Raw genomic sequence first — 144,179 nt, forward strand, 5'->3', positions numbered from 1 at the left:
TTTAAATTTGTATTATTTTTGAAGTAACTCTTTCCTAAATCTTACAGGTGGATGTTGTGCCTCACCGCCTTTATGGTGCTGTACCCTCAGACTCAGGAACCAGAGTTTTAATTGGATGTGTTACTTCTATAAGTGAAGATACTATTTATATTAGTAACAGCATTTATTTTTCCATAGACATTTTTTCTGAAGGTATGATTTACATTTTGAGATATACGATCTAATTCTTAAATTTTTGAGAGGATTTTAGTCCTGGAACAACTTTTACAGTGTACTTAGCTTCAGTCAATGGCTCTTCAATGTTAGAAGTAGACCGTTCCAATCAAAATTAGGTACAATATAGGGGCAAATAGACAGTATTATAAATTGTGTGCTGTTGGCTATTGTGTGTTCATTTGTTCAATGCCCTCAGCAATGCCTGGATATATTTTTCATTCACATAAGAATTTAATTTCTAATCATGGAAACAATCCTACAAGTACATAGAGACACTATTTTTAATACCCTTCAAGAACTATACTTGAAGGGATCATTTCTGTAGTTGGTTACTAGAGAAGTTTCAGTGACAGGGTAGATTACCAAATTTTAAAAGAATACACTTCAAATGCTTCAAATTTAGGATTGGAGATAGCGCCCTGTGAGTGTGTGTGTGTGTGTTGTTGTTGTTGAATTCTCTTTGTAATCAGCAGATATATTCTAATATTTAGCTTCTACCCAATGATATTTTTTTTTGTCTGTTTTGTCTACTGCTGCTGTCATATAGCTTGGGTATAAATGGGGAGATTAGCTCTGCTTCCCCAGGCAGCTTACTGGTTTGTTTTCTTAGGTGCAAAAGCAGGACTCTGACCTGAATTTTGTTTTAAGATGTTGACACTGTCTGCTTTGTTGAGAAGAGACTATGAGGGAAAGGGTGGAGTCAGGAAATCAGTTAGGAAAATGTTGTAATATTCCTGGTGAGAGATGATGGAGATGTGAATGAAAATGGAGAAGTGGAGGACCTGAGGATTGAGTTGACTCTGGATATATTTTGAAGTTAGAGAAGAACCCAGGAGGTAATGGATTAGATCTTTGATGTGGAGGAGAAATGAGTCTAAGGTACCTCCAAAGTTTTTGGTTTGAGCAGTGGTGAGAGTGGAGTTGCCAGTTTGTGATGTAGATGACTGAAGTAAACAAAAGTTGGTGAGTACGGAGAATACCAGCAACTCAGCTTTACACATGTTAGATTGGTGTAAGCATAAGAATAATTGATCCTGAGGTTGGTTAGAGCTGGAGGTATATACATTTTGGGGTTATAAGCATATAGATATATGTTAAACCCACACAAAATAAATGTATGTAAATTATCAGAGAAAGAGAGAGAGAGAGACAGAAGAGGTCTAACATTGTGTCTTGTGTCATTCTACAGTGTTAGGTCCTAACGTGAAGAAATGTTTCACTTTGTTGATATTGCTAGTTTTCTGGAGTCATTATGGCAATTTACTGTCTCACTTGCAGTTGGGATTTCCATTTGCTCCAGATTCTTTCATGTAACTTTGTTATCCTGTGACTCACTTTTAACTTACTGCAAACTTCTGTTTGAAACTCAGTGGTCTTAACTGTAACCTGTGAGGCAGATACTTAAGAGTTCATCAGCCGAACACAACACCAGGGGAAATTCATTCATTCTGAAAGTAACAACATTTTCTTGTGGTACTGCTACCACTACTACCAATCAACTGTTATTTGGTGGTTACTATGCACCAGGAATGATTCTGTGTGTATCGCACATATCAACTAATTCTCACAGCAGCTGCGTATCATGAAGGCTACTTACTGTGCTTCTCATTTTATAGATGAAGAAAACGGCCGGGCGCGGTGGCTCAAGCCTGTAATCCCAGCACTTTGTGGTCAAGCATGGATCAATGGTGTCAGGAGATCAAGACCATCCTGGCTAACACGGTGAAACCCCGGCTCTACTAAAAAAATACAAGAAAAATTAGCCGGGCGAGGTGGCGGGCTTCTGCAGTCCCAGCTACCGGGAGGCTGAGGCAGGAGAATGGCGTGAACCTGGGAGGCGGAGCTTGCAGTGAGCCGAGATCGCGCCACTGCACTCCAGCCTGGGGCACAGAGTAAGACTCCGCCTCAAAAAAAAAAAAAAAAAAAAAAAAAAAAAAAAAAAAAAAAAAAAAAAAAAAAAAAGAAAACGAGGCACTGCACAGTTTAACCACCTTTCTTAAGGTTGCACACTGAGTGAGTGGCAGTGTCAAGATTCGAAGCCACGTAGCCAGGGTCAAACTTGTGCTCTTACCTACATGTTTGACTGCCTCTCACTAAGCAATTGTGAACACGAACAGTTGTTCAGTAAATCCTGTGCCGCTCCCTCAGATTGGCTGTGATGCATAGTTGACACTTTCCTCCATTGAAATTTGTTAAATCAGTAGAGGAGAATCAATGCCTAAGGATTATAAATTTCTTTTTGGACTTAGAGATTTGCAGTGTCTGTTTAAATATGCACAAAATGGACTTTAGTTCTAGCAGAACTGACTTTAAAGTAGTACACTATCAAATAACGTGTGAAATTAAACGTGACCTAGTTAAGAGATCATGACACTCACATTTCTCCATGGCTGTTTTAGATTTTGTGCCTTATAAGGGTGACTTGTTAGAAGTTGAATATTCCACTGAGCCAGGCATCTCAAACATCAAGGCAACTTCTGTGAAGCCCACCCGTTGTATTCATGTGGAAGAGGTAATTTCTTTCCGGTTCCTCCCGTCATCAGTTTCTGATAACCCTTCCTTTGGTGAGAATTTACGTGACCAGGATTCTGTTGGGCGTAATGGGAATAACAGAAAATATGAAGAAATACATTCTTTGCCAACAAAGGAGCCACTTTTCTTATTGAAAAGGCAGGATCTTCCAAAGGAAATAATTAGAAAATTACGTAGAACGAGCACATGATTAAGTTCTAAATTGTGCATTTTACTCAATATCCAAGTGTTATTAGAATCTTCCAATGACAGGAGGAAGAAAAACAATCTTTGTGCCAGAAAATTTTAGGGAAAGAATGAGCGGAATGTGTTGTGGGACTTGAGCTTACCAGTAAATGCTGAGGATGATTTGGGTATTAAAGCCTGAATATGCGCAGGTAATTCAAGGCAACAGAGGGTAATGGACATATTTTGGTAATATTTAGAGCTGGATTTCTCATTTGAGACCCAGGCCTCATTCCCAGAGAGTCTGATTTAATTGTTCTGAGGTGGAGCGTGGACATGGGTATTCTTACAAAGCACCCCTCGTGTTAGCAACGGGCCAACCAGTTTGGAAATCAATGATTTGCATCGAAGTGACCTGCACTCACGCAGGACCCAGAGTGAGGAGGTACAAAGCTGGTTACAGTGATTATTGGGCTTTTTCATAATCATTTCCATTATTTATACTCACAGGTCTGCGTTACTAGCGTACATGGAAGAAATGGGGTGATAGATTATACTATCTTTTTCACCTTGGATTCTGTGAAACTTCCTGATGGATACATACCTCAAGTATACGATATCGTCAATGTGGTCATGGTGGAGAGCATTCAGTTCTGCTATATTTGGAGAGCGGTTTCTGTCACCCCAGCTCAAAAATCGTAATGACAAAGCATTTTTATTCTGCTTATCTTTCCTTTTATGAGCAGTAAAGGGACTGGTTTAACTGAAAAGGTTAGCTTAATAAGCCTAAATAGTATTTTACATATGGCTTTTCTGGTAAATCTAATTGAGATACTGGCTAGTTCAATTGGACCATGAACCCAGCTTAGGGAAGTGCCTTATCAATTAAAAACCACGCGAAAATAGCTCGCTAGTCACTGGGGGAAAGGAGTTCTTAATTAAAATGAACACTGCCATTAAATTTGAATTCCATATTTCCCATTAGCAGCAGCGGATTCCAGGATGATGGAGGCCTGGGACGGCCCAAAAAGGAACGTCGGAGCCAAAGCATTTAACTGAAAAGGCATCAGGGACAGCATGTTAAAGGCATGATTTAAAGTTACAATTTGACTTCAGTTTTGAGCCCCCTTTATGCTGTCTGTACAATCTGTATTGTTCCATAGTCTCTTTCATCTTCTTTCACCCACATAACTCGCGCTGTTTATTGTTTCAATATGTTCCTTATTCCCCGTGCTAGAATGTAAACTCCACAATGGCAGGATGTGTTTTGATCTTTTTTTTGTTGTTGTTGTTGTTCTTTTTTTTTCTGTTGTCATTAAAGCATCTCCAAGCACTTAGAAGAGTGCCTAACATAAAATGTTATTAAGCTCTATGACTGAATGATTGGGCCATCTATGATGTTTAGCTGCGGTTCATTCATCACTAGTTCCTTAGGAATAAAATTGTTGAGCAACGCATTAAGACCTCTGTCGATTTTTAAATAACACCAACAACCATAGAAAGCCGACTCTGCTGTATATGAGCCTCCGTGAGCCACTTTGCTGCAGGGGTGCAGCTCATGTGAAGTCACGAAGAAACGTACAAACACAGAGCCCGTCGAAGGAAGGATAAGCTACTTACCCACTGGGAAAGGTTATACTAAAATTCCACAAGTAAACCCCATGAAACTTCATGCTTTCGTCTAATAGAACATTTAACTAGGTAGCTGTGACCTAGGGGAACGGATGTATTCAGACCTTTGAGCATAGCTTGAGTGTCGTTGTGAACTTACCCTGAGTCCTGTGATTCATAATTTCACCACTACCACTGGTCCTTGAATAAACAGAGTTGTGTTTTTACTTTACACTACAGATCCAGTGAGACGTCTCAGTCATCCAGGGATTTGTTTCCCACTTGATAGGGACAGTGAAGGTCTTGTAAAATTCCCATTTTCACTCATTGGTTCACTCTACAAAATCCTACTGACTCTCTTTGATGTGCCAGGCACTGTTGAGGCTCTAGAGTTATACCCTTAACCAAAAGGACAAAATTCCAGGCCCTAATGGAACTTGTGTTCTTTCAATGCCCCCACCCCCTAACCATCCTTGGCTTCCTGACCCATGCAGCAGTAGCTCCTATGATTGAAAGGGGCAAGCGGGAGATGTGGCAACACCAGGTGCCTGTGAATGTCGTCATTCAAAAGCAGCCCCACACCCTGTGGAATTACAGAGCAGTCCACGTTAGACTTGAGAGATGCAAGGGCCATGACCTTCACTACCTCCCACTTAATTCTGCAGTTTGGTTGATGTGGAAGAATGGTCTCTGGGAGTTATAATGCATTATGATAAGCCCAATCAGCTGGTGATTCAGTCACAGCCGCTGTTTCACAAACTTCCTCACCGGACTGAGGATCACCTGGGAGGCAGCAGTTCAGCTGGGCAGGTGGTGGGGATTGGACACATTTCCTCTACTTTCAAATAGCAAAGCCCAGAACTGCTTTGCTTTCATAAGGCCGACCAAGCGGCGGTGCATTTTGAATATTTTCCCTCAGAGATGAGCTAACTCCAAGGTTCTTTCCCACAACTGAGAATGAATTGTGTTTGATCATCTCACCCTCATCACATCTGTGTCCCTAAATGGATGACCTCATGGCACAAGGACAGATGGACCCAGGGAGTAGGAAATAGTGGACTCTGTCAGAAATGTGCTTTCCCCAGGTACAAAAGAATTGGATTGAAAACACAGGGACCTGTCACCACGAGTTTCTGGGGCTCCAGTATTCTGCCACGGAGCTTCCAACTGGCATACCATGAAGGTGTTGCAGATGTGCTGATATCAGATGCTTCTCTGCTCATTTAGGGATACATGCAATGAAGAAAACGAAATTAGATAATGATCTTTAGCCTGGTTTGGCAAACTATGGTCCTTATGCCAATTCTGGCCTGATGCCTGCAATGATTCTCAAAACATAAAGTTCTATTTAGGTACCCGGAGCCTAATCTTGGCCCAATAGATTGAACCTACTGTTCTTGCCATCATGATTATGCACACTGTTAATCAAAGGGGCACCTTGAAATTTCTCATCGTGATCATGGTTTCATCCTCTAACTACCTGTAGCTTTCAGAGGTTCTGGTTCATCATTTCACTCCTCTTGTGGGATGCATAAATCTTTAACTGTACATCTGCCAAAGGGATATGCTCTGTGAATGTAAACAACTCTTCTTTGTTATGCTTAGTGTGTAGTTCTCTGTTTTGTCAAAATTTCAAATTCTACTTAATCAGCCATATTTACAAGGATCCCTGTTCCCTTGGTGTTGGAGAATATGGTGTTTTGAATCGAAGCTCTTATTTCTATTGGCAAACTTGAGGTTGCACGTAGACCTCCAATACCAGCCCAGGAATATGGAGTTTATACTATGTTTTCCTCTCTTTCCACCTTTCCACCTATATTGCTTCCTTCTCAGCTTTGGAGAACCCTAACTTCCATTATCCTCTGTGTATTTACTTCTTTGCACAATCCTGCCATATATGCTCTCCTACTCTGGGCAGCCTTCCATCTGTACTCTAACTCCCTGTTCTCATGGACCCTGGCTTGCAGGAGGCCTCCTTGGAACCACTTTTTGGCAGGCTCCCTGCCTGCCTTCAAATCCTTGGGTGCCCTCCTCTACAGGGAAGGGCCCCAAGAAGCATATGAAAAAAATGCTCTACATCACTAATCATCACATAAATGCAAATTAAAACCTCAATGTGAGACCATGTCACACCAGTCAGTCAGAATGGCTATCATTAAAAAGTCAGAAAATAATAGAAGCTGGCATGACTGTGGAGAAGAGGGAATGCTCATACACTGCTGGTGGGAATGTAAACTAGTTCAGCCACCGTGGAAAGCAGTTTGGAGATTTCTCAAAGAACTTACACAGAACTACCAATCAACCCACCAATCCCATTACTGGATCCTATGTACCTAACTAATTATATAAATCCTTGTGCCATACAGACTCATGCACACATATGTTCACTGCAGCACTATTCACAATAGCAAACACATGGAATCCACATAAATGGCCGTCAATGGTAGACTGAATAAAGAATATCTGGGGTATCTATATCATGGAATACTACACAGTCAGCAAAAAGAATGAGATTGTGTCCTTTGCAGCAATGTGATGGGGCTGGAGGCCATTATCCTAAATGAATAAATGAGGGAACAGAAAACTTAGTACTATGTTTTCTCACTTACAAGTGTGAGCCAAACCTTGAGTATACATGGACACAAACAATAGACAAATAGACACCTGGGCCTATGTGATGGTGGGGAGTGGGAGGAGGGTGAGGGTAGAAAAACTACGTGATGGGTACTATGTTTATTTTCTGTGTGATGAACTAATTTGTATATGAAGCCCCCATGACATGCCATTTTCCATATAACAAACTTGTGCATGTACCCCCTGAACCTGAAATAAAAGTTGGAAAAAATTTTTAAAAGGTGGCTCTTTGACAAGATCAATACAATTTTGAACCTCTAGCTAGGCTAAGTTAAAAAGAGACAGAGAGAGAGAACACAAATACTGACATCAGAAGTGAAACAGGGGCCACCACCAATGATCCCATGTGCATTAAATGAATAATAAATAACTCCCACAGATTCCATAACCTAGATGAAATAAAACAATTCTGAAAAGGCACAATCTATCAAAACACACAGAAGAAGAGGCAGATACTTTCAATAAGCCTATGTCTATCAAGAAAATTGAATCAATAATCAATACCTTCTAAAAGAGAAATCAGGAAACCCGGCTGGGTTTACTGGGAAATTCTACCAAACATTTAAGTTTTAATTATATGAATTGTCTACAATCTCTTCAAAAGTTTGAATCAAAGAGAATTCTTCCTAACTCACTCCTTGAGGCCAGTATTACCTTAATATCAAAATCAGACAAAGATGTTATAAGGAAGGAAAACTATAGGCTAATATCTCTCATGAACACCAATGTAAATATTCCCAATAATACATTATCAAATTGAATCCAATAATGTATATAAAGAAATATACGCCATGACCAAGTGTGATTGATTACATTTGTCAAAGCCCATAGACTATGCAACACAATGAGTGAGCCCCACATAAATTACCAGCTTTAGTTAATAATAATGTATCAATACTGGCTCTTTGGTGGAAACAAATGTCCCACACTAGTGCAAGATGTGAATCATAGGGGAGACGGTGGTGGTGGGCATATGTGAACTGTCAGTACTTTCCACTCGATTTTTCTTTAAAACAAAAATAGTGTATTAGCCTAAAAATCTTGAGTATGTAGATTAAGTGAACAATTGAGAAATAATCTAGCACTGCTATTACAATGTAACAAGTCTATGTGTGTCAGGTGATGAATGGATTTGTCTAACAATGTGTCCATAACGTCCTGGGTCCCATCATGCTCTTACTCGGTAGATGCTGTGGTGTCCCTGCTGCTTCCCACACACTGGTCTGACTGCATTCTTTAACTCAGAGCAGTAGAGCCTCACATTTTTATTTTGGTGACATGGGATACAGGTGGGCTTTCTATGCCTTGGAAAAGCTGAGGCTGAAAGTGGACCTGTTCCTTCCTAAAATCTCCTGAACCACAACCTGTCTGGTACAATTCAGAGACCCCCAGAAGTGCAGTCATGGAGCCCCAGTGAGGGATCCCTATCACCTCCTTCTGTGTGAAGCAAATCCCTCCCCCGTGTTTCTAAATGGCCACAGATACATGCCAAGCCTTGTCCTGATCTGTCAAACACCCCCTCTCTCCAGGGTCTTTACCACTCCCTGGGGAGGTTCTTGAATGAAGGGAGGAAGAAAGAAGCAGAAGAATGGGTGTCTGCACTCAGCAGGTAACTGGCCTCAGGCTGCTGAGTCAAACACTGTGCTTATGGGCACTGATGACAGAGCCAGGCTGCTTGGACCCAAATCCCAATTCTCCCAGGCTTGGGGCCTTTAGGCAAGTTGTTCAACTTCCTTAGGCATTCGGTTCCTCATCTACAAAAAAAGCAGTGATAATAACCCCTGCCTTGCAGAGCTTTGAGGACTAAATTAGTTGTCACACATAATGGACACAAAACTGTGTCCAGCATAGATTACACACTCTATGAGTCTTTGCAATCACAAGTATCATAAAGAAGGAGTCTGCATTCACCTTTCTTCCCCTCTCTTATGTTTTTCATGCTGAGGCTTGATGAAAGGACAGGCCACGCACTCTATGCTCCTTTACCACCCCAATTCATTCTCATGACTCTCAGCAATCCTCTACGTTCAGTGAACCCTTCCAGCCCGCTGCACTGGGGACTCCTGTCCTCCACCCTGTAGACCTCTCTTGATGCCCCAGCACTGCTTCCACTTGGTTCTTAAGACCCTCACTTTCCCCCCTCCCTCAGTGTGATCATCTTTTGCAGTGATCATGCCTGTTTTCTCTACAGGAGATGAAAGACAGATTACATTCACAGTGCCAAGGAATTACAGAAGACCCATCCTAACTGGTCACCCTGCTTCATGTTTTGGCTCCTTCCAGCCTGTTCACAACTACACAGCCTGAGGGATCACTGGAAAGCTCTAAACCTTTCAGGGATTTCAAATATCATGTACAGTAACGTCCAAAACACTTTCAGTGCCCTACAAGACCCCGCAGAGACCAAAACTTTATTACCTCTCATGACATTTCTCTCTATATTTTGCAAATTTAATATCATGTCATTTTTTTAATAGAGATGGCTTTTAACCTTCCACTTCAAAAACTCCTTTCTTTTCTTTTTTTTCTGTATTGACTTGGCTCGAACGTCTAGTGCAATACTGAATAGACATAGTAAAGTTGGCATCCTGATCTTGTTCCTGATGTCAGGGAAAAAGCTTTCAGTCTTACCAAACTCTATGCTCCTACAAGAGACTCACCTCATATTAAAGAAGCACGTAGACTGAAAGTGAAGGGATTGAAAAATATATTCTATAAAAACAGAAACCAAAAAGAGAGTATCTTTACCCATATCAGATGAAATAACTAAATCAAAAGAGAGAAAAGGAGACAAAGAAAGTCATTCTATAATAATAAAGACATCCATTACTCAAGATAATTTAACAATTATAAGTACACTCAATATGAGACCACCAGCATGCATAAAGGAAATATTAGTAGATCTGAAGGGAAAGATGAACCACAATACAATAATAGTAGGGGAGTTTAAATACCCACTTTCAATAATAGAAAGATCATCCAGGCAAAAGGAACACTGAACTTAAACTACACTTTAGACCAAATGGACCTAACAGACTTCTACAGAACATTCCATCGGAGAGTAACAGAAATACACATTTTTCTCCAGTGCACACAGAACGTTCTCCAGGATAGATTGGTCCTATGTTTGGCCACAAGACAAGTCAAAACAATTGATTGTGAGGACTGAAATCATATCAAGTATGTTTTCTGATCACAATGGTATGAATCTAGAAACCAATAATCGGGGCAATCAGGAAATTCATAAACATGTGGAAATTGATGCACAAGCCACTGAACAAGAAACGGGCCAAGGAGGAACGCAAAAGTGAGATAAAAAATACCTTGACACAAACAAAAATGGAAATATAACATACCAAAATGGATGGGATGAAGTAAAAGCCTTTCCAAGTGAGAAATTCATAGCAGCAAATGCCTGTATCAAGAAAGCAAAAATATCTTAAATAAAAAAGCTAACATTAAACGTCAAGGAACTAGAGAAAGACAAGCACATTAAGAACAAATTAGCACAAGGAAGAACACAACAAAAATCAGAGCAAAAATAAATGAAAAAGAGACTATAAAAGGAATAGAAAATGCAATTAAATCAAGAGTTGGATTTTTGAAAAGATAAACAAATTCGTCTTAGCTAGACTAAGAAAAACAGAAAGAAGACAACATAAAGAAAACCAGAAATAAAAGAGGGGACATTACAATTGGTACCACAGAAATACAAAGGATCATAAGAGATTACTATCAAAAATTATATGCCAACGAATTGGAAGACCTAGAAACAATGGGAAAATTCCTAGATACATATAAGCTACCAACAGAGAATCAAGAATAAATAGAAACTGGAGGACATTATGTTAAGGGAAATAAGCTTGGCACAGGAAGACACATTTTGACACATTTTGCCTCTTCTCACTCATTTGTGAGAGCTAAAAATTAAAACAATTGAACTCTGAGAACAAAGAGGAGGTTTCTCTGCCCGACTCTTGCTTGTGGGTTCTGGGCTTGAGAGGCACCTCTGGGTTTGAGCTCTCCAGTGTCTCTGCTAGACAGGGATTCTGACAGTCCACAGACGTTGTGTCACCCAGTAGCTGCTCTTGGGGGGTGGGGAGGGGCCGGAGGGCGGAGGGGGGGCGGTGATGCTCAGGCTGTTCACAGTCTTTTTGTAAATTGCGACCATGAAGTGCATTCCTCTTTAAAGGGAAGAAAATGAATACATGCTCGCCAGTTTTTGTTTTCTGCTCTGACATATTTTCTTCATTTTCTCTGCCAATATCAAACCCGAGAGAAGAGATAGGAATTGTAGATATCACCCTGCTCCAAGGAGAACAGAGAGATGGGGAAGAAGAAGAGCCATCCTCGATGCCTAGTGGAAAGGTAGAAGCTCCCAAGCGACATCCTAAACCTCTTTACCGTGATTAAGGCTGCATTTTTCTTTTCTTTCTTCCTGGGTGTTCAGTGAACACTTGCCCACCTCCCTTGGGATCAGGTAACTGAATCACGCTCTTTGAATCCTGCAGTTCTCAGTGCAGACAATGTTTTGCTTGAGAGAAGCTACTTTCTAGGCACCTCAACATTCATTCAAGAGAGCTGCCTCACAAGTGCCCTGAATGCGGGAAAGGATTCATTCCCCCGTAGGTCCAACGATTATCGGCACCAGCCAGTTCACGTGTGGGAGGCCTTTTTAAGGAAGTTGGAGTTTGGTTACCCAACCAAAACTCCAGCTGTGGCCTAAAGTGACCACAACACGCTTCATCAAAGAGCAGCCGAGTACATTCTGGGACTTTCCCAGATTTCATCCAGTAGTGCAAGGAAGAAATCGCCTTATGAACAGGATTGAAGAGCCGTATGAGAGGAATCAAGAGGGGTGGTTGTTATTGTTTTAGCTTTTTGTTTTGCTATGTTTTCTGTTTGCAAATTTGCAATATAGTTCTCTCAACATGTGGCTAGGTCGGAATGTGTCGTGCACATTAACAATCCTATGAATGTTGTGCTATTCCTGTTCACATTTACAAATTATTGATATGACATTTAGTAAGCACCCTCTATGCGTGAGTTCTATTGTGATGGGGATACAGTGACAAAGATGGACCTAAAGATGAGACTTAGAGGTGGTCAAAGCCTGGCCCACTGTCACACAGCCAGTGAATTACAAAGCCTTGGCTGTGCACTGCCCATCCCTGGCTTGTCCCTTGGTTCTGGTCTCTACTCCAATAACCCCCAAGAGATGCCTTCCTTGACAACCCTAGTATTGACTCCCTTGCTGGGCACACTGCACACCCTTACCTTGTTCATGGTTTCTCAAAGTACTTATTCCTATTGAAATTTCATATTCTTACAGGTTTGGTTGGTTATTGACAGTGTCCCCCACCCAGAATGTAAGCTGTGAAGCTGTGGGAAGGGGGCTTTTGTCTTGGTCACGGGTCTGACCCTAGCCCCCAGCAGCACGGTCTGGCATATGGGTGGCATTTATTGGAAGGATGGGTCCTTAGAATCTCGGCATAGACTGCAATTCCCCTGACCCAGTTCCTGCTCTCAGTTTGGCCTCAATTTCTCTGTGCTCCTACAACAATCAGTACTACTTCTGCCCTAACATTAATTCTACTCCCTTGTAGCTATTTGCTTATGTGTGTGGCCCACTAGACAGTAAGGACCCCACATCTGTCTCATTTATCCATTATAGCCCAGCATGCAGCACAGACCCGGGCACACAGTACAGGTGTAGAAACTATATATTGGATTAAGTGGTTGAATGAGAATATACTTGGAGATGTGTGGAAGATCAAGAAGTGTTAGTAATTAGGGAATTGTGCTTTTTATGTAGAAGGTTAATTGTAAACTTTTGTTGAATTGACTTGGATTTCAGCATAATGTTTAATATAATCAGAATACTTTTGATAAATTTTACGTTCCTTTCATGCCCCTCCTCAGTCCCATTGACCTCCTTCTTTCCCTAGAAGCAATCATTGTCATGATGTCATTGCCAGTCATAATTTCTTATTTCACGAAATGTTAGCCATAAATGACAGGCCAATGTTGAGTGTTGAATCTGGGGTAACGGTGCCACAGGAATACTACTGCCTCCATGATGGTCCTCAGCAGCAGAAACAACAGACACACAGCCACTGCTTCTGCCTCTGCCTCTCACTACCCCTCGCCCTCCTGTGGGTGAACCTAACTCCTGTTTCCACCCCAGTCCCTTTGGATATGCATTTCTGGTCACAGCAATTTACTTTTGGCCATGGAGTGTGGTTGTGTGTAGCTTCAGCTCCATTTTTCCTCTGTTCTTTGCATCCCCTTTTGGTCCATGGAGATGGTTATCTCACTTTTATGCAGGAATATATCTTTTTTACCTCTTTACAAAATATACCTCCTCTATCATTGTTGTGGACTTGGAGAAGATGGAGGATTTTTTTTCCCTATGAAAGGTTACTATTTTGCTCTCCATTGAACATTTCTCCCTAGTGTAGCATATCTGAAATCAAGATGTGTATTATATTCTATGACCTTTTAGATTTGATGAAATGTGATAGAGAATTATACAATGATATTGCACATTTCTCAATATCTGGTTCACACTATTATATATAAAAATAAATGGCCAGATTTGTAACATGCTATCTGTAATCACTTTTGGTGGTGCCTGTTTTAAATGCAGAGAGAATCAGGATACTTTTGAGAAGTATTGATCTGATGATATAAATGTTGAATTGTTACTGAGAAGTGCAGACTCCTCTGTCTTTTATGTTTCTGGGAGAATGAATTTGGCCAAGAGACAATTGAGCCACAAAAGAGAAATTATTGAAGGAAAATAGCAGAGAGTTTATTTAGAGAGACAACACATTCTCAATGATGAGGCAGAGCAAGCTGCTGTAAGAGAACAAGCCAACAGCAGTGAGAGTTCTGTGTTGCCATTTTAATTATGCACTGTTTTCTCATGAAGTCCCCACCTCTAGCTTAAGCCTCTGTCTTTTTCTTTGTCTAGTTTTCCCAAGTCCCTGCCTTTTTCTTGCCTAGTTCCCACCCCAGGGTTGTGGGATTCTCCCTTACTGTCAGTTGATGCACATGTGTTGGCCCAATGTTGGATATGAATTCTACCTAATGGGTGCATTGCTCATTATCACCACCCCAGGAATGTTGTAGAGTGGTTAAATCAGTGTGTATTGCACCAGCATATCGCTTAGGAATTTCTCCTTTGCCGTCTTTCTTTTTCACTTCTTTACAAAATATAGCTCCTCTATCTGGAGCTATATTTTGTAGCTAGCTACATTCTGACAGATTAACTGCAGAGTGAGCGATTACTGGGCATCTTAAGGGCCATTTCTTTGTGCATAGGTATTTCCCGTCTTCTCTGCTCATATCTACCATATGCATTTTGGGTGGTCTCCGGGGTGTCAGATTTTCCAGATCTCATTTTTTTCAAGGGCTCCTCCTCCTCCTTGTGTCATGCCCCTCCTCAGTCCCATTGACCTCCTTTCCTCCCTAGAAGCAACCATTGTCATGATGTCCTTTCAGGTCATAATCACTTACTTCTATTCCACAAAAACTTAGCCATAAATGATAGGCCAATGTTGAGTGTTGAACCTGGGGTAATGGTGCCACAGGAAAACGACTGCCTACATGATGGTTCTCAGCAGCAGAAACAACAGACACACAGCCACTGCCTCTGCCTCTCATTACCCCTCGCCATCCTGTGGGTAAACCTGACTCCTGTCCCCACCCCACCCCCACCAAGACCCTTTGGATATGAATTTATGGCCATAGCAATTTACTTTTGCTCATGAAGCCAAACAGGCTGTAACTTCAGCTCCATTTTTCCTCTGTTCTTTGCATCCCATATTGGTCCATGGAGATGATTATCTCACTTTTACTCAGGGATATATTTTTTGGCCTCTTTACAAAACATAGTTCCTCTATCATTGTTGTGGACTTGGAGAAGACGGAGGATTTTTTCCCTATGAAAGGTTACTATTCTGCTATCCATTGAATGTTTCTCCCTAGTGTGGCATATTTAAAATCAGGATGTATACTATATTCAATGAACTTTTAGATTTGATGATATCTGATAGAGAATTGTACAATGATATTATGCATTTCTTAATATGTGGTTCACACTATTAAAAATAAAAATAAATGGCCAGATTTGTAACATGCTACCTGTAATCTCTTTTGGTAGTGTCTGTTTTAAATGCAGAGAAAATCAGGATTCATTTGCAAAGTATTGATCTGATGATATAAAAGTTGAATTGTTACTGGGAAGTGCAGAGTCCTCAGTCCTTTGTCTTTCTTGGGAGAATGAATTTGGGCAAAAGACATTTGAGCCAAAAAAAGAGAATTTATTGAAGGAAAATAACAGAGAGTTTATTTAGAGAGACAGAACACCCTGAAAGAGGAGGCAGTGTGAGCTGCCGAAAGAGAATGAGCCAACAGCAGTGAGAGTTCTGTATTGCGGGCTTTATTAGGCCAGGTTTTTTTCTTGACCTTCCTGCCTCTGTCTTAAGTTTCTGCCTTTTTGGCTAGTTTTTCTGCCCCTACCTTAAGTCTCTCATCTAGTTCACTCCCCAGGGTTGTGGGATTCCTCCTAACTGTCAGTTGATGTACATGAGCAGGCCTGTGTACTATATGAATTCTACCTAGTGGCTGCATTGATTATTACCACCACATCCAGAATGTTATATAAAACTAAATCTGTATTTACTGCACCTGCATATCTCTTAAGAATTTCTCCTTTTCCTTTTCTCTTCTTACCGGCATGTAACTAGCTACATTTTGACCTGCTAACTTCAGAGTGAGTGATTACTGGGTGTCTTAAGGGGCATTACTTCCTGCATAGGTATTTCCCCTCTTCTCTGCTCATATCTAGCATGTCGGTTTCGGGTGGTCTCTAAGGTGTGAGATTTTCCAGATTTCCTTTTTATCTCAGGGTTTCCCCCTCCTACTCATGTCCAGCTATCTGCCTACTCTAACAGAATCAGTAGAGGAGTTTCAAGGACAAGAACATGTAGATATCATAATTTGAACTGTATGCAACCGTGTTTTTGGTGGGGGAAAACACCGTGTGTTGAAGTCATTTGAGTTTTATTAGTTGTGTTTTCATTACTTTCAAATATAGAAAGCAGAGACTGAACAGTAACCCAGAACAGCATTTTAGGCTTATCTCAGTTGTGGGATGAAAATGTCTCAAGTGTAAATTAGATTTCTTTAAAAATTCAAAGTGCGGAACACAATAAATTTGGGGAAAGAACTCCAGGTAAAGGTAGTAAAAGCACTAGAGAAGTGAGGCAAGAGAATAGGGTCTGGAGGAAGAGAACACAAGGCCAACTCATGCTGACTTCCTAGAACTAAATCAAATGGAAACACTTCAGCTATGACAGGAAATATCCTCTCCATTTCCACAGGTCGTACACCTAGTAAATGACTTTGTAACTTTACTTTATTCTCTTCATTTATGTAGGGTGTATACCAAGTAACCAATGGAAACCTCTAGAAGGTATTTAAACCCCAGAAAATGTTGTAATCAGGCTCTTAAGCCCCCTATCCTCAGGCCCACTCCCACCCTGTGGAGTGTACTTTCATTTTCAATACATCTCTGCTTTTGATGCTTCACTCTTTCCTTGCTTTGTTTGTGTGTTCTGTACAATTCTTCGTTCAAGATGCCAAGAACCTGGACACCCTCCATTATGACATATTCTGGTGAGCCAGCCAGGAGGTAAGCCCAAAGTTTGGGATTTATTTTTCACCTTTTCCTTTCTGCTCCATACAGGGGAATATCTCCCTCTCTCTCTCTTTTCCTTTCCAACTCGGTACCCTTGATGAGCAGCGCCTAAACATGGAGGCAACTGCTGGTTTCTGGCTGGGGCCACTCTGAAGGACTCTTTCCTGTCTTTTTTGGTTGTGGTCTTTGATCCCTAATTGTGGAACAGCTCAGGGCAAACTCACAGCTCAGGGCGAACTCACACATGTTTCAGGTAACCTAAACCTTCTTTTCTTATGTTAAATTCTTCCCTAATCGTACTCAACTGACTTAGGACAAAAGAAGCCCACCCAGCCTCCATTCCTATTATTATAGTTCATGGTTATCACTCTAGTGGAACAGAAAGCATGGGAAAGCATGGCCTTATCAAATTATAAGGATGCTAAAAGTTGGGGATTACAAACAGGAACCAAAGGAAAGCTAATAGTAGGCAATTGCCTCTGGAGGAAAGACATGCAAAGCAGCACCAGTGCCCACCTAAGGTCAAAGACATCTGACACTCTTAAGAGTGGACCCCAAAAAGGGTTACCCCAGGGGATATTCTGGACCTCAATCTCTCCAAGGGGAATCCCCTCGGCAAAGGCTCTGAGGCCTAATACTAAGCCCTCCTTAGAATTTTATCTTGCCGTTGCAATACTGTTGGCCCCCATATTGTTTGGAATCTGGAGTTTGCTGTTGAATGGGAAAATGGAATGGAATTGCATGTATCCAGGCTTTGGTGCTGCTGTTCTAAGCAGGGTCAGGCCTAATTAGTATGTGATGTTCTCCTTTGGTGCTGTTTGGCCCCAGTGTTCTTTAGAGTCTGAAGAAGGTTGGCCTTTAAAAATCAAACTGCTACGGTAATTGCTTTACCCAAAATTTTGATTCACAGCCTTCATTGGATTACTTATTGAGGCAAACAAAATAAAACCGGTGAGCTTGTATTGCTATCTCGTGGCTAGGGTTCCAAGGTAAAAGCTATTGAATCTTTGTTTGTGTATGTATATGCATGTCTAGATATGTTTATTTGTATGTACACTTATAGCTATATGTTGTGTCCACCAAATTGGCTTGTAAGTAAAAGAGCATTCATAAATTAAGTAATTAAGTCTAAGCAATTTTCAAGTTCACATGACTTAAGTGTAACTTTACTAAACATGCTGGTTTTTAAATTATTGGTAAAATAAAAATCGAAATGCCTTCAGAATTGTCAGCATAGATTTTTGTCTGGATTTTATATTTGTCTCTGCTAGATATTTTGAAGTGTCAGGGTTTGGCATAGAAGGTAATAAAACTATAAACCCAGTCAAAGCAAAATGTTCTTAGTTTGCATGCCTGTTTTTGTGAAAAATAAGAGTAATTTAATGTTAGCTAAATCTTCTGAGTTATTGGCAAAAATACCCATGTATTTAACTTTGAGACTCTTACCTAGGTTTACATGAGCACCTAAATGATGCTCACTGTTTATTAAAAGTATGGTTAACAAGGAAATAGCTAACTTTAAATGATAGTGTCTAATATCTCAGTATACAGAAATAATCTAGATAAACTGTTAAAAGTGAAAGAATTGTGTACAATGAATGGGATAAATGTTTTAGGCAAACTTGTGTGTAAATTAAAATCTTAAAATTATTTTTGATGCACACTTAATATCTGCGTCATTTCCAATAAAGAAAGGGTTGTGGGCCGGGCGCGGTGGCTCAAGCCTGTAATCCTAGCACTTTGGGAGGCCGAGATGGGCGGATCACAAGGTCAGGAGATCGAGACCATCCTGGCTAACACGGTGAAACCCCGTCTCTACTAAAAATTACAAAAATCTAGCCGGGCGAAGTGGCGGGCGCCTGTAGTCCCAGCTACTCAGGAGGCTGAGGCAGGAGAATGGCGTAAACCTGGGAGGCGGAGCTTGCAGTGAGCTGAGATCCGGCCACTGCACTCCAGCCTGGGTGACAGAGGGAGACTCCGCCTCAAAAAAAAAAAAAAAAAGAAAGAAAGGGTTGTGATATGGTGAAATATGTTTCTAAAATCATGTATTGTTCTTATCTATAAATGCCCATATCTGATAGTTCAGGGTTTCTTGCTCTTTAGGGTTTCACTACAGTTTTAGGTTACTAAAGATAAGAATTCTAGTTAACACATAATTCTGCATACAAAATGTGCCAGAAAATGTTGTGCTAATAGTGAGAAAAAAGTAATTTTGTCTAATTCATAAGTTCCTAAAAGTTAGTTCAAATTACAGATTTGAAAAGGTTATCTATGAAACAATGTAGTAAGGAACCAGTAAATATGGGGAAAAGATGTAGAAAAAGTTTAGATAATAAAATTTTCTTTAAAATATGATAGAGAATTGGCTAATTAACATTTTCATAGTTAAAGCTCTTAGTCTTGATTAATGCAAAATAAGTATTGTAAAGAAAGGCATCAGCAGTTTGGCAAATTTTTAAAATATAGTTAAGCATGAAGTTGGATTTAGTGTGGAGCCAAATTTATCACATGCATGCTTCACGCTATGTTTAATGTTTTGCATGTATAGTGCTGGCACTGGAGTACTTATTGGTTGTTTGCCCAGAGTAAATCTCTTGATTACACAGGATGTATGAAGATATTGGTGAACTTAAGGTTATTATATTGTGTATCAGGAATAAAGCATTCATTGTGTGGGTTTTTTGGGGCTGTGCGTAACACGCCTCCAAGGTAGATTGAGTAAAAAAAATGTAGGTTTGGTTTCCTGTTTGTTTTTGTTTCTAATTTTTATTCATTTGCTGTTTATTTTCCTCTGGCTTTGCTTGTATATGCACATATCAAACCATATTATATATATAAGTTTCTAGTGGAAGGCTTTTATTTGTTTCTGTGAATTGATATTTTGTTTCCTATGCATTTCTGGCAAGTCGTCGTTTGTTCCATTTATCTGAAATTCCTAGGCTAACTTTGCTGGGACCACAGGAGTTGATAGAGCACACCAGCTTTTTAACCTTACACTAGCTTTTGGGATTTTAGGCTTCCTGATACTTTATATATGTTGAGTATACTTTCATAAACAGAATTTGAGTCATATTTCTCTTTCTGCCTGATTTCTCAAAAATTGAGACAGAGTCTCGCGCTGTGTCACCCAGGCTGGAGTGCAGTGGCATGATCTCGGCTCACTGCAAGCTCCGCCTCCCAGGTTCAGGCCATTCTCCTGCCTCAGCCTCCGAGTAGCTGGGACTACAGGCGCCCGCCACCACGCCCGGCTAGTTTTTTGTATTTTTAGTAGAGACGGGGTTTCACCATGTTAGCCAGGATGGTCTCGATCTCCTGACCTCGTGATCCGCCCGCCTCGGCCTCCCAAAGTGCTGGGATTACAGGCTTGAGCCACCGCGCCCGGCCTGAAAATATTCTTAATTCATGGCAATGGTTTGCATACAGTCAAGCAGGGTCACTAGGGCCGCTCAGGGAGACAGAACCCAAAAATCTGGCAAGACAGCAAAAGGGTAAACATTTCTTACCATTCAGACTCTGGCCTCTCTCTCTCTCTCTGTGTGCAAATTGGTTAAATGAATGGTAAAAGTCACCATTTATCTCCTCTGTAAAGTTTTGATTAATACAAAAGAGAATTCTGAGGCTGGTCTTAAGCTGTAGTGAATCTGGTGTGTTTTGTGTGTCTTTCTGTATTGCTCTGTCATAAAGAGGAGTACCTTAGGATAAAATGCATGCCTAGAAAGGAACTTCCTCAATCTGATAAAGGGTATCTATGAAAAACCTACAGCTAATATAAAATTTAATGGTATAAGACAGAAAGCTTTCCTCTTGAATTCGAGAATAAGACAAATACACCCCCTTTAACCACTTCTATTCAACATTGTACTGGAAGTTCTGGCCAAAGCAATCAGGAAAAAAATCCATTCAAATTGGAAGAAATAAAACTATCTCTATTCCCAGATGATACGATCTTATCATAGAAAATCCTAAAGAATCAAAAAAAAAAAAAAATCAGAGCTAATATATAAATTCAGCAAAGTTGTAGAATATAAGATCAACACACAAAATTCAGTCATATACCTACATACAAGCAATGACCAATCTGAAAATAAATTAATTCCATTTACATTATCAAAACATAAAATACAGTGAAATAACTTCAACCAAGGAGGTGCAAGACTTGGACAATATGTACTATACAATAGTGCTGAAAGAAATTTTAAAAACATCTAAAAATGGAAAGACATTCTGTGTCCATGGACTAAAAGACTTAGTAGTCCTGAAATGGCAATACTGCACAAAACAATCTACAAATTCAATACAATCTCTATCAAAATTCCAAAAATTTTTTTTGCAGAAATGGAAAAGCCAACACTAAAGTTCACATGGAATTGCAAGACACATCCAATAGCCAAAACAATCTTGAAAAAGAGGAACAATACTGGAGGACTCTCACTTCCTTATTTTGAAATTACTGTAAAACCTATAATAATTAAAAACAGTGTTGTACTGGCATAAGGGTAGGCATATAGACAAATAGGACAAAATTGAGACCCCATAAATAAAATCATACTTTTTTATATACCACATTTTCTTTATTCATCTACTCATGAACACTTAGGTTGATTTCATATCATGCCTATTGAGAATAGTGCAGCAGGAAATATAAGAGTACAGCTACATCTTTGACATATTGATTTCATTTCCTTTGAACAAATACCCAGTAGTGGGACTGCTGGATCATATGATTAGTTATATTTCTTTCTCTTTTAAATTATACTTTAAGTTCTGGGATACATGTGCAGGTTTGTTACATAGGTATACACGTGCCATGGTGGTTTGCTGCACCCATCAACCCATCATCGACATTACGTATTTCTCCTAATGCTATCCCTCCCCTAAGCCCCCACCCCCAGACAGGCCCCAGTGTGTGATGTTCCCCCCACTCTCGTGTCCATTTGTTCTCATTGTCCAACTTCCACTTATGAGTGAGAACATGCAGTGTTTGGTTTTCTGTTCCTGTGTGTGTTTGCTGAGAATGATGGTTTCCAGCTTCATCCATGTCTCTGCAAAGGACATGAACTTATCCTTTTTTATGACTGCATAGTATTCCATGGTGTATATGTGCCACTTTTTCTTTATCCCTATTATTGATGGACATTTGGGTTGGTTCAAGTCTTTGCTATTGTGAACAGTGCTGCAATAAACACACATGTGCATGTGTCTTTATAGTAGAATGATTTATAATCCTTCAGGTATATACCCAGTAATGGAATTGCTGGGTCAAATGGTATTTCTGGTTCCAGATCCTTGAGGAATCGCCACACTGTCTTCCACAGTGGTTGAACTAATTTGCACTCCCACCAACAGTGTAAAAGGGTTCCTATTTCTCCAATCCTCTCTAGCATCTGTTGTTTCCTGTCTTTTTAATGACCACCATTCTAACTTGTGTGAGATGATATCTCTTGGTGGTTTTGATTTGCATTTCTTTAATGACCAGTGACGATGAGCTTTTTTTTTAATAGTTTGTTGGCCGCATAAATGTCCTCTTTTGAGAAGTATCTGTTCATATCCTTCACCCACTTTTTGATGGGGTTGTTTTTTTCTTGTAAATTTGTTTAAGTACATTGTAGATTCTGTATATTAGCCCCTTATCAGATGGATAGATTGCAAAAATTATCTCCCATTCTATAGGATGCTGGTTCACTCTGATGATAGTTTCTTTAGCTGTGCAGAAGCTCTTTTGTTTAATTAGATCCCATTTGTCAATTTTGGCTTTTGTTGCCATTGCTTTTGGCATTTTAGCCATGAAGTCTTTTCCCATGCCTATGTCCTGAATCATATTGCCTAGGTTTTCTTCTAGGGTTTTTATGGTTTTAGGTCTTACATTTAAGTCTTTAATCCATCTTGAGTTAATTTTTGTATAAGGTGTAAGGAAGGGGTCCAGTTATGGTTTTCTGCATATGGCTAGCCAGTTTTCCCAACATCATTTATTAAATAGGGAATCCTTTCCCCACTGCTTGTTTTTGTCAGGTTTCTCAAAGATCAGATGGTTGTAGATGGGTGGTGTTATTTCTGAGGGCTCTGTTCTGTTCCATTGGTCTATATATCTGTTTTGGTACCAGTACCATGCTGTTTTGGTTACTGTTGCCTTGTAGTATAGCTTGAAGTCATGTAGCGTGATGTCTCCAGCTTTGTTCTTTTTGCTTAGGATTGTTTGGTTATATGGGCTCTTTTTTTTGGTTCCATATAAAATTTAAAGTAGTTTTTTGTGTGTGTGTGTGTAATTCTATGAAGAAAGTCAGTGGTAGCTTGATGAGGATAGCATTGAATCTATAAATTACTTTGGGCAGTATGGCCATTTTCACAATATTGATTCTTCCTATCCATGATCATGGAATGATTCTCCATTTGTTTGTGTCTTCTTTTATTTCCTTGAGCAGTGGTTTGTAGTTCTCCTTGAAGAGGTCCTTCAAATCCCTTATAAGTTGGATTCCTAGGTATTTTATTCTCTTTGTAGCAATCGTGAATGGGAGTTCACTCATGATTTGGTTCTCTGTTTGTCTATTATTGGTGTATAGGAATGTTTGTGATTTTTGCACATTGATTTTGTATCCTGAGACTTTGCTGAAGTTGCTTATCAGCTTAAGGAGATTTGGGGCTGAGATGATGGGGTTTTCAAAATATACAATCATGTCATCTGCAAACAGAGACAATTTGACTTCCTCTCTTTCCATTTGAATACCGTTTATTTCTTTCTCTTGCCTGATTGCCCTGGCCAGAACTTCCAATACTAGGTTGAATAGGAGTGGTGAGAGAGGGCATCCTTGTCTTTTGGTGGTTTCCAAAGGGAATGCTCCTAGCTTTTGCCCATTCAGTATGATATTGACTGTGGGTTTGTCATAAATAGCCCTTATTATTTTGAGATACGTTCCATCAATACCTAGTTTATTGAGAGTTTTTAGCATGTAGGAGTGTTGAATTTTATCGAAGGCCTTTTCTGCATCTATTGAGATAATCATGTGGTTTTTGTCATCAGTACTGTTTAAGTGATGGATTATGTTTATTGATTTGCATATGTTGAACCATACTTGCATCCCAGGGATGAAGCTGACTTGAACGTGGTGGATAAGTTTTCTGATGTGCTGCTGGATTTGGTTTGCCAGTATTTTATTGAGGATTTTTTCATTGATGTTTATCAGGAATATTGGCCTAAAATCTTTTGTGTGTGTGTGTGTGTCTCTGCCAGGTTTTGGTGTCAGGATGATGTTGGCCTCATAAAATGAGGTAGGGAGGAGTCCCTCTTTTTCTATTGTTTGGAATAGTTGCAGAAGGAATGGTACCAGCTCCTCTCTGTACCTCTGGTAGAACTCGGCTGTGAATCTGTCTGGTCCTGGGCTTTTTTGGTTGGTAGGTTATTAATTACTGCCTAAATTTCAGAACTTACTATTGGTCTATTCAGGGATTTGACTTCTGCCTTGTGTAGTCTTGGGAGGGTGTATGTGTCCAGGAATTTATCCATTTCTTCTAGATTTTGTAGTTTATTTGCATAGAGGTATTTATAGTATTCTCTGATGGTAGTTTGTATTTCTGTGGGATCAGTTCCCCTTTATCATTTTTTATTGTGTCTATTTGATTTTTCTCTCTTCTTCTTTATTAGCCTGGCTAGCAGTCTATCTATTTTGTTAATCTTTAAAAAAAAAAAAAAAAAAAAAACAGCTCCTGGATTCATTGATTTTTTGAAAGGTTTTTCGTGTCTCTATCTCCTTCAGTTCTGCTCTGATCTTAGTTATTTCTTGTCTTCTGCTAGCTTTTGAATTTGTTTGCTCTTGCTTCTCAAGTTCTTTTAATTGTGATGTTAGGGTGTCGATTTTAGATCTTTCTTGCTTTCTCCTGTGGGTATTTAGTGCTATAAATTTCCTTCTAAACATTGCTTTAGCTGTGTCCCAGAGATTCTAGTACGTTGTGTCTTTGTTCTCGTTGGTTTCAAAGAACTTATTTCTACCTTAATTTTGTTATTTACTCAGTAGTCATTCAGGAGCAGGTTGTTCAGCTTCCATGTAGTTGTGAGGTTTTGAGTGAGTTTCTTAATCCTGAGTTCTAATTTGATTGCACTGTGGTCTGAGAGACTGTTGGTTATGATTTCCATTATTTTGCATTTGCTGAGGTGTGTTTTACTTCCAATTGTGGCATCAATTTTAGATAAGTGTGATGTGGTACTGAGAAGAATGTATATTCTGTTGATTTGAGGTGTAGAGTTCTGCAGATGTCTATTAGGTCTGCTTGGTCCAGAGCTGAGTTCAAGTCCTGAATATCCTTGTTAATTTTCTGTCTTGTTGATCTGTCTAATATTGACAGTGGGGTGTTAAAGTCTCCCAATATTATTGTGTGGGAGTCTACGTCTCTTTGTAAGTCTCAAGAACTTGCTTTATGAATCTGGGTGCTCCTGTATTGGGTGCATATATGTTTAGGATAGTTATCTCTTCTTGTTGCATTGATCCCTTTACCATTACGTAATGCCCTTCTTTCTGTTTTTTGATCTTTGTTGGTTTAAAGTCTGTTTTATCAGAGACTACTTTTTTTTTTTTAATCAGAAAACCCCTTCTTTTTTTCATTTGTTTGTTTCCATTTGCTTGGTAAATATTTCTCCATCCCTTTATCTTGAGCCTATGTGTGTCTTTGCATGTGAGATGGGTCTCCTGAATACAGTACAGTGATCAGTCTTGACTCTTTGTCCAATTTGCCAATCTCTGTGTTTTAATTGGGGCATTTAGCCCACTTACATTTAAGGTTAATATTGTTATGTGTGAATTTGATCCTGTCATTATGATGCCAGCTTGTTATTTTGCCCATTCCTTGATGCAGTTTCTTCATAGCGTCAATGGTCTTTACAATTTTGTATGTTTTTGCAGTGGCTGGTACCAGTTTTTCCTTTCCATATTTAGTGCTTCCTTCAGGAGCTCTTCTAAGGTAGGCCTGGTGGTGACAAAATCTCTCAGCATTTGCTTGTCTGTAAAGGATTTTATTTCTCCTTCGCTTATTAAGCTTGGTTTGTTTGGATATGAAATTCTGGGTTGAAAATTCTTTTAAGAGATCCACTGTTAGTCTGATGAGCTTCCCTTTGTAGGTAATCTGACCTTTCTCTCTGGCTGCCCTTAACATTTTTTCCTTCATTTCAGCCTTGGTGAATCTGACGATTATGTGTCTTGGGGTTGCTCTTCTCAAGGAGTATCTTTGTGGTGTTCTCTGTATTTCCTGAATTTGAATGTTGGCCTGTCTTGCAAGGTTGGGGAAGTTCTCCCGGATAATATCCTGAAGAGTGTTTACCAACTTACTTCCATTCTCCTGGTCACTTTCAGGTACACCAGTGAAATGTAGGTTTGGTCTTTTCATATAGTCCCATATTTCTTGGAGGCTTTGTTCCTTTTCATTATCTTTTCTCTAATCTTGTCTTCATGCTTTATTTCATTAAATTGATCTTCAATCTCTGATATCCTTTCTTCCACTTGATCGATTTAGCTATTGATACTTGTGTATACTTCATGAAGTTCTTGTGCTGTGTTTTTCAGCTCCTTCGGGTCATTTGTGTTCTTCTCTAAACTGGTCATTCTAGTTTGCAATTTCTCGCACTTTTTTGCAATGTTCTTAGCTTCCTTGCATTGGGTTAGAACATGCTCCTTTAGCTCAGAGGTGTTTGTTATTACCCACCTTCTGAAGTCTACTTCTGTCAATTTGTCAAATTCATTCTCTGTCCAGTTTTGTTCTCTTGCTGCCGAGGAGTCGTGATCCTTTGGAGGAAAAGAGGCATTATGGTTTTTGGAATTTTCAGCCTTTTTGTGCTGTTTTTTCCTCATCTTCGTGGATTTATCTTCCTTTGGTCTTTGATGTTGGTGATCTTCAGATGGGGTTTTTGTGTAGACGTCCTTTTTGTTGATGTTGATACTATTCCTTTCTGTTTGTTAGTTTTCCTTCTAACAGTCAGGCCTCTCTGCTGCAGGTCTGCTGGAGTTTGCTGGTGGTCCACTCCAGACCTCGTCTGCCTGTGTATCACCAGCAGAGGCTGCAGAACAGCAAAGACTGCTGCCTGTTCCTTCCTCTGGAAGCTTTGTCCCAGAGGGGCACCTGCCAGATGCCAGCTGGAGCTTTCCTTTATGAGGTGTCTGTCCACCCCTGCTGGGAGGTGTCTCCCAGTCATGAGGCACGTGGATCAGGGACCCACTTGAGAAGCAGTCTGTCCCTTAGCAGAGCTCGAGCGCTGTGCTGTGAGATTTGTTACTCCTTCAGAGACGGTAGGCAGGAATGTTTAAGTCTGCTGAAGCTGCGCCCACAGCTGCCCCTTCCCCCAGGTGCTCTGTCCCAGGCAGTTGGGAGTTTCATCTATAAGCCCCTGACTGGGGCTGCTGCCTTTCTTACAGAGATGTCCTGCCCAGAGAGGAGGAATCTAGAGAGGCAGTCTGGCTACAGTGGCTTTGTTGAGCTGTGGTGGGCTCCACGGAGTTTTAACTTCCTGGTGGCTTTGTTTACACTGTGAGGGGAAAACCGCCTACTCAAGCCTTAATAATGGTGGATGCCCCTCCCCCCACCAAGCTCAAGCATACCAGGTCGACTTCAGACTGCTGTGCTGGCAGCGAGAATTTCAAACCTGTGGATCTTAGCTTGCTGGGTTCCATGGGGGTTGGATCCACTGAGCTAGTCCACTTGGCTCCCTGGCTTCAGCCCCTTTTCAGGGAGTGAAAAGTTCTGTCTTACTGGCTTTCTAGGCACCACTGGGTTATAACAAAAACTCCTGCAGCTAGCTCGGTGTCTGCCCAAACAACTGCCCAGTTTTGTGGTTGAAACCTAGGGCCCTGGTCACGTAGGCACCCTAGGGAATCTCCTGGTCTGTGGGTTGTGAAGACTGTGGGAAAAGTGTAGTATCTGGGCCAGAATGCACCATCCCTCAGGGCACAGTCCCTCAGGGCTTCCCGTGGCTAGGGGAGGGAGTTCTCCCAACCCCTTGCACTTCCCAGGTAAGGTGACACCTCATCTTGCTTCTGCTCACCCTCTGTGAGCTGCATCCACTGTCTAACCAGTCCCAATGAGATAAGCTGGGTACCTCAGTTGGAAATGCAGAAATCACCCGTCTTCTGCATTGATCTCACTGGAAGCTGCAGACCAGAGCTGTTCCTATTCGGCCATCTTGCCAGTCACCAAAATCATACATTTATGGTCAACTAATCATCCCAAGTCTCACACTGAGATACACAGAGCCTAAAGAGGGACAAGGAAAATCTTTCTTGGCATTGCACAGGTCCTCCTCCCTACTTCCTCCCTAACTCCCAGCCCTGGAGCAGAACTGCTTCTCAAAGCTGACCTGGCCTCCTTCCCTCCCTTCTTTCCCTGGTTGTCCAGATCTAAGAGTGATATTGTCCCTCTGCTGCCCTCAAACATGGCTCCTGACCTCTCCCTTTATATCTCATGATTGCTGGTCCTTGAGAGTTTCCCTGGCTCCCTGTCCCTTCTTCCCCACCAGTGTCCCATGTATGAACCCACAATGGTAGGAAGGATCAGGCAGCATGGAGGGAGAAGAGGAAGGCAAAGAAAACAAGAATGAGAATGGGAGGGCTTCGCTGTTGAGCCAAGAACAGAAGTTTGTAGGTGACCCCCTCCTTTAAATGAGGAACAGCTTCCTCCCCAACATGGTCATCACCATGCCCACCTACCTGCCATTTAGTTTTTTTCAAGGATTAAAGGGGAGGTAGCAAGGAGAGCCTTTAAATTACTTGACAAAAGACTAGGCCATGATTCCGTTTTGTTTATTCTTCTCTCCCTAACTCTGCCTTTCCACTCTCAGTTATTGTGCCCATTCCTCTGGGAACAGTGGAACACAATAACACTCACTACACCCTGTCTTTGGGCCCCTCCTCTCCTTCCCTGAAAGAATGGAAGTGGCAAAGTGGCAGGAGCAGGATTGGCCTGTGGCAGACGGAACAAGGCAATGAAGGAGGAAGAGGTTTCTTGAGAGTGGAGAAGGAGCTAGAAGGAACCCAAAAAGGCCCATGGGTAGAAGCCATGTCATTGTTTGCTGGGAGGGAAAAAGTGGAGACCTGAGTCTGTCATAGGGTAGGCTTGCCCCACTCACAAGCTCTTGTGTCTCATCCACAGCAAGCAATGAGTCCCTGACTTCCAATCTCAGTCCTCACAAATGCATACAAGTGGAAAAAGCCTGCTGTCCTCTGCTCTCCCAGACCCTTTCTTATCTTTTTCTGCTCAGCTCATCTTCTCTGGGAGCACAGAGACTGGAAAACGAGTTCACACCCCCTCACACTTGGCTCAGGTCTTCAGTTCCATCTCTGCCTGTGGGATCAAGAGTTGGAGCATTCTGCCTCTTCACTCTATCCCATGAATGAATAATCTGTCCATTTCTCCAGTTCCTGAGCTTTTGTAGGCTGTCTTTCTCTTGTGTCCTCAGAAAGGCAATGGAGCTCCTGTCTATTAGCCATGTGCTGAGAAGATGGTGGGCAGTTATGCAATAGAATGACATCTCTTCCCTTTATCTCATTCTGCCATTTATTTCCTTACTTCCCATGTCTCCATGGACATACGTTTCTCCTCTTTTTCTGAGTTGGCAAGGGATGACATGAGTAGTCAGGATGCATGGGGAATGTGGCCCTAGGAGACTGTCAGAGGGCTGAAAAGGCAGACTGGGCACTAATGAGTCAGCCAGGAGCCCTGATTTCTAGGTCCTGTGTCACAGCCTCAGGGATAAGAATGTGCTTTTTCCTGGAGCCCTTGTATTCAAATGATGGTGGAGTATCTGAACTTGGAATAACAAATCTCAATTCTCTGTTTCTGCTCAGACCCATCTAAAGGCAGTCACTTCCTGCCACTTGCCTTAAATAATTGATCTCTCAAATAGAACCCATGTTCCCTTCTCTCAAACCCTGCTGATAATGATGCCAGTGTAGATGAGGACCTGCACGATAAGCTTTGAAGGTAACAGGCATTATAACAGGGGTAAGCAGCTTTGGGAAAGTGGAGTGCTCTTTTGCTGACTTGTTCTGGGGGACTTTGCTGATTCTCGTGAGTATAACTGCTGGGTCCATTGATCTAGTACATCCTTGAATTTTTGAGTTTATAAAAATTCTTTATAAACTTCTTTATAAAAGCCACATGAATAAATTTATTTGAATGGTGGTATGATAGCAGCTATCCAGGATGCTAGCAAACATGAATTCACACAAAGAGAATGGAGTCCCCTGCAAGAAGTTGAATTTCCCCTTTTAGTTTCAAAGCACAATCTCAGATCATTCTGGGTTGGGGGAGTGGTGAGGCAGTCATAGTCTCCAAGCCTTTAGGAATATAACGAGATCCTTTCCTCCCAGGTCACTTCCTCCTTTTGGCTTAGCACTTTCATTCTTTATAGAGGCCATTATATGAGGTCACCCCTTTCCTCTTTCATTTCCACTTTATTGGCTTGAGGATGCACCTAATAGCATAAATACTGTCCACAAAAATTCCACCCCAGCCATCACCTCCCCTCCATTTTCAGGAATCTCAAGTTGAGGGTTTGTAGTATATTTTGGTTTTGTTACTCATGAACAGTATACCTAGCTGAACTGGGACATCAGTGTATTGTTTCAGGCTGACTAGAGAGGAGCACCTCTAGAACAGAATGAATTTCATGTCAGAAGGCTACCATTCTGACCATCATTAGGGGGCCTAAAAAAACCAGCTAGAAATGATGGAAAACTCATTAATGAAGAACGCTTAAAAGCTGGGCAAGTAGACAAAGTTTATTTTCTTTTCTAAATAACTAGCTGAAGGAAGAATGAAGAAAGTTCCAAATGTTTAGGAAACACCGACTGTGGCCAATCATTGTGTCAGGCATGCTCACATGTGCGCATTTAATCCTCACAGTAGCCCTAAGAAGTAGGAATTATAATCCTCATTTTATACATTTGGAAACAGGCTTAGAACGGTCTCCTGGTGGAAAAAATATCTGAAGACGTCCATTTCAAAAAAGCAAACATTGGCCATTTCTGAGTGATTTGGTGACAAAGTTTTCTTTATTGTCTAAATTTAACATAAAACATGTCATTTTCATTACAAAGTACAATTTTATGGAATACTAAATAAACATATATAAATAAGCCTTGGCCAACATTATAAACCAGGATCTGACATAGATATAAATCCATGACTTCCAACTTCCCTTGACGTCACATTATCTTCTCTTAAGAGATAGTCACTTTGGCTAATAGGGAAAAGAAGACCAGTAACATCAGAAAGCAATTTCCATCTGGCCTGGTTCTGACTGGGGTCATCACTCTAAGCCATATGCCTTACTTTGCTCTGACACTTCAGGATGTTCCCTCCTGGTATCAGCTGTGCACCAAAGCTAAAAGTTCACAAGGTTCTCCTTGCCATTCTCAATAAATCAGTTTTGCAAAATCTCCAGGCCTTCTTGCAGAGTATTCAGGCATATAGGGTTGTACTTGATCAGCCATAAAGATGGGGCTCCCTTTAGGTCCTGCAGCAGTATGGCACCAGTTTGAAAGCCTCCACACAGTCCACATAATAATGAAAGTCAGAAAAAGACCATTCACCACTTATCTGTGCTTTCTACAAAAAACAAAACAAAACAAAACAGATACCTGGATGAGGGCCGAGACTGCCTCCCTCATCATTTCATTGTATGTCTATGTTGAAACAGTCAGCAAGAGGAGAGATATCAAGTGCTTGCAAGGTCCCTAGGTCTGTCCTTACATTCAGACCTTTCCTTGCTACTTGTAATTCCTTGACAGAGACACTGTGGTAGTGGGTACTCAGGAGAGAAGCAATGAGAATGGGACAATTCTCTCAGGGTAAACATTGAATCCTCTCTTTCTATTACAGAGTAAAGTTCCCTGAGTCCTGGCCTCGATTGTTCATGTAGATAGAATGGTAGCTATTGAAATTGTCCCTAGTTTAGTAATTCTCTCTGAGCTCCCTTAAGAGGGCCCAAGTACTCTTTCCATTTCTCTTGACAAAGAATAAAGAATGAGACTAAGAGCCTTGACCATCATATGTCTGTTGAGCACTTGATACTTGAAAAATTTAGATGACTGGGGGTGTGGAAGTTTTGAATAACCAGATATATACATATAGATAGATAGCTAAAGGTATTTCATCACTACATTTTCATTTTTTTATTTATAAAATACTCCTTATGTATCACTCTTGTGCTAGGCACAGAAGATGCAATGCTGAATAAGACAATCAGCTTAGATTCCTTTTTGTGAAGTGTAACATGTACCCTTCCCAAATGTTCTATTAATGACAGATTCCTATCATTGGGTGCCTCATAATTTTGTATTATTCCATCACTTCTAAAGTCAAGGTCTACATGGTAATTTTCCTCAGTTTGAAGACAGCAGACATGCTTCCCTTCTTCTGTGGAGTTTCTGGTGTCTAAGAAGGCTTGATCGCCTACTAAAGTTTCTCTTGCATATGCTACATGTATAAGGCTGCTCACCTGTGTGAGTTCTCTGGTGTTTAATAAGGTGGGAGTTCTGAATGAATCTTTTTCCACATTCATCACATTTAAAGGGCTTCTCTCCTGTGTGAATTCTTTGGTGTGTGTGTAGATTTGTGTTATGACTAAAGCTTTTCCCACACCATGAGCATCTATATGGTTTTATTCCTTGATGGGTCATGAAGTGCTTATTAAGATCTGAACTCCATCTAAACCTCTTGTCACATTGTTGACATTTATAGGGTTTCTCTCCAGTGTGAATTCTCTGGTGTTTAATAAGATCAGAGCTAACTCTGAAGCTTTTCCCACATTCCTGACATTTAAAAGGTTTCTCCCCTGTGGGGCCTTTCCCATGAAGATCCATAAGTTTTGGAAACTCTTGTTTACAAGTTGCAAGTTTCTTTCTTTTCTTCCTTGGAAAAGCTCGATGCCATTTCTGTACACTGTGTGTATCACCAGGATTTTCCCTGCCCATTGTTTTCTGGGCAATTTTCATTCTGGTCTTTTTTGATACTTTGCATCCTGATGTTTGTATTTCTGATGTAGAAACAGATATAGGATGATCATTTCCAGTGTCATTTTTTAGCTTTAACCCTGTCAGAATAAACAGAATAATCAGCCATCTGTGTCCCAGTGCAAGAAAGCTACATAAATGGAGAGAAAAGTCAATGATGATTGCTTTAAAAGAAATACAGGAACAAGTGATTTCTGGTCCAGTCTGGACAAAATGGCATAGACCCATTTCTCCTTGATCCTCCCTGATAGGCACAACAATAAACCCATTAAGTAATATGAGATAACTAAAAGAAAATTCTTAAAATGTTAAGAAAAAGACAAACTGGTTTGGGACCCCACAACAAGAAAAATAACATAGCAGGGTGGCTTATATCCCCACACCCAACAGAAGAAGGCAATTATCAACAGAAGCCTGCCTGGGTAGGCTTATTGTTTCCTGAATGTAAAAAGAAGTGCAAATAAAGCCTTGTTGATTGAACTCTGGATAAAACAGAATATGTGACTAACACCAATGTGCAGTTCGTCTTGGGCAAACATACATGATTATATAACTTTAGCACTGGAGTTGCTGGAAAGGTAAAAGCTAAATGGAGTTTCTGCTCTTCTTTACGTTTTCCATGAACTAATGACAACTTCAGAAGACTAGTAGGATTGTGTACTTTGTAGTTCAGATGGCTACATTTCTGAGCATTAACTTGCAGCATATTTCACTATATTTGTAATTTTCTATTTATTACAACTGGACAGCTCCAAACTCTTATTACTATTTATTATCTTGTAGCTAGGTAATAGTCCACTTTTTGCTTAATTTCTGCAAGCCAATAAAAGAAAATGTATTTAAGTATCGAGATGTTCAAAGGAAAGAGTAAAAAGTATTCATGGGGAAAAAGCTCTGTTTAACACATGTTTTATTGGATTGCATTATTAGCTGATTTCACTCACTTTATATTTGGAAAATAATTGACATTTCTAATATTTATTGAAATTGCTTAATTTGCACACCCTGTACTCTACACACAAAAATGTATCAAATATAAGAATGAAGTTAAAATTGTGACTGATTCACTTTAGCAGCGTGAATTGCCCAGCTTTTTGAAGATACAAGCTATAATATTTGTACTTCCCTATGTCTGTGCCATAAATGCTTGAAAACATTAAAGTTTTCTGGTTTTATCTTTTATATCAAAATAATCAGTGTAAACCTTGGTTGGTCCCTGAGTTCACTGATATTTGAGGTAATGGGGACCTGTAGACATTCTGACTAGATTTACTACCATGTGCCTTTGCCTACTTCTCTTTGATATAGCAAAATATTTAATTGAGAAATCACTTTATGTTACCATGGTGGATTTCCACTGTGCTATAGCCGTTTTCCTTTGGATTCCCATCAGTGGTGCTGCTCAGTGGCTTGCATATAGACTTGCTATGAAGAAATGCAGAGGCAGCCCATGCTGCCCTGTTTCAAAGTTGAACTCTTTAAGCCCTTGAGAGTGGGCTTCACCCACTATTGCAGAGGCATTTTGCATTTGTCTGTAGCAAGAAATTCACCTTCTCAGGCCAGGCGCGGTGGCTCATGCCTGTAATCCCAGCACTTTGGGAGGCTAAGGCAGGCGATCACTTGAGGTCAGGAGTTCGAGACCAGCCAAGCCAACATGGTGAAACCATGTCTCTAATAAAAATACAAAAATTAGCCAGACGTGGTGGCACACACCTGTAGTCCCAGCTACTCAGGATGCTGAGGCAGGAAAATTGCTCGAGCCTAAGAGGTGGAGGTAGGAGTGAGCCAAGATTGCATCACTGCACTCCAGCCTGGGTGACAGAGTGAGACTCTGACACACACACACACACATACAGAGAAATTCACCTTCTCAAACCAGTAAAATACAGACTTAATTCATAAGGACTGGAGCTACACATTGATATGTATCACCTTAGAGCAAGAGCTATGTTCTAGGAACCAAATCACAATTTTCAGTCATGGAACAATATATCCCATGGCAGAAGACTTTACGTGTGATCTGCTCTACTTTCATGCGATAATTTAAACTTTGATTGCCCAGTAGTCCTTTAAGTTAACATTTCTGTCTACTGCTACTGGATTTTTGTTGCAAAAATATATTAATGACCCACATGAAACATACTAAGTGAATCATTATAAACAAAAGGGAAAAATGATTAAGAGAAAATTAAGTGATTATGTTACACCACTTATCCCAAACCAGAGAATAAGCCATTTCAAGCAACATCTTTGAAGAGTCGTATGGTGTGAATTGGTTTGTATATGTTGGTATGTATTTATTCACACATTCATATACACTCAAGATACAGTTGGCCTAATTATAAATGGGGGCATTGGTAAAACTTACGAAGTGTCCTCATACTGAATTGTAATTTTCTCTTACCTGTAAAGTAAAATTTAGATCAATCCCATGTCTTTGTTAAATATATTTTTTACCAGTCCTAAATTTAGGGTTTATTTCTAACTAGATCAAAATAAATGTAAGTTGTGGAACTCATTTTGAATATGATGGATATGCTCTACATTTGAATTTCAAGAGGCAATAATACTATTGGAATTATGTGAATTCTAACTCATTTTAACAAGGCAACCTGACCTGCACAGGATCACTTGAATGTTATCTTTTTTAGGATTACACTAATATTCTTCTCACAAAAGGTCTATAAAATATTGTAGTTGGAAAAATAATTATATCAAAATGTTTGGAAATTAGAAACTTTTCCTTAACTTTTATTGATATTGACTTGAATTATTATTTTCTAAACTAAGAGCCATATGCCTACCTGTAAATCTTTCCACATATCATTTAAATTTTTGTTTGTATTGTTATTGTTGTTGATTTACAGATTAGTTATTAATTTTTTGTAGAATAATGCCATTGATGTGCATGCTTTTATGTTTTTTAGAAAAGGGTGTGTTTGGATGAAAGTTAAAAAAAAAAAAAGCTAAAATCTTCCACAGTCAAAACAAAATAATTCTACTTAGAATGCGGAAGTGTGACATGTATTTATAAAAAGCTCTCGAGGGGATCCTAATAATCCATTTATTTCCCACACATCATCAAGTTGAAAATCAATCAGCTGTTGGAACACTGGGACTCTCTCACAGGGGTGCATTTTCCATAAACAGAGGACATAACATATTACTTAACTTCTACACAAAGGGAAGGAAGAATCTTTACCTAGAGAGATGACAGTCTCATAGATATCCTGCATTACATCATTGTAGAGAGTCTTCTCAGGAGGATCCAATAATTGCCATTCTTCCTCAGAAAAATACACAGCCACATCTTCAAATGTCAACAAACTCTAAAGAAGAGAATGGGCTATAGTTTAGTACTTGCCACTTCAGAAGCTGTCCTACCACCCATTTCTGAATTACATGGTAGGCCAGGTGCTGAAGATGTTAACAGTACAAGATTTAGAGTAAAAGAGTGAGAAGGCAGAAAGGAAGGAGCAAAGAGGATCAGTAAATCACCTGGGAGGTGCCCAATTCCCACTGTGCCAAGCCTAGTTGCCTAGAGAATAAGTGGGGCTAAAATGTCTCAAAGCACCTGCTGGACACTATGAGTCCTAGGCAGTAGGGACAAGCAGAGACAAGGCCACGGTCAAGTCACCTGAAAAAAGCCAGAAATAACAGCTCACCGGGGACTCAGGCAGGATGAGTTTAGATGCCATCTTTCAGTCTTTGGTTCTTTTCTGCTCAGAAAGGGCTAACATCTGTTGATCATGCACAGCTGTGTGTAGAAAATAGTCAGGGAAAATTTCTTTTTCCTATTTACAAACATCCCGAGCTGATTTCTAAAATACAGAACATCAGGATGCCCTCAGTAAAGATGGGTCACATTGACAAGTGTGTGTGTGGTGCCAAGAAGTGGCCATCTCATTGTAAATAAGAACCAAATATCTACCACTCATACAACCTGTTCCCCAGTTCATGAATTCTTTAGATTTCACAAAAGAAATTAATCAAAGGAAATTTATTCATTTTTCCTCTCATAACATAAGCTGGGCAAGAATTGAAGGTTTGAAAATGAAGGGCTCAGGTCCTCCAGCGTACAGTAGATAATGTGGGAGACTTTTGTTTTTTATTATTTTTCCCTAGTGCACAATTTTCATCACATTCTGCCACTGATAGCCCATGTCTGACCCCAATTTTTCCTACAACTTGTGAGGGGGAGGTGGCCCCACCTGTCCCTGTTCCATCTTCTCCTCTCAAGTTTCAAAGGAGTAGAGTCTACAGTGTGAATAGCAGGGTTCTGTGGTTTGGATATTTCTGTCCCCCAGGCTGACCCCCACCTTCAACCACCATCGACCCACTATACTCCCACGTGGGAGATATTATAGCTGCTAGCATGGCTGGCCGCCTGGAAAATTCCCATGGCATTCTAGGTGAACTAATTACCATCACAGCTCCCAGGAGAAGACAATTATGATGAAGCTCCTCACCTCTTTCATATACAGGCTGGGTTTCTTTGTGAGTGTTCCAGCCCAGCTGTTCTTGTAGTACCCGGTATGTATTCCAATATTCTTTCTGGAACACACCCATTGGTTGGGGCTCTGCTGGCTTCCACTTGAAGCCTGGGGCCACTGCTGTTCCTCCCAAGAGCACTGCCTCCTTTCCCAGCTCATGGGCTGTGACCTAGAAATAATCCCCATCCTCATTAGCACAGAACTTACTTTTGGTTTTGGGGTGGTAGTGGAGGGAGGAACAAGAGCAGAGCCCAGATTTGGGGAGTGCATGACATTAGAGAAGTAATAAAAAGAATGAAGAGTGCCACTATGTTCTCATAAAGAACTATACTCAAAATCTGGGATAATTAGGATAAAATAGAAAAAGCTGTGACTACTGCAGATCCCCACCCCTCAACCCAGTGGCCCCCACCCCGATGCACAGAGCCCTGGCTCCAGCCACTAGCAAAGTTGGGTGGGCAGCCTGTTCCCCTGCTGGGTAACTTTCACTGGTTTGCTTTCTTGACTTGGATCCTTGTTTTAGTGAATTTTTATCTTTTGGTTTTCTGTAAAAGAAAAGGAATTGAGTAAAAAAAGCTTTCCTGTTAGCCAGTTTCCAATCATCCAGGAAAGAATTTCACAAGGAATGAAGATGGATGGAAGAATAAATGGGGGGAAGAGTTGGGCTCCAATCTCTCTTCGCATGATTTGGTAGTAGTAAGACACCAAAAATATGCCCTGCCCTGGATTTTTCAAGGTAGGCTCCTGAAAAAAGGAAGTGTGCTGCCATCTTCCAAGGACAAACCTTGGTTTCCCACTCACCAGCAGGGCCAATGACAAGCCACTAAGTGAGGGCAATGCAGGTTCTTTCCTCCCAGCCCAGAGATGTGTGTTCCTGCTACAGAAGATACTACCCCTCAGCATCCTGATTCCCTCCACTTCTCTCTTGGCAATTGTCTTCTTTCCATATCCTTGTTTCCTTTTTTTCTTTCCATTTTGTTCTCTCTCTTTGCAGTCTCCCCAGAGCCGCTTGATTCATACTTCTGTTTGGTAACCTCTCTCTCCTTTGGTCTCTGTAAGTGCTGCCTATCTTGTGGATCTTCTCCCCTTTCCCAACTCTTTCTTGCCCTTTATTTCTCTGTTTCTAAAAACTCAACTCTTTTCTCCTTGCCCATGCCAGACTAGGCCCACCACCATCAACTCACCCTGGCCCTAGAGAAGACAAAATGCATTTATTTCCTCTAAGACCAGGAAAGGTTGTGCTAGGAATTTTGAAACCTGTGGACTGACTATTGCTGCATGTATGTCATTTTAGATCCTTGCTAGCTGTCCTAAATGAGCAACAGAAGAGGAACTTAATCTAGTTCTCTGATAACTCTTCCATTCTGATATATTCACTTTTATCCTACTTCATTGTACATGTAGGGAATCTTTCTTCTTACCTCATTCTTTGTTCCATCAGGCTCCCTCTGCAAGAATTCCACCAGGACCAGAGCCTGTTTGACATTCTGTGGATGATGCTTCTGCACCCAGTTCTGGGTCTCCTTGGGCAGAATGCTCAGGAACTGCTCTAACACCAGCATTTCCAAGATCTGCTCTTTTGAGTGGATCTCTGGCCTCAGCCACTGATGGCATAATTTCTGAAGTTGGCTGATGGTCTCAAGCGGTCCAGTTGCTTCATGATAACGGAAGCTCCAGAAGTGCCTGCAAGCGCTCTCAGGACCAAGACTCTCTATTTTTGCGCTGTATTTCTTACTCTGACTGAAGTTCTCATTCACAGACCCACTAGTCTCCCACATAGCCCCCATCTGGGGGTTTGAGCATGAATCCGCCTTCAGCTCTCTCATCGTCATTTGCTCTAGGAACAGTTTTACTCTTGTGTGTGACACTGACACCCACCTGGTACCACCTTTGACAAATGAGGGTGCATCAGGTTTGGTACCAAATCAATGAATTGTTCTTCCCAAGAGCACTGAGGGAGAGCAGAAGAAAAGTACATGTCAAGAAGAAAACCACATGACACATATTTACTTGCTATTTATTGTAAGAGGAAAATGAAGAGAGAAGTTCCTGTCTGGCTTCTCCTCTAAAATCAACTGTCAAGAATTGGAACATTCATGATGTTAGATTACTCAGAAGGTAAGTTTCTCTCCTTTTCTTTGTTTTTCAACTTTGAAACAAAGCATAGCTAAGAGAAGACAAATGCCAATCAATCAATGTATTTCCTGTTTTTTTTTTTTTTTTTTTTTTTTTTTTTTAACAGTTGAGGAAAGATTGGTGGGTGAGAAAACTGGCACTAATTGGCCAAAATGAACTTTGAGATTATCCAATACTTAATCTGTGGGTTTCCTGTCCTATATTGGCAAATAGGGCCTATTTGAGTTTCTCGAAACTTTAACAGATCATCCCAATCATTTTTCTTTAGTCAGAGGAAAAACAGTTTCTATACCCCTTCATCTCACTTAGACTGAAGACTTTACTAAATGGAACTCTTAATATTCCCTTTTATACTGTATCAATGCTGGTAGGAGAACTGAGACAGCAAGATCAGAGTAGAAGTAACTAGAGAAAAAGTAAGCAAATGTCCCCCCGCTAAGCAAGCAGATCATCAACATTTGATGTGGCAAGGTGTAGTACTTCTTTGAAAGACTTATAAAGGGCCCTGCACAGGTTTGTACTTGTGTATTAAATCTTTTGTTTACTTTAACTGGAAAACTTTACAGATGGCCTTCCTTTACACATATACAAATGTCAGGTGGTTAAAAACAAAAACGAAAGACAGATGGTGATGATTAAGGTTCTTCATAGACGGGAAGGGTCCTAGTAATGGTAACCTTTCTCCTGACTTAACATGCCCTCAAAACTGATTTTCCCGAGGTGATCTAGCAGAAATAGCAACAAAATTCTTTCAAGGATGCCACAGGTATTCAAAATAATGGTTGGCTCCTTGCTGACCATTCAGGCTCAGGAGGTACAGGAACACTTCGTGTGTGTGTGTGTGTGTGTGTGTGTGTATGTCAGCAGAAGCCATCGTCTTTAATGTTGAAATGACTCTTTCTTTAGTGTTATGTTATGTTATGTATAAGCCATCAAAAATCAGGAAGTTTCGCTGGGTGTGGTGGTAGACATTACTGCCCCAAATCCCCATCCCTGATTCACTACAACTTCTAGATCAACCACAGGGTTGCCCACAAGAACTCTGAACGTGGGCAGCCTTTGAGTGTGATTCACTAGCATCCCTGGGTTATATTTGTACATCCGGTAGAAAGAAGTTGCTTCCGTAGGTAAGAAGTGGCTGTAGGAGCCCGCGGTCAGGCGGCCTCGCTGTGGACAAGTCCCACCAGCTCTCCAGCCGATCTGCCGCCTGTCAGTGGCGCCACTGCCTACTGAAAAATACTGTATCACGTCCCCCACCCCCATTCCTCGCTACACAGCAGCCCCAAAGGCTGCAACTGGCAGGAGTGGCCGGTATTTCTCAGGGGATCGTCAGTCAAATCTAAAGAGAAAATCAGCTTCTCGGTTACCTTCAGTCAGCTCTGGCTTCCCCGGAGGCCACTTTCCTCTTCCTCCGCTCGACTGCGCCTCTGTGGCCACGCCTCCCTGCTCTGGGTAGCAAAGCTCTCCGCTGCTGCGCGAATGTCAGGAAAGCGCGGGATGCCTGGCGAGTGAAGCTCCAAGATTTGGGGAGTCTTGGAATATCAGTTCCCTCATTCGATCCCTCCACCTCTCGAAGACCTGACTCCGACTCACTCTTCCAGGGTCGAGGTCTGTGGACCTGAACCGGAATCAACCAGAAAATGAAAGATGCATTTCCGGTGGCTTTGTGACAGCTACGCCCAGCCATCCCCCTCCCTCTACCTGCGGAGTCTCAGCCTAGCCAAGTTAGGAACTGTCCCGGGGGTGCTTTCCATCCTAGAAGAACCAACCTCCTGCTCCAGTTAGGTCCTGGGTGCAAGAAAGAGTTAATGCTACCGGGTCTCTAGCCCTGCTGGAAGCCTAGAGAAGCCCCTCAAATGGCTCTTCCCTGGGAGCCATGTAGCTTAGAGACTCCTGGTGCCAAGGTCTCCTATCCCTGATTTGCCAGGTATTGTGCATCCAGATTGTTCCTGCTGGCTTCCCGGAGGCTGACAGCCCATTCTACTAGGAGCGTCACCCAGTAAGGGTTGCCACCGCAAAGGTCTAGGGGCCACAGAAGAGTGGCTCACAAAGTCAGAACCACTTCAGCACTCTTGTGGGCAGAGCTGTGTACTGGGCCTTCCTGAGTCTCAGCCAGAGAGAGCTCCAGCTGTAGTCACTAGACTTATCAAAAGCCTCCTTGAATAAAAGGCAAGTTGGTCCTGGTCAAGCCTCTTGTTAGATCAGAAACAACAGCCCCCTATATTTTCAAAACCATATTCTAGTTATCAGACACATGCTCCCCAACGGTTATCTCGTTTTACTCTTGTTAGGTAGATTTTAACCTTTTGAGATAGGTCCCATTTATAATTCTCTTTGACATATAAATAATTTGAAATGGTATGACATGACTTCACCTACTACTTCATGTTCAGGGTCACATAGATTACCGGCGGCAGATTTTAGCCAGGACTTTAGGTATCCTGTTGTCATATCCTGTCATTTTTCTACTACATTATGCTTTCCCTGGAGGACAGAAATCTTGCTTCCATCTTTATCTCCTGCAGTGCTTAACATAGTTCTCTGGGTAAAGTAAGTATTTCATATTTACAGAATCATCTTTCTAAAAAGCCGAATATCTTGGGTTGTCCATATTCTCCAAGTTTTCAGTATTTACCAAGAGTTGAGCCATTTGGACAAAAATTGCCAATGTGAATCTAACAGGAGAAACTGGGTGTAGCTTAGTTTTACAATGGGGATGAAACTGACATATTTTGGAAGCCAGTGTGAAAACCAACTCAGACAAGCCAAAGAGATGTCTGCATGTCCAGGAGGAAAATAAAAAGCACCTGTCTGACTTTTTATATATAAATGCAGATGACACTAAGTTAAAGTCAATCATCATTCAAAATCGAAGCTCCCCAAAGGTATGTAAAAGGACACAGTGCATTATCTATGATATATAAACTTAGTAAAAATGTTTGGTTCACCAGAGCATTGTCTTCAGAATGGTTCTTTCAAAACTATATTCCGCAAGTCAGGCATTTTCAACATAATATTTTATAACTCAATGAAGAGGAAGTCAGGGCACTGTGACTGCTGTATAATTCCCAGACTTACATTTCAATGAATCACTAACCAGTGAGGATGGTCAGATAAAAGTCATTTTCTTTCCCCTAAACACTTCAACCTTGATTCACCCAATAAATCAAGGTGTGATCTTGAGCTGCAAACAACTTTATAGGTGGAAGCAACTTAAAGAGAATATTGTAATTTTGGATAAGGTCATGATGAGCAAGATAAAGAAGGAAAAAGAGTTTCCGAAATTAAACCTACAACCCAAGAACGCGTGATTTTTAAGTGAGCAAAGTTGAGATGGAGTAAAACAAACAACTATAGCAAATACCTAAGATGTCTTTACAGAAAGGAATCTGAAAATGATGAAGGCTTAACCAGTAAACATTTTTCGTGGTCTGGAAACTGGAAGACTGACATCAGGGTGCCAGCATGGTTGTTGGATTTATGGTAAGGGTCTTCTTCCTAGTCATGTCTTCACAAGGCCTTTTCATGGTGCATATATGCAAAGAGACAGACTGAGATCTGATGTCTTTTCTTATGTTTTCCATAAGGACATTAATCCCATCATGGAGGCTCCATACTAATGACCCCATCTAAACCTGATTACCTGCCAAAGGCCCCACCTCCAAATACCATCACATTGGGGATTACAGATTCCACCTAGGAGTTTTGGGTGTACACATTCAGCCAATAGCAGCATACAGGAGGAAAAATATAGATCAATTTTCGAGAAATATGGAAAACTGGAAACCAACTTAGAAGAAGATGGGATATAAATAAGAATGAAGAAAAGGGTTACCTGCCCCCCACCCTCAACTTTGTGATTACAAAGGAAGTTGTTAAAAAAAAAAGAGGAGAGACTGATAAAGAACAACAACAGATGGCTAAATTTAAATGATGTGCTGTGAGACAGAGGTTGGACAACCTCACTGATTTTTTTTGATTCTACAACTGAATTTTAAAGGTTTCATTTCATGCTGAAGGAGATGCAACAAGTAATAAAGAACAGTTTCAGAGTAGGTTCAATTCTAAAATTGGTAGCTTTCAAAATCAAGGCTTCATAATAGTGAGTTGTTAAACATGACTTTGATTTCTGATTCTAGAAATTAGAATTTTTTTAACTGCTAAATTATGATATAATTCATGAATTACATCATTTAAAGTATTCTAAATAACAGTGTTTTTAAAATATACTCAAAGAGTTGAGTAACCAACATGGCAATCAATTATAGAATATTTACCTCACCCCCCAAAAAATATTGAACCATGCAGCTTTAACTTCTCATTTCCTGTCATCCCCCACCTCCCAATCAGCACCAACCCTAGGCAACCACTGATCTACATTTTTTCTCTATACATTTCCTTATCCTGGATATTTCATATAAATGGAATCATATTATATGTAATCTTTTGTGTCTCCATTCTTTCCTTAAGCACAATGGTTCCAAACTTCATCCATATTGTAGCATGTGTCATTACTTCATTCTTTTTTACTGCTGAATAATATGCCATTGTGTGGATATATGACATTTTGTTTATCCATTCATTGGTTAATTGGTATTAGAATTTTTTCAATTTTTGACTATTATGTATAAAGCTGCTATGAACATTTGTGTACAAATTTTGTGGACATATATTTTTATTTATTTTACATATATTTGTAGTGGTGTAATTGCTAGACCATATGTCAACTTAATGTTTAAACATTTGAGGAGCTGCCAGACTATTTTCCAAAGGGACCACACCATTTTACATTCCCCCCAGTACTGTGTGAGGGTTCTAATTTCTCTACATTCTTGCTAACACTTGTTATTATATGCCTTTTAAAATTATATCCATCTTAGTGAGTGTATCGTGACATCTCATTGTGCTTTGATTTGCATTTACCTTATAATTAATGATATTGAGCATATTTTCATGTGCTTATTAGCCATTTGTATATTTTCTTTGGAGAAACTTTTTTCAGATCCTTTGCTCATTTTTAATTGTTATTTGTCTTTTATTATTGAGTTGTAATCATTGTTTATATATTCTAGACACAAGCCAGACATATAATTTGCACATTTTTCTTCCATTCTGTGGGTTAACTTTCAACATTCTTGATGGTGTCCTTTGCTGCACAAAATATTTGAATTTTGTAATGGCCAGTTGATCTATTTTTTATTTGGTTTCTTACGTCACATCTGAAAAAACAGCCACCTGATCCAAGGGCACAAACATTTACACCTGTGTTTTCTTTTAGATCATTTTATAGTGTTAGCCCCTAATTTATTTAGATCTTTCATCCATTTTGAGTTAATTTTTGTGTATGATATAAGATAGAGGTACAATTTCTTTCTTTTGCATATGGATATTCACTTGACCTAGCATAATTTGTTGAAAGACTATTTTTTCCCTATTAAATTGTTTTGGCACCCTTGGTGAAAATCAGTTAACTCAAGGTGTATGGCTTTGTTTCTGAATTCTCAATTCTATTCTATTGTTCTAAATGTCTAGCCTTATGCAAATACCACACTGTCTGGATTACTGTTGCTTTGTAGTAAGTTTTGAAATTACAAAATATGAATCTTACATCTTTGTTCTTCTTTTTCAAGATTGCTTTAGACTCTGGGTCCCTTGAATTTACATATGAATTTTAGGATAAACAGGTCAGTTTCTGCAAATAAGTCATCTGGGAATACCATATTAATGTGGTATTCAGTGTTCAATCTTCTTTATGCAGCAGAATATCACAGCTGAACAAAAAATGATCAAAAGTTGGCTCTTTCTCATACAAAGAAGCAGAAGAAGGAAATAAACTGAATGTTATAAAGCTTCCCCTTGCCCCTGCACTTTTTTCCAGGCATAAAGTGATGGGACAAAGCAGGAAGCATTCATACTTGGAAATCGACAGCTCAGGGCCAAATGGACCCTATGCAAAAGGGGAAAGTCAGAAGTGGACCTTCATTGTGTCAACTTAAAAATCACACAATTTGGCCAGGCACAGTGGCTCACGCCTGTAATCCTAGCACTTTGGGAGGCCAAGGCTGGCGGATCATGAGGTCAGGAGATCGAGACCATCCTGGCTAACATGGTGAAACCCCATCTCTGCTAAAAATACAGAAAATTAGCTGGGTGTGGTGGCACATGCCTGTAGTCCCAGCTACTCGGGAGGCTGAGGCAGGAGAATCACTTGAATCCAGGAGGCAGAGGTTGCAGTGAGCCAAGATTGCAGCACTGCACTCCAGCCTGGGCGACAGAGTGAGACTCCATCTCATAAACACACACACACACACACACACACACACACACACACACAATTTATCCATTTAGAAAGGAGGACTTTATTTCTTAAGTAGGGGATGACAACCTGCAGGAGAGAAGTGCAGCCTCTGACTGAAAACAAAAAGCAAACACTTTGAGGGAGGGAAGGATGAGGCAGGGCTTTATGCTGAACTATATGCATGCTTGGTTGGCCAAGCATAAATATTCAACAAGTGTATTAGTCTGTTTTCACACTGCAATAAAGAAATACCTGAGACTGGGTAATTTATAAAGGAAAGAGGTTTAATTGACTCACAGTTCCACATGGCTGGGGAGGCCTCAGGAAACTTACCATCATGACAGAATGTGAAGGGGAAGCAGGCACCTTATTCACAAGGTGGCAAGAGAGAAGTGAGAATGCAGGAAAAACTGCCATTTATAAAACTGTCAGATAAGAACTCACTCACTATCATGAGAACAGCGTGGAGGAAACCATCCCCATGATCCAATTACTTCCCTCCCTCAACATATGGGGATTACAGGTCCCTCCCTCGACATGTGGGGAATACAATTCAGGATGAGATTTGGGTGGGAACACAGAGCCAAACCATATCATTCCACTCCTGGCCCCTCCCAAATCTCATGTCCTCACATTTCAAAACACAATCATGCCTTCCCAATAGTCCCCCAAAGTCTTCATTCATTCCAGCATTAACTCAAAAGTCCAAGTCCAAAGTCTCATCTGAGACAAGACAAAATCAAAAGAAAATGCATTACTTCCAAGATACCATGGGGATATAGGCACTGGAATGCTTCCATTCCCAATGGAAGAAATTGGCCAAAACAAAGGGTCTACAGGCCCCATGCAAGACCCAAACACAGTGGAGTAGACATTAAATCTCAAAGCTCTGAAATAATCTCCTTTAACACCATGTCTCACATCCAGGGCATGCTAATGAAAGGGGTAGTCTCCCATGGCCTTGGGCAGCCCCTTCACAGGCTGGCCTTGAGTGCCTGCAGCTTTTCCAGGCACACGGTACAAGCTGTTGGTGGATCTACCATTCTGGAATCTGGAGGATGGTGGCCCTCTTCTCACAGCTCCACTAGGCAGTACCCCAGTGGGGACTTTGTGTGGGGGCTCCAACCCCACATTTCCCTTCTGCACTGCTCTAGCAGAGGTTCTCCATGATGGCTCTGATCCTGAATTAGACTTCTGCCTGGATATCCAGGTATTTCCATACATCCTCTGAAATTTAGGTGGAGGTTCCCAAACCTCAGTTCTTGACTTCTATACACCCACAGGTCCAACACCACGTGCAAGCTGCCAAGGCTTGGGGCTTGTACCCTCTGAAGCAATGGCTCAAGCTGTAACTTGGCCCCTTTTACCCCTGGCTGGAGTGGCTGGGAGCTATGAATATTCATGAAGGAGGGATATGTGCATGTGGGATAAGCAAACACATATATTACACGCATCTCATGTTCACTTTAGGGCAGAGACTTAACATTTAAATACATTATATTTAGGCCCTATACATCAAAGGTGAAACAAGGATATGAAGGCATTCAGTGTGCAGCCTTAATCTGGCCAGAATCAGTTCATGTTCAGTGGTCTCTTATCAGGAGAGAGGTATTGAAATCTGTCTCTTGTCCAATAAAAGCTGTAGTTATGGCTTGTGGAACAGGTGAGTGGAGGTCAGTAAGCCAACAAGTGAGTGAACTGCAATTGTTTCAATATTGCTTATCTCTAGGGCAGTGCTTGTTTAGCTGCTAGAGAGAAAGAAAAGTTTTGTGGCAATTAGAACATACTTTATTCTTTGGGTGTAGCAGAGCGGGAATTAACCCTTGACTGGCATGGCCTTAGGCTTTGTTTATAATTTGGTATCTTATTGCCACAAAGAGTGCATTTAATTAGTCTTGTGATCTCTATTTGAACAGTAACTGTGGTCAGTTGTGATCTAAATCACAAAAGGAAGGGAGTATAATGTGGTAGCGTGGTGCAAAGTTTTGCATAGGTCAGGGATGGGCTAGTCAACTGTCAAGCTGGAGCAGATTAATGGTCCCCAGATGCCCACCAGCAATGGTCAGGTGCCTAGACTCAGGGATACACAAGTATAGAAGTTTCCCAGGAATATACTTAAGTATAGCCTCTTTCTAAGCCCCTATAGCCCGCATTGCTGTAAACAGGGACTATGCCTGGTCTAATTCAACTCTTTTAAAGCTAATCGAGAAGACAAGCAGTTGGGCTCCTTAAACAGAACAGGAGGCCCCAGTCACCTAACATAATGCTCAAAGAGAGCAGCCGGAAGTTGCTGTAGCTTCTCGGCATTTCATCAATAATCACTGATTTGTAAGACTGGAGATAGAAGAAAAACAAAAAGCAACACCAGTGGAGCTGGGCATTGCAAGTCCCATCTGAACTGCGACAAAAAGGACTCATTACTAGACTCCCAATACAAGCTCGAGAAGGCCATCTGTGGCTGCCAGTGGCTATGTTAGTGCTGAAATGGAGTCACCATCCAGAACAGCATTTCCAAGAACCCCTGGGGACAGGGGCACCCACTATGGGGACAGTGTACTGAGCGTGGACCTGGATGAGCATAGGTGGGTGGGAGCAAGCTAACCAGCAACTCATCCCATTCCATAGAGAATATAATGATAGGAACATGAATAAAGTTCCAGCTGCTGTGGGAGACCTGGAGAGGAGGAGGTTTGTATTCCACATGCTGAGCAACCTCTCAACAAGAGGTGAGACACTGCAACTTGGGCCCCTGCAGCCTGAATGGTAAGAATAGAGTTTCTGACAAATGCAGCCCAAGATCTCCACGAAACCCCAGGGAGAGACCTGTGCCCGACACCCAGCATGGCACATCTGCAAGCAGGACACACTACAAAAATTCTGCTTTCTTTTCCCCAGTGGGAAGATTTTGATGTCTACAATGCAAATGTTCCCTCGATGGCTAACCTTGCATCTCACAACTCTCTGGGACAGAGTTCCTACAACCAGTTTACAATTAAAATTGATAATTGATAAAAACATTTAAAACATGCTACCTATAGAGAGGAAATGTAGCTCCAGTACAATCAAGATTTTCACAAATGGTGAATATTGACCTATTTAAGGAACAGACAGTGCCAAAAAGATTCTGACACTGACTTACATATTTAGACTCCGGCCCTGCAGAACTAAGTCTCACCTTTGCATCTACAGGGCTGCTTATGGCAACTGCCATGACTCTCTGCCTTGGGGGCTTTTTGTCTCACCCTTAGAGCATGCTGGACTTGACCCAAGGCCAACTGGAGGTGACAGAGATTTATATCACCCCTGGGGGAAGTCCTTTAAGAAGTATAGTTGGGTATTTGGTGGCTAAATACCCTCAAGACTTCTCATCCTACCCTTGGGATGAATGTCAGGTGTGTGTTCGACACAGTCTCCCATAGGATCCCCCTGAGAATTAGCTCAAATTACCCACACTGGCAACCTGTTAGATTATTCTTGCCACTTAATTAGCTGCATTCCTTCTACATCTCTCAACGCCCCTACCAGCACTGCCTGGGAATCCCTCCTACATAGGCACTTTCTACTCATAAGTGTGCCTCAGGGTCTATTTTTAGAGAATGCACATTTGAACACCTTGTATGCTAATTTACCCTCACACTTGAATGTCTGGCGAGAAGTAGAATTGCAGGCTCAAAGTTATTTTGCACCAACAGCTGAAAGATGATTCTTTCTTTCCTAGGCATTTCTGGTTACCTCATTAGCTCCCTCTCTCTTTTTCTCAACTGAAAAAGTACATCTCTTGAGAGAATTCCCTCCCCACTCTGCAAGCCACTCTCATTTTAAATTTATTTGATTATAACGTCTACCCACACCCTCCCCCAAACTTCAAGGGAGACGAATTGAGACCTCTAAGTGGACTCCTTAAAGTCACCTCCCTCCAGAAATTTAGGGCTGCAGGGCTTCTCCACGTGTCCACTCAGTTGTCCTTCCACCTTCTCTAAACAGGGCCTCTCTTGAATCCAACACCCCCAGACTCTGCAATGTTAGTAAACACCCTCTCAAAGGGAAGTAGCTAGAGTTCATCTGCTGTGGTCTCGGGTAGCACAGAGACAGGTGAGAAGTTAAGAAATCGTGTGAACAAAAGGCACATCCAACCAAAACCAGTGAGAAAACAGCTTCCATTTGTAATAGTTGCATTAGGGGAAGGATTTATTGCCAGTGTGCAGGCAAGCCACGTCTCCTCATAATAGTCATTTTAGTTCCTCATGAGAACCCCACTATAAAAATCACAAAGCCCTGTCCTCACCATTATCCCTCTGAGAGCCTGGAAAATCCATGTCCTGCATCTAGACAATACCCACCTGGGTCACACTTTAATGGTAACAATATAGTTATTCTAGATCAGATACTTGGAAGGGAATATGGCTTGAGACATATGCATATGTCTCAACAAACAGGTCCAGTTTTAGTATAAGATTTTCCAAGGCATTAAAAGCCCACCTGCATCCCAGGTCCACAGAATAAAAGTGTGGAGTTCCACTGCTCTGAGCTTTGGGAGGGGGTTACACAGTTGTGCGAGACACAGCAGTGTTTAACTGCAGTGTTTAATTTCTGCAACTAAACCCTTCATTTACATGAACTGTGTATTATAGAGGGAGTAATTGCAGAGTCATGACAAAGACTGGATGCAGAGATTGACAAGCAAGTGGGAAATTCGACCTAAGACTAATTCCCTGATTGGAATATGGTGGACAAAGTTACTGATCACTACCCAGGGAACCTGGCAAGATGCAGTGGGTGCTGTTAATCTACACAAAGGAGAAATTTTAATGAAGGGATTTTGCACAAGCCAGGGACAAGCTCTGAGGCCAGGATAGCTGAATGTTTCATCCAGGAAGGATACATGTAGATGGCACACAGCCACGGGATATACCTACTTCCTCTCCCAGCAACTTCCACTTACCCTATTCTGCCCTGAGCCAGAGGAAGCCAGGTGATGGTTGCCAGCATTTGAATCTTGCAGACTGTTGGCATTAGGTTCTGAGAGAAGTCATGAGTAATCATAGTAACCATGACTTCACTTGGTTCTCAACCAATCAGGCCCTAGGACTCAGGGAAAAAGAGAGAGTATGCTAAGGAAAGAGGTCATGGTTCCTCTCACTGCTACTTGGTTTGATACTTGTCACCTCACCCTAGATGAGCCAATCAGGAATTTTTCCTGATAATTTGGAGTTTGGAACTAGACCCCAAAACTCAGTGATTTTCCTCTAAGTTTCATTACTGCCATTTCTGTATAGAGAACATTATTTAGCATACCTACTATTGAGTTCTCTTGAGCTACCCTTGTTTCTGTCCTTGTGAAGCATGTTTGCTGCTTTGATATCTTGGATTCTGTAAAGTACTTATGTTCTTCTAATTAATTATTTTGTTGTAGAAGTTCCCATTTTGTATTACATGCAACAAATGTAAGCATTATCAAAGAAGTGTGTGGTTCTGCACTGTGCTTTATCAAGTGTACCAGAGCAGAGCTCTGAAGTATGTACTCTGGTGCACTGAGGACAAAATATTCGTGGCAGGGGCATAGAAGTTTCCAGGCCAGGGTAGAAACTCTGTCCTTTGTAATAAAGGTAAGAAATGTAGTAGGTAATCTAATATCTTCCTATGAGGAGTGGTCTTTTTGGCCATTACATGAGGCCACAAATACATTTTGAATGATTGTGGAGGTGATTAGGGAAATTTACTGAAATGTCTAAGGATAAGGCAAAGTTGGGGGGACCAATATGGTTCTGCAAAAGATCAGTTCAGAAGTCATGAGGACCCGAAATGGAAGTAATGGGCACACAGTTAATTCTTGGTCAAGCCTGAAGTAGAACTTTTGTCTCTTAGTCAGTGGTGTTTCTCATTATACCACAGTGTTTAGCTTTGAAGGATGAGAGTCAAAATAGATAAGCCAGTGTGAGAATCTTTTTGGCATTCTCTAAATATTTTAATATTCTACCTACTGTTTTTTAGTCTTAAAAATTATCTTTGCAACTTCCAAACAGACATCTGTCAGATTTTTGACGTATATAATAAAAATGGTATAATTTCAGAACCTTAAAAGAGGATCTTGGCTGGGCACGGTGGCCCATGCCTGTAATCCCAGCACTTTGGGAGGCCAAGGCGGGCGGGTCACGAGGTCAGGAGTTCGAGACCAGCCTGGCCAACATAGTGAAACCCTGTCTCTACTACAAGTACAAAAATTAGCCAGGTGTGGTGGCACGCACCTGTAATCCCAGCTACTTGGAAATCAGAGGCAGGAGAGTCACTGGAACCTGGGAGGCAGAAGTTGCAGTGAGCAGAGATTGCACCACTTCACTCCAGCCTGGGTGACAGAGCAAGACTTCATCTCAAAAAAAAAAAAAAAAAAAAAAAACTTAGAATCTAGAAAATAAAATATATGTTCCCAATCCATACTAATTGGCCTTTAGAGCAGAATATCCTTAATTCTTAAGCCATATCATTAATTAAATAAATTTAAAGTGTATATATATATATATCTTATCACTGTCTTCTTGATCTCAGAAATGTTAAAATGTAAAAAAGTAAGCATGCTGAAATACAAGAAAAACTGCTTATAGCCCTTATCTGGTTGTCTGGTTACTGTTTTATTGGATATACATGATACTAACAATTGCTTTGAAATATTTTTGATGGTTTTGGCAAATAAATGTTTATACACATTAGGTGATTTTTCAAAATGATGAATGATGGTTTCTAATTGTGTTTTAGCATCCTCAAGATCTTCACTTTTTTCCCTGTGAGCTCTTAATATGGAGAAAAATATGGGTCATTTTCCTAATATTATGCTATTCTTACTTTATGGGAATAATCTCCATTTGTTATGATGTACAATTCTTCTAATGCATTATGGGATTTGTTTGGTTATTTTTCTTCAGGATTTTTCATCTCCATAGATGGAAATGATCTTACGGTTATCTCTCTTTATGCTCGCCTTGTCAGGTTTTGAAGTCGCTACAGAGGAAACAAATGAGACTTAAGGGGAATCAAGGTTGAGGTGCAGTTATCTTAGTCCATTTTGTGCTGCTATAACAGATTACCAAAGACTCGGTAATTTATAAAAAACAGAAATTTATTTTCTCACAGTTCTGGAGGCTGGCAAGTCCAAGATCACAGCACTGACACCTGGTCTGGTGAGGGCCTTCTTGCTGCATCCTCACATGGTATAAGGTAGAAGAGGAAGAGAGGATGAATGCTGTGTCCTCATATGGCAGAAAAGTGAAAGTGGGTGAATCCATTCCTGCAAGCCCTTTTAATAACAGCATTAATCCATCCATGCATCCATGAATATGGAACTCTCTTGACCTAATCACCTCCCAAAGGCCACACCACCGAGCACTGCTGTATTGGGGATTAAGTTTCCAACCCATGAATTTTGGAGGGGACACATTCAAATTATAGCAAGATTTATTTATATAATTTTATATTTTTAAATAGACTTCAGAATTGTTTCTATTTTTATTAATTAGAAAGAGGAAACATTGTTGATGTAGGAAGAGAAGCAATTAGTGTTGGATGTTTATGTAGGAGTGAAGTCCCCATAAAGGTAAAATCTTCATGAAGGCCATGTGTACAGTGGAGGGATTTGGGAAAGGGCTTAAACATCTCTCCATTGTTACAGGAGAGTAGGCAGAGAAAGCTGGAATGGATGTCAGGATGTTGATAAAGGAGCTCATGTCTAATGGCTTTTGTGTCAGATTCGGGGAATGAGATGTGACTGCAGAAGCAGAGGTTGATGTGATGGGAACCAGCAACCAGTGAATGTGAGCAGTATGTAGAAGCTGGAAAAGGCAAGGGAATATATTCTTCCCTAGAGTTGCCTGTGGGGGTTCAGTCAGGCTGGTGGGGAAAATTTTAGTTATAATAGCCACAAATGCTCCTGAAAGGCCTGAGAGTTTGCATAACTTCGGTAATAGATCTGGCTGAAGGCAGCCACAGTCTCTATGCAGGAGCCAGAGAGCTCAGGGCACAAATACAAAGGAATGTAGAGTAGTTTATCTAACTAACTTGTTTACTCACGTGGTCCTAAGACTAACCTTTGATTTACTGTGGCTGCTTAATTGCTTTCTACTCTGGAAGTCCACAATGTCAATTACCTTCTAGTGGTGTTGACTCAAGCCTTTGTCAATTAATCTTTACTGAATAAATGCGAGTCTCACTAGCTGGTGGGGACCGCGGCTGCTATTAAGTGGCCCGGACACTCAGCTGAACTGGTAAAGCAGAATATCTGTGTGTCAGTGTACTTTATTCATCCATCGTTGAGTCAGGGTCTGTGGGACGGACCCCCGCAGCTGCCAAAAAGAACATAATTCTGTCAACCCATTTTAGAATTCTGACTTTCATAATGTTAATATACTTGTGTCATTTTAAGCTACTAAAGTTCATGGTTATCTGTTACAGCAGCAACAGAAAACTAATACAAAGGCCTTAATCAAGGCCTTTCAACCTTGACATCAAAGATCAGGAAATATGCCATAAAGTGCCATTTAGTTTTTCCAAGTTTAAGAACAGGTCAAATTGAGCTGTTAAATGGAGATGCAATGGGGATAATTACCACTTTCTCTGTCTCTCTTTCTCTCCAAATGTATTTATAGAGCGAGAGATAGGTAGATAGATAGATAGATAGATAGATAGATAGATAGATAGATAGATAGACAGACAGACAGACAGACAGACAGACAGGATAGATAGATATAGATACAGACATATAGATATAGATAATGGGTTTCAATACTTAAAGGCCCTGTTTTAATTTATATTTGCCTGCATTATTTCAACTGGTGGAGATGAGGTAGTGTGCACAGGGTTTATGGGGTCCTTTTAAAAATAAAGCTGATTTTAAGTGTCAAACACTTAATTTTAACTTTTTAGTCATTGAGTCTGAGTATCCATGCCCACTATGAAATAGGACATGGGTACTATAGCCATGGAAAATTAGGCAAGGTAACAGTTCTGTTGTTTAAGGTAAGGCATACTTGCATATCTTCTATTTTATGTTTGATAACTACCCTAAGAATATAGGGTGTACTTTGTTTAAATGCAGTGGGATCCCCAGATACAGCTGTACTTTGGACCCCAGTACTGATTAAGGACATGAAGGTTTACCAATTGGTGTATTTTAGCAGGTGTTACAATTAATTCTGAATCCAGAGGCATAAAAACAAATTAGCACCCTTTTGTTTTTCTGTTGTATATAGTATTTTAGTAAATGTTTGCCTTCCAATTGGGTCAATTTTGTTTCTTCACCCTTGTATTCAGGTTTTTTAAGGAAGTGCTAAATACACTTTGGGGGGTCCTCCCTACCCTGCTCATATTTATTGGTTTCTTCTTCCAGATAGTCTCAAGTCATTATTATCAGAGTTAGCAGCCTTCCTTGTGGCAATGGTTGCTTTACTGGGTTTAAGGATCCTGGGCTTAAATCAGGTTTGAATGGGCCCCTTGATTGTGCAACAGGGCACATGAAAATATCACGAGCATTTTCCAGTAACATAATCAGGGGTTCTGTTGTTACAAAGTCATAGGCTGCAGTGACAACAAAAGCATTTTGTAGGGTCCTAGTGAGTCTTTTGCTCTTAGGAGCATGAAGTCAGCCTGTCACATGGTAACTGCACTTCCTCCATATGAGTGACCACCTCATGGGCACATAAATTGCACAGGGCATTATTCTTTCCATTGAGTTCTATAGAATGGGGCCAATGCCTGGTTGAGACACACAGACAGTAGTCACAGGGTAAGATTCATTCCCCTGAGCCCAGTGACAGTCATGGCTTATTCTGGAATTCAGACAATGTAATCTGAGACACACAGATACATCTGGAACCAGACACAATACCCAGGGTCATTTTAAGGATGACCCCGATCCCATAATTCTATCCCCAAAGCTAACTGTTGAAATTTCCATATTAGGTTAGTTAAACTGAAGCTTGGTAGGATTCAATAAATGCAGAGCAAAGAAACATAGCTCAAAGAGCAAGATTTCTAGTAGAAAGCAGCTCAAAGTGCATCCTTTCAGTCTGCAGCTGAGCCAGTGAGGAAGCCAAACCAAGAGATGAAAGATACTCAGTGATAGTGGACATTGTTCAGAAAGCGTGCTCACTGTACCAATACTTGTGGTAGCGCACACACACACACAAATGCACACCCAAAGAAGGTTTTTAACAGGTTTATTACTCACATACCAAGGCTTTCTGGGGAGAGGAGGGCAGGCATCCCAAGGCACTGATTAAAATCTGTCGCAGTAAAAGATGAAAAACAGAGGTAAGATACTTGATGACACGTTTTCTTGACAAACTTTGAAGTAGGAATGATTATGACCCCAGTTTACAGATGAGAAAATGAAGCTTAGAGAAGTGAACCTAATTGATCTAAAAATAGTTTATAAGTTTATAAGTGTCAGCAATGGGACTTGGATACACATTTACCTTATGTTAGTGACTATGTTCTCAATAAACATAGGCCAGATAAAATGGAAAACATTTGAACTAGTAAAAAGTTGATTTCCAAAGCAATAGAGAGACATTGTCTTATTATGTGTGGATTCCTGCTAATAATAAACGTTGTACCAATTATGTGCAGTATACAATTACACTTTAAAACAGAGGATGCTGCTGTTAGTATACTAACTCTTGTTCGAATTGGACATTACTTTCCATCAGTGTCTCTTAGTGCACTAATAAAAATATAGTTTCTTACCTCAGGACACACACACCTCTGTGACACCAGTAACACTGTAGTCAGAGGCTGAAGGTCAGTGTGTCAGTAGGCTATTGGATCTCACAGTGTTGCAAGTGACTTAAGGTCATGACTCACCTGAGCACCATTAACATCACCAGCGGCAGGGCTTCAGGCCCAGATGCCTACACTGGAACATTGGGAGAACCAGAATTGAGGTCATGCATGGCTGCAAGGGTAGTTGTCTTAGGTCTCTGAGAATACAGTACATGCTGTGTTAGCCCAGCTGAGGTTCTCAACAGCAGAGGCTAGCAGAAATCTCAGGGACAAAAATGGAATGCCCTCTCCTGAGTGAAAACAAGCAATTCCATAGCCAAGGACCTGACCATCGGCCATGGTGTAGAGACCAGCTTAAGACTAAGGAGCCCTGCCCCTTCTGCTACTGTGAGAACCATGAGCTTTGCTTTACTCTAAGATGTCTTATTTGGAAATGGGAAGAAGGCAGGGGAAAAAACCCTACTGATGAGACACACTTTCAAGGAAATGTATATCCAATGGTGACTGCTTAAATCAGAGAGGTTGGCTGAGATGACCACATGATAAATGCTAAGGGAGGAGGATTAAATGAGATGATATTACTAAAGCACTCAACAGTGGCTGGCATGCAGAGAGTGCTCAGAGCCAGTGCACGCCAGCCACTGTTCTGAGTGCTTTAGTAATATCATCTCATATAATCCTCAGAAATTCCCAAGAATGAAGGTACTATTGTTATCTTTACCATACAAAAGGGGAACTTGAAGATCACAGAGGTTTAGAGACTTGCCCAAAATCCCACAGAGCTTGAATTAAAAATCAGACCACTTGTCTCTTGAGCCTGCATTCTTAGCCATGTCTGTATGTAATGATGTTTTACTAATTTGGACAAATGACAGTCCCCACCCTACCATTATACAGCAGGGTTGAAGTTCATGAGTTCAATTAGTTTGTTGATGGCAAGTAAAGATGCTACATTATCTGGATGTATCTAGATGTTTTATCTCCCAGATCACTGAGCAGCCACAGTTCCCGAAGGAGTAACAATTGGTCTTGGAGAGAGGGTAAGAAGGGAGAGGGAAAAATTAACTTTCTCTTTCTCCTACATTGTTTCTCTGAGTCCCAGGACATGATTGGTTGAGTGCCAACAGGAGTCATGATGACTCACAATGCAGCTGAGAACCTTGTTACCATTTGCAATGACAAGAACTAAACACTAGCCACTAGCACCAGGGTTACTCCTTGTTCAGGGCTGAATACAGTGAGTAAGTGGGAGGTGCTGGCAGAGGGGGTAGATATTACTTTGTAACATCTGTTCCCTAGACACTAAGTTATCTTGGCCTCAGAGCTATTCCCTGGCTCATGCAAAATCTGTTAACAGGCCAAGAACACTGTTAAAATATTTTGGTAACTTCTGTGGGAGGAGTTACCACAATCTGTTAACAGTATTCATTGCATTTCCACAGGTCCACTGGGCAAAGATCAGCAATTCTGACTTTAAAAGCCAATCACCCAGTGAAAGCTACAAGAGAACTCAGTACAAGGTAGTATTCCCTATTCTCCCTCAATCTCTACATCCAGCTTTGGTCATGACTGTAATTATCACTTTTATAATACACAACTCATGTAAATGGGGTGTTTAATTGCAGAAATTTAACTGAGAGTACTCATATGTTTCAAGCCATATTCCCTTCCAAGTCTCGGATCTAGAATAACTATATTGTTACCATTAAAGTGTGACCCATATGGATATTGTCCAGAGGTAGGACATGAATTTTCCAGGCTGACAGAGGGATAATGGTGAGGGCAGAGCTTTGCGTTTTTTATAGTGCTGTTTCCCTGAGGAACTAAAATGACTATTATGAGTAGATGTGGTTTGTGTTAACATTGGCTCCCCACTCAGTCTCACATAAGAAGGGAGGAAACTGAGGTACAAGTGCCTGAAAGTGGGACATTTGTGACCCAAGTCACAAACTCTGTTGTTTGAGTGGCAGGAAAGGCTCAGTTCTCCAGGTTTTCTTCTACCCCAGGTAGAACCATGTAAAGACCCTGAGGCTGTGTTTAGTGTTCCAAACAAGTTGGAGAGGGACAAGAATCATTTGCTTGCCTTTCACAGGGATCAAGACGAGGCATCCGAAATAAGTGGAAAGCTGTGGCTCTGAACCCAAACTAATTGGGTTCACATCCTGGTACTGCCACATACTAGCTATGTGACCTTGTGCCAATTCCATGATTTTCCTGTGCCAGTCTCCTGCCCTAGATAAATAGGAATGACAGTTGCACCCACCTCAAGCTGTTATGAGGCTAGATGAGTTTCTGCATGTCAAGCCCTCAGAGAAGTGCCTGGGAAGCAGACAGTGCTCAGCTGAGGAGGGTGAGTAATGTTCGTATTGCTGGCGTTGTTATTCTTCTCATTACGGTATTACTGGTAAAACAGGGGGCGCAAGGGAGCCTAAGGGACTAGACAATAGATGTCTTCACCTCTTCACTTTCCCTCTGCAAGGAGAACCTCTTAAAGTCACAGACAGGGTTGACAATTTTTCCCTGGCTACATCTGTTCTCTCTCCTTGAACTCCATTGACAGGTTCACTGTCTATGTTTGTGTGGGTTTTTGGTTTTGGATGACTTCCCTCTGACCAGGCTCCTTGTGTTCCAGTGCTAGTAATAATTCCTTTGGAAGATATAGGTGAGACAATGACTGCAGGTCAACTTGCCTTAGTGTTGCCTGTCCATGTCTCAAATCTATACCTCTGAAGAATCTTATTTCATTTAAACATCACTGACAGAATTGGCTTGCACACATATTCTCACGCTTTTTTTTGTGGAAATACACTCAAAAATGACACTTACACAACTGATAGTCGCAACTCCTTTGTTACACTCCTCCAACTTACATTCCTATACCAGAACTTCCATCATCACTATACTGTAAATTCTTCTAGACCTTGTTTTCTGCATTTACTTTTATATATGGCTCCATGAAGAAACAAAAATAAGATGATAAAATACATAATGTTTTGCAAGTTTCTTTCTTCAATTACCACTTCTTAGAGATATTTTTCATGCCTTTTTAAAAATTATTTATTGAGATGGAGTCTCACTCTGTAGCCCAAGCTGGAGTGCAGTGGTATGATCTTGGCTTACTGCAACTGCCGCCTCTTAGGCTCAAGTGATGCCTCAGCCTCCGGAGTAGCTGGGACTACAGGCACATGTCACCATGCCTAGCTAATTTCTTGTATTTTAGTAGAGACGGGGTTTCACCATTTTTCCCAGGGTGTTCTCAAATGCCTGAGCCCAGGCTATCCACCTGTCTCGGCCTCCCAAAGTGCTTTCATGCCTTTAAATAGAGAACCCCATCATCTTTTTCAATGGCTGCTTTTTATTTCATATTATTGATATAACAATCTATTAACAATAGGAATTCAGAAAAATTAACTTGTGACTACCTTACATTTTTGTCAAATTGGGTGATTTCCTTGGTTGACAAAAGAAAGGCAAACACATAAAAGAAGATATTGTACGCTCCTCTAAGAATAAATTATGAAATAATAGGAATAATATATCCAGTTCACACTGGCCATCAGATATATCTGAATATGATTTTTTTAAATACTGGGAATTATTCATGAAACATTTTTATATGTTTCCTGTTTGACACTATTATACCATTATTTCTAGTTTGAAAAATTAATTACTATATCATTTCTGCCACCATTTTAATCCATGAATTCAGTGCAAGCACAGTCATGAACCTCCATATGATTTTGACATGAAACAAAATGAGTTAATTATTCAATTAAAAGGACAAGAACACATATGGGAATAACCTTGATAGGGAGCTTGACCTACAAGATATGAAAACCTACATGATAGATTTAGAAATTAAAACAGGAATGAAAATTGCCTCAATAAAACAGAGCAGATTCTAGATACAGACTCATGTGTATGACAGAATGAAAGAAATAATATCATTGGCATTTTAAATCAGATCATGGCCCAAAGCAATCTCTTGTGACTGCTGCTGGGAGCACAGTGTGTTAGTGTGTGTCTGTGTGGGTGTGGGTGTGTGGGGGTGATGTGATAGGGATGTGATAGTGGACAGTGAGGAAGAGGTCCCTGGGTCCACTTGGTTATCTGGATTTCATAATTTTTACCAGGCTTTCTTGGTTGTGCTGTCTTTCTGAGGCAACATGAAGTCTACCAGTCATGGACAAAGGACTCTCTGAAGTCAGTCCCAGCACACCTGCACCAAATATCAGGGGGAAGGCAGATGAATACTTAAAGTCCAACATGTCCCCCAACAATGTGCTGAGTTTTTTACTCAGTAGACAACTGGGGAGGCACAGAAATGATCTGGATCTGACAAAGTGATTGTGGATGCTGACACGAGCAACGCCAGGGTGGAGTTGGCCTTTGCCAAAAAAATTCGCGTGACTTACAAGCACATGCCTACACAGAATCTTGGAAAATAATTTTTTTAAAAAAGTATTAGAATAAAATTCCTCCCTAGCTTCAGCTATTGAAATAGAAGCTGTGTTTTCATTTATTTTGGTTTGATGTTTTTATGCTGATACGGCTTTCTTGAGTTACACTGGACAGGGGATTCTATTCATTCTAAATATTCTATGCAGGAGCACTCAGACACAGGGGAGATACAGGTCATGCTGCAGATCACATTTCTTCTACCATAAATCTTTTTTTTTTTTCAAAGCAAGGGAGTAGTTAGGCTAGTACCAGGCCATGCAAGGACCCAAGACTCTTTTCCATAACCATTTCGAAGAGACATCCATCCAGTTCTCCTCTAAAACCTGCTTATCCAGATGAAAAGATATTTGAGAATAATGAACCATGAGTTGGGTGGGAGGTTTAGAATATCTTTTTATTCTGATGCTCATGAGAGTACCATTTAGAAACTACAGCATTGTGGATTTTTGGTTCTATTTAATATTAAAAAATTACAGCACAAGGCATTTTAATATTGAGAACAGCATACTTTCAGATCCTTCTAAAAGGAATTGTTCTTCTCATTGTCCCCAAAGAAGTAGAATCCCCAGGTGCATTTATTTGTGCCATGTGAAATAAATCTGTTTAGGCCACAGCCAATTGAAGAGAATTCATTTGACTGAAGTGGAACTAGCCCAGAGGATAAAAAGACTGTGACATGGCTTCCAGGAAAAAAAAAAAAGCTAAAGGAGTGGGAAATACAGGTATTCACTCTGAGACAAGGGAAATGAGAATTATGTAGGCAGTTGGTCACTGAGAAGTGAGAGCTCAAGCTAAAGAGGGAACAGGGATTGCAAAGAGGTCAGAGTCATGGTGGATACGGTCAAGCTTAAGTTAGGAGTAAGATGAAATTAACATAAGGTCAACTATTAAAGCCATCACAGATTCCAAGCATTTCTCTTGTCGTTTCATGTGAGCTGCAAAATAAGCCTGCAAGCAGTCCTTCTGTCCCCTCTTCCTCTCCTCCCAAATTCTCTGGGTCCTCACAACCTGTCCAGCATTCCTCAAGGCTTCTTCCTGTCTCTCCATCTCCACCTACATCTAAGGGGCTGTTACTGTCTCTCCCCTTAGCCAGGTTTCTTCCAGATTTATGTTAGGTAGAAAATTTAACCCCTCTATGTCCTTTTCACCCTCCTCTCTGTCCCTGTCACCTTCTCTGTCCCTGCTTTGATTCAATATTGCAAAAAAATAGCCACCAACCTCTCTTCAGAGGATGCCCCTGGCTGTGGGATAAAAGGGGGAGGGGTTAGAGACTACCAGGTACAAGGGCCTCCTGGGTGCACTATTGGTGGGAACACTGCCTGGACACTCCTACATTGGTGACTATTTACCTGCAGTCCAGCATCAAACAGTGGCTGCGATGTGGAGAAAAGGTGGGGAATGGAGACTGAAAGAGCAGCAGGTAGGCCAAGAAGGAGTCAAACCCACAGGAGCAGGGGCCTATAATAGCCAACCTCCTGTACCCCATGGCCACACAACTGAAGAGACAGAAATTAGGATGCATAGTTACACATGGATAAATCTCACCATCATATTGAGTGAGAAAACAAGTAGTATAGAAGTGTCCAGTAGTGCTTATGCTATGCTCTGAAGGCTTGTTCCCCACCCCTCCACTTCATATGTTGAAATCCTAAGGTGATAGTATTAGGAGGTGGGGTCTTTTGGAGATGATTGGATCTTAAGGGTGGAGCCCTCATGAATAGGATTAGTGCCTTAATAAAATAGGCCCAAAGGAGCTCATTCACCCCTTATGCCATGTGAGGCGACGCTGTTGTATAAACCAGGATGTGAGCCCTCTCCAGGTATTGATTCTGCTGGCATCTTGATCTTGGACTTCCCAGCCTCCAGAACTGGGAGCAATAGACTTTCTTTTTATTATGTTACCCAGTTTATGGTGTTTTGTTATAGCAGCCCAATTGGACTAAGTAAGACAAGTTTGTTACACACAAAGATAGTAAAGATGCAAACTAGTGTAGCAGGATATTCAATTGGTACTCTATCTAGTCTCAGACTTGGCTGACTTCCTAGAAAAATTGATCAGCTACTCATCATCTCACAGGCAGTTACCTGTCCATCCACAGAGAATTGGTAAATAAGGTAATCACGAACAGTGGAATGAACTCTGACTACTCATCCACGTGAGGGTATGTACGCACATGGGAGAATCTAGGTAGGCTGGAGACCAGAGAAGCCCCACTTCACGGAGGTTGTATAGTATGCAAAGTTCACAGAAGGAAAGTACCCTTCACCTCAAACTCACTGGGGAAATTAAGTCTCTAAGTGTTCACTGGGAGGGCTCGATTTGTTGCTCCAGAAGTCAGAATCACAAGTAAAAAATCCAAAAAAGGAGTGACTGGCAGAGAGAGAGAGAGGCAGAGAGAGGTAGAGAGAGAGAGAGAGGCAGAGAGAGAGAGGCAGAGAGAGAGAGAGAAAGAGAAAATTTGGCTGCAATTCTCCTAAGAAGAATATTCTTAAGAGATCTTAGAGGAGGTTATGTGTAACCCTAACAGAGAAATTCTTGTGCAGGTGAACCTCAGGACTGGAGGCTGATTGGAGTGTTTTATTCTGTGTCATGGAAATACTCTCACCTTTCACACCTCAATTTCTGCCTGCTGCCTCTTATTGGCCAAATCCATATGCCTGCTGCCTCTCATTGGCCCACTAGTCAGAGGGCAAGAAAGGCCAGGTGATATAGCCTTTATGTGTCAAGTATCTGGGGAACAGAGCAGTATAGAGAAGGAAGTAGGATATATCTGATTAAACAAACTGAGAATAACAAAAAATAATCCACCACTTTTCCCAAAACCAGCACCCACTATTGCTTTGAGCAGATGAAGGAACCCTTTGCCTAGCACAGGGTATCACACAAAGTCCCATTAGCCCTTATATTATCATAAAGTGAGGTCACTTTTTATCATAATCCCACTTGAAATCTAAATTGTAAATTGTAACCTTAATGCTGATGAGACATTTTCCTATACAATATCATGGGATGGACAAAGAACAGATCTTCCCCAGAACCTACCTTCCTGCAAAACAACTTCTGCCAAAATCTCAAAATATTGGTGGATCTTTACCTGGTGGGGCAACCAAAGTTTTAATTCCCCCCAAAAAAATGTCAGTCTAAAAAATCTCAGTCCTTAGAGGTGATATAATTATGGAATTGTAGCATTTTTACAACGAACATCAGAACTGGACACAGGAGTGCTAGGAGGTACCCCCGTGAATTCCCTCAGTTCCAGAAATAATCATCTTTTCATCTCTATGAAGCAGCAAACTGAAATTCCTCCTTAATAATTCAGTTCACTTACTTATTCAGCACCCCTTCTCATCTATCAGTTTTGCAACCTCAACAGCTTAAAATGGACAGGAAACAATTGGTCAATGTCAGTTTCCAATTTATTGGAACCACGGATATGTTCCATGGGAGAGGCATATTGTCTTGAAGACTTTAATGTGAAAAACCACCCGATTGCTATTTTGGCGGGAAGGAAAAGAGAAAATCTGTAAATGATTTTTTGGTATAATAGTGGGAGGGGTCACTTTCTACCCCAAGCAACCTATGATGCCATTCCCCCAGGCCAGGTTGGGGGAGAGAGTGACCCTTCCCTCGGCCTGCTCCACAGGACCAATCATGTCCACGCTCATCAGCCTTAGGATGCCTCCTGGCCTCTGGTTTCCTTTGGTTTGTCTAGGGGCTCACAGTCCTAGTCTGATAAGTTCACCTGTAGAGCCTGACCAACATCTGTTGTCCAGTACCTGGAGAACCAATGCCAAATATCCAGGGAGATCCTTGATCATTCCCAAAGGCTCTCAAAGAAAGCAGCACAATGCCCACCCCTGCTCGGCCTTCTAGGGGTAGGGAAAGGAACAGAACAAGAAGTGGGAATGAAACCAAGAAGGGGGCCGGGCGCGGTGGCTCAAGCCTGTAATCCCAGCACTTTGGGAGGCCGAGACGGGCGGATCACAAGATCAGGAGATCGAGACCATCCTGGCTAACATGGCGAAACCCCGTCTCTACTAAAAACACAAAAAATTAGCCGGGCGAGGTGGCGGCGCCTGTAGTCCCAGCTACTCGGGAGGCTGAGGCAGGAGAATGGCGGGAACCCGGGAGGCGGAGCTTGCAGTGAGCTGAGATCCGGCCACTGCACTCCAGCCTGGGCGACAGAGCGAGACTCCGTCTCAAAAAAAAAAAAAAAAAAGAAACCAAGAAGGGGTGGACCCCCTCTCCCTCCATCTTTTCTATGGGTTGCCCTACTCTCTCTCACTCTACTTCGAGCTAGTGCCACCTTGAAGGAAAAAAGATGAAGGGGCTCCCTGCTGTGTATGGAGGGGCCTGTGCTCTGGGAGATGATCATAACACACAGCTCCATGATTACGGTACAGGGTCTCTGATCATCACCCAGTGTGTCATGTGTATTTATACATGTGCATGCTCGCTAATACTATTTCTTCTTAGTGCCAGGGAATCCAGTGCCTGAAATACTTTCTTTTTAACCTCACATTTACCCCCAAGACCACAGTTGTGAGGGAGCATGTGGCCAGAGAAGATATCCTCTTACCTATATCTGCATTCCTAGCCCTAGCCCTATTCCTAGCCCACTTATCTGGGGCCTTTAGCCCTGGCGCCTCTGCCTGAACTTCCTTATGGGGAGAGGGAAAGAAATCTTCAAGACACCTTTCTCTATGTGGACTCAGTACTCAGAACTTTTTCACTCCAGGCCTTCCCCTCTCCTTATTCCCAGGTCCATAAAACCACAGGAACCTTTGTTCAGGGATCCCTTGACAGTGAGACTATTCTTCATGCCTGTGCTGATCCACCTGACCCTTGAGTCAGTGCTATTCCATGGGGGAAAAAGGAACAGGATGGAGTTGGCACTTTCTCTGGTTTAGCCTCTTGCTTATACTATCACAGTGAGTGATTAAAGGCTTGACTGTTACTTTCATCTTGACTTGTTGTCCTGACAGGTACTCTGACACCTAGCAGCTCACCTCAGCCTTTGACAATGCCAAGAAAAAGAACATTACCATCACCCCCAGAAACTCCTCGTTCTTTTTCCTCATTTATTTTTCCCTCCTTCCTTCCCAGTGGTAGTGAACTACTATCGTAACTTTGAACATTATAATCTAGTTTCACTAGTTTCTAATGTTTATTTAAATGGACTCATACAGAGATATTTCTTTTGGTCTGAACTCTTTATTCAAAATCAGGTTTGTGAGAGTCATTCACATTCTTGCATGAAGTTTAGTTCATTCAATTTTGTTGCTATATAGGATTTTATTGTACAAATAGAGCACAGTGGACTTAATCATTCTAATGTTGATGCTCATTTGGGTGTTTCCAGTTTTAGATTTTACAAATAAGGCAGGTATGAATGTCCCTGTATGTGTGTTCTGGTAAATATGTATTTCTGTTGGGTATATACCTAATCATGGAATTGCTGATAAAGTTTTGAGGTCTTTTAGATGCTGCATGTAATATAAGAAAAGTAATCAACAGTCTGGACAGGAGAACTTAGAGAAAAATGTGTTCTTCCAATCCTGCTAACAGCCTGATGCACACTGGATGTCTCTTTCATTAGTAGCTCTCCCACTAGTGAATTCTCACTTTGGTCAGTGTGCTCACCCTTGGGTTTATTAAAAGGCTTCAACAAGGTCAGGCATGGTGGCTCACCTCTATAATCCCAGAGCTTTGGGAGGCCGAGGTCAGAGGATTACTTAAGGCCAGGAGTTCTAGACCACCTTGGGCAACATAGTGAGATCCCATGTCTACAAAAAATTTAAAAATTAGCCAAGCAAGGTAATCCCAACTACTCGGGAGGTTGAAGTAGGAGGACTGTTTGAGCACAGGAGTTCTAGTCCAGTCTGGGCAACATAGCAAGAACCCATCTAAAAATAAATAAATAAACAATAAATAAAAAAATTAAATGATAGGGATGGTACTCAATCAGGGCATGGACAAAGCAAGCGCATGTGCGTGCATGCGCGCACACACACACACAGGCATAAACACACAGATGCACAGAAATTACTTAAAATATCTCCCTGCAGGCATTCCACACTGATAGTTCATAATTCAATTCAGTCCTCTGAGTTGAACTCATAATCTACGAAAATGGTGTGATTTCTGTGCTTTACATTCAATCATTGGCCAATGTCATTAAGTTTTTAGGGACTTCCACTACTCAGATACCTGCAAAGAAGTCCTTTAAGTTCTTTCCCAAGGACACACAGCTAGTAAGTTGCAGAGGCATGATTGGAACTAGGTGTGTGTTATCTGTAGCCTGTGTGCCCTTAACCCTACAGCACCTAGAATGACATGGAACTTATCTGCATGTGGGGGCAGGTGAACAGATATTCATTAAAGGTATGTTGAAAATGAAGATAAGGAAAACTAACTTTTTTCTTGCCATCTAAACAAAATGCTTTTCATATTTTTTTATTTTCATCTTGTCCTTACTTTGTATACACACACATACACACACACAATGTATATAATTTTTCTCTCTCAACTTACAGTCATTCCACTAATGTTATTACTTTGTTTTTGTAACCTGTGTTTTTAATCTTATTTGAAAATAAGTGCATTCTTTCTGATTACAAAGCTGGTTTCTTACTGCAGAGACTTTTAGATTCATATGGCACAAAGCAGAGAATAAAAGGTGAACTATACTGCCATAATGTCAATCATCCAGAGAGAACAACTCAAATTTTTACTTTTATTCATTTTTTACTTTTTAAAATATTTGTAAACATTTTTATATATTTCCTTCTACTCAGTTCTCTACATACCTACCCATTTATCCTGTTATAAAACTGGAGTCACGTGAAAACTTTCAATTGTACCTTCATTTTGCTCAGGACAGAGTCTTGAAGACACCCACATGTAGGTGGCAGGAATGGAGGAGTGCATTAGGTAAATGGTGTCAGAGGAGGTAAATATTGGAACCCTAAATGCAAAGAGAATTCCAAGCACTCATCAAATGCTTCTGAGGGGTGAGATGTAAAGGAGAACTGCTAAGAGGAAGTGGTGTTCACTACCGAGACGTTCCCTTATGTCATTGGAAAGCAGGCCAGTAGGAGTCTAGAGCGTCAGTTCTAGACTCAGGGCAAAGGAGGCAGGGAGGGGTCAGGAAGGAGAGGGAGCAAGGACAGGGTGTTGTCTCATGTCAATTTGGTGTGCGAGGTAAGCAGAGAGGAAAGATGATGCAATTTAAGGATTTTGGGGGTTGAGAAGCTCTGAGAGGTAGAAGATCTACTGTCATGTGAGAGAGGGATGAGATGCAAGGAGGAGGAAGGTCACTGATGCAGCTGGAGCCAGAGCTCGCAGGACGGGGAGGGATCAGAGACACAATGAACAGAGGAGGAAGCAACAGTTATTCCAGTTGGGGGGTGGGTGCATCTGTGGAAAGGTGTGCTCAACAGAACTGTTCCTCTCTCAGAGAACATTCCTTCCCCTTCCTGTTCTTCACTCTCTTCTGTCTCCTGGTTTCTGCACAAGACAGGTAGGCTCAGAATTGTCACTGCAATGCGGGGTAGAGAGGACTCTAGACAGCTGGGGCAGCTTGAGGGCACTGTACACCTGAGGGGGTGTCAGAGGATGGAAGCAGATGGTACCCATCAGTACCAAAGATTCCAAGAAAGCATGCAATTACAAGTACATATTTCTTTTCTTTAACTCAGGTTTTCTCAATTTTGTTTTAGCATGGAGAACTTTCATCCATATAATAGCTGATAAGGTGTTGTAAAACTGCTGTTTCATGAAGTTCGTCTAGAGAAATTTCCTAATGTACATGTAAGCATTTTGGCAACACTTGGAAACTCTGCAGATGTTGACACTTCCTAGTAGATCTGTAATTTGACGTAACAACTGAGCTGATCAGAAATGTGACTCTCTTTATAACTCATCTCAATGTGCTCATAAACTCTCAACCAAACCTTGCCACTTAAGGTGACTCAATTCCTTCTGATTTAAAATATAATCACTTTTGGGCAATTAATTGCTTATTTTGTTCTTGACTTCAGTTGTGTAGATTTAAAGTTCAATATCCTTATGAAGGCTGCCCTATCCTCTCATGTGCCCTTCCCTACTCTCCCTCCTTATCCTTCCCCCTTTTCCTCTTCCTTCATCCCCTCCTCATGCCCCCTTCTCTTCACCTCCCTCCTGCTATTCTTCCTCCTCTACTTCTCCTCCTTTTCTCCTTCTTGTCCTCCTCCTCCTTCTCTCCTCTCTCCCTACCCAGTCCTCACTTCCTTCTCCTTCAACTCCTCTTCTGCCTCTCACTCTTCTTCCCTTCATCTTCCTCCCCAAGAAATTATCTGGCTACAGATGATTGCAGCAAGGAGGATGGGCCTGTCCCTTTTGCTCTCCCGTCTCCCTTGGTCTTTGAGTGTTTGCCATTTTCCCCTCTATCTTCGACAGATAAGACTGACTCTTCCTGGCCTTTGGCACACAGATGCTGGTATTGATGGTTTCCATCATGGCCTCCAGTTAGGACAGCTATATACTCTGAACTATTCTCTTCCAAGTCCTGGTCCTTGTCTTGCTGACCAGTCTTCTCAGTGCCTCTATGGAGTCTCTTTCTGGGCCTGCAGCTGGAACTCATTCATGCTACAAATGACCCATAGGGAATCTGACAGCACTGTGGCAAGACCTCTCTTTCCTAAATGCCAGGCTGTCGTTTTTGAACTCCTGTTGCCGCTTCTTGTTGGTGTGGGGCACTGAGGGCAGGTCTCACTCCTAGAGCTACCAGTAGGATGTGGGGCAGCATGCCATTATACTCCAGGATTCCCAATCTTTCATGGTTCCTGTCTCAATACTCCCTACTTCTTTCCCAAGCCTCCCTCCAGGGTCACTGCATGCATTTACACATATTGTGCACTCTGCAATTAAAGTAGATTCATTCACATGCAATATATCCTGGAGTTGTGCCGTGTACAGCCTGCCTGACAGTACATATTAACCCTGTGGCCAGCCCCCTCCCTCACTCCACCTTGCTCAGCTCTAGAAGAGCCCCTACTCCCTCCTAGGGGTCAGATAACAGCACCTATATCTCTCCGAAAGATCTGAAGTTCAGCAAATGTATACTTAAACACAAGTTTAGCTCTAAGAAATTGTACTCTGAACTTCTCTCCATATATAGCAGTCACTGAAAGAGCTGTGAACAACTTTGGGCACCACAGTACTTAAACAGTGATAGGAAGAATGTGGAGATGGTCCCAATGAAGGGAGACAAATTCAGAATTAGTGCAAATGCTTTTATAGTTGTGATTCACTTTATGTACTTGATACATGAAAACAAACTTAAGCGTTATTCTTTCTTCTCATGTGTAATTCAATGTAGAAATTATGTCATATTTAGGTCTTGTTTTATGTTTTCCAGACTTTCCCAAGCTTTTTTCCATGAGGATTTTCCTACGTATGGAAAAGTTGGAAACATTGCTCAGTAAACACCTGTACACCCTCCACCACAATGCAATGATTAGCTTTTGGTCATATTTTATGGGCATCATTTTTAATCTCTATATAATAGTTCATCAAATCAATGCATCTTAATTTTTTTAGACAATCCCCCCATTTTGGATATATTCCTTGACTCCAAATTCCCAAAATTATAAGTAGTAATGCTTAATGATAATCTCTGAGCACAAAGACCCTCCTTCCTGAATTTTTTAAGCCTGTGACAGCTGATAAGCTAGACTGTTGATGCCAGTGCCCCTGAAATTTTCATCTTTGAGGAAGGGTCTAAAGAGACTAATAGAGAATAGAAATTATAAGTGAATTCAGAAGAACAAGTACCTTGATATTGCTAGGAACACAAAACTTAGAGAAGGCACAGTCTCCTGGGACTCTGTGAGTGTGTGTTTATGGGGGAGGTGTGTCACTGGATTCTACTTGTTCTGCCCAGGAGTACAGGCGTGAGTCACTGCGCCCAGCCCATGAAATGTTAAAGTGGATTTATCATATAAGATCTGCTTACCCACGCTGGAGGATCCAAAAAACATACGTCTCATGACTGTGAGAAACAGATTTGTGAGGGGAGCCCCTGCAACCCCAAAAAGCTTTGTAATCGCTCTTGTTTATAGGTCAGAAATTCTAGTGGAAACTACTGCCACTGAACCAGTATAATTAAATGCAATGAGGATAGCTGGATTTTGGGGTGGCAAGGGCCAAGTGGGGGCACTTAATTGACAAAGACAAAGTGTGCATAGTTACTGTAATGGGCAGCAGATTCAATGCAGCAATAAGAATAGTCTGACTCACAGAGACATATGGCATTGATTAGTTGATCATGGTGTCCCGTGAAGAGAAATAGATGGGCAGTCTACTAAATTCTTACTTGATATATATAAGTGGATGAATTCTAGATTGAATGCACAGAAGTCTAACCTGAATCACCAAAATAGTCCTAGCCCTTCGATCAATTCCCAGATTTGAGCCAATTTACAGACCCAGAACACTATGAATAAAGAAGGACTCCACTACAGTACACTGCCAAAAATATATACCGCTAATTTTCTGGAGCTTTCCCCAAAGAGATCTATGGCTTTAGGGGTCAATGTGCAGTAGGGAAAATGAAATAATCAAATTTTTCAGGGATTACTGTATATTGCTTCTGAACTAGCAGTGATTCCAAAAGCCTCAAAATGTCACTGCAGTTCACTTGTCAGAGTTAATAGTTTATGGTGGTCAGGTGATTAATGGAGTTTTAGTTCAGATCTGTCTCACAATGCGTCCTCTGGGTCTCTAAACTTATCCTATGGTTATTTCCCCAGTTCCAGAATGTATAATTGGAAGAACAATACTCAGCAACTGACAGAATCCTCATACTATTTCCCCGATCTGTGGAGTGAGGACTCATGTGGTAGGAAAACCCAAGTGGAAGCCACTAGAACTGTCTTTACCTAGGAAAATAGCAAACCAAGAGCAGTATCACACTCCTGGAGAGATTGCAAGAGATCAGTAATACCATCAGTGACTTCGAATATGCAGATATCCCCATTTAACTCACCTGTTTGGCCTATGCAGAAGCCAGATGGATCTTGGAAGACGGTAGTGGGTCATTGTAAACTAAGCCAGGTGATGACTCCAATTGCAGTGCTGTTCCAGATGTGGTTTCATTTCTTAAGCAAATTAACACATTCCCTGGAACCTAGTATGCACCTCTTGACCTTGAAAATACTTTTTTTTCTCAATAACTGTTAGTAAAGACCACCAGAAGCAATTTGCTTTCAGCTGGCAAGACCTGGAATACACCCTCACCATCCTACCTCAGGCATATTGTACATCAATTTTCCAGCCCTACATCATAGTTTAGCTCACAGGAATCGTGATCACCTTTTCTACAAGACAACACACTAGTCAATTACATTGATGACATGCTAATTAGACCTAGTGAACAAGAAGTAGCAACTACTCTACACCACAGGGCTCCTCTAAGTATCCACTGGCTCCAGTTTGAAATCTCAGTATCCACTGGCTCCATGACTTTCATGCTGTTTTGTAAGGAAAAGGCTCTTCTGAAAACACTTCTGTGCTAGGTCTATGATGTATGATCTAGGAACTAACCTGCCATTGCTTATCATCATGACAGGGCTCAATAGAAAAGAAAAATTATGACAGGAATCTGAGGGTAAACCTTCAACAGAAAACCACAGTCTGTCCCTTTGGACCCAACAAGAGAAAGGGATGGTTTAAACTCAAGGTTTTTATGATGCCATGACCCTGAGTTAATGTGTGTATGTGCTTGTGTGGAGGGTGTGGGGAGAAAGCCCATTTCAGTAAACACATGTTCCCCATAGGTCTTCGGTCCCTCCCCCACCTTCTCCTGATGCTCCTGTTCCTCTCATTTAGACAAGCTTACTTGGGTGCCCCTGGGACAGTGACCCCAAAGCCTCAGTGCCAAACTGTCTAAGTTCACAATTAACTGAGACCCATCTCTGCAGAGACCAGACTGCTGCCCCTAACCTAACAGCAGCTCACAGTTTCAAGCACTAGCTGTGTGCCAGCCGTGCGATTACCACGGACATACTGCTCTCCCTTTAATCCTCCAAACAACCCCAGAAGGGTCTATTACCCTTTCTGCATTTGCCCAATGCAGAAAGTGAAGCCCAGCCAAGCAAGAGTCACTTGCCCAAAGTCGCACAGCTAGTAGGGAGCAGAGCCAGGAGTTGAAAGCCCCCTTTGATCTACCTCCAGAGCTGACACTATGACAGCGACACTGCCTCCCTGTGGAAACCAAAAGCAATAGGTCACTCTTCACTGCACTGGGGGGAAATCTGGAGGATGAATGTTCCAGAGAAGACTATTAAAAAAAAAAAAAAAAAAAAATCACTGGCCCGTGTAAGGTCTACTGAGGGCAATCAAGAAAATCTGAATGGGGAACTAAGACAGCGAGATATCTCAGTCCTCTGGACCCACCAGACCCAGAACCCTGTGAATAAAGGGGAGGCTGGGCCTCCTTGAGGAAGATGGCAGATAAAACCTTTCTCACTCACCTATTCCCTCACTTTCACAAGCTCTATCTTTTAAAAGTCATACATATACTTTAAAAGAGTTACAGCTTCTTCACAGCTCGCCTGTTGCAGCTTCTGCACCCTGCTGTGGATGTCCTGGGACAGGATAGTCAGGAACTGTTCCAGCACCAGCAACTCCAGAATCTGCTCCATGGAGCGCATCTCAGGCCGAAGTCACCCATGGCGAAACTCTAAGAGCAGCCTGCGGGTGTCCCGGGCACCAGCAGCCTCTTGGAAGCAGAACCCTCAGAAGCACAGGTGGGAGGCCGCCAGACTAAACCTTGAGTCGGGCGGTAGCAGCAGGAGTTCTGGCTCCAGGCGTAGGAACTTCCATAGTTTCCCTCTCACGGGAGGGGAACCCTTTCCGCTAGTGGGAACCCAGGCCAGAAGTCACCGTCAGGCTCCCAGACCACCTTGGCCCCGAAACCAGTTGTCCCCGCCGGCGAAGGCGCCCAGGGCCAGGAGAGAGGAATGATGGCTTCAGCAGGAGTCCGACATGCCCGGGTTTCAAGTTCCAGCCGGTAAGCCCAACTTTGGACCCGGCGGAGCTGTCTCCGGTAGCTTCGCCTCACTGGGCTTGGGACAGTGCAGCTCCTGCCCCCGTTTCGCTTCCACCAGGGCCTCCGGGAGGCACAAAAGCAGGCAGCTTTCTGCTGTCTGTCTTGGACCCACGCAGGACCAGGCCCCCTGTCCACACGCAGAAAGTCCTAGCACTGAAGTTTGGCGTCCACAGACCAATTTGTCAGCTTAGGACCAACGATAGGGCTGCGTTTCACGAACGACACCATTGCTTCAGGCGGCCATTGGATCAGGTCTCGCCACAACTCGCAGCTGACCAATCAGAAAAGAAAATTTGGCTCCAGGACGGGACCAGCGAGGGACCAATTGAAAGACAAGAGGCGGGGCCAGCAGGCAAACCTTAAGACCCCAGAGACTTCTGTGGCTATCGAAGGCAGAGGGTAATGGGCGGGGTCGCGAGATCGAAGCTTAGGTCTTGAAGATGGGGGATACTAAAAAGCAAATCCAAAGCCACTGTGAACTGCAGGCTGACGACCGGAGTCAAAATCTCCAGAATAGTTTATTAAAATGCGAATCCCCGGGTTCCTGTGAGATTCAATGCATCGGGGTAGCGGGTGGAGCCCCGAAACACGACTTTTTAACAAGCTCTCCCTACAAATTCTCCCCACACAGCCAGGTTTAAGAATCACTGACCGTGTCATAACAGATTTAAAGGTGGTCCCCACCCGCTCCAGTTACTCCAAGGCTCAAGGAGCAGAAGCGCGCATTTGGATCACGACCCGGGGTTCACCCCACCCAACACCCTGGGACTAAGAAGCGCTTAAACAGGAAACGGGAGCCCTTCCAAAACAGCTTGAGGCTGGTCGAAGCCAGGAAGAGTCCCAGCCCCTCCCACGTCAGCATCCCTGTGGGCGCACAGCGCGGCGGGCGGCGTGTGGCCTGTCGGGAGATGTAGTCCGCAGCGCAGCCCTGCGCCTGCGCCCTGGGCAGTTGCCGGTGAGCTTGGGAGAACCGTGGGCGCTGAGGCGGTGAGTCCCCGAGCGGCCAGAGGGCGTGGCCGTTCCCTGGGGCGCGGGCGCGGGTAGCGGGGCTCCTTTCCCTGGCCGGGACCATGCCAACTGGGTGATTCCAGCTGTGCCCCGGGCGGCGGGCGCGGGAAGGAGTGGTGGGCGGCGGGCCCCTATCCGGCCAGGGTCCCCGCCGCCACTCCCTGCGACCCGACCGGGCCTTCCCGGGAGTCCTTCTGGGCTGGGAGCTCCCCTTCAGGTGGCGGGACCTCGTCACCCAAGAGTGAACAGGGGCCGCGCCCGAGACACTAGCATCCGATTTTGAACCAGCTTTTAGACTTTTTAGGGACGTGTCACTCTTGCCGTTCCTCGAGTGCTCTCTACACACATCGCTTTTCTTATAGGCCCCATGAGGGTGGACTCTCTACGAGAGGGTTTGGAGAGAAATCACTGGTCCCATAGTGAAATGAACGTTTCTCTGGGAAGGGTCCATCAAAGGAAACCCGAAGGGTCAATTCCCTGGTAGACGTGGTGGATGGTTTTGGGTCAGTCAGGGAAGGGCTGGCCAGCTGTGAGGCTGGAGCAGATTAACGGATGGGTCCAGAGCCAAAAACAGCACAGTTCCTGGATGCCCTCCAGCAACGGTTAGGTGCCTAGACTCTGGGAAATAGAGGCCCCCTAGGAATGACTCCTGACAAGCAATAAACTTTAATTGAGTGCTTCCTCTGTGCTGGGCATGCTGCTATTCGCTTCCCATGCAATTGGATCCACGCAGAACATTTTATAAAGTAGATGCTATGATTATCTTCTGTTACAAACAGAGGCGCTGGGTGTCAGGGTCACACAGCTAGCAGGTTATCATACCTAAATCGATCTCCTAAAGTCAGGCTACCATCATGGTAAAGGGGGATACAAGGACAGAGTGCTGATTTGGGTTGACTGGGCAGGAAGAGAGTCATGAGTATGTTTTTTCCCCTTGAATCCCCTCCAGATAAGAGAACAACTACAGCAGCTGTCTCAGCACATGCAGAGAGAGAGGAACCATGGCACATGGGCAGATACAGGTCTTGAGACGTGTAGAAACATGTATATGACTGTCTCTGTGACCTCAAAGACTACACCAAGAACATTTAGACCTTTTGATTGCTGGAGAATATAGATTTTGACATAATCACCATTTCCCTCTGGCATTTACCATGTGACCTTAGACAAGTTGTTCAATCCCCCTAAGCCTCAAACCTCAATTCCCTCATCTGTGTCCAGGGGATAATACTAGTACCCAGCTCCTAACCTTGGGTGAGGGTTAATTGACTAGTATATGTGGAATGCTTAGAACAGTATCTGGCACATAGCATGAACTCAATATCCCTCGTTGAGAATGCATAGCAAATTCCTAATGGCCTCCCTATTGCAGTGTATTTTTCACATAGGAAATCCTCTTGGAATGCTGTGGTGGAGAGGAGTGGGGAAGGAAAGGCATGGGGTTAATGGGGGAATTACGCAGACTCGGTAAGGGCAAGAATGAGAGATGGACAATTTGCTGCCTTTGCAAACCATGGCTCTACCTAAGTTCACTTTGACTGAAGGCCATTAGGGGGTACTTAAAGCTAGATGGACTTTCAAAGTTTTATGGAAGTATTGTTAGTATTCCTTCTCCATTTCTTTTGAGACCTACATATATTCAGAAACACATGACAATTGGAATTGAACTGGGAATAGGTTAAATGCCAAGAGATCTATAAGGGTTCGTTTATTAATAAATTCAGGATCCTTAGCCTGAGACCATGGAATTCTAGAGCAGAGCTGTCCAATAGACCTTTTTGCAGTGAAGTCTATTAAGCATTTGAAATTTAGCTAATATTACTGAGAAGCTAAATTTTTGACTAAACTTAAAGTGTCACATGGGGCTGTTGGCTACCATATTTGACAGCAAGCACAATTCTAGAGGCTTTGAGATTATATAAACTTTTGAAACTAGATGCAGAATAGGACGTGTATATGTATTTTTCTAGGAAGTGAGTCTGAAGCTCTCATCAGATTCTCAAAACCAAGAGAAAAATAATGAACTGCTTTAGGTCTTTGGTAAAAAAGAAGTTAACGGAGGTTCTTTGGTAAAAAAAAAAAAAAAAGAAGTTAACGGAGGTAAGTAAGCCCTCTTGTGACCACTCCTGTTTCTCCTTTCTCATTTTTTTCTGTCCTTAGCTGTAGGTGGCTCCCTCCCACCCCAACGATTTCAGAGAGAAACGAGTTGGAATCTGAGAAGTGAGGCTCCAGATAAACTGTAAACTGCTGGAAGGGGGCGATGGCTGTGGCCCTGGGTTGTGCAATCCAGGCATCCTTGAATCAAGGCTCTGTGTTTCAAGAGTATGATACTGACTGTGAAGTTTTCCGTCAGCGCTTCAGGCAGTTCCAGTACAGAGAAGCAGCTGGGCCTCATGAAGCATTTAACAAGCTCTGGGAGCTTTGCTGTCAATGGCTGAAGCCAAAGATGCGCTCTAAGGAACAAATCCTGGAGCTGCTAGTGTTGGAGCAATTCCTAACTATCCTGCCCACAGAGATAGAGACCTGGGTGAGGGAGCACTGCCCAGAGAATAGAGAAAGAGTTGTGTCACTGATAGAAGACTTGCAGAGAGAACTTGAGATACCAGAGCAGCAGGTAAGAAAAGAATGTGGGATCTTTGTGATTGGTCCAAAGGAAGTAGCTGCGGCAGCTGGGACTAGACCACACATTTGTCTCTGTGTCATTCCCCAGCCTCAAGATTTCTCCAGAGTCCTTTTCCTTTTTCTCTTCTGCTGAACTCAGCAAATGAGTCAGTGCTTTTAACTCTTATCAGACTCTTTCCCTTCTATAACAAATAGTTTGTAATGTCCACTTTCCTATGCACAAATGAAATTGATAGATAGCATAATCTACCCACATACGTCAACCCAAAGCATCAGTAAATTGCTCAATGGCCTGAAGGCCAATTCTAGCCTGTTTATCTGTACTCTGTATGTAATGGTTTTTATCTTGTTGAAAGGTCATTGAAAAAGAGAGGAAGAAGGAGAAGAATTGACAGTGAATGTGCCCCACAGTGCCTAAAATGTTTACTATTTGGCTCTTTATAAAGTTTGCCAACCCTGAATCAAGTCTAGAAGGAATAGAAAGGAAAAGAAACATAGTTTGTTACAAATTGATAGGGATTTGTACATATACATGCTGAGGCCTGACCGAACGTCATGAAGTTGTCAGATGCTTGCATCTGTGCTTACAATCATTGTGAATGGGACAGCCAGAAATTCAGACTGATAAAGCTCAAGTACTATGAACAGTTTTCCTGCTCATCATGTGATTTTCCAAAGTGGCATATGACTCTTGGTAAATCTGAACAATAAGCAGTGTAGTCTTTGCTTTTCACATTAGTGCATTCCTAGAAAATTTCATTTGTGCTGAAACTATGCAAAAAAACACAAAACAATTGTACTTATTTGACCAATAGGGTGGGGTTCTTGACAGGTTCTTTTTACTCACATGAATGTTTGAGTGGGACATTCCACACTTGGTAGGGACCTGGAACAATTCTGCATTGTAAATTATGTTCCATTAAATTCTGATAGCCACCACCTGTCAGCATATCCAAAACTCCCCATGGGGACAATGGCACTGTCTGCCATTCAGAATGACTATGTAAAGCCTCTTTTCAGAAGTGCCATGACTGAGAGAGTGCAGTATCTTTGGGAAAAGGGAGCAGGAGCTTCCAGATGGGCATCAGGGATACTCCGATCTTGTCTATGGGGGTTCTCTGCAGGAGCTGTTAGCTTCAGGGCTCCTGAACAGGAGTCTTCTGAAGTTTTCTGTCTCCCTAGGGTACTTGGGTTGGTGGTTGCCCTTCCTTTCTCTGTCTCCTTGGTTTTGTTTACTATATAAGATTTTATCTTCATGTGGTCTAGACATTTGCTGCTGAATACAGTCACTACTAGTCATGTACAGCTCTTGAGCCCTTGAAATATGGCCAATGCAAATTGAGATCTGCTGTAAGTATGAAATACACACCACATGCAGAAGACTTGGTATGAAAAAAGTAGGTGAAATATCTCACTAATAATTGTTCATATTGATTACATGTTGAAATCCTGATTGTTTGCATTGGATTAAGTAATACGTACTATTAAGATTGGCCTTAACTTTTTAAAAAATTTATTCATATGGCCACTAGAAAATTTAAAATTACATGCATGATTCTCATACAATTCTACTGGGCACTGTTGGTCTAGACTTGAGAGTGATGGTTCTGGCATTTCCCCCAGGTTGATATGCATGACATGCTCTTGGAAGAACTGGCACCAGTGGGAACAGCACACATACCACCAACCATGCACCTAGAGGCACCTGTACTCCAGGTAATGGGACCTGCCCAGGAGGCCCCAGTAGCAGAGGCGTGGATCCCACAGGCAGGGCCACAGGAGCTGAACTATGGTGCTACTGGAGAATGTCAGCCCTTTCTGGACCCTGGTAAGACAAGGGTTTCTCTCCTTTCTTTTGTTTCTGTTTTGAGAGTTCAGGAATTCTCAAGGGTTGGGGTTGGGCTACAAACACCAATTACCCAATGGAAACGGACCACTCAGATAAAGAAGAGGAAAAAAATCTCTCTGGGAATAGTAGGGAACAGAGTACTTTGGATAGAACCCTGGGATTAGGAACCCTTTAAGCTAATGACCCTGATAAGGAGTCTTTTGATCAAGAATGTTACACAGGAAAACTATGGGAGTTTGGATTCTGGATAAGGACTCATTTCTCAGCCCAATTTTAATCAACAGGAACTGTGATGTCGTGGGCCCCTAGGGCCTCGGTTGCTTTCATGGCATCAGAGCCTTATTCAAACTTAATACTTTAGTAATATAGTCTCATTAGATCCTGTAAGATCAACCACTTACCACAGTCTAAAGGAAATATCTACCTCATTAAATCAGTACCTATTACAGTGTTTTTCAAACTGTAGTAAGCAGACCATTCGCAGCATGAACACCAGGGGTGTATGTTTAGCAGGCTCTGCAGGTGAGTGCTACACACACTAAAGTTTGAGAATCACTGGCCCAGACACAACAGGGGTTAGTTCTAGAAGGAGAAAGTCCAAGTGGAGAAAGGCAGCAGGATCACATAGTCCAGTTGCTCCTATATTTTATTCCCCATGGGGTTTTCTTTCTTTTTTTTTTTTTTTTGAGACGGAGTCCTGTTCTGTTGCCCAGGCTAGAGTGCAGTAGCGCAATCTCGGCTTACTACAACCTCCACCTCCCAGGTTCAAGCGATTTTCCTACCTCAGCCTCTCAAGTAGCTGGGATCACAGGCATGCACTACCACACCCAGCGAATTTTGTATTTTTAGTAGAGACAGGGTTTCACCATGTTGGCCAGGCAGGTCTTGAACTCCTGACCTCAGGTGATCCACCTGCCTCAGCCTCTCAAAGTGCTGGGATTACAGGCATGAGCCACTGCACCCGGCTTCTCCTTTGGGGTTTTCTTACCCAGTGTTCCCTGTACCTCTTCTACCCCTCACATTAAAGCTTTGACCCAAGTGTGGCCGGAATCCTCTCCCCTGACTCCTCCAGGCACTGTTTCAACATGGTGGCATGTTCAAGAGACTGTTAAATACTGAGATGACAGAAGACACATAAGAAATGAAAATAAGAACTGTCCAAGTTATAAAATGTAAATGTCTGATCCATCCATAACTAGCTCAGTACCCAGGATTAGTAACCATGTCCCTTTCCACATCATATTAATATCATTTAGTCATTTGACCACTATCTACGAGCACCTTTGAGGAGCCAGACACCATGCCAGACCCTGGGGATTCAGTAACATACAAGGCAGAAAAGCAGCTCTGGTCATCCTGGAGATTACAGTTCAGTGGACAATTCAGATATGTCGGTAGGACTTTTTGTCCTGTATGTGACAGAAATCGGAGAGTAAATTGTGTGTTGGGAGGAATAGAATGCCCGGGAGCATGGATAAGGGCCACCTAGCCAACTTTTGGCTGAGAGGGAAGTCTGGAGGAAGGAGGATCTGGGTTAAAACCTACAGGATGGATCAAAGTGAGCCTGTGGAGTGGTGTACATGGGAAGCAGAGAGGGCTGGGATCAAAAGCAACAGCATGTGCAAAGTCCTGAAGGGAGAGAGAAGACCTCCTGCTGCAGTGCAAGGGACATAGAAGAGCAGTGGGACGAGAGTGGCAATAGAAGAGGCTGGAGAGAGAAGCAAGGTCCTAGGTCATGAAGAACTTGTAGCCTCATGGAGAAGTCACACTTGATTATCAGGGAAGTGGGGAACCATTTTGAGGTTCTCCAATACCAGAGCAATACACACAAATTTGCATTTTAGGAGATTATTCTGGCTATAGTAGGAATGGGTACATACCACTGAAAGCAGGGACCCCATTTGGGAGGTTGTTGCCATCATTCAGGTGAGAGGATGTTGTTCTAAAGCAAGGGCATGTTAGTGATGATGGAGGGAAAATATAGTTCAAAAGATACTTAACAGGTGTGAAATAACAGAGCTTAGTGATTGACTGGGTGTCAGGGTGATGGAGAAGAAGGGATTAAGGATGGAATCCAGGTTTCTGGCCATTCAACTGGGTAGATGGTAATATTATTCGCTGACATGACAAACAAAAGAGGAAGATCAGATTCGACGGGTCAAGTTGAGTTTAGATTTGAACATACAGAGTATGAGGTGCTTGTGGGTCTCCAGCATATTTTTAAATAAAAGTGACAAAAGAGGAAAACTTTACAAGTATACATACTGTGGTCAAAGCAGAACTATGTAATATTGCCATTTATGTTCCAGTCTTTACATCATCTACATTTCATAGTCTATTGAGGAATTCTTAAAAAAAGGTCTGTGTTTATGTGTATATGCCTGGAACAAGTAGTAAAACTTAGCTAGTAATATTTGAAGTATAACTCTTTCTGTATTTGCATTCTGTTTCCCCATGTTAATTCGCTCCTTTTGTCAACATTGCAGGTACAGATATCACATAGTAGCAATATTTATCTGGTGTCAATATTTTGCTCTCTAAAGCACATGGAAATCTAGTATATTTAACAAAGGATAGATATAATTAAAAGATAAAAATTACAAATTTGGAGGACAGGAAATTATCCTTTTCTTATGACCGTTTAAAGTGATATATTATGCTTTGGAAAATGTTGCAAGGCTTATTCTATTATTTAAAGGTTACTTAAACCTTTACTTTAAACGAAAGTATATTTGATGTATCACATGAAATACGTTCTATTGTAAACTGAATGGAAAGTACAAGATGCCAGCTGAGTGGAGAAGAAATTCAAAAGTAATGGAAGAAGTCAATTGATTTTATATTAACGTTTGGAACCTATTTCCTATCAGCAAAAAATTAGGTTGTTGAGTATATGTGAATTGTGCATATATATTTTTTTCATGTAATATAACTGAAAACACATATACACATTCATTGCAAACTAAAAGAGAACTTAAGTGAACAATATAAAGTGATCTAAGGAAGACATAAACTTTAAAACAAAATCCCTTATTTGAATTCATACTGGACACTTTGATGCCAGAGATAAGCAATAATATTAGAATGTCTGCAATCAGAAAGAAAAGCAGCAAGGAGACGCTGGTCCTAAAAACATAAAATATATCATGCTTATCTTTGAAAATATGGAGTTCAAAATTTGTATACCAAAACTGGATTGCATTTTGAGTTGTCAAAGCCTTGGGTTTTTCATTTCAATTGATGAGGTTTCATTTGGAATGTCTGTGAAATGTGAAAGATCACATCTTTTTGGTGATGAAGGATATGAGAGATGAAAATTTAAAGTAAATTATAGGACAAACAAATGCTGTCTAGAAAGCATCAGAAGATTCTTATAACTTAAACTTCCTCAGATTATTCTACTATACCAAAAAATTTACCATAAGCTAATATCTAACCCCTAACTATAGTAATGACATTTCTTGGTGTAGTGAAGCTCTTATGAGACAGTCTTTGCTAATGGGGCTTAATGAAGCCATTGCCTGAGTATAGGATGAGGAGAACATTCAGTGAAGCACCTTCTTTGTTAATCTCCAATTGCTTTTCCCTCTTTGCATTGGATAGCTATTGAAGGGTAATTAATTATCCCCAAAACTTAGCAGCTTAAAGGAAAAAGTATTTATCATGTTACTGTTTTTGAGAGGAATTCAGGAGTGGTCTACTAGATGTTTATGGCTCAGAGTCTCTCTTGTAGTTGTGAAGATGTCAGCAGGGACTGGCAGGATGCCTCAATTCCTTGCCAAAGGAATTTCTCCATAGGTTACCTAAGTATCCTTATGATGGGGCAGCAGGCTTCCTCCAGAGCAAAGGATCCAAGAGAAAGCAAGGAGGATGACACAATGTCTTTGATTTTAAATCAACCATGCCTGGACTTAATAGCCTTTTACTTAAAAAAAAAAAAAAATCAAAAACTGATTTCCTTTTTTTTCTTCAGTTAACTTTTCCTAAGTAAAATTTCTTCACTTAATTTGGTCAAATATAATATATCTTATCATGGATCTCTTAGTTATAGCCAGAGGATGAGTTTAACATCCTGGGCAATATAGTATTGTCATTGGAAAACTAATGTTCTAGACTATGGTCTCCAAACCAGGAGACATGATTAAATTTAAGGTAACAGGCTTTGGTTTCTATCTGTAGGGCCCTCCTTTTTTTCCATTTATTTATTTTTTGAGATGGAGTCTCGCTCTGTCGCCCAGGCTGGAGTGCAGTGTTGCGATCTCTGCTCACTGCAAGCTCTGCCTCCCGGGTTCAATTCTCCTGCCTCAGCCTCCCGAGTAGCTGGGACTACAGGCGCCGGCCACCATGCCCGGCTAATTTTTTATATATTTAGTAGAGTTTCACCATGTTAGCCAGGATGGTCTCAATCTCCTGACCATGGCCTCCCAAAGTGCTGGGATTACAGGCATGAGCCACCGCACCCAACCTTTGCTTTTATTTTTAATTGATATGTAATAATTGTACCTATTTATGGGATACAGAGTGATATTTTGATATGTGTGTACAATGTGTAATGATCAAATGAGGGTAATTAGCATATCTATCACCTTAAACATTTATCATTTCTTTGTGTTTCTCATTCCTGTGGGAGCTAAAAAAAAGGGGGCTCATAGAAGTGAAGTGTAGGGCCCTTCTCTTTTTACTGACCAGCAGTTAATGTTTCTTCTATTACTGTAAAACCACTCATCCAATAATAGTACTTTACAGATAGCTTACATTGAGGGTAAAGAGAAGAGCCCCCTGACAGAAGTAGGCATTAATGCCTGCTTTTTTATTGCCACTCAACTTTGACCCAGAAGCCATAGAGCCAAACTAGAAAACATTTGGAGAATACAATATATGCAGGTATTGATACGATAAATTTCTAGAATTGGGATTGATTGATTAATGGGCATTTAAAACTTTAATAGATATTGTCAAATTGCCTTCTGAAATTATTGTACCGGTTTATCCTCCCACCACAATATATAGGAATGCCAAATTCTGCTCATCTTCACTTATCTTTGCTATGTAAGAGCTATAGCTGTTCTCGCTATGTTGGCCAACAGACAAGGACAAATATATCTGTGGAAACGCTTTCAGTAAGCGTCAGTTTTATTCAGCATTCGTGGTGGTATTTTATTCAATATGTAAGAGTAGAGGATGGGAACTGATACCTAAAAGGTGAGACATGGGTCAAAAGTGAATGGGAATTGGTTTTAGCTGACTTGGACTGTGAAAATAAGGTTGAGAAATGCAAATAAACTGATAATAGTGTCCAGAAGTATCTGAATATTACTCAGGACAACAGGGTTGGGGTGGGGTGTGCTACACATATAAGAAGTGCTTTAGGTTGACATCCATGAAGAAGCTCAAGTTTGAGCACCATGTTTTCACATCCAAGGTGTGGAGACTCCTGATGCACCCAGTTTGGGGCCAAGCTTTTTGAAAGCTGGCACCAGGAATATGATGCTGGGGACAAGGAACCAAAGCAAAAGTACTCAAATCTCTGTAATTTGGTGCTGTGCAGAAAGTAGCAGCTAGACTTGAGGGCCAATATGGGAGGCCCATGAGAGGCCCATGAGACGCAGCTGCCCTTAGATCTCATGGGTACCAGATTCTGCTTCCAGGGCTGCATTTAGTCCTTCAACTAGGTCATAGAGCTTCTTTTACCTAAGGAGCAGGTGTCTGGGCCTGGTTTTGAAGTGATATTTGATGAAATCTATAACCTTAAGAGTTTCAAGTTTGTGCTCTGTAAGATGAGAATAGCCATACGAACAATTCCTGTCATTCCCAAAACTGTTTTTCTGGCTTTCATATTGAAATCTCCTGGGCCTCCAGGCTTCTACCATCCTAAGTCTTTGCTACTTGCTGCTCTCCCCAGTTTCAATTCCTTCTCCCTTCTACTTGATGGCAGCTTTAATCAATGAACTCCAGTTTATTTTTTCCACTAACTTAAAAATTTTTTTTGTTTAATTTGTGTGGGTACATACTAGGTGTATATATTTATGAGGTACATGAGATGTTTTAATACATTGCATGCATTGCATAATAATCACATCATGGTAAATGGGGTATCTGTCTCCTCAAGTATTTATCCTTTGTGTTACGAACAATCCAATTCTACTCTTATTTTTTAAATGTATAATTTCTATTTTTTGGGGGGGGCCTGTTCCACCACATCATTCAATTATCCCACTCCTGGGTTTAAATCCAAGCATTGTTAACAAAATAGTGAGTTTATGAAACATTTTATTGGAAGTGTGTTTTATATTTCTTAATCTAAAATCTATTGTTTTTTTCCCTGTGAAAATATGAAATAAAGTATTTTACACTACTTCCTAGGATTTGATATAATGTACTGAAATCTAAATTTTACTTCAGATTAATGTTAGCCAAACTAATTTGTTAATATCATTTAATGATGTCAATATTTAAATGTTTTTTTCTATATTTACATCTTTTTTTAAATAGCATTATTGAAATATAATTCACATACCATATATTGTCACCCCTTTGAAGTGTACAATTTAATGTTTTTTGGTGTATTCACAATATGTACAACTGTCACCGCAGTCAATTTTAGAATATTTTCATCACCTCAACAAGAAACCCTGTACCCTTTAGCTATCACCTCTTGGCCCCCATCTCTCCCACTCCGAAGCAACCACTAATTTACTTTCTGTCCCTGTAGATTTGCCTATTCTGGATATTTCATATCAATGAAATAATACAATATGTGGTCTTTTATGACTAACTTCTTTCACTGAGCATATTTTCAAGGATCAACTTTGTTGTAACATGTATCAATACTTTATTCCTATTTATGGTTGAATAGTCCATTGTGACGTTATACCACATTTTGTTTATTCATTCAACAGCTGATGAACGTTTAGATTGTTTCTATAGTTTGGCTATTATGAATTATGCTGCTATAAAAATTTGAGTATGACATTTTGTATTTGTATATGTTTTCATTTTTCTTGGGTATATACCTAGGAGCACAATTGCTAGGTCATATGGTAACTCTATGTTTAAACTTCTCAGGAACTTCTCAACTTTTACAAACTGGCTGTACTCTTTTACATTCCCACCAGCAGGGTACAAGCACTCTTATTTCTTCACATCCTGGGCGACATTTATTATTATTATTTGACATTTTTATTCTAGCCATCCTATGGGTATGAAATAGTGACTCATCGTGGTTTTGATTGTGGATTTGATACTCTTCTTTCTTTGAAGAGTAACAATGCTGAACATGCGTTCATGTGCTTATTGGTCATTTGTATATTTTCATAGATCTATTTAGTTCCCTTGCCCATTTTTAATTGAATTATTTGTCTTTTTATTATTGAACTGTCTGTGTTTTTTATACAGGTGACCCTTGAGCAATGTGGGGGTTAACGGTGCTGACCTACTGTGCAGCTGGAAATCCATATACATAACTTTTGTTTCCCCCACATTTAACTACTAATAGCCTACTGTTTGACTGGAAGCCTTACTGATAACATCAGTGGTCAATTAACACATATTTCATATGTTATATACTGTATTCTTACAATAAATAAGCTAGAGAAAAGAAAATGTTATTAAGAAAATCATAAGGCAGAGAATATATTTACTATCCATTATGTGGAAGTGGATCATTATAAAGGTCTTTATAGCAACACAAATGAACTAAGACAGTGTGGTACTTCCATAAGAATAGACATGTAGATCAACAAAATAGAGGAGAGTTTAGTCTCAGGGGTGGCAGAGGTGGAAGAAAATCTGCCTATAAGTGCATTTGTGTAGTTCAAACCTATGTTGTTCAATGGTCAACTGTGTATTCTAGATAAAAGTCCCTTATTAGACATATGATTTGCCGATATTTTCTCCCATTCTGTAGGCCGTCTTTTCACTTTCTTGATAGTGTTCTTTGTAGCCCAAAAGATTTTTTTAATTTTGATGAAGTCAAATGTAATTGTTTTTTCTTTTGTTGTTTGCCCTTTTGATGATTTAAGGAATCATTGCCTAATCCAAGGTTACGAACATTTTCCCCTGTGTTTTCATCTAACAGTTTTATGATATTAGCTCTTACATCTAAGACTTTGATCTATTTTTCATTAATTTTTAATAGGGTACAAAGTAGAGGTCCAAATAATATTTTTTTTTTTCCCATGGAGACATCCAGGTGTCTCAACATGATTTGTTGAAAAGGCTATTCTTTTTATATTGAATATCCTTGAAACCCTTGTCAGAATCAGTTGACCACAGGACAGATATATGGATTTATTGCTGGATTCTCATTTCTATTCTGTTATGTTTAGTTGGTTTATAGTATTTTCTTTGTCTTGTATTATTGATCTTCTGCCTAGATTTTCTATCTGTTAGTGCAGGGAGTTATTGAAGTGTCCAACTACTATTGTTGAATTATCTGGTTCTTGTACTATTTCTGTCAGGTTTTGTTTTACATATTTTAGTACTCAGAAATTAAGTGCATACATGATTATAATTGTTATATCTTCCTGATGGATTAATATTTTTATCATTATAAAATGATCCTGTATATCTTAGTAATGAGGTTTTTTGTTTGTTTTAATGTCTCTTTTGACTGGCTGTCTTGTGGTTGCTACTTGTATGATATATCTTTTTCCATCCCTTTACATTCAATCTATTTGTATCTTTGAATCTAAAGGATACCTCTTATACACAGTATATGGTTGGATCTTTTCAATCCAGTCAGACCTTCTCTGCTTTCTGATTAAATCATTTAATCTATTTACATTTAATTTTATTTTTGATGTGGTTAGATTTATATCTGCCATTTTGCTTTCTGTTTTCTATATGCCTCAAGTCTTTTTTGTTTCTCTATCCCTCTTTTACTGCTTTCTTTTTCATTAAGTAAATATTCCTCATGTAATATTTTACTTTAATAATTTTACTACTTTTGTTTCTTTAGTGGTTGCTCTAGGATTTACCATGTACATCTTATCATTGGTTTCAGAGTTATACTAACTTAATGCCAGTGAGATATAGAAATGTTTCTCCTATGTAGCTCTGTTCCCTTTTCCCCCTTTTTGTGATATTACTATCATATATATTACATCAAAAATGTTTTAAACCCAAGAATACATTGTTATAATTATTGCTTTATATAATTTTAAGACTCTTAAGAAGCTGAAAGAAGAAAGGAAAATATATATTATAACTTTTGTTATATTAACATTGTTTATCATTTCTGGTTTTCTTCATTTGTTCCTGTGGATTTGAATTACCAACTGGAGTCATTTCTTTAGTCCCATACACTTTGCTCTTACCCACCTCATTTCTGCTGTTATTGGGAAATATATTACATTTCTCTATGTTGTATGCCCAGCAATACACTATATACATATTTTTATACAGTTGCCTTTTACATCTTTTAACAAAAGAAAGAAGCAGTAATTTTCATTTATACTGTCTTTTCTCATTACATATTTATTTTTACTTATGCTGCTTTGTCATGTGGATTCAGATTACCATGCATTTAGATTATAAGTCAGTATTTTGTATCTAAGCCTTTGCTATTCTCTCCTATTCCAAGTTTCAATTGAAACTCCATCTTTTACTTCACAGCAGCTTTCTTTTGATCTATTACCTTCAATTTTATTTGACCTGTTTCATATTACCCTGTAATTTCACTCTTAGCTTTGAAATCCAAATGAAAACAAAATAGTGAATTTAAATAGCACTTTTATTTGAAATTCAGCTTTTGTTTCTTAATCTTGAAAAGGAAATTTTTGTTCATGAAAAACTAAAATGAGATGTTTTAGTCCACTTCCTCTGCCTTGAATATAATGTTCTGGAATTTAAATTTTCCTTCAGATTAACATTAGTCAAAATAAATTCCTAATGTCATTTTAATAATACTAATATTTAAACATCAGCCTACATTTAGATATCAAATTAGTAATTTACAGCCTACATTTCATTGAAGACCAGTAAACTTGACCAGAGATAAAGGAGGAGAAGAAGGGGCTCAGAAAAGAGGATGTAAGCAATACCAGCTGTCAATGAGGAGAGGGGTGGTCAGACAAGGGGAGAGTGAGTGGTTAGAAACTTCACCTGGCTGTCCTTAGATTGACACTTTGAAATACTATTTTGTAGTCATTTTGGCTAATAGTCATTTTTACCTGTATGAGTCATTTGGGCTAATTTTAAAAGAATCCACTTTTAGACTTTAGCTGAAACCAACATAAATACTGCTTTTGCTAGGTTCAACCCAGTTCAATTTTCATTTAAATTCAAAAGACTCCACTGAAAATTTTCCAGTAAACACTTTAACTACTACTTTCACCTCTCTCTCTTCATTTAGCACTCAATAGCAGTGTTTTCCAGTATTAATATGGCAAAACTTTATGACATTTATTTCATATTTTAGCTCTAACCTAAGCAAATCTAGTATCAAAATAGATGCTGAAATGATTTAGTGCATTGATTTCAGCGCACAATTTATTCACTCACCTTCCATAGATTAGAGAATAGCTTTGAATTGAACACAACCTCATTTTCATTTTGCTCTTATCTTTTAAAGAAAAGACTGTTGTAAGAGACTTAGGTGAAGTAATAGTAATGGAGTAGGGGCCGGGCGCGGTGGCTCAAGCCTGTAATCCCAGCACTTTGGGAGGCCGAGACGGGCGGATCACAAGGTCAGGAGATCGAGACCATCCTGGCTAACATGGTGAAACCCCGTCTCTACTAAAAATACAAAAAACTAGCCGGGCGAGGTGGCGGGCGCCTGTAGTCCCAGCTACTCGGGAGGCTGAGGCAGGAGAATGGCGTAAACCCGGGAGGCAGAGCTTGCAGTGAGCTGAGATCCGGCCACTGCACTCCAGCCTGGGCAACAGAGCGAGACTCCGTCTCAGAAAAAAAAAAAAAAAAAAAGTAATGGAGTAGGAAGTAGATACTAAGAGGCTATGTGTCCAAGAAATCAGCCTAAATTTTGGAAAAACCTTTGATGAACCAAACTGTAATGCTTCCCATCTTTCTTCTGGCCAGGATATCCATTACCGAAACTTGACATGAACTTCTCATTGGAGAATAGAGAAGAGGCATGGGTGAAGGAATTACAGGATTCTAAAGAAATGAAACAATTACTTGATTCCAAGATAGGTAAGTAATTGTTCTTTGATATACTAGGGGAAAAAAAAAGAAAAATTTAACCTAAATAAAGATAAAGAGTTTGGAATTCTATTTAGGAATTTCTATGTTCCTACCACTGGTTTAACATAACTCTTCATTTTCCTTCACTTTCTTTTCTCCATGGAACACAATATCATCTGCAATTTCTATTTCTTTTCTCAGGTTTTGAGATTGGGATAGAAAATGAAGAAGATACTTCAAAACAGAAAAAAATGGAGACTATGTATCCATTTATTGTAACTTTAGAGGGGAATGCTCTCCAGGGTCCCATTTTGCAAAAAGACTATGTACAGTTAGAAAATCAATGGGAACCCCCCCCAGAGGATTTACAGACAGATTTAGCAAAACTGGTAGATCAGCAGAACCCCACTCTGGGAGAGACACCTGAGAACTCCAACTTGGAAGAACCTCTCAACCCCAAACCCCATAAGAAAAAGAGTCCAGGAGAGAAACCTCACCGATGTCCTCAGTGTGGAAAATGTTTTGCTCGAAAGTCACAACTTACTGGGCATCAGAGAATTCATTCAGGAGAAGAACCTCACAAATGCCCTGAATGTGGGAAAAGATTCCTTCGTAGTTCAGATCTTTATAGACACCAACGACTTCATACAGGGGAGAGACCCTATGAATGCACTGTATGTAAAAAGCGATTCACTCGGCGATCACATCTTATAGGGCACCAGAGAACCCATTCTGAAGAAGAAACATATAAATGTCTTGAGTGTGGGAAAAGTTTTTGTCATGGATCAAGTCTTAAAAGACATCTGAAAACTCATACAGGTGAAAAACCTCATAGATGTCATAATTGTGGGAAAAGTTTTAGTCGACTGACAGCTCTTACTTTGCACCAGAGAACCCATACTGAAGAGAGACCTTTTAAGTGTAATTATTGTGGGAAAAGTTTTAGACAGAGACCAAGCCTCGTTATTCATTTAAGAATCCACACAGGGGAGAAGCCGTACAAGTGTACTCATTGTTCTAAAAGCTTCAGACAGAGAGCTGGCCTTATTATGCACCAGGTCACTCACTTTAGAGGACTTATTTAAGAATCGCTGAAACAGGTCCTACACAAATTGACACTAACTCAAAAAAAATCTTAACCTGCAGCAGGCTGTTTGTCTTGGAAGCTTTTGTTTAAGCTTATAAGATAGACAGCTATTTTTTTTTTTTTTTTTGCTAGTTTTAAAACCCATCTTCCAAGCTATATGAATTTTAGAGTATTTATCTATTCTTGTGATTTTCTTAGATTTGATTTCTTCTGTCAGCACAACTCTTCTTTTTTTAATTACAATGAAAAATTTTGTGTTCCAAGGCAACTGTATCATAGGTGTAAACATAAAGCATATAAATTATGACAATCCTTTTAGAGGTAGGGTCAATATAGTGGATAAACATGTCTATCAGATGTATTGATTATAGCAGTACTATAGTTATTCTGCTGTCATTATTAAAGATGATTATATTCATTCAAAGCTTTAGATGTGTCCCATGTGGCAAGAAAGGAGACAGTGAATTTTGTCAAACAATAAAAATGTGTCAGGAACACAAGGATGAAGGGGATGTCATTTGCCTGGTAAGAACTGGGTTATTTCTACTGAAATTTTTTATGTTTAAAGAAATTAAGATTTTAACCTTTACTTTTGAATTTTGCAAAGTTTGCTAGTCTGCTTAGTCAGCAGTCTGTGGTAATGCTGCTAAAAGCAGAGTATTAATCTGGTAATTTATTTTGTTCACAGAATAAGTAAGCTCTATGTCTGGAAGAATCCATTTGGCAATTGAAATTATACAAGCAGGATCTAATTTAATTGTGATTGACTGAAGAACCAGGGTCTTTTGCTCTCCTTTGGTATTTCACTCTCCTTTGGTATTCAGTCATGTGTCTTTCAGTGCTTTTTAAAATTTTACCCATTCTTTAATTTAGTGTCTCCATATGTGTGTGTCATAGAATACTTAGTTCTGCTAGATATTCTGCAAATATATTTGGGAATTGCTTCCTGCTGTTTCGCCTTCTTAGATTCATAGTGCACATCAGCATGTGAGAATCTCTGAGAGGTCTTCTAGAAAGGAGGGAAAAAGCACCTCTTTTGGCTCAATGTTTTCCAAACTTATTTGACCCCAAAACCTTTTTCATATACCCAATAATAAGCTACAGAACTAATAATCTGCAAATGTCTCTTGGAACACACTGCCTTAAACAGATATTTCTATAGCTATCAGTATAGTTAAGTTGCTCCCAAGCCTAGTTATCTCCAGTTGTTTTAAGGGTGTTATGAAAAATTCTTAAAATATATATGAATTTGTATAACACACACAGAGACACACACACACACATATACATACATACTACTTTAAGGGGGTGAGGGTCACTAATTCAGATAATTTTTAAGTTGCCTAGTGATTCTCAATCTCTTTGAATTTTACTTATATTTACACACACACACATATGTATATACACATATCATTTTAAGAAGATGAGGATCACTAATTCAGATAATTTATAAGTTGCCCAGTGATTCTCAACCTCTTTGAATTTTACTTATAATTACATACACACACACACACACACACACACACACACACGTTGCTACTTATATAAATGTTCTCATGTAATCATGGTAACAGCTCAAATTCCCAAAGCAAGGGAAGACTTCTCATTGTCAGTTAAACCTGTTAAAACATGAAAATATTCATTGAGCCTAGTTCCTTGTTATAAAATACAAGAAATAGGACATTCAAGCATTTTCCCTTTATGAAGATACTCAGTCATTCTTTCCTTAAACTACAATTAGGGAAAGTATATCTCTTCTATTCCTTTGAAGTTCTCAAAAGTGATGTAAGTACTTTGGGGGTATCTACTATGTGCCTAACTAGTCCTAGTCCTGTTCTAGGCTTAGTGGAAGCTAGTAAAGAAATGTAATTCATGGATCAGGCTCATAAAGATTTTATAATATTTTTAGTTAAACAAGAGTTGGGAAACAGGTGGAGAAAAATGCAAGAGAGTTTGTAATTAAGTGCCAATTATACCAATTGCTAGACCTAGGATGTATCTTTAATTCTTGTCATCCAGGTCCTTGTGTGATGCTGCTATAAGTCTGGGGCTCAAACTGATATCCCAGTAGCAATAAACGTATAATATGGGAGGAGTCCGAATGTAGAGATGAAAAATACAGAATGTGATGGCTTCTCTTTTCTCTCTTGTGGAATTGCATTCAAACCAGAACAGTGCCTTAGAATGGATGTGCCCAACTGCTCTGTATTTATGCAATATTTTAATAAAGCAGAAATGTATGTGCTCTTCCTGCTTCACTTGCACTAATTAATTTTTTGAACAACTTAGAGCTTCTTCCCTGAACAGTGGCAACAAGCATGGCAATTGACTCCTGTCCTCATCCCAAGTTGGAATCGCTTTTCTCTCTGCAACCATGGCACTGTGATTATGCATCATTTTTAGCATTTAATATAGTCCATTTTTGGCTAGTAGGCTTAGTTGCAATCATAATATGAGTTGTGTCCTCCCTCTCATTTATATCAAGTATACTTGACTAGATTTTTACAAGTTAGAGAATGTCTAATATTCTTTTTTACAGTGCCCTATATATAAGAATTAATACATATTTGTGGCATTGAATCAAGAAACACGTGAAATAGTTCTTGGAAACAGATAACATATTTAGAACATTACATGGATAATTATACTTCTATGCCTAATTGTACTTCTCAGCATTTCAAAAAGATAAGGGCAAAATATGGTACCTACCTCCTAGCTATTATAAAGGGGAAAATACAGTACCTACCTCAAAAGTACTATGAAGATTAAATGAAATATATTTTGCTCTGGCCCTACACACTGTAAGCTTTCAATAAATATCCCCCATGTTATATTCTCATTCTTTGTAGTTTAATGATAAAAGCATTTAAAGCTATAGATTTCTTCTCTTTATGGCTTTGGACATCATAACTTTTATATGTAATGTTCTTATTAATTATTTCAAAATTGTTGTTTTCATTATAATTCCTCTTTGACTTAAGAGATGTACAACGTTGCCATTTTCCTCTTAATTTTTGGTTTTGCTACATTGTGATTAGTCTGGGCCCAGCCCCCTGCTTCTTTAATAGTCCTCTGTAACAGATGTGAAATGGATTGGTAAGAGAGCTCATCTCTTAGCCTCTCCTTAGCATTGATAATCAGTTTACTCAGTTCCCGGTCCCTGAGACTTTAACCACTGGGATTGGAAGTGGTGGTAAATCTCTTTCTCCTGGAGTGATATATAGGTTAGCCTCTATCCAGCTTTTTGTGCCTTGTCAGAAAGGACTTCTCAGAGTTCTAGCAAGACCTAAGTTTACATTTCCTAAGAATTCTAAGATAGTAAAAAATACTAAAATATTGATATATTTTAAATATTTACATTTAATGAACATCTTTATCACCTAATACAAGAATATAAATGTATTAATTACTGAAGATAACTTCAAAACTCTAAAATGTGAGGCCTTTCCTGAAAATCAGACCTTACCTGTTGACCCTAGAAGAGATCTGTTTACCTCTACTTTGAAGTGTATTCTACAGTAATTCTTCAGCCACCTCTTCTCAACTAGATTCCTTTCCTATGAAAGTAGAGGGTGAGCAGTGAAGAACTAGAGGCCCTTCATCTTAACCTGGAGTGAAAGGAAACACTTGTACTGCCTTATCTCCCAAGAAGTACAATTCATCTTGGGAAGACTAGAGTCCCTTTTCCTAAGATGTTACTTACATGCTGCTGTAACACACACACACACCCCCCACACACACATGGGTATAGGGAATAGGGAAGAGCAAAAGAAGTTTTGTGTGTGTGTGTGTGTATGTATATATTTTAGACGAAGTTTTGCTCTGTCGCCCAGGCTGGAGTGCAGTGGCATGATCTTGGCTCACTGCAACCTCTGTCTCCTGGGTTCAAGCAATTATCCCTCCCTCAGCCTCCCAAGTAACTGGGATTACAGGTGCCCGCCACCATGGCTGACTAATTTTTGTATTTTTAGTAGGATAGGGTTTCACCATGTTGGCCAGGCTGGTCTCGAACTCCTGGGCTCAAGTGATCTGCCTGCCTCGGCCTCCCAAAGTGCTGGGATTACAGGCATGAGCCACCGTGCCCGACCAGAAGTGTACAATTCTTAACCCCAATTCCTCCATTTTCAAGCAGAGAGGTGGTATAATTAACACTGAGAAGTTCTATGTTTACCAAACAAATGACCTTGACAAAGTCTCCAAGTCTTGATTTCTTTACCTGTTGTGGGAATTTTAAAGTATACCCTCAAATTATTTTCCCATAAAAAATGGAGTCTCTGTCCCCTGCCCTTGAATCTGGGCAGGCTTGAGACTGCTACTAAAGGAATAAGTGATACTCTGTTACTTCTGAGGTGGGGTCATAAAAGATGTTGTAGCTTCCATCTTGTTCAGTAGAAGCACTTGCTCTTGGATCCCATGTAGGAAGTCTGATCAATATGGAGAGGTACCTGTAGGCTGTCTGGTGGTTATTCTGAACTGAGCTTGTTCTTCAGCCACCTCGGCCATCTCATTTTGTCTTAGAAGTGGATCCTTCAGGCCGGGCGCGGTGGCTCACGCCTGTAATCCCTGCACTTTGGGAGGCCAAGGTGGGCGGATCACGAGGTCAGGAGATCGAGACCATCCTGGCTAACACGGTGAAACCCCGTCTCTACTAAAATACAAAAAATTAGCCAGGCGCGGTGGCGGGCGCCTGTAGTCCCAGCTACTCGGGAGGCTGAGGCAGGAGAATGGCGCGAACCCGGGAGACGGAGCTTGCAGTGAGCCGAGATGGTGCCACTGCACTCCAGCCTGGGCGACAGAGTAAAAACCCCCCCCCAAAAAAAAAAAAAAAAAAAAAAAAGAAGTGGATCCTTCAGCTCTAGCAGTTGCAACCCCAAAACATTTGAGTCATCCTAGCTGAGGCCCTACATATCTTGGGTAGAGAAGAGCCATCCCCCTGTGCCCTGTCCACATTCCTAACTCACATAATTTGAAAGCATAATAATATGACTACTGTTTTACACTGTTGAACTTTGGAGTGGTTTGTTACACAGCAGTAGAGAGTGGTAATATCTTTAAAGCAGATATAACATCTGGTAAGATGAACAACTGGGAAACAGACACTAAAGCATTTAGAAAACAGACCTACAAATAGCTAATGGGTATATGCTCAACATCACTAATCATCAGGAAAATGCAAACTAAAATGACAATGAGATATCATGTCACACCTGTTAGAATGGCTGTTATCCAACAGCAACAACAAAACAAGATAACAAGTGTTGGTGAAGATGTGAGAAAAAAGAACCCTTCTATACTCTAGGTGGGAATGTGAATTGGTACAGCCATTATAGAAAACAATATTGAGATTTCTCAAAAAATTAAAAATAGAACTACTATCTGATCTATCAATACCACTTCTGCATATATATTTAATTAAAATCAGTATCCCAAAGAGATATTTACACTACCATGTTCATTTGAGCACTTTTCACAATAGCTAAGATATAAAATCAATCTTAGTGTATATAGACTGATAAATGGATGAAGAAAATGTGAGATATGTATGCAGGGATTTTGTTGTATTGTGCCTCACTTTATTGTGTTTTAAAGATACTGCGTTTTTGACAAATTGCAGATTTGTCACAACCCAGATTTGTGGCAAAAACATGTGCTCACTTTGTGTCTCTTTGTCACGTTTTGGTAATTCTCACAGTGTATCAATTTGTTTCATTATTACTATATCTGTTATGGTGATCTGTGATCAATAATCTTTAATGTTAGTACTGTAATTGGGGGTGTGTATTAGTCTGTTCTCACCCTGCTATAAAGATACTACCTGAGACTGGGTAATTTGTAAACAAAAGAGGTTCAATTGACTCACAGTTCCACATGGCTGAGGAGGCCTCAGGAAACTTACAATCATGGTGGAAGAGGTAGGAGAAGCAAGCAAGTACCTTCTTCAGAAGGCAGCAGGAGAGAGAGTGCAGAAGGCAAATGGTAGACACTTATCAAACAACCAGATCTCCTGAGAATGCCCTCATTATCACAAGAACAGCATGGGGGAAACTGCCCCCATTGTCCAGTCACTTCCCACAAGGCCCCTCCCTCAACACATGGGGATTACAATTCAAGATGAGGTTTGTGTGGGGACACAGAGCCAAACCATATTATTTCACCCCGGCCCCTCCCAAATCTCATGTCTTTTTCATATTTCAAAACAAATCATGCCTTTCCAACAGTCTCCCAAAGTCTTAACTCATTCCAGCATTAACTCAAGAGTTCAAGTCCAAAGTCTCATCTGAGACAAGGCAAGGCCCTTCTTATGCTTATGAGCCTGTAAAATCAAAAGCAAGTTACTTACTTCCAAAATATAATGGGGGTATCTTGGGTATTACAGTTACATAAATGTTCCCATTTCAAGTAGGAGAAATTGGCCAAAAAAAGGGGCCCAGGCCCCATGCAAGTCTGAAACCCAGCAGGGCAGTCATTATATGTTAAGGCTCCAAAATGATCTCCTCTGACTCCATGTCTCATTATCAAAAGCATGCTGATGCAAGGGGTGGGCTCCTACAGCCTTGAGCAGCTCTGCTTCTCTGACTCTAGAGGGTACAGCTTCCATGGCTGCCTTCATGAGTTGGTATTGAATGCCTGAGGCTTTTCCAGGTGCATGGTGCAAGCTATCAGTGAATCTACCTTTCTGAGGTCTGGAAGATAGTGGGCCTCTTCTCACAGCCCCACTAGGCAGTGCCCCAGTGGGGCCTCTGTGTGGGGGTTCCAATCCCGTATTTCCATTCCACACTGCCCTAGTAGAGGTTTTCTATGAGGGCTCTGCCCCTGCAGCACAGTTCTGCCTGGACATCCAGGCATTTCCATACATCTTCTGAAATCTAGGCAGAAGTTCCCAAAGCTCAACTCTTGTCTTCTGTGCACCTGAAGGCCCAACACCAAGTGGAAGCCACCAAGGCTTTGGGCTTGCACCCTCTGAAGCAATGGCCCTAGTTGTACCTTAGCCCCCTTTAGCCACAGCTGGAGCTGGAGCGACTGGGACACGGGGCACCAAGTCCTGAAGTGGCACAGAGCAATGGGGCCCTTGGCCCAGCCCATGAAGCCATGTTTTCCTCCTAGGCCTCTGGGCCTGTGATGGGAAAGGCAGCCTTCAAGATCTCTGATATGCCCTGGAGACATTTTCTTCATTGTCTTGGCTATTAACATTTGGCTCCTTGTTACTTATGCAAATTTCTGTAGCCAGCTTGAATTCCTCCCCAAAAAATGGGTTTTTCTTTTCTACCAAATGGTCAGGCTGCAAATTTTTCAAACATTTATGCTTTACTTCCCTTTTAAATGTAAGTTCCTATTTTAAATCATCTCTGTGAACACATATAACTGTATAGCTTTCAGGAAAAGCCAGGTCATATCTTGAATGCTTTGCTGCTTAGAAATTTCTTCTGCCAGATACCCTATGTCATCTCTCTCAAATGCAAAGCTCCACAGATGTCTAGAGCAGGGACAAAATGCCACCAGTCTCTTTGCTAAAGCATAGCAAGAGTGAATTAAACCTCTTTTCTTTATAAATTACCCAGTCTCAGATATTTCTTTATAGCAGTGTGAGGACAGAGTAATACAAAGGTTGAGGTCATTAAGAGACCACAAGCATGAAAATGAAAATGACTACTATAAAAGGCATGAAAGTGAACATTAGAATAAAGGTGAAGTTAGGTATAACACAACAAACATAGAGATGACCACTGGAAAAGTTAAGATCGCATGTGAGACTTCAAGTGTAATGATGACTGCTGAAACAATGTCAGTGTTCAAAGTATGAGGCAAAAAGTATAAGGATGATTCTGAAATAAGCCAAGGTAAACGTTCAACAAGCGTTATGATGAATTCTGGTAAAGGTTAAGGTCCTGTGTGAGACGAAAACCATGAGGATGACAGCTGGAATATGTTAAGGTTCAATGTGCAGCAGAGAGCTAGAAGGACACTACTGGAATAATGTTACACTTCAGTGTGAGACTGCCAGCAAGAAGTTGACAGCTGGGATAAGGATAAAGGTAAGACCTAAACAATAAGGATGAAGGTTACTACTAAAATAAGGGTAGTATTCAGTGTGAGATAGTAAGCAGGAAGGTGACCACTGGAATAAGGATAGCATTTGTTTTGAGAAAGGAGGCATGAAGATGACCTCTGGAATAAGGCAAAGTTTCAGTATGAGAAAAGGAGTACAAAAATGATGGATAGAATAAGGCTATAGTTCAATGAAACTATAATAAAAATGAAGATGACTGCTGGAATATGTTTATGGTTCAGTGTGAGACAAAATACATGAAGATGATTGCAGAAATAATGCTAAGTTTCCCTTTGAGACTTCAGCCGTGAAGTGGAATCATGGGATAAGGTTAAGTTTCAGTGTATGAAAATTAGCATGAAAATGATTGCTTGAATAATGTTCAGGTTCAGTGTGAGACAAGCATGATAATGACTACTGGGATACATTTCTAATTCGCTGTGAGAGCAAGAATGAAAATGACCACATTAATAAGGTTATGTTTCACAGTGAGGAAATAAGCATGAAAATTACCACTAGGATTAGGTAAAAGTTCAATTTCTGACAATGTGCATGCAGATGACCACTGGAATAAGATTATCCTGTGTGAGAAAACCACCGTGGAATGACGCTGGAATATGTCTGTTTTTTTAGTGGGAGACAAAGAACAGGAATGTGAACACTGGAATAAGGAAACAGTTTAGTGTGAGAGTAGCATGAAGATGACCGCTATAATAATGTTAAGGTTCAGTTGAGACAGCAAGCTTGAAGAATAATACTGGAATATGTGTATACTTTATTGTGACACAACAATAGGAAAACATCCAACCAAATAAAGGTAAGGTTCAGTGTGTGACAACAACTATGATGATGAATGCTAGAATAATTAATCTCACCTATAAAATGGAGATAAAAGTGGTATTTATAGGGTTTTTGAGATGATTAAGTGAGATAGACATAAAGAACTGAGCACAGTTCTTGGTTCTAGTAAGCTTTAAATCATTGGTAACTGTGGCTGTTTTCTTATTATCATCTTTACCAGCAACAGCAGCACCATCACAATGGTCATAATAGTCATTTCCAGGAAATCAGAGCCCCTTTTAATTGGCTGGTGCTGTGTGGGTTCTTCTGTTGGCTGGGTTTAACAGGAAATCTTCTTTCAGGAAAGAACAGACAGAGTTACATTTTTTTTCCAGTGGTTAATGTCTCCCATCTGTGGTTGGAAACTAGGCTAAAAATAAATAAATAAATAAATAAAAATTAAAAACTTAGCCACTAGGAAGATTAAAGATAGCATTCAAAGTGGGAGGTGCAGACATAGTTTCCAGTGGAGAAGGTTCCTTTCCCCTATGTAATGGTAAATTTTAGGTGTCCACTTTACTGTATTAAAGGATATTCAGATGGCTGGTAAAGTATTGTTTCTGGATATATCTGTGAGAATGTTTCCAGAGGAGACTGGCATTTGAATCAGTAGATTGAGTGAGGAAGATCTTTCCTTACCCAATGTGGGTCAGCACCATCCATTCCACTGAGAGCCCAGATAGAACAAGAAGGCAGAGGAAAGGTGAATTTGCTGTCTCTTCTGAAACTGGGACACCCTTCTTCTGCCCTTGGATATCAAAGCTCCAGATTTTCTGGCCTTTGGACTTTGAGACGTACACCAGTGCCCACCCAGATTCTCAGGCCTTGGGCCTAGGACTGAGAGTTACACTACTGGCTTCCCTGTTTCTGAGGCCTTCTGATTTGTACTGAGCCACACCACCAGCTTCCCTAGTCTCCACCTTGTGGATGGCCTATCATGGGAATTCTCAGCTTCCATAATTGCATGAGCTAATACTCCTAATAAATACCCTCCCATGTATCTATATCTATTTGTCTTATTGGTTCTGCCTCTTTGGAGAACTAGTATACCCTGCCGACAACTTTTTAAAGTAAATAGGGATACTTTTCTGTTACTCCCACATATCCTTACTTCTACAAGAATCCTGAGGGAGGGAGGCACTTTGCAGCTGAAAGGGAAACAGTAAAACAGTAAGTTGGATGTGTTGGGTAGATATCACATTTAGAGAAGAAAGGAAGTCACCCTCTGAGCAGGAGGTTACATAGGTTCCTTTGTGCACCATAAATAGTCCTACTTCTCTCTCTACTCCTTTCCCACCATGTCTCTATCCAGCATCTCCTACTCAATCTCCTTTAGTGAAGCCCTTGCCCAGACATCAATCAGTGCATCATCAGAAGGGGAAGGACCCAAGTAAGATCTGACTCTGATAGGAAAGCTCTAGTGAAAGCTTGTAGGTCTGCTCTTTGGGAATATAGCAGTTACTAGGCTATTCTGTGCCACTTTATGCACTACTAAAAGTAGAGACACATAGACATTCTATCCAGTATAGCTTGGGATTTGCAACCTAATCAGCTCTTTCCAAGCCTTGACACAGCTTCTTGAGTTGTGTCTTTATATGTAGACACAAAAACACTAGGCCTCTTCAATGCAAGGTTTGAAGTGGCTAGTCAGTGCCTCTTGTCATTTGGGAAACCTGATCTAACTCTGACAACCTTTTCGAGGAGACACCTTATTCCTAGAACCAACTCAGAACACCATAAGTACAAATATCAACAGGAAATAGAAAATCCCTTCGTTTACTTCCTTTACCTTTCTAAGCCAGACTGACAATTAGTCTGCATTAAGCCATACAAAGAAACAACGAATCTTCCTGTATGGATGATAGGCTTTTCATCACTCCTATATGTACTAAATTGAAGTTACACCTTTTGGATTGCCACTCCATACAAATCTTTCCAGAAAATTGTATTTTTAAAAAATTAGCATATCTAACAAATTCTCACTGAAGGAGCTGTCATTATGCCTTTTCTAACAGCGAGCATAATGTTTGCGTATGAAAACACTTGAATGTAAAAAAAGAAACCACTGAATGAAGTCAGATATCTGAGTGAGAAAGCATAAAGGTATTTGCTAAAAATCAATGTCAAAGATCATAATTAAAAAGTGGATATTATCAAAGGAAAGCCTAACTAGAAATGCATGAAAATGGGAACAGTGGGTATAATTCTAGGTAGACAGATTTTTGGCAATTTAAAATTTCATTACACATTTCTGAAGTCTCTAGACCTTCTACCTAAGCACATATTACATCTATAATTTTAAAAATTATTCAAAAAATTTTGAACACATCCAGCCTTTTTGTGTGTTGTGATTTTTCATTAAATACTAGGAAAATTGTCTTCTACATAGATAATTCATAGAGTCAATGTCAATAGCCTTGCCTTAAAATTTCAGTTATAATCAATTCTCTTTCCAATAATAACAACAAGGGGAAGGAAAACACACTTAATTTGATAATGTGTTTGATATGGAATACATCACCTTAGTAATTAATATTCTCACCAATAAGGAACCATGCACTGAACAGAAGGAAGATGAGTAGAAGGCCGAAAAGTGGCCTAGGAGTCATCTCCTTGGGAATGATCCAAGGATCCATGTTCTGTGACAAATCTGAAGACGAATCACCTTTTCTTTCCCTGGGAAGGGCCCCTAGTTCTGGAGATTGCCACCAATTACTGTCACCTTTCTTGGACTCCTCCACTTTGTGACCCCAGAATGCCAGTCCTCATCAGAATTGCTCATTGAACCAAACAATGCATTGAGGTCTTCCTCAGCCTAGTGCAATAAAGATATTCAGGATGACTGAATTTCTAAGGTAGAAGAGGTTTCACAGATAAGTTCCAATTTCACGACCTTCTTTATCTACCAAATGAGCAACGTTTTGGTCAAGAGCCAATTAAAGTCTGGATGGTGAGTGGCTGGCCCTTAGTCACCATCAAGTCACCTGATGGAAGACCTTGGCTGCCATGGCTCAAATAAGTGGTCTTAAGCTTTTTTGGAATACGTGAAGCCTCAGTTTCTCACAGGTAGAAAATAACAATGATCCTAACCTTCCTAGGCTTTAACATAATTTAATAAATTATGATAATAAGTGAAAAGGCTTTGAAATATCAATATGCTCTACAAAAGTGAGGTAGAGTGTTTAGTTTCTAAGCAAATGGAAATTTAGGGGTTTTGATCTTCATGTAGGGAATACCTGGATTCATGGGTGTACAAACCTGTACATTTGAACAAAGCCCCATGCTTGGTTTAATGCTTTGCTGTTGGCATCTTGAAATTCTGGATAATTTTTGCAAAAGAGAATCCTGATTTTATTTTGCTCTGGGGTCCTGCAAATTATGTAGCTTTTCCTGACATCAGGTGCATGACACCTCCCTGTGAAAGAAACCCATGCCTATAGAAGAATAGAATCACCAGAGTTATCTACTGAGAAGAAAGGTCAAAAGGATAAAAGTAAAGATCAACAGCAGCACTTACAGTGTATATTTGAGAACATTTTATAATAGCTCATACTTATATTTAGCAATTCCTCCCCTGAAATTATCAAAAGTCTTGGCTTTGATGATTCTTTGATCATCAATGAATTAATCGTGTGTGTCCAGAAAAGAAGTGACTTCACATAGGCTGGAAAAGAGCAGAGACCTTTCTGGCACTGCTAGTTAACAGGCACCCTCCAGCCCACACAGCTGGACAGATCATAGTAAGTCCTGCTGGGCACTGAGCTAAGTCAGCATCCGTGTAAAATGTCTTGAGTTGGCCAGAAAAGAACATGGCTCAGAGCAAGGAAAAAGCCCTGGGTTCTGGGCCACCACTTGCTTTCCTGCAGCATTACAGAGGTGTAGTTTCCAAAGATAAGCCCATGTAATCTCTGAGGAAACTTGCTGACCCTGGGAAAGGAAACAAACAAAGGAAATGATGACAAAAGTCTAATGTACTTGAGTGTGCGTGGGGGATGGGAGGTTGTGTGGGAAGAAATGCTAAACTAGGCACCATAATGTTCTGCTCCAATATTTGGATTAAGAAAATGGGGTACTAATTATGGATTAAGGAAACAGGGGTACTACCTTCTATGTGCTGGGCGCTTAACAAAGATAATCACACTCAATCCTACAACATCCCTGGTAGCAAGGTATGATTCCTATTTTATGACTGAAGATACTCAGGCTTGAAGATGAAAGTTAGTGAGAATGAGCCAAAGGTCTTTCAAACTCAGACACTGGAGACTTACTGTGAATAAAAGATGCTTTGTGGTGTCCGCAATATCTGCAAAGCAAGAAAATGGACAATGATGTATGGAAAGTAAAAATTTTGAGAAGTATTTGCCTACATATTATGTTAATTGCTGGCTTATGCCGCCAGGACCCCTAGCACAAGCCCACTCCACTCCATCAAAGCTAGGAGACACTGGCAGACTACCACTCCCCACCATCCACTTGGTCCACAGGTTCCATTTTCCCCTTTTTCATAGTTAGAGCTAGCTTTAAATAACATTCCAATCCATGTTGTCACCCCTGAGACAAAGGCACCTGAGCAGCACTCCCACATTCCCTGGACTCCTGAAGTTTGTTTTCTAAAATCTCATCCAGTCTACCCTCCTGCTGCTTCCTGCTATGTCCAGGCTTTCCAAAAAAAAAAAAAAAAAAAAAAGGATGAAAATAAAGATCAAAACTTTGGTGTTAAAAAAGTCAAAATCAGGTTTATTTGAAATCAGAACAGTCTAAGTTTGTCAATGTCTCTATAACAGCGGCACCCATAGGGTACATGAGGAACACAAATAAGGACTAGAAAAAGATCCTCCTGTCTGATGAAAGGAACAGGTTATAGAAACAGGGTCTCTATCATGGAGTAAGTCAGCAGTACTTAAGGAGTGACTGCTACTGTTGGTAGTCCTTCTCTTTAGCATCTCCAGGAAGGGCTTTTCATACCATCGTTAATGATGCACAGGGGACAGGAAGAGGGAACTGCCCTTCACAAAACACCTGTAACCTTACACACCATAAGGGTACCCTGAACTTGTCTAGGTGATCTTGACAAGTGATTCCAGTTCCACCCTCTTCACATTACAGGCCCATAGGCTCACCAGTACTGGACTTTTCCATCACAGGTTCTGTAGGAGATGGTGACTGTATGAATCTGCCAAAAGACTTGCCTGTGGGTGGACAGCCCAGTGCCACTGCAGAAAAATTATGTAACTTGGAAACTCATTGGGTAGTTGGGACACACTTCCTCTTTGCTTTATCCAGAGGAACTTCTGAAAATGGTTGTTGACCCCAGGGTACTCAGTCATGCAGCCTGTGCAAAGTAATCCAAAAGAGTGAATGGTAATGCCAAATGGTGTAGTAGACTGAATCATGTCCCCCAAAATTCATGTCCATCAGGAACATCTGAATATGACCCTATATGAAAATAGAGTCTTCGCAAATATAATTAAGGATCTCCATGTGGAATTATCCTGGGTTTAGAGTGGGCCATGAATCCATTATGGGTGTTCTTCTAAGAAGAGGAGAAGACATAGAGACACACACAAAGGAGATACACAAAGGAAGGCATGTGAAAATGGAGGCAGAGATTGGAGTGATGCATCTACAATCTAAGGAATGCCAAGAATTGTCAGTAGCCCACGGAAGCTGGGAAAAGACAAGGAAAGATTCCTCCCTAGAACCTTCAGGGGGAGCAGGCATTGCCAATACCTTGAATTCAGACTTCTGGCCTCCAGAACTGTAAAAGAATACATTTCTGTTGTTTTTAGCCACCCAGCTTATGACAGCCTGTTGCGGCAAACACAGGAAACCAATACAGGTGGGGACTGCATGAAAAAAGCCACAGTATCAGATAAGATTGCTGCCTCAGAGGCCTGAACACCCCTTACAAAGGAAACATAGTTCATCCTGGTTTAATGGAACATTATAAAGTAATTATAAAATATTACATTGAGAGGCAAAGCCACTTATTTGTTAGAAGGGAGGACAAAAGAGTTCAGTTTATTCTTCAGTATCCAGGCTAATGACTCATTCAGAATTATGGGTAACCCTTAAAATGGGGTTTGAGTTCTCCTTACTTTGTTACCAATTACAGACACTCACATACTATGCAAGATCATGGCTAATAAATTTTTGAAATGGGTTTTGTGCGCTCCTTCCTATGTTACGCACTACAACACTTAATGCCATGAAATGCACATGATACAACTGCATTTTATGGTATATTAGTGTCATTAATTGGTAACATAGTAATTTGGAAAATTTCTTACATTAGAAACAAACTAATAACATTCAAAACAATTTTGTGAAGAATTCCATATTATAAATGGGGTTGCTGCCATCTGACAACAAGCATAAGCTCTTGGAATAGAAAACAATGGATGAAATTGAACATTTGCCCATATAATATAGGATTTGGGAACCTTGTTCTTAATTGGAAAGTATGCCCCTAGGATCATACTGGAAATGGGGATGCAATTAAAGTGCCTTCAGGCCTGATACCTGGGCCTGATTTCCACACTTAGATGATGTTCAAGGTCTAGGGCTCTGACCGAATCCAGGATTTATGAGGCTAGGTAATGTCCCAGTTTCTGAAATTTGGGTGACATGGAGTACCAAGGGCAGAGGTGTGTTATGATCCAAGTACCAGCAATCCATCCTTCTCACTTTAAATGTAATCCAGGAAGGTGATATTTGGAGAAAACCAATGTTACTTCACTAAAGAAGTCATTGAATTATTTCTACATGAGCTAACATATGTAATGCAAGTCAATATCAAGAATGAACCAGACAAATGCTAATAAGCAAACTTAAATAGAATGATATAAAAGGGAAGAATTCTTGTTTTATCTTAAAGCAAGATTCAAGTTACTGTCAGTAATTATGGTTCTCAGGTTTTTGAAAGAGACAAGAGTTTTTCCTTTCTTTCAGTTCTCCCCTTTACACATTAGTTGTCACAAAATGGAGGCATAAATATAAATAGGCACTCCAGGAACTATTTCATCAGCCAATATGTGCACATTGGAAGTATTAAGGCACAGTCAGCACAGAGTGGCCAAAGGGATGGGCCCAGTGAACCCTAGGATAGGGAAGCCTATTCTCACCATTATTTGTCCTGACCAGCCTGACTCCTGACAACTCCCTGACTCCTGACAACTCCCATCCTCCTTGTTTGTAAATAGAAACCATGACAACTCCCATCTTCCTTGTTTGTAAATAGAAACCGCAACACACATCTTTTTTATGCAAGACACCTGGGAAAAAGGGTTGAGTCCAAAATTAAAAGAAATACCATTATATTAAATACACAATTACGCTGTCAAATGAAATTCAAAAGTGTACAACATGACCTCCAATAGCCATTCGCTTCCTGAAAACAAAGACTACTTAATTTGACCATTAATTTCCTCATTTGTAAATTGAACATGTTCCACTTTTCAAAGGGAAATTTACAAAAAAAGAACAAATGGTCAAATTCAATTGAATAACATGACATTCAACATGCAATTGTTTTGGTGAATGAAATCCCAAACTACTTTCAGTGGCACTTCTAGGCATTTGCTGTTATTAAACAACAGGGGCTTGACCAGTCTGATGCTCAATGTGTGTAATTTTACACTGGAAATACCACAAAAAATTTAAATATTTTAAAAAATACTAGTTGTATTACTCAGGGTTCTCCAGAGAAACAAAACCAATAGGGTATAGGGTGTGTGTGTGTGTGTGTGTGTGTGTGTATATATATGCCCTAATATATATGTGTGTGTGTGTATATGTATATGTGTGTATATGTGTATACACACACGTACATATATATTAGAGCATATTGTATACACACAATATAGGATATTTATTATATATATTTAATATAATACATGATGCATAATATATATAATATATAGTATTTATATATATATATGTATCCTATTGCTTATATATGTTATAAGGAATTGCCTAACACATTATGCAGGCTGACAAGTCCCAAGATCTGCAGAGTGAGTCAGCAAGCTAGAGACCCAGGAATGCTCATGGGGTATGTGAAAGGAAAATAAATCTTGGGACCCCCAAATCACTGAGCTAAAGGGAAAAGTCAAGCTGAGAAATGCTTGGGGCAAACCTACCTCCCATTCTATTCAAAGTCATCCCTCTGCTACTGAGATAAATGCATATCTGATCGCCTCATTTGGAAAGGCTAATTAGAAACTCTTATCTACCTATGCCTTGGGACTCCCCTCCCCCTTTGAGTTGTCCCACCTTTGCTTCCAGTTGTCCCACCTTTCCATACCAAGCCAATGTTCATCTTACATATATTGATTGATGACTCATGTCTCCCTAAAATGCATAAAACTAAACTGTGCTCTGACCACCTTGGGCACATGTTATCAGGATCTCCTGAGGCTGTGTCACGGGCGCGCATCTTCATGGCAAAATAAACTTTCTAAATTAACTGAGACCTGTCTCAGATGTTCGGGGTTCACAGGTAGTTCCATTCTAAAGGCTGGCAGACTTCAGGCCCCACAAAAACCAATGTTTCAGATTGAGTCAAAAGGCAGGAAAAATTCCTTTTTACTTGAGGAAAGGTCAGCCTTTTTGTTCTAGTCAGGCCTTCAACTGGTTGAATGAGGCCCACTCACCTGAGGGAGGGCAATCTACTTTACTCCGTCTACTAATTCAAATGTTAATCTCATCCAGAAACACCATCACAGACACACCCAGAATAAAGTTTGACCAAATATCTAGGCACCCATTGTCCCAGTCAAGCTGACACATAAAATTAACCATCACATTATTAGACAAAGAAAGCTATTAAATAATAAGAATTTTTAAACAGCAGAATGTTATAAAAAATACATTTATGTTATAAAATAAAACACAAAACTATCCTTGCTGGCAGCTTGAGGATATTCAGTGGCATAAAACCACAAGCGATTAGCCAAATACTTTCCTTATTTGTAAATTAAAAAAAAGAGAGTAAGTTAAATAAAGCTTTTGAAAAAGACCAGTCCCAAATTTTGGTTAAATAATAAAAGGACATTACATAACAATTGTTTTGTATAACAAAATTCCAAACTGTATTCTTTGGCAACTGACTGGAGAGGCTGAAGAGCATCTACTGTCATAAAACCACAAGCACTCAGTCGGATGATTCATTTCCCCACTTGTCATTTTTAAGAAAATGTATGAAAAAGAACCAAGAGCAGAATTTAAACACCCAAAACCTACTTATGTATTTTCTCCTTTTTCTTCCCCCTAAAATTAGGCTTAGTGGTTTGGAATTTTAAAAGCTCAAATCAAGAATGACTCTCCAAGGAAATGTATCCATAGTTCCATCAAATTGGAAACTGACACTGAGCTATTGTCCTCTGTCCATTTTCATCCCCGTGGCCCAAAAAAACTGATAATTGAGAAGAAATTACCAGGCTGAAAGAGTGAGTGACTCATCCAGACTACCAAAGGGAATTTGGGTTGCTGCATCACAATGGGGAAAAGAAGACTACTTCTGGAACTGAGGAGATTCACTGGGCCATCACTTAGCACTCCCAAATCCAGTTTTAAAGTTCAGTGGAAAACTGATGCAACTCCAGGATGACATCACCTGCAAGGACTCAGATCCTTTGGCAATGAATGCTTGAGTCACCCTACCAGGTAAATATTCACCAGGAACTTGAGTTGCCAGCATAGATTAAGGAGAACATGGAATTGATGTCACAGGAAGAAAAGTGAGAATGCTTTCTCCCTATGATTTTCATGACTATTGAAAAAGTACTGGTGATCATTTAAGGTTATAATTTGGGTCACAGATGAGATTATGATTGATTTGACATCACCCCATGATGATATGTAGACTGATGAGCCTTTGTATCTTCCTTATGTTGTGAAGAGTGTTTTTTCATCTGAGTCAATGGCAACAGTAGATGAGTTTTAGCAATTTACAATAGGGATGAAGTGTGTTGGATATTTTTGTTTTGTCCACCTAGATATATCCTGTAACCTTTTCTGCATGCTATGTGCCCTAAGAGACTGAGGCTTGTAGACTACATTACCTGGGCTTCCTTGCTTTCATCTAGTAGTTGGATTTGGCCAGTGGTAGGCAACTGCAAGAAATCCAAGAGTGGGAGGAGAGAGGCCAACCTCACCACAAGCATTATTTGTCACTGTGTCTCTGGCAGTGGAGTTCTCACTCTACAATTATAGCTGTTGGTTAGTGGTCCTTCTTTTTTAGTGCTAGCCAATAACACTATTTCTTCCCCTTCCCACTGAAATTCCAGGTTTCCTAAAAACTTCCCATTCTTGCTGATCCAAATAGCCTATGTGGTATCTTCTCTCTGCCTACATATGCAAGTGGTTCCTTTATTAGAGTATGACTACTTGAACTATCTGATTCAAATTCTGTTTGCTATTAGGTCCCAAATAGATATGGTAGTATATTTTTTAAATCCTTGTATAGCAGACTCATGTGGTGGTCTTCTTGTATACCCTCAAGTCTCACCTCTAAATCTCAAGGCTAGTTACTAAAAACACCTATGACTCTTGGCTCTGCAGAGCTAAGTCTCACCTTTGGATCTATAGGGCTACTTACTACACACGACTCTCTGCCTTAGGGGCTTTTTTCCTCACCTTTGGACCATGCTGGACATCAAACAAGGCAAGATGGAGGTGACAGAGATTTATATCACCCCTGGGGGAAGTGCTTTAGCAAGTATGGTTGGGTATTTGGTGGCTAAATACCCCCAGCCTCTTCACCCTACACTCGGGATGAATGTGAAGTATACGTTCCACACGGTCTCCCACAGGGTCCCCCTGAGAATTAGCTCCAATTGCCCACAGTGGTAACCTGATAGATAGTTCTCCCCACCCTTGGTTGGCTGCCTTCCTTGTATGTCTCACGTCCCCACACCCCTACCAGCGCTATCTGGGACTCCATCCCAAGTAAGCACTTTCTACTCACAAGTGTGTCTCAGGGTCTATTTCCAGGGAAAGCACACTTGAACACCTTGCATGCTAATTTACCCTCACACTTGAATGTCTGGCTAAAAGTAATGTAGGCTCAAAGTTACTTTGCACCAAAAATTCAAAGACAATTCTTTATTTCTGGGGCATTTATAGTTGCTTCATTAGTTCCCTTTATCTTGAGAGAACTCCCTCCCTGCTTTACCAACCACTCCCATTTTAAATTCACTTTTGATTCCAACTTTTAATCACTGTCTACTCCAAACATCAAGGGAGACAAATCAAGACCTCTAAGTGGGCTCCTTAAAGCCCCCTCCCAATAGAAATTTAGGGCTGCAGGGCCTCTCCATGTGTCCACTCAGCCTCCCTTCCAGCTTCTCTAAACAGGGCCCTTCTTGACTCCAGCACCCCCAGACTCTGCAACATTAGTAAACACCCTTCAAGGGGGAGTAGATAGAGTTCATCTGCTTGTGACCTCTGGTAGCACAGAGATGGCTCAGAAGTCAAGAAACTACATGAACAAAAGCCACGTCCAACCAAAAGCAACACAGTTTCCATTTGTAATGGTTGCTTCAGGGGAAGAATTTATTGATCCACACTATTTTCTTGGATTTTCCATTCTCCCCGGAGGGCAGAGGTGAGTTGATGGCATGGTGTGTTGGCAAAGGCCAGCTCCAGCCTGGTGTGGCTTGTGCCAGCATCCACAGTGACTGTCAGATCCCTATCATTTCTGTGATTCCCAAGCTGTCTACTGAGTAAAATGCTCAGCACGGATTTAGTGGCCAGGGTGGGTCTTAAGTATTCATCTGCCTTCCTTCTTATGCTCCGTGCAGATGTGCTGGGACCGACTTCAGAGTGTCCCTGAGTCATGACTGCTTGACTCCACAGATGGCTTCAGGAAGACAGCACAGAAGAGAGACCTGTGAAAGTTGATGGAATTCAGAATTACCTGAAGGAGAAGCACCAAGTAGTCCTGGAAACCCCTCTGCATTTCCCCTCCCTAACACACACACACACACACACACACGCACACTTGACCAAAAGAGTCGGCTTTGCATGAATATATTTCTAGAATCTATGTTGGTCCGTGGACATGTCTATCAATTCCTGTTTCATTTACTAATCCTACAAAGTAAGTTTCAAGTCCAGAATGACAAGCTCCCCCTTTAACATAATCCTTCACATTTTTTTGCAGTATAATTTCATCTGGTCTTCCAGTTACACAAACACTCAAAATTCTGCTGTGACTTATGATTAGGATTGCACTGGATTTACCGATTTATTTAGAGGATAATTGGTGCCATTGCAAAAATTGATCCTCCTCTTAAGAAAAATGTGGTATTTTAAAATCTTATTTGAATATTCAAACTGGAAGCTCATAAAAAGTTGCATGTTTGTTTTCCTTATATGTGTCTTTATCATTTTCCTAGGTGTTTCATAACGATTGTGACCAATGTAAGTAAGATATTTTATTTCTATTATATTCCCTATTTATTGGAAGAATATGCAATTTTTTCATTTATTTGTTTTTGTTGTAGAGATGGGATCGCCTTATGTTGCCCAGGCTGTTCTTGAACTCCTGGGCTCAAGTAATCCACCCCACTCAGCCTTCCAAAGTGCTGTGATTATAGGCGTGAGCCACTGTGCCTGGCCTACTATGCAAATTTTTATGCTTTTAACTTCTGTCAGTCAGCCTCTCCTGGCCTACTTCCTAGGTGATTGCCTGGCTTTTCTAGGATGTCAGTTCCTTAAGAGAAAGACAGTTTTCCACTTTCTTTGTTAATAAAATATTCTATACCTATAAGTTCTCTTCCCTCTTCAAATTGTTTAGGACACTGAACGTGGCCTCATGGTCTTTACATGGTTCTACGTGGGGTAGAAGAAAACCCGGAAGACTGAGCCTTCCTTCCCTGCTACTCAAGAAAGGGAGTGTGCTGCGTCCCTTTACAGGAACCTCAATTTCCTCAGTTCTTACATAAGATTGAGTGGGCAGCCGGTGTGTAGGCAAGCCACGTCTCCTCATAATAGTCATTTTAGTTCCTCATGAGAACCCCACTACAAAAAACACAAAGCACGATCCTTACCGTTATCCCTCTGTGTGATGGTTAATACTGAGTGTCAACTTGATTGGATTGAAGGATGCAGGGCGTTGATCTTGGGTGTGTCTGTGAGGTGTTACCAAAGGAGATTAGCATTTGAGTAAGTGGGCAGACCTATGCTTAATCTGGTGGCCACAATCTAATCAGCTGCCAGCGAATATAAAGCAGGCAGAGAAAAATGAAAGGTAGAGACAGACCTAGCCTCTCAGTCTACATCTTTCTTCTGTGCTGGATGCTTCCTGCCCTCCTGATGATGAAAGTGATAATGAGGCTGGGCGCAGTGACTCATGCCTGTAATCCCAGCACTTTGGGAGGGCAAGGTGGGCGGATCACCTGAGATCAGGAGTTCGAGACCAGCCTGGCCAAAATGGTGAAACCCTGTCTCTATTAAAAACACAAAAAATTAGCGGGTCACAGTGGCGGGCACCTGTAATCCCAGCTACTTGGGAGGCTGAGGCAGGAGAATCACTTGAACCCAGGAGGTGGAGGTTGCAGTGAGCTGATATTGTGCCATTGCACTCCAGCCTGGGCAACAAGAGCAAAACTTTGTCTAAAAAAAAAAAAGAATGTGATAATGAAAGCAAAATTTTTGCTTCCTGTTCCCGTGACATTACATTACATTCTGCTGGCCTAGAGGTCTTACTTCCAGAGGGAGGAATGCTAGGAGACACAACAGTGATTCCATTAAACTGGAAGTTAAGTTTACAACCTGGACACTTTGGGCTCCTCCTACCTTTAAGTCAACAGGCTAAGAAGGAAGTTATAGTGTTGACTGGGGTGACTGACCCGGACTATCAAGATGAAATCAGCCTACTACTCCACAACAGAGGTAAGAAAGAATACACATGGGCCGGGCACAGTGGCTCATGCCTGTAATCCCAGCACTTTGGGAGGCTGAGGCGGGTGGATTACTTGAGGTCAGGAGTTCGAGACCAGCCTGGCCAGCATGGTGAAACTCCATCTCTACTAAAAATACAAAAGTTAGCCAGGTGTGGTGGCACGCGCCTGTAATCCCAGCTACTCAGGAGGTTGAGGCAGGAGAATCGCTTGAACCCGGGAGGCAGAGGTTGCAGTAAGCCGAGATCGTGCCACTGCATTCTAGCCTGGGTGACTGAGCAAGACTCTGTTTAAAAAAAAAAAAAAAAAGTGTACGCATGGAATACAGGAGATCCATTAGGGCGTCTCTTAGTATTACCATGCCCTGTGATTAAGGCCAATGGGAAACTACAACAGCCCAATCCAGGCAGGACTACAAATGACCCAGACCCTTCAGGAATGAAGGTTTCAGTCACTCCACCAGGAAAAAAACCATGACCTGCGGAGGTGCTTGCTGAAGGCAAAGGGAATACAGAATGGGTAGTAGAAGAAGATAGTCATCAATACTAGCTACGACCATGTGACCAGCTACAGAAATGAGAATTGTAGTTGTCATGATTATTTTCTCCTTCTTTTGTTAAAAACATGTTTGTGCATGTATACACTTGCACTAAGAAAATATCTTTATTTCCTTTTCCTTTATCATGTGACATAAGATTTATTGACTTTATATCAGCATTTAGTATTGTTAACTTTATGTAATAATATTTGGGTTGGGGATTGGTGCGTTTCCGGTTGTACGAAGGATAGTTGTATTATGTTAGACATAATTATGACCTTATTATTGTCTTTATTTGAAGATTATGTGTGCTCTCAGGAGATGTATATGGGTTCAAGTTGACAAGGGGCAGACTTGTGGTGGTTAATACTGAGTGTCAACTTGATTGGATTGAAGGATGCAGGGTGTTGATCCTAGGTGTGCCTACAGGGTGTTGCCAAAGGAGATTAGCATTTGAGTAAGTGGGCTGGGGAATGCAGACCCACCCTTAATCTGGTGGGCACAATCTAATCAGCTGCCAGCAAATATAAAGCAGGCAGAGAAACGTGAACAGTTGAGACGGGCCTGGCCTCCTAGTCTACATCTTTCTCCCCTGCTGGATACTTCCTGCCCTGGAACATCAGACTCCAAGTTCTTCAGTTTTGGGACTCAGACTGACTCTCCTTGCTCCTCAGCTTGCAGACAGCCTATTGTGGGACCTTGTGATCGTGTAAGTGAATACTATATATATATATATATATATATATTCTATTAGTTCTGTCCCTCTAAGAGAACCCTGACTAATACACTTGGACAGCCTGGAAAATCATGTCCTGCATCTAGACAATACCCACATGGGTCACACTTTAATGGCAACAATATAGTTATTCTAGATCAGAGACTTGGAAGGGACTATGGCTTGAGACATATGAGTGTGTCTCAAGGAACTGGACCAGTTTTAGCATAGATTTTTTGAAGCATTAAAAGCCTACCTACATCCTAGTTTCCCATAATGAAAGTGTGGCGCTCCACTGCACTGACCTTTGGGAGGGGGTTAGGTGTGTGAGACACAGCAGTGTCAAATTGCAGTGTTTAATTTCTGCGACTAAATAAACACTCCATTTACATGAATTGTGTATTATAGAAGGGAGTAATTGCAGAGTCATGACCAAGGCAGGATGCAGAGATTGACAAGTAAGTGGGAAATTTGACCTGAGACTAATTCCCTGATTGGAGCATGGCAGACAAAGGTGCTGATCACTACCCAGGGAACCTGGCAAGATGCAGTGGGTGCTGTTAATCTACACAAAGAAGAAATTTTAACGAAGGAATTTTGCACAAGCCAGGAAGAAGTTCTGAGGTCAGGATAGCTGAGTGTTTCATCCAGGAAAGAGACACGCAGATGGCGCCCAGCCACAGGATATACCTCCTTCCTCACTCAGCAAATTTCCTCACCCTATTGAGTCCTGAACCAGAAGGAAGCCAGGTGATTGTGGCCAGCGTTTGAATCTTGCAGACTGTTGGCAATTGTGAGTCACCATAGTAACCATGACTTCACTTGGTACCGAACCAATAAGGCCCTGGGACTCAGGGAAAGAGAAAGAGTGCCAAAGCGTGTTTCCTCTTACTGTTTACCCTCTGGTCCAGATCGTTCTTAAAAAGCAATCTGAGTGGCCTGACAGGTAAAATATCCTGATATACCAAGATCATAAAGCATCCTGTTGTGCCATTACCTAACTAACTTATCTGATAAACCCCAACCCTGTTTGGTAATCGGGGGAGGGTATGGGAGAGTCATTTGTTCAAACTGATACAGAGACACTATAGTGGAGTGGGTAGGAGCACAAGGCTTCAGATACAGGCTTTCTCAGTTCCAGTCTCACCTCTCTGTAACCTTGGGCAAGTCCTTTAATCTCTCTTGGGAGCCCAAAATTGAGAACACAGTTGGCATCCACCCCTGGCCTTGGCATTGTGCCAGATTCAAATAAAATACCACACAGCATTTTTGGGGGTGAGATAGGGTCAGGTATCAGAGGTTAGTACAATCTTTAAATCACTGAGATTACATTCCCTACATGGAAACTCAGCAGGATGGGCCTTAGAAACAGAAACTAGGTATTGCTTGAGAATGTACAGTTTATTTCTTACACAGGGGGTTGGAGTAAGAGCCATACCTGCTTCATCAATGATTTTCAAAGGAGACAGAGATGAGAAGAAGGCAGCTCTGCAAAAAAGCAACATAAAATTGAGTTAAAATTAGTGTGGATATAAGAACGCTTGAGTTTAAGCTAGTGCTTCGAGTGCAATCTAACAAGTCTGTGTGTGTCAGATGAAGATCGGGTTGATGCAACAGTGTGTCCTTAATGTTCCGGGTCCCATTAGGCTCCTATACAGCCCCATGTGTGAGACAGATTGAATAAATGATATAGTTGGCATTTCAAATCAGAAGATGGCCCAAAGCAATCGCCTGTGACTACTGCTGGTAGCTGAGTGTGTTTGTGTGTGTGTGTGTGCACGTGCGTGTAATATGTGGCTGTGTCGGTATGTGGCAGTGAAGAAGAGGTCCCAGGTCCACTTGATTACCTGGAATTCACCATCTTTTTCAGGCTTTCTTTGTTGAGCTGTCTTCCTGAGGTTGTTTGGAGCCGCTGTGTCATGGATAAAGAACTCCCTAAAGCCAGTGCCAACAAGCTTGCGCTGAACATCAAGAAGCCGGACAAGTCCTTCAAATGCAAGAAGCCCACCAAAAATGTGCTGGTCTTTTTAATCAACAGACAACTGGGCAGGCACAGAAGTGACATCGACCTGTCAAGGTGGCTATGGATGCTGTCATAAAGCAACCCCAGGGTGAACATGGCTTTGGACAAAAGTCATGTGGCTTATGTGCTGAGGCCTGCCCAGAATTTTGAGAAATTAAATATAATTAGAACAATAAACTCCTCCCATGTTTGAGCCATTAAAACAGAGTCTGTCATTTCATTCTTTTGGGTTGGATGTATGTTTGCTGACAGGGCTTAGTTGGGTTACACTGGAAGGGGCTTCTGTTCATCCTAACACACAGTGCAGGGGTGCTCAGACACAGAGCAGAGGGTGAGATCATGTTGCACAAAAGATGTCCCCCACCATCAAACTGAAAAACACTGTGAAGTCGTAGTGATGTAGTACTTGGCATTCAAAGAGCAAAGAGTCTTCTCCCTAGCCATTTTGGAGAGACAGCCCCGGTGTTCCCCTCTAAAACCTAATGCTTGTCCTAGTGAAAAGACATTGTTTAAGAGCAGACCAACACCAGGGCTGGGAGTGTGGGGTATGCTTTAACATTGCAGATATCATGTCCACAGAGCCTACCAGAGGCAATTGCCCTGCTCACTGTCCCCAGGAAAGTAGAATGTCCTGGTGTTTTTTTTTTTTTTTTTTTTTTTTTTTGGCATGTCAAACAAACCTTCAGGCCACAGCCATTCAAAGAGAGTTAATTTTCCTGAAGGGAAGCCACCCAATAGTTCAACAAAACATGTGAGATGGCTCCCATTCAAAAAGCTCTGTCCCCAAGGAATGTGCTGAGCAAGTCAGATACTCACTCCAAGAAACCTGAAATGGGAATTATATGGGCAATTTGATCACTAAGAAGTGACAGCTAAAGGTGAAGTGGGGACAGGGAGAGCAAAGAGGTCAGAGCAATGGTGGATATTGGCAAGCTCAAGTTAGGAGTAAGATGAAACTTACATAAGGTGAACCACAAAAGTGTTAACTTATGTAAAATCACAATGTATAAATTTATAAAAGGAGAGAAAGAGACTCTGTTTCTTAGAAAGGGTTGCAGCCTACACAGCAGCCATGCCACAGGCTGGGAAGAGTGCCTCTGGCCAAGACCACAGACTGGCACTTGGAAGGAGGAAGGGTTGGGGCAGGAGCTTTATGCTGAATGGGTTGGCTGAACATACAAATTCTACAAGTTACAGGAGGAGCTATGAATATTCACAAGGAGGATCTGACACATTCGTTTTCAAGAAACATCCCTGTAACATACCACCCGTGTTCACCTTGGAGTGCATTTAACTGTATCACATTTAGGCCCTATACAGCAACAGATCTTTCAGGGCACGTAGGCACATAAGTGCTCAATCTCTATAATCCAGCCAGAGCCAGTCCATGGTCGGTGGTTTCTTATTAGGAGAGAGTTACTGCAATCAATCTATTGCCCAGTGAAAGCTGTAGTTATGGCTATGGTACAGGAGACTGAGGGTCAGTTAGTCAGCATCTGGCAATAAGTGAATTGCAATTGTTTCAATATTGCTTATCTCTAGGTCAGTGCTTGTTTAACTGCTAGAGAAAAAGAAAAGCTTGTGGCAGTGGGAACATACTTTATTCTTTCAGCGTAAGGGTGCATGACTTAACCCTTGCCTGACATCCTTCAATCCTGTTTATAACTTTGTATCTTATTGCCTCAAAAAGTCTGTTCTGTCCTTATTATGATGTCTATTTGAACATTAATGCTGATGAGTTATGTCTAAACCATAAAAGAGAGGGAGTATAATGAGGCTTGTCTGACTACAATCTACTTATGGCCAGGAACTCAGTTCTAAGGTTCTTCTAGGATCCCCTTGGCCAAAGGAGGGTCAATTTTGTTGGTAAGGGCTTAGGATTTTATTTTATTTTATTTTAATTTTTTTTTTTTTTTTTTTTTGAGACACAGTCTCGCACTGTCGCCCAAACTGGAGTGCAGTGGCATGATCTCGGCTCACTGCAACCTCCCATTCCTGGGTTCAAGTGATTCTCCTGCCTCAGCCTCTCGAGTAGCTGGGATTACAGGCACCCGTCACCACGCCCGGCTAATTTATTTTGTATTGTTATTAGAGATGGGGTTTCACTATGTTGGCCAGGCTGGTCTCAAACTCCTGACCTCGTGATCCTCTCACCTCAGCCTCCCAAAGTGCTGGGATTACAGGCGTGAGCCACTGCACCTGGCTCAGATTTTTATGGGGTAGAAAATTTAACCCCTCTATGTCCTTTTCACCCTCCTCTCTGTCCCTGTCGCCTTCTCTGTCCCTGCTCTGATTCAGCATTGCCGAAAAGGAGGCACCAACCTCTCCTCAGAGGATGCAGCTGGCTGTAGGATGGAGGGGATGAGTTAGAGGTTGCCAGGTAGAGGGGCCTCCTGGGTGCACTTTTGTGGGGAATGCTGCCTGGACACTCCTGTGTTGGTGACTGTTTACCTGCAGTCCAGCATCAAACAGTGGCTGTGAGGTGGAGAAGAGGTGGGGAATGGAGGCTGAAAAAGCAGCAGGTAAGGCAAGAAGGAGCCAAAGCCACAGGAGCAGAGGCTGATAACAGTCAACCTCCCACACTCCATGGCCACACAACAGAAGAGACAGAATTTAGGATACAGAGTTACATGCAGATAAATCTCACTATTATACTGAGTGAGAAAACAAGTAGCACAGAATTATGTACCAAATAGTTACTCAACTGTGCCAAGCAGTACTTGGATATATACATAGTCAGTAAAGTTATCCAAACTAGAGCAGCAGCACATTCAAGTGAAACTCTGTCCAGTCTCAGACTTGGCTAGTGCCCCAAAACAATTGATACCAACTAACTCCCATCTTGCAAGGAGTTGCCTAACAATGGAGCCCTGGTAAAGAAGGCAATCATAAACAGTCATGTGACCTCTGACCACTCACCCACCTGCGGGTGTCTACTCACACTGGAAGTCTGGGTGGGTTGGAGATCAGGAAGCCCACTTCACAGGAACTGCATGGTGTGCTGAGTTCTCAAGAGGAAAATCCACTACACTTCAAATTTACTGGAAGGTTGTGGCTACTCAGCATACCCTTAATGGGCTTGACTTGTGTCCCCAGAAGTCAGACTCACAAATAAATTTTAGAAGGGGAGTGACTACAGGAGAGCGATGAGATTTGGCCAGATTCTCCTAAAGAGATTTTTCTCAGATCTTAGTGGAGGCCATACGTAGCCTCCTCAGGGGGAAATCTGGACGCAGCTGACTGCCAGGGATTAGAGGCTGAGTGGAGAGTGCGCACACGGTGTCAGGAGACACTCTCTTCTTCTACTCTTTCATTTCTGGTTGCTGTCTCTCATTGCTCAAATCATCTACTAACCAGAAAGCAAGGAAGCCAAAGTGATGCGGTCCATGGTATCAGCATTCTGGAACATAGCCTTGTAGAGAAGCATATATCTGGTTGAACAAACTGAGAATAACCTAACCAATTCACCACTTTTTTTCCATAGCCAGGACCCACTGTTACTTTGATCAGAGAAAAAAATACTCTTGCATAACACACAGTTTGAGGTCGATTTGATTATAATAAAACACGGGTCCTAAATTGTAACTTTAGTGGTTACAGGAAAGTTTCCTACACATTCTCATGGAATGGGTGAAGGAAAAGTCATCTTATCTCCCTATGAAACTAATTTCTTATACTCTGTCAGCACCTGGAAATGTTGGTGGGTGGATGTGTACCTGGTGGGAATAACCTAGGAATTTGTTGCTGAAATATATGAATTTTTGGAAGTGATACCATTATGGAATTGCATCAGTTTTCTGTGGAACATTACAGCTCGACACGGAAGTGCTAGGTGGCTCCCCAGTGAATCCTCTCAGGTGCAGAACGAATCATCTTTCTCACATTAGGAAGCAGCAATCCAAACTCCCCTTGGTCACCTGGATCACTCACCCATTCAGGACAGTGACCTCTTCTCAACCCCAATTTTTGTTACCCAAAGACTTGAAAATGGACAGGGGACAAGAAGTAAATGTCAGTTTCCAAGATAATGGAACTGTGGATATTTTCCAAAGAAGAGGCATCTTAGCTCAAACATTTTAGCCTCCAAACTATCCAAGTCCTATTTTTGGACAGAAGAAAGGGGAAAAATCTGTGAATCATTTTTTGGGGGGCATAAGAGTGGGGAGAGTCATTCTGTATCCCATCCTGGCAATGGAGAATGGCACTATAGGTTGCTTACAGGTCCAGAACTAGAGCCATATCCTATAGGACAGCCCTCCAACCTTGAAGATTTCTGCTTCCTACATAATGCTACAATTGACTTTTCAACAGGCCATTCCAGCACTGTATAAGGCCAGATGCTTCTGGGTGATGGTAAGACTGGTAGATTACATGGGCCGGAGCTCATGTACCATCTTCAGTTGCCATTAAAAGAGTTATTGGACAAAAGTGATATTTTTGAAGAAACCACGGTGTTGGGGAAGTAGATCAGCAATACAGAAATGTATAGGTAACAGTAGAGGAACTGCCTGTTTACTCACCTCCCAGCAAATAAAATGCAACTTAAAACTAAAGGACTTCATTTGTTCCTCACGTAAGCTCAATTCTGAATTTTGGACTTGTCGTTCTCATGTCTGTATGGCTGTTGTGTAAAATAAGTAGAGGCCAAATTCAAATTATTTTGTCCCATAACTCCTCCCAATGTCCAAACCACGTCCATTCTGCTGGGTTCTTTCATCTCTGCTCCCTATTATCAATCCTAGAGTTAGCCCTACACATTGTTTGATCACTGCTAGATAAGAATATGTCTTTTGTGACCTTAGTATTCCACTTGGTCAGTGTTCAGTAATTTGTACACCCTGTCCAAGATAATCATCACAACTCTAATCTTCCAATATCAAAGCTTCTCGCTTCCCCCAGCTCAGGCTGGGTCCGGGCTGCAGCCTGCAGTAGGAAAGGGTGGTGACCCTTCCGCTTGTACTCAGACAACATCTGCACCCCTCCCCTTCAGCAAATACTTGTCCACCAGAGTCTGTTGAATAGGGGGAAAGGCAAGAGTTCCAGGTCAGTAAACATCTCCCTTATCTGGATGGAGTTTAGCAGCTGTTTAAATCTGATTTTGTTTTCTTCAGTGAGTGCTTTAATGGCTGTTCAGGGACTAAATCGCTAGGTCGCTAGGTCTCAAGTCCCTACAGTTCCCTGACATAAGGCCTCCACACAGATCTCTTGAGAAAACTTCCTTTAGAATACTCCAGACCAAACCAAATACTATTTTTCTCTCTCCCTTTCTCTTCCTCTCTCCCCTTTCTCTCCTCTCCTCTCTTTCTGCTATCCTACTTCCTGTTTAAATTTCTTTGTGATTCTATCTTTTGAGAAGATGATCCAAGGCCTTCTTGTGGCCCCTGTGAAGTGCCATCACTCCAGGAAGTTTGAGGTGAAGAGTATTTTCTTCCTGTAAGCTGAGGACACTGTTCAACCTCTGCTAAGTGGGCCCCTCTGCTCTCCAAGTCACCCAGATCCTCTAATGTGAGTACACACTCACACATGGGTGAGTGGTCAGAGCTCACATGATTGTTTGTGATTGCCTTCTTTACCAGTCCTCCACTGATAGTCAGGCAACTCCTTGCAAGATGTGAAGCACTTGGTACCAATTTTGGAAGCATTAGCTAAGTCTGAAACTAAATAGAGCTCCACTTCAACATCCTGCTGCCTTTTGGATACCTTTGCTATTCACGTGTGTGTGTATCCAATATATGCACACACACACACACACACACAGCTTGACAAGTTTTTCTTACTATTTGGTACATACTTTTATGCTACTTTTTTCCCACTCAACTATTATAATCATGAAATTTACCTACGTTGGTGTGTATAGCTCTATATCCTACACTTCAGTTTTTCTCTTGTATGTCAATGTACTGTAGCAGGTTGGATATACCCATCTGTGCTTCACTGTATGTGTTGTCTGCACCTGTTACATCATTGGAAAAAAGAAGCTCAGTGATTGGTGGGTAAGTTTTGGATTTTGTAGGCAACATATACTACACTGGAGTGTGCTATGTTATCCCATAATCCCAGAGGTCTAAGTAAGACTACTACTTTTCACTGGGGACATTTTCTGTGCATGACAATCAATCTAATTGTCCATCTGTCCCACCTCTTGCACAATGGTCTTATGGGCACAGAAACATGGACTTTCCGTAGTGAAGGCTGATCTGGCTACCATTACTGGTGAGGTCCTAACCTGACAAATAGCAAAGAACAACACTATGCCCCAGATATGGCAACGTTCCCTGGGCAAACCTGCCAGCAACTTGGTGGCAGGACAGTTACATTGGACCTCTTCCACTGTGGATGTGTGTCACAGTCCATTCAGGCTGCTATAAAAAAATTCAACAAACAAGGTAGCTTATATAGAACAAAAAATATTTATCATAGTTCTGGAGGCTGGAAAGTACAAGAATAAGATGCTGGCAGATTCGGTGTCTGGTGAGAGCATGCTTTCTGGTTCAAACATGGTACTTTCTCACTGAGTCCTCACATGGTGAAGTGAGCAAGGGGACTTTCTTGGGTTTCTTTTATATGGACACTATTCCCATTCATTAGGGCTCTACCCTCATGACTTAATCATCTCCCAAAAGACTTCACCTCTTAATATTATTACCTTGGGGATTAAGATGTCAACATATGACTTTGGTGAGAGGGATGGGACACAAACATCCAGATTATGGCAAGGAGGCAGATATTTGTCATCATAATAGACACATATTCAGGGTATGGATTACCTTCTCTATCCATAATGCTTATACCAGCATCACCATAGGTGGACTCACAGAATGCCACATACTTCATTATGGTATTCCACATAGCATTTTTTTGATCATACAATTAATTTCACATCAAAGGCAGTTCAGTACTGGTCTTATATAATCCATCACCCAAAAGTGCTTGATACAATTGAAAGGTGGATAGACTTAATGAAAAACCAGGAATCCCCTGGATGACAACACCCTGAAAGGATGGAGTTCTATCTAAAATGATGCAATATATGCTTTAAAACAGAGACCATTATGTGATGCTGTTTCCCCCATAGATAGAATACATGTGTCCAGGAATTAAGGCGTGGAAGAGGGAGTTACTTCTCTTACTAGGACTTCTTAACAGCCAACTCATAGACTTTTTGTTTCTTCTTCTTGCCACTTTTAGCTCTGCTGATTTGGAAGTGTCAGTTTCCAAAGGAGGAATGCTTCCATCAGGGATCATATGAGTGGTTCCACTGAATAGGAAGATAAGACTGCCACCTGGCCATTTTGAATACCTCATGCTATAGAAACAACAGTCAAGTAGGGGATTATGTTACTGGCTGAGGTGATTTACTCTGATTACTAAGGGGAAATCAGATGCAGCTACATTATAAAAGAGGGAATGGGGGAGGGCTATATTTGGAATCAACCCAGGATTTTCTTGGGTTCCCCTTGGTGCTTTTATGTTCAGTACTAAAAGGTAATGAAAAGCTACAGCAATTAAAATGAACAGGCAGTACCATGGATGACTCAGACCTCTCAGAAATGAAGATCTGTGTCACATCATCAGGCAAAGACCCCCAACAGCTGAGGCATGGGAGGAAAAAAGTGATGGCTAAGTAAATAAGAAAACTGTAATTACTTTTAAATGTGTCTGAACCTAATAATATTATATCCTTAAAACACACAAATGTGGCCGGGCACAGTGGCTCACGCTTGTAATCCCAGCACTTTGGGAGGCCAAGGCGGGTGGATCACTAGGTCAGGAGTTCAGGACCAGCCTGGCCAAGATGGTGAAACCCAGTCTCCACTAAAAGTACAAAAATTAGCTGGGGGCAGTGGCAGGTGCCTGTAATCCCAGCTACTCAGGAGGCTGAGGCTGGAGAATTGCTTGAACCCCGGGAATGGAGGTTGCGGTGATCGGAGATCATGCCACTGCATGCTCCAGTCTGGGCAACAGAGTGAAACTCCTTCAAAAAAAAAAAAAAAAAAAAAAAAAAAAAAAAAAAAAACAGATGTTGAGAGCATAACAAGTAGAAATATACAAATCCACAAATACAACAGATTATAAGACAAATATCTTGGGAAATGGAGAGAACAACCAGAAATAAAATATCAGGAACAGTATTAAAAAATTTAATGCACCCCAATCTCTGAGCACTTTGAACTTTAAGTTTATTCATTTTAGTATCCTGATTCTAACACTCTTTCATTCCCACTGCAAATTCCCATTCATTGATTCTATCACATTTACTCAAACCTATGATGTCCTCTCTCCTCTCCTTACAGGGCTGAAATTCCATGTTAATCATTGTAATCACTGGGTTGCTGACCATCTCAATTACTGACCCTTGTCTTTCTTGGTCATAGACCATTGACAAAAACACAACTCTGGTCAAACATAAGACACTACTTTTCTCTGTACCTGTATTAGGTAGATGAATTTGGAGGGGAACTAACAAAAGAATATGCAGACTTGCCACTAATTCACATAGATGAATGCTTTTACTCCTATCTAAGGTCAAATCTCTAACTTGCACACTAGATGCGAAATCTTACCTTCTCAAGAGCATCACTCCACCAATTCTTTTTTCTCTGACTCTTTAGTCATCTATTCTTTTTCCCCTTTGCACCAAAATTTTCTTGTCTACATTTTGTGTCCCCAATTAACTGTTTCTCTTTTTTTAATTTCTTTTTGTTTTTCATTTTTTAAATTTTTCATTTCTTTTCTATGAAGCCCCATGCATGTAAAATTTAAATATTACACACATTTTGATTTTGTATCCCCAGTTAACTCTTTCTGTTTTATTCGTTTCTTTTTTGTTGTTGCTTTTCATTTCTTTTGTTTTCCTTTTTTATTGTTTTAATTTCTTTTCTATGAAGCTCACACACAAGTAAAACTTAAAGTATTAACATCAATAAAAACTGCAAACTTTTTCTCCTGTTTGCCTGTCTTTTGTCAGTTTAATTCACAGGCCCCAAAACAGAACCTAAGAAGATAAAAGAAAAGTTTGTCTTCCTCAACAATATCAATAGAACTTGAAACACATTTGACAAATTACAGCATTCATTCATGATAAAAAAAAATTTCACCTTCTCGCCTAACGCCGCCAACATGGTGTTCAGGCGCTTCGTGGAGGTTGGCCGGGTGGCCTACGTCTCCTTTGGACCTCATGCCGGAAAATTGGTCACGATTGTAGATGTTATTGATCAGAACAGGGCTTTGGTCGATGGACCTTGCACTCAAGTGAGGAGACAGGCCATGCCTTTCAAGTGCATGCAGCTCACTGATTTCATCCTCAAGTTTCCACACAGTGCCCGCCAGAAGTATGTCCGACAAGCGTGGCAGAAGGCAGACATCAATACAAAATGGGCAGCCACACGATGGGCCAAGAAGATTGAAGCCAGAGAAAGGAAAGCCAAGATGACAGATTTTGATCGTTTTAAAGTTATGAAGGCAAAGAAAATGAGGAACAGAATAATCAAGAATGAAGTTAAGAAGCTTCAAAAGGCAGCTCTCCTGAAAGCTTCTCCCAAAAAAGCACCTGGTACTAAGGGTACTGCTGCTGCTGCTGCTGCTGCTGCTAAAGTTCCAGCAAAAAAGATGACCACCGCGAGTAAAAAGGCTCCAGCCCAGAAGGTTCCTGCCCAGAAAGCCACAGGCCAGAAGGCTGCACCTGCTCCAAAAGCTCAGAAGGGTCAAAAAGCTCCAGCCCAGAAAGCACCTGCTCCAAAGGCATCTGGCAAGAAAGCATAAGTGGCAATCAAAAAAAGTAATAAAGGTTCTTTTTGACATGTTGGCAAAAAAAAAAAAAAAAAAAAAAAAAAAAATTTTCAGCAAACCATAAATAAAAAGGAATTTTACCAACTTGATAAAAAGCATCTATAGAAAACCCGCATATAACGTCAGGCTTAGGGAAATGCCAGTTAAAACCAAGGAAATACCACTTTACCACAGTGAAATGGTTAAAGCAAAGGGACATTAAAAAATTTTAGGGAGGATGTGGAGAAATTAGAATCCTCATACACTGCTGGTGGAGCAACCACTTTGGAAAACAGTCCGATAGTTCCCCAAACAGTTAAACATAGAGTTATCATATGACCCCAAAATTCCACTCATATGTATACACCCATGACCAGTAAAACATGTGCACACACAAAAACTTGTGTAATAATCATAGTGTCATTAATCACAATAATATAAAAGTGGAAACAACCCATAAGTACATCAACTTATGGATGGACTAACGAAATGTGATTTATCCATACAATAGAATATTATTCAGCAATAAAAAGAAATGAAATAATGATACATGCTGCAACATGGATGAAATTTGAAAACAGTATGCTAAGTGAAAGAAGCCAGACACAAAGGACAACATGATTCCACTTGCACAAAAAAATCCAGAATAGGCAAATCTATAAACAAAAAAAGATTTATAGTTACCTAGGGCTGAGTTTACCAAAGAGAACCAGGGAAAGAAATAGTAAAGAAGATTTCTCCTGGGATTAGAACAAACCTCAAAGGCTTTCCCTAAAAACTACATTTCCAAAGGGACTGAAATTTAAATGGAACCTAACAGGTGTGATCATAGAAAAAGATAGTCAAAGATAGCCCTACTAAAACCACTGTCATCTCAGGATGACTGTGCACAAGCTTAAGTTCATGTGCACATGCTCAAGTTCAAGAACAATCTCATGGGCTTTCTGCTAGGGGGTGGGGGACAACTTCAATAAAATAGTCTAGCCAAGTCACTAAACAATCAAGCAAGCAACACCAACGGTAAGTCCACAGGAGATCAATATTCAGTGTTACTACAATATATTATCTAAAATGTCTAGTTTTCAACATAACATAACATAACAAGGAGGGTGATGTCAGTGAAAATGGCAGAGTAACAACCACCAAAAGTTCTCTCCTCCAAAATATCAACAAGGATAATGGCAATAATGGTTAGAATCAACATTTTCAGAACTATAGACATAACCCAAAGGCTTATAGCTAGCCAGAAAATATTTATTCAAGAAAACATGGCTGAATCAATAAAAATAGCAAGCTTTATGGCATTTTAACTTGCCCTAGTTCCATTCTCCACTCTCTAGCTCTGGCATAACTTAAGAAACTAATGGGTCATGTTGAAGGTGAAGCCTGACAGCTGACAGAGTTGCAGAACAGAGCTGGAGCTCTTACAAAGCTTAATTCCCAAAGAATTGTCATTATTGGACCCATCTGTTGGCTCCCTGGAAGATCTCACTCACGAGACTCCTTGTTTTTGAACTGACTTGAGGTTCACCTAGTACAAAAAGCTTTTTCTCTAGTGACATTTGTAAGGGATGTTTTATAATGATAGAAGTGTCAATCCGTCAGGAAGATCAATGTATAAAAGCAATTTTATTTCTATTAACTAACCATGTATCATTGGAACATGAAATTAAGAAAGCAATTCCATTTATAATAACATCACAGAGAAGAATATACTTAGGAATAAGTTTAACAGAAATGCAAGAACAAAGTTGAAATAATTACACTACCTGATTTCAAGTTGCAGCAATCAAGATAGCGTAATATTGCTTTAAGACTACACAAAGTTGTTCAACAGGAAAAAGAAAGTCTTTTCAACACACGCTGCTGAGATAACTAGATTTTTAAAAATATATATTTAAACAATGAAATGAACACCATCTCCTATCTCATGCCATACACAAGCATTAATTTGAAATAAGTAACAGACCAGAATGCTAAGCAAAAACTATAAGACTTCTAGAATAATACATGGGATAAGGTTTTGGTAACTTTGGAACAGGTACAGTTTTATTACACAGGACCAAAAGACATGAACCATAAGGAAAACACTGATAAACGTCATCAAAGTTAAAATCTTCTCCTCTTTGAAATACAACACTGCAAAAATTAAAGGCAAGCCACAGACTGAAAAAACTATTTGCAAAACGTACATCCAACAAAGGCTTTGTATCTGAAATATATAAAGACCTCTTATAACTCGATACACAAACAACCTAATTGTTAAAGGGAATAAAAGATTTAAATGGACATTTTACAAGAAAATACATGTTGAACGGCAAAATATGTAAAGATACTCAGCATTATTAGTCATAAGGGAAATGCAAAAGAAAATAACAAGTTACCACTATGCGCCCATTATGATGGCTAAAATTAAAAAGACTCACTGCCAAGTGTTGCTATTAAATGTCTTATAGTTGGAAACAAGTAATTAATGATGGCCCACTTTCAATGCCGGAGATGGCTCAAGGGAGTAATACCAGGAGGTAGGGATCACTGTGGGCAATCTTAAAGGTTCCCTACCACAACAAATACATGAGTAAACAAATTGTGGTGTATTTCTACAATGGAATACTCCTTAACAATAGAAAGGAACTAAATATTCATACATGCAACAACATGATTGTATTTCAAAAATGTTATTCTTAGTCGAAGAGGCCAAGCATAAATGAGTTCATTCTGTATGACTCCACTGGAAACCAAAGGGTTAATCTGATTAGGTCTGCCAAACAGCCTGCCCTACTTGCTTGTGGTTGCTTGCTTTTTGATATTTTTTCATAAAGCTGAAGGTCATGGTAGCTGAAGGCCACACTGCTGAAGGCTAAAACTTAATTTTCACTGGCTACCTTGTAGATAACATTTAAAAGTCACCATGGTAACGGTTGCTTCAGTTGTTTTTCAGGAACTTGGAGCAGCTCCTGTCCGGTTCAAACCAGTTGAAACTACTGATGCTTTAATTGGGCCTATGCAAATGCCTGAGAGGTGGCCTTTTTTACTTTTTTGTCAGAAGGCCAAAAACTCCAGCTACAGATCATGCTAACAGTAACATTTTCTGAACATACGTCCTATGAAATTCCATAATCCCCAAATACACTTGCATAGATCATTGATTACTTCATTTTTTCCCCACTACCAATCACCTTTCCCCATGCCTTAGACCACCTCGCTTCTCTAACCCATAAATATCCCTAAGCCTTATCTTTGGGGAAGTGAATTTGAGACCTATTCTCACACGTCTTCACTTGGCTGCCTCATGAATAAATTCTGTTTTGCAAAATCTGTCACCACAGTGATTGACTTACTGCACACAGGCAGCATGAACCTGCATGTGAATGATAACAAATGTATGTGAACACCTAGGAAAACAAATCCAATCATTAGTGACAGAAAATAGATAGGGGTGTCCTTGGCCTGGGTGCAGAGGAAAGGTGTTGATTAGGAGAAGCACAAGAGAACTTTCCGTTGTGATGAAAATGTTCTGTATCTTGATTGTGGTGGTGGATACACAAAGGTACAAATTTGACAGAACTGATCACAATATCTACTTGATATGGTTGCATTTAACTGTATTGTTATACCACAAGCATAGGGAAACTTTGAAAGGTGTGTTAAAGCAAAATAAGCAGGATGCCACTAGCCTGAAGTTGTCTCTGTAACCAGAGCTCTTATGTAAGCAAACTGGGACTTAGAAACATTTCTTCTAACTGACTTAAAAGAAAAACAAGCCTCAGCCAATCACAAACAGCCAACCAGCTGATTGGCTATGTAATTAGAGACTTCCCATCAGCCCATACTCAAATAAGACAAATACCTAACTGTATAGCCAATCAGGTGATTTCTCTACTTTGAGTCAGTGATCAGGCTATTAAAAACCTGCTGCTCACATTGCTGGGCAGAGCTCTTTGAACCTTTTCTGGTTCTAAGTGCTGCTCAATTCATAGATCATTCTTTGCTCAAATAAACTCTGTTAAATGTCATATGTCTAAAGTTTTTCGTAACAGTTGGAAGTAAGGATTGCCTATGGACCTTGGGACTTGAGGAAAGACATGGTAGCAGTGAGTTACCTGGGTGTTCTTTTCTGAGACAAGGTCTCACTCTGTCACCCAGGCTGGAGTGCAGTGGCACGATGTTGGCTCACTGCAACCTTCCCTCCTGGGCTCAAGTGATCCTCCCACCTCAGCCTCCCAAGTAGCCGGGACTACAGGCACATGCCACTGATATGGTTTGGCTGTGTCCTCACCCAAATCTCATCTTGAAATGTAGCTCCCCTAATTTCCATATGTTGTGGGAGGAACCCAGTGGAAGATAATTGAATCATGGGGGCAGTTTCCCCTGAAGGGGTGGCCTGCCCCTCCACACCTGTGGGTATATCTCATCAGGTGGGATGAGAGACTGAGAAAAGAAATAAGACACAGAGACAAAGTATAGAGAAACAACAGTGGGCCCAGGAGACCGGCACTCAGTATACCAAGGACCTGCACCGGCACCAGTCTCTGAGTTCCCTTAGTTTTTATTGATTATTATTTTCATTATCTCAGCAAGAGGAATGTGGTAGGAGAGCAGGGTGATAATAGGGTCAGCAAGAAAACATGTGAGCAAAAGAATCTATGTCATAATTAAGTTCAAGGGGAGGTACTATGCCTGGATGTGCACGTAGGCCAGATTTATGTTTCTCTCCACCCAAACATCTCAGTGGAGTAAAGAACAACAAAGCAGCATTGCTGCCAACATGTCTTGCCTCCTGCCATAGGGCAGTTTTTCTCCTATCTCAGAACTGAACAAATGTACAATCGGGTTTTATACCAAGACATTTAGTTCCCAGGGGCAGGCAGGAGACAGTGACCTTCCTCTACCTCAACTGCAAGTGGCTTTCCTCTATTACTAATCCACCTCAGTACAGACCCTTTACAGGTGTCGGGCTGGGAGACGATCAGGTCTTTCTCATTTCACAAGGCCATATTTCACACTATCACATGGGGAGAAACTTTGGACAATACCTGACTTTCCAAGGCAGAGGTCCCTGCGGCTTTTAGCAGTGCATTGTGCCCCTGGTTTATTGAGAGTAGAGAATGGCGATGACTTTAACCAAGCATGCTGCTTGTAAACATTTTGTTAACAAGGCACATCCTGCACAGCTCTAGATCCCTTAAACCTTGATTCCATACAACACATGTTTCTGCGAACACAAGGCTGGGGCAAAGTGGCTGGGGCAAAGTGACTGGGGCAAAGTTACAAATTAACAGCATCTCAGCAAAGCAATTTTTCAAAGTACAGGTCAAAATGGAATTTCTTATGTCTTCCCTTTCTACACAGACACAGCAACAGTCTGATTTTCTTTCTTTTCCCTACATTCCCCCATCCCATTCTCATGGTAGTGAGTAAGTCTCATGAGATCTGGTGGTTTTATATGGGGTTTCCCCTTTTGCTTGACTCTCATTCTCTCTCTCTCTCTTTTTTTTTTTTTTGAGACGGAGTCTCACTCTGTCGCCCATGCTGGAGTCCAGTGGTGCTATCTCGGCTCACTGCAAGCTCCACCTCCCAGGTTCATGCCATTCTCCTGCCTCAGCCTCCCGAGTTGCTGGGACTACAGGTGCCCACCACCATGCCCAGCTAATTTTTTTGTATTTTTAGTAGAGACAGGGTTTCACCATATTAGCCAGGATGGTCTCGATCTCCTGATCTCATGATCCACCCACCTCAGCCTCCCAAAGTGCTGGGCTTACAGGTGTGAGCCACCGCACCCAGCCTGCTCTCATTCTGTCTTGCCTGCCACCATATAAGACGTGACTTTTGCCTTCTGCCATGACTGTGAGGCCTCCCCAGCCACGTGGAAATGTGAGTGCATTAAACCTCTTTCCTTTATAAATTACCCAGACTCAGGTATGTCTTTATCAGCAGCGTGAAAATGAACTAATACAGCCACCGTGCCCAGATAATTTTTGTATTTTTCATAGCGATGGGATTTTGCCATGTTGCCCAGGCTGGTCTTCAACTCCTAGGCTCAAGCAATTTGCCCAGCTCCTGGGCTCAAGTGATCCACACGCCTCAGCCTCCCAAAGTGCTGGTATTACAGGCATGAGCCACTGTTCCTGGTCTTCTGAATGTTCTTTTCACCTCTCATATATCCTTGATTGGGCACTGGAGAAGCCAGCAACCAAGAACTGCCAACAAAGAAAACCTCCAAGAAAAGCTTATTTCCTCTAGCCAAAGGTTTTAGAGGAAACGGTGGCTTAACAGAGCAGAACATCTTTTTGACAAACCCACCTCACTTCAGTCAAAGTGACCCACTCCTCTATGCAGTTTCAGTAGGGCTGAGTGGGCAGCTAATATTCAGTCCCCTACCTCCCATGTGGAAGTAAGTGGTGGTGCTCTGATGTCTCTGATGACTGCACCAGGAATCCAATCTTCCACTCCAACTCCCTACCCAATAGAAACAAGCAGCACTCTTCTGGAGTTGTGTCAACAAGGTCTAGAGGGAGTGGGACTTCTTCCACAAATCATCACCAAAGAGGGAGATGAGAAAGTCCAAGGGAGAGCTAGTTAGTTGGCATTCAGCTTTTCCATTCACCCAAGTGTCACTCCCATCTGGCACCAAGGAAATTGAAGGAGGTGGTTCAGTTGCAGACAAGACTAGGCAGCCCTCCACTTTCCCATCCATTGTCAACCACTAATTCTATATCTAGCAAATATATCCTTCAGGAATACAGAGGAAATAAAGACATTCTCAGATTAATAAAACCTAAGAGAACTGGTGATTAGCAGCCCTTAAATAATGGTTAAAGGAAATTATCTAAACAGAAAGGAAATGATAACACAGGAGGTTGGAACTTCCGGAAGGAAGAAAGAATAATGGAATGAGTAAAAGCAGGGGTGAACATAACAGGATAACTTTCTCCTCATGAGTTTTTAAGATCATGTTTGATGGTTAAAGCAAAACTTACAACATTAGCTAAGGCAGGTTCAATGTACATAGAGGAAATGCTTAAGCTATTTATATTTAGATGGAAGGAGGGTGAAGAAAGCTAAATGGAAGTTAAATTTTTCCACTTCACTCAAAGTGGTTTAAATGTTGATGCCAGGAGATTGTGATGTGTAATGTATATTGTAATACATAGAGTAGCCAACAAAAGATAATAATATAAAGAACTATATTAAAAAACACTACATATAAAGCAATGGCAACAAAAGCCAAAGTTGACAAATGGGATCTAATTAAACTAAAGAGCTTCTGCACAGCAAAAGAAGCTATGATCAGAGTGAACAGGAAACCTACAAAACGGGAGAAAATTTTTGCAATCTATCCATCTGACAAAGGGCTAATATCCAGAATCTACAAGGAACTTAAATTTACAAGAAAACAAACAAACAAACAACTCCATCAAAAAGTGGGCAAAGGATATGAACAGACACTTCTCAAAAGAAGACATTTATGCAGCCAACAAACATATAAAAAAAAGCTCATCATCACTGATCATTACAGAAATGCAAATCAAAACCACAATGAGATACCATCCCACACCAGTTAGAATGGCGATCATTAAAAAGTCAGGAAACAACAGATACTGGAGAGGATGTGGAGAAATAAGGACACTTTTGCACTGTTAGTGGGAGTGTAAATTAGTTCATTCCTTGTGGAAGACAGTGTGGCAATTCCTCAAGGATCCAGAACCAGAAATACCATTTAACCCAGCAATCCCATTATTGGGTATATACCCCCAAAACTGTAAATCATTCAACTATAGAGACACATGCACATGTATGTTTATTGCAGCACTGTTCACAATAGCAAAGACTTGGAACCAACCCAAATGCCCATCAATGATAGACTGGATAAAGAAAATGAGGCACATTTACACTATGGAATCCTATGCAGCCATAAGAAAGGATGAGTTCATGTCCTTTGCAGGGACATGAATGAACCATCATTCTCAGCCAAGTAACACAAGAACAGAAAAGCAAACACTGCATATTCTCACTCATAGGTGGGAGTTGAACAATGAGAACACATGGACATGGGGAGGGGAACATCACACACTGGGGCTTGTCAGGGGATAGGGGGTTAGGGAAGGGATAACATTAGGAGAAATATCTAATGTAGGTGATGGTTTGATGGGTGCAGCAAATCACCATGGCACATGTATACCTATGTAACAAATGTGCACATTCTGCACATGTATCCCAGAACTTAAAGTATAATAAGTAAATAAATAAATAGAAATGAAACAAATGACTATAATGACCACAGAAGAAATAGAGACAATGAAAAGTTACCTTTACTGAACTTTATATATATTTATACCAGTATAAAAAATAAAAATAGGCCGGGCGCGGTGGCTCAAGCCTGTAATCCCAGCACTTTGGGAGGCCGAGATGGGCGGATCACGAGGTCAGGAGGTCAGAGACCATCCTGGCCTAACAGGTAGAACCCGTCTCTAAGAAGCTAAAAATAGCAGGCTGAGGAGTGGGCCGAGCCTGTAGTCCCAGCTACTGGAGGCTGGGGGCGGAGATAGAGTGAACCCGGGGAGGCCCGGAGGCTGCAGTGAAGCTGAGATCCGGCCACTGCTACACTTCCAGCCCTGGGAGCTACAGAAGCGGGAACTCAAATCTCAAAAAAAAAAAAAAAAAAAATAAATAAATAAATAAATAAATATTATAGTACAAAAAGGAAAAAAAACACCACATGTAAATCAAAATGGAATTTTTACAAAATGTTCAAATATCCTACAGGAAGGCAAGAAAAGAGAAACAGAGGGATAAGAAACAAAGTGAACAAACAGAAAGCAAATAATAAAATAGCACACTTAAGCCCCAGCATATCAATATACTTACTTTAAATGTAAATAATATAAGAATAGCAATGAAAAGACAGAAATTGACAGTGGATTAAAAAAATAACCCAACTCTATGCTACAAGAACCTCACTTCAAATTTTTACGACATTTCAAAGATTTATTCATTTTCAAGCATGGTTTTATGCTTCTTATAAAAAAATATGTTTTCCGAGGACTACACTTAATTTTATTTTGTATGAATAAGCCAACTACAAAAAGACAAATATTGTATGATTCCACTTATATGAGGTGTCTAGAGTAGTCAAATTCATTGAGACACATAGTCGAATAGTGGTTTTCAGAGGATAAGGGCAGGAGGAAATGGGGAGTTGTAATTTAATGGGTATAGAGTTTCAGTTTTGCAAGATAAAAAGAGCTATTTTGATTGGGTGCAGAACAATGTGAATGTTCTTAACACTACTGAACACTTAAAAACAGTTAACGTGATCAATTTTATGTTATGTGTATTTTACCACAATTTTAAATTTTTTAAATAAAGGAAACAAAAAATGAGACAACAGAGAAACTTTTTTTTCAAAAAAACAAACAAAACTCCCTACAGTTAACATTGTATCTAGTGGTGAAAGACTGAATGCTTCCCCCCAAGATCTCAAACAAGGCAGTGATGTTAGCTTTTCACCACTCTTTTTCAACGTAGTACTGGAAATTCTATCCACTGCAATAACACAAGGAAAGGAAATAAGGATTGGGAAAGAAGCAATAAAAGTGTCCCAATTTGCAGATGACATGATTATCTAGTTAGAAAATTCCAAGGAATTGACAAAATACTCCAAGTGATACTGGTGGGCTGGGGGAGGTCCCCAAACACTGGTTAGACTTCAACCCCAGCTAGTGTCCAGGCTCTTGACACCATTGCGAGAAGGAATGCAAGGATAAGTCAGAAAAGAGTGGAAAGTACAGTGATTTATTGCAAAGCAAAAGTACACACTCAAGAAAGGGGAGTGCAGGCATACTCAGAGTGAGTCATGCAATGGAATTTGGGGCTTCTACCTTTGCAGGTTTCTTTAATCAAGGGGTGGAATATTCACAAAGTTCCTAGAAAAGGTTAGAGATTTCTTAGACCTGTGGCACCACCCATTTTTACACCAAATATGGGTGTTCCTGGAACTGTCCTGGTGCTAGTGGGTGTGTGATTTACTATGTTAATGAGGGTATAATGACGTCCTAGGTAACACCTAGGTCAAATCCAGCACCATGTTGTGTCCAGTTGATCTTATCCAGCTTGGTCCATACCCTGGTTTTTTAGGTTCTTATCAGCCCCTAGCTGCCAAGACCAGCTCGGTCAGGGAGACCCTAAGCCAGCGGCGCTAGAGGAATTAAAGACACACACACAGAAATACAGAGGTGTGAAGTGGGAAATCAGGGGTCTCACAGCCTTCAGAGCTGAGAGCCCTGAACAGAGATTTACCCACAAATTTATTAACAGCAAACCAGTCATTAGCATTGTTTCTATAGATATTAAATTAACTAAAAGTATCCCCTATGGGAAATAAAGGGATGGGCCGAATTAAAGGAATACGTTGGGCTAGTTGACTGCAGCAGGAGCATGTCCTTAAGGCACAGATCACTCATGCTATTGTTTGTGGCTTAAGAATGCCTTTAAGCGGTTTTCCGCCCTGGGCGGGCCAGGTGTTCCTTGCCCTCATTCCCGTAAACCCACAACCTTCCAGCTTGGGCGTTAGGGCCATTATGAACATGTTACAGTGCCGCAGAGATTTTGTTTATGGCCAGTTATGGGGCCAGTTTATGGCCAGATTTTGGGGAGCCTGCTCCCAACACCTAGCTTCTGCTGCTATTTCAACAGTTTCTTTTGCTAGTCATCTGAAACTGCTGTCTGGAATTTTCTATTCTTCTGCAACCACACCGCATTATTCCTGTCTCACAAGAAATAAGAAAAAAAGTTCAGCTAGGTTGCAGGATACAAAATGAACACACAAAAAAATTATCATATTTCTACATACTAACAACGAACAAGCATGTGGAAACTGAAATTAGAAACATAAAATCATGTATAATTGCTTCAAAGAAAGTGAGTTCTTAGGAGTATATTTAACAAACATATATAGGATCTGAATGCTGAATATTCTACAGTTTTGATGAAATAAAGAGTATCTAAATAAATGAAGAAACATACTGTGTTCATGGGTTTGAAGAATTCACACAGAAATTATGTCAATTTTCCCCTAAATTGGTCTGTAAATTTAACACAATTTTCAGCAAGACTTTTTGTACCCATAGACAAGTTTATTCTAAAATGTATATGGACAGGCACAAGCCCTAGAGTAGCTAAAGAAATGTTCAAAAAATAGAGAAAAGTCATGCTACCCCATTGATATGGTCTGGATGTGTATCCTCACCCAAAACTCATGTAAAATTGTAATCCCCAATCTTGGATGTGGGGCCTGGTGGGAGGTGATTGGATCATGGGGTCGGTTTCTCATAAATGGTTTAGTACCATCCCCTTGGTGCTGTTGTCATCATAGTGAGTGAGTTCACACAAGATCTGCTTGTTTAAAAGTGTGTGGCACCCCCCAACCTGTTCTCTCTCTTTCTCCTGCTCCGCCCATGTGATGTGCCTGCTCCCCCTTTGCCTTCTGCCATGATTGTAAGCTTCCTGAGGCCTCCCCAGAAACAGAAGCTGCTATGCTTCTTGCACAGCCTACAGAACCGTGAGCCAATTAAACCTCTTTTCTTTATAAATTACCCAGTCTCAGGTATTTCTTTATAGCAGTATGTGAATGGACTAATACTCCCATATTAACATGTACTATATCCAAACAATAATAAAGACAGTGTAGTACTGTATAAAGAATAGACACATAGGCCAATACAACAGAATAGAGGACACAGAAAGAGACCCAAGTCTGATTTTTGACAAAGATGAAAAAAAAATTCAGTAGAGGAAGGATACCGTTTTCAACAAATTGCGCTCTAACAATTAGACATTCATAAACAAAAATTGAACCTGGACCTAAACCTCAAATATCATACCAAAGTTAACTCAAAGGGGGGCACAAATTTAAATGTGAAATATAAAACTATAAAACTTCAAAAAGAAAACACAGGAGAAAATCTTTAGGACCTAAGGCTTGGTAAAGAGTTCTTACACATGACATCAAAACCATGATCCATAAATAAGAAGGACCAATAAACTGTATTTCATCAAAATTTAAACCTTTTGCTCAGATAATACCCTTAATAACAGAATGAAAGGACAAACTACAGAATGGGAGGAAAATATTTACAGACCACATATCTGTTAAAGGACTCGTATCTAGAAAATATAAAGAAGTCTTGAGATTTAACTGTAGAAAACAGTCCAACTAGAAAACGGCAAAAAACACTTTACCAAAAAGGATATACAGATAGAAAATAAGCACATAAAATGATTTTTCACCCTCATTATTGGTATTTGCCTAATCAGATATCACTATATGCCTATCAAAATGTTTAAAATAAAAAATAGTGATAACATCAAATGCTGGCAAGGATGCAGAGAATCAACATACTCATAAATTACTGGTGGGAATATAAAATGCTAGAGGCACTCAGGAAACAGTTTGGTAGAGTCTTACGAAACCTAACATGCACCTTATGACCTAGCAAATCACACTTAGACACTTATCCCAGAGAAATGGACATTTATCTTCACACAATAAGCTGTAAATTAGTATTCATAGCAGCTTTATTTCTAATAGCCAAAACTGGGAATACCCTGAGTGAATGTTTAGACAAACGGTGGTACAACCATACCAAGCAGTACTACTCAGCAGCAAAAAGAAATCAAGAACTATTGACACTTCACACCCCCTACAACTTGGATGACTCTCTAGAGAATGGTATTGAGTGAAAAAAGTCAATTCCCAAAGGTTGCAATGCTATATGGTTCCATTTGTTTAACATTCTTGAAATGATAAAATTACAGAAATAGACAACACATTAGTGGTTGCCAGTCATTAAGGAGGGAGAGCGGGATGGAAGCAGATTTGGTCAAAAAAGGGCAGCTTGAGGGAATTCTGAATAGGATAGATGGATTGTGTCAATATCAATATCCTGGTTATGTTACTGTACTATAGTTTTGAAAGATATTAACCAGTGGGACTGGTTAAAGGGAACATGGGATCTCTGTATTTTTTCCTAAAATTGCATGTAAATCTACAATTATCTCAAGATTAATAATGTAATTAAAATATTAGTTGCAGTTCTATAAATTAACAATGAACACATGGAAACCAAATGTTTGACATGTAATCAAATTCACAATACCACTAGCAGTCACTCCAAAGAGGATGAAATAAATCTAACATAATATGTGCAGAGTGGCTGAAAGTGAGTGCAAAGAGGTAAGCCAAAGGAGGTTTTTTTTTTGGGGAAATGGAATATTTTTGTATCTTCATTGTAGTTGTGATTACACAAATCTTTAGATGGCGTAAAATTGTTAGGACTATACATGTGCACACCCACACATTAATGAAGGTTTAAAAAAATATTCCAAGCGAAATCAGGCCTGTAGTCTGCTGAACAGTAATGTATCAATTTCAATTCCTGATTTTGATATTATATTACATCAACAAAAAATGTTACTGTTGAGGCAAGCTGGATAAAAGGCACAAGGTCTTTTTTGGTATTATTTTTGAAATTTCCTGTGAGTCTATAATTATTTACAAACAAAATGTTAAAAAGTAAACGAGATGAGGCCAAGGAGAGGTTTCAGAAATGGCTGGAAGCAATAGGGTCTGCAAATGAATGGGTTTCTATGTGGCTTAAGTCTATATTTCTGTGGCCCTTTCTTTTTCAAATATTACTAATTTTTTTCATTGTATTATACAAGGAATATGTATAGACATACATTTGGATATACATACATATACAGCGGAGTAAAAAGTTTAAGTCTCCCATTGTCTTAACCAGAACAATATGAAGCAATTTGATATATCTGCCCTGGCTTTTTCCTTTTTGTAGTAGAGGCAGTCTCATTCCATCTCACCCCATCGTAGAGTGGCAGCATCATAGCTTACAGTAATAACGAACTCCTGGGCTCAAGCGATCTTCCCACCTCAGCCTCCTGAGTAGCTGGGACTAGAGGCATATGCTACCACACCCCACTAATATATTTTATTTTTTGTAGAGACGAGGACCTTGCTATGTTGTCTAGGCCCAGCCTTAAGTGATCTTCCCATCTCGGCCTCCCAAAATGCCGAGATTGCAGGCATGAAATACCACACCCGGCCGGGGCGCAGTGGCTCACGTCTATAATCTCAGCAATTTGGGAGGCCGAGGCAAGTGGATTACCTGAGGTCAGGAGTTCCAGACCAGCTTGGCCAACATGGTGAAACCCTGTCTCTACTAAAAATACAAAAATTAGCCAGGCGTGGCGTCCGGCGCCTATAGTCCCAGCTACTCAGGAGGCTGAGGCAAGAGGATCGCTTGAACCTGGGAGGAAGAGATAGCAGTGAGCTGAGATCATCAGCCTGGAAGACAGAGTGAGGCGTAGCCTCAAAAAAAAAAAAAAAAAAAAAAGACTAGAAAACAGAAAAAGAAAGAAAAGAAAAACCATGCCCGGCCTCCTGCCCCAGCATTTTTTTGATGCATGTATACCCATGCATGGATGTGTTGTGTTGTTGATAAAATCGTGATGTCCACACAATAACCTAGTGACTCTGGAACTGGCTTTTTTTTTTTTTTTTTTTTAACTCGACCATGTAGGTAGGACAATTGCCCAATCAGTGCATATGGATCCGCTGCGTTCCTTAAACAGTTAGTGGGATACCACAGAGATGATCAGGCGTGACGGTGAACAGGTATTTTGAGAGTTCTTAAATACCCACGTCAATCTTTGTTGTGAAAACTGGGATGGGGTCGGGTGAACCTACTTCTTGCTGACAGTTTTTCAAAAGTCATGACCATAACGAAGTGCGAGCATTTCCCCACTTCATTAAAACAGTCTGAAAAAACGCTACTGGGTTTTGATTGGGTTACCTTTAACAAGCATTGAATGAAACCACGAAAGGGCTTTTAAGCACACCGGCAACAAACAAACAAAAAGGCCATAAACAAGAGCAAATGAAAACCCGAGACGACCTTGTGCAACCACCGGGGCAAACAATGGATTAAGAGTGCTTGGAAAGGGAAGGACAATGGGGAAATTCGCCAATAAAGAGATATACGTGACCAGCAAATATACCAGAAAGGGAAAAATGCACGCGTGTGGGCTTGATGGCACTCTGTAGCGCAGAGTTACTGCACCATGCTGATTAAAGGTACAATGGCTTGGCTGATCAGTTTTCAGGGGAGACCGTGGGAGAAGGGAAGTGATATGAACAGGCAGAGGCTTCTACATGTGCTTTCTGTACAGAATCAGCGTAGCGGTCCAGATTGTCCTCCTCCACTCCCGCTCCACCCTGGGAAATGGTATCAAAGCGATCCCTGGCAGCTCCACCCTTCAATCCACTCCAGCCTCGGGAGGTGCCCGGAAAGAAGCGGGGCCGTGTGGGCGGGACCGGGCAGTGGGAGGAGCTGAGCCTGCGGGGCCTGTCTAGTAGGCGGGGTCGCGACGCTGACGGCCTCTCTGCGGCTCCCGCTTGCGGGTGTGGCTACGCCCGCGGCGGAGCTATGGCGGGGGCGGGGGCGGCCCACAGTGAGGAGGTGTGGAGGGGGCGGAGCTGTGCGGGATCGTGGAGGAGGGGCCGAGGCAGCGGCAGCCTGAGCCCAGCTCCGCCTGGGGAACACGAGGGCGGGGCGCGGGAGCGGGCGCGGGGGCGGGGGCGGGGCGGACGGGGCTCCGGGCGACCCGTGGGGTGCGCTAGTGCTCGGGTGCCGGCGCCCTGAGGCTAGCGCTCGTGCGGGTCAGTCGGTCGGCGGGGCCTGCGCGGGGCCCGGGCCCATGGCGGCGTCGGCGGCTCTGTCTGCGGCAGCGGCGGCGGCCGCCCTGTCTGGCCTGGCGGTGCGGCTGTCGCGCTCAGCGGCGGCCCGAGGCTCCTACGGCGCCTTCTGCAAGGGGCTTACGCGCACGCTGCTCACCTTCTTCGACCTGGCCTGGCGGCTGCGCATGAACTTCCCCTACTTCTACATCGTGGCCTCGGTGATGCTCAACGTCCGCCTGCAGGTGCGGATCGAGTGAGCACCCGCGGCGGTGGCGGAGGCCCGGCTGGAGGGGCGCCCGTGTCCCCGCCCGCCCCCGGCCGGGTCGCCGGCATGAAGGACAGCTGGGCCGCGGCGAGGGGTGGAGGCGGGGCGGCTCGGGCCCCTGGACTCTAGACCTACGCCGTCCGGGCAGGACTGCCCAGCCCTGGCCCCAGCCGCTGTCTCAGCCTGGGGAGCCCGGATCGCGCAGAAACGCACTGAACGGGCATCGGGCTCCAGAAACTACCTGGGCTCGGCCTACCTGTTGCCTCACATTGGCCAAAGAGGGGGAAACTAGAAGGAGGGAATTCTGCTGCGGCGACTTGTCTTTCCAGGCCCCGAGCAGAAAGGTAGGAGGCGACAGGTTGGAATGGGGGAGGGGCGGTGGCTCTGCCCTCCAGATGTCAGGGCGCCTTGGCGGTCAGGGGGAAATATAAATATGGAAGGCACCGGGGCAAACCAGCCCAAAGAGCTGTGGAGCGCAGCTGAGGAAAGGAAAAGCAGCCGCAGGCTCTCCCCTC

The 144,179-nt window shown here is 41.2% G+C and overlaps 6 protein-coding genes and 3 long non-coding RNA genes across 25 annotated transcripts in view; 7 read left to right on the forward strand and 2 right to left on the reverse strand.

Annotated features, from left to right (window-relative positions):
- Positions 1-4,374, forward strand: part of CT55 (cancer/testis antigen 55) — a 14,241-nt gene extending 9,867 nt beyond the window's left edge. The window contains exons 3-6 of one of the 2 annotated variants that reach the window (XM_003918313.4): positions 48-192; positions 2,616-2,728; positions 3,424-3,611; positions 3,899-4,374. In XM_003918313.4, the coding sequence (XP_003918362.1) occupies positions 48-192; positions 2,616-2,728; positions 3,424-3,611; positions 3,899-3,968 (516 nt within the window). In that variant the 3' untranslated portion in view covers positions 3,969-4,374. The remainder of the gene's footprint in view (positions 1-47; positions 193-2,615; positions 2,729-3,423; positions 3,612-3,898) is intronic. The other variant, XM_009198312.3, reaches the window with a different exon arrangement.
- Positions 4,375-30,866: 26,492 nt separating this feature from the next.
- On the reverse strand, positions 30,867-74,871 carry ZNF75D (zinc finger protein 75D). Of its 8 annotated transcripts, none has more exons than XM_017954406.3 (6): positions 72,036-74,871; positions 55,995-56,045; positions 40,847-41,097; positions 37,320-37,512; positions 36,053-36,179; positions 30,867-32,930 (listed from the first exon to the last, which is right to left on the reverse strand). In XM_017954406.3, exons 4-6 carry the CDS (start codon positions 37,500-37,502, stop codon positions 32,221-32,223), a joined length of 1,020 nt encoding a protein of 339 aa, XP_017809895.1. In that variant the 5' UTR covers positions 37,503-37,512; positions 40,847-41,097; positions 55,995-56,045; positions 72,036-74,871; the 3' UTR covers positions 30,867-32,220. The 8 variants fall into 8 exon arrangements, with proteins under 8 accessions (XP_017809895.1, XP_003918364.1, XP_009196577.1 ...); XM_003918315.5 differs by lacking the exon at positions 37,320-37,512 and adding an exon at positions 38,765-39,294; XM_009198313.2 differs by lacking the exon at positions 55,995-56,045 and having other exon boundaries at positions 73,522-74,871.
- On the forward strand, positions 57,701-58,719 carry LOC108583905. 2 transcript variants are annotated; one of them, XR_004180851.1, is made up of 3 exons: positions 57,701-57,785; positions 57,987-58,064; positions 58,637-58,719. It is a non-coding gene; the product is annotated as an uncharacterized LOC108583905 (long non-coding RNA). The 2 variants fall into 2 exon arrangements; XR_004180850.1 differs by having other exon boundaries at positions 57,746-57,781.
- A 112-nt stretch (positions 74,872-74,983) lies between the features above and the next one.
- Positions 74,984-94,060, forward strand: ZNF449 (zinc finger protein 449). Of its 4 annotated transcripts, XM_017954403.3 has the most exons (7): positions 74,984-75,086; positions 77,268-77,721; positions 79,353-79,557; positions 90,616-90,729; positions 90,922-91,539; positions 92,233-92,332; positions 92,496-94,060. In XM_017954403.3, exons 2-6 carry the CDS (start codon positions 77,368-77,370, stop codon positions 92,286-92,288), a joined length of 1,347 nt encoding a protein of 448 aa, XP_017809892.2. In that variant the 5' UTR covers positions 74,984-75,086; positions 77,268-77,367; the 3' UTR covers positions 92,289-92,332; positions 92,496-94,060. The 4 variants fall into 4 exon arrangements, 3 of the variants coding, with proteins under 3 accessions (XP_017809892.2, XP_017809891.2, XP_003918363.2); XR_002519510.2 differs by having other exon boundaries at positions 90,922-92,332; XM_017954402.3 differs by having other exon boundaries at positions 92,233-94,060.
- A 5,005-nt stretch (positions 94,061-99,065) lies between these two features.
- On the forward strand, positions 99,066-114,073 carry LOC116272129. Its single transcript, XR_004180849.1, has 3 exons — positions 99,066-100,671; positions 109,975-110,360; positions 112,499-114,073. It is a non-coding gene; the product is annotated as an uncharacterized LOC116272129 (long non-coding RNA).
- LOC110742134 lies at positions 112,223-117,762 on the reverse strand. Its single transcript, XR_002519512.2, has 2 exons — positions 117,293-117,762; positions 112,223-112,585 (listed from the first exon to the last, which is right to left on the reverse strand). It is a non-coding gene; the product is annotated as an uncharacterized LOC110742134 (long non-coding RNA).
- Positions 114,419-118,097, forward strand: LOC108583904 (embryonic testis differentiation protein homolog A-like). 5 transcript variants are annotated; one of them, XM_031660959.1, is made up of 3 exons: positions 115,901-116,312; positions 116,465-116,647; positions 117,725-118,097. In XM_031660959.1, exon 3 carries the CDS (start codon positions 117,774-117,776, stop codon positions 117,951-117,953), a length of 180 nt encoding a protein of 59 aa, XP_031516819.1. In that variant the 5' UTR covers positions 115,901-116,312; positions 116,465-116,647; positions 117,725-117,773; the 3' UTR covers positions 117,954-118,097. The 5 variants fall into 5 exon arrangements, 4 of the variants coding, with proteins under 4 accessions (XP_031516821.1, XP_031516822.1, XP_031516820.1 ...); XR_004180848.1 differs by lacking the exons at positions 115,901-116,312; positions 116,465-116,647; positions 117,725-118,097 and adding exons at positions 114,419-114,593; positions 115,763-115,808; XM_031660961.1 differs by lacking the exons at positions 115,901-116,312; positions 116,465-116,647 and adding an exon at positions 114,419-114,593.
- An 8,863-nt stretch (positions 118,098-126,960) lies between these two features.
- On the forward strand, positions 126,961-127,682 carry LOC101021844 (60S ribosomal protein L14). The gene has a single exon (XM_003897105.5). It carries the CDS (start codon positions 126,998-127,000, stop codon positions 127,637-127,639), a length of 642 nt encoding a protein of 213 aa, XP_003897154.2. The 5' UTR covers positions 126,961-126,997; the 3' UTR covers positions 127,640-127,682.
- Positions 127,683-143,337: 15,655 nt separating this feature from the next.
- The window catches only part of LOC100999222 (small integral membrane protein 10-like protein 2A), a 134,853-nt gene continuing 134,011 nt past the window's right edge, over positions 143,338-144,179 (forward strand). The window contains exon 1 of the mRNA XM_003918316.4: positions 143,338-144,008. Coding sequence (XP_003918365.1) covers positions 143,420-143,656 — 237 coding nt within the window. The 5' untranslated portion in view covers positions 143,338-143,419 and the 3' untranslated portion in view covers positions 143,657-144,008. The remainder of the gene's footprint in view (positions 144,009-144,179) is intronic.

This window comes from Papio anubis, chromosome X (assembly GCF_008728515.1).
Source record: "Papio anubis isolate 15944 chromosome X, Panubis1.0, whole genome shotgun sequence".
Lineage (NCBI taxonomy): Eukaryota > Metazoa > Chordata > Mammalia > Primates > Cercopithecidae > Papio > Papio anubis.

Bases quoted from the DNA above. Each gene is read 5' to 3' on its own strand.
- ZNF75D (XM_003918315.5), bottom strand. From the start codon at position 39,175: ATGACGATGAGAGAGCTGAAGGCGGATTCATGCTCAAACCCCCAGATG. The intron at 36,180-38,764 runs GTAAGAAGAAAG...TCTCTTCTTTAG, and splicing joins CTGATGGAACAAAGAATGAG to AGTTTGTTGACATTTGAAGA. The intron at 32,931-36,052 runs GTAAAGATTCTT...TTATTCTGACAG, and splicing joins TGAGACTGTCATCTCTCTAG to GGTTAAAGCTAAAAAATGAC.
- ZNF449 (XM_003918314.4), top strand. From the start codon at position 77,368: ATGGCTGTGGCCCTGGGTTGTGCAATCCAGGCATCCTTGAATCAAGGC. The intron at 77,722-79,352 runs GTAAGAAAAGAA...CATTTCCCCCAG, and splicing joins TTGAGATACCAGAGCAGCAG to GTTGATATGCATGACATGCT. The intron at 90,730-90,921 runs GTAAGTAATTGT...TTCTTTTCTCAG, and splicing joins ATTACTTGATTCCAAGATAG to GTTTTGAGATTGGGATAGAA.
- LOC108583904 (XM_031660961.1), top strand. From the start codon at position 117,774: ATGGATAAAGAACTCCCTAAAGCCAGTGCCAACAAGCTTGCGCTGAAC.
- LOC101021844 (XM_003897105.5), top strand. From the start codon at position 126,998: ATGGTGTTCAGGCGCTTCGTGGAGGTTGGCCGGGTGGCCTACGTCTCC.